The following is a 140628-nucleotide window of genomic DNA, read 5'->3' as shown; positions in this document are numbered from 1 at the left end:
AGATAATCATCTCCCCTTTCTTAGAGGCAAGTGGTCTGGAGGTCCACTCTTAGCAGAGCTGTGGTGTCCTGTCCTGGGATCTAAGAACAGGCTGGAGGGCTAGAGAGATGGCTTAGTGGTTAAGGCACTTGCCTGCAAAGCCAAAGGACCCAGGTTCAATTCCCCAGTACCCACATAAGCCAGATGCATAAGAATAGATTGGAATATGAGGCTCAGAGAGGCAAAAGGCAGGAGCAAGGTGCTAGGAAGAGGATTCAGTCGGGGTGGGAGATGTGGCACACAGGGTCTTCTCCCAGAGCCGGGTCTCTGTTAGTTCTTTTCTCTATTACTAATGAGCTTCCTCCCCTGCCCCACCCCCTCATACAGTGGGAGATTTTGCACTCAGGCCTCCTAGCACCCTGTGGACTCCTGCCCTTCAATTTCCTGCAGGAGGGGGCTGGGCTGCCTCCCTAATTCAAGAAGTCTCAGCTGAGTTGGAAGAGAAGGCATACCCCAGGCCATATACCCTCTGACCACATGCCTTCACCCCCAGGCCTCAGAAGCCTCCCCGGGCCAGTATCTGAACTGAGAAAGGTTTCCAGGACAGGGCGGGATCCAAGTCCTAGAAGCAGAAGCTGAGGTGGCAAGGAAGATGAAGGAGGGAGGGAGCAGGGGAGGCTGGCCCTCCTCCTTCCAGCAAGCCTGGTGTTTGATGCTGTGAGACATCTCCTGTCCCGGAAGCTCAAGGCCAGACAGATAAACACAGATGGAGCGACAGACTAGGCTGCTTTATTTATTGGCCCGGTGACAGGCCCTCTCCTGTCCCAGAGTCACTAATCTACTACTGGGAGGGGGGGCAGACATCCCACCCCCTCGCCACTCTCTCACCTCCTGCCTGAGGCTAAGACTCAGCTAGGCTCTGGGCCTTCCTAGCTTGCACCTTTAGAGCTAGCTTCTCTAAGGGGGTCCATTTAGGGCCTCAGAAGCCCCTCAGTCACTCTCTCCCTCCCTCTCCCGGAAGAGACACCTCGATTTACTCTGTCTTTTCTTTGGTTCTGCCTGGCAGGGTCATCCCATGTGCACGTACCTGGAGACAGGAAGATGGCTGAGGGTGACAGCTCAGGAGGACCTTCTGACTGAGAAGTTGGACAGTTCAACTACCTTATCTTGTGGACGTCCCCAAGGAGACAGGTTGGTTTGGCCTACTTTGGGTCCACCTAGACCCAGAGATGTCGTAGTGCTGAAAGGTCCTACCCATGAGTGCTTCCTTCTAATTATTTATTAAATTATTTATTTATTTATTTATTTATTTATTTGAGAGACAGTGAAAGACACAGAAAAAGAGAAAGGGGTGGGGAGTGGGAATGGGCACACCAGGATCCCCAGCCCCTGCAAATAAACTACAAACACATGCACCACCTTGTACATCTGTCTCATATGGGTCCTGGGGAATCAAACCTGGGTCCTTTGGCTTTGCAAGCAAGCACCTTAACCGCTAAGCCATCTCTCCAGGGCAACCCCCCCCCCGCCATTTTTTTCTAGGTAGGTTCTCGATCTAACGCAGGCTGACCTGGAATTCACTATGTAGTCTCAGGTTGGCTTTGAACTTGTGAAGATGTTCCCACCTCCGTCTTCTGAATGCTGGGATTAAAGACACGTGCGCCGCCACGCCCGCCCAACTGTTCCTTTCTTAGAACCCAGTAAAGAGACCTCTGAGGACCCATTCTAATTCCCTCTTCTCTCCACCTCTGCCTTCTTTCACTTTACAAACCTGCCTCTGGTACTCTCGGATGAAAGACGGATTCTCTGGTGGCTGGGTTGCGGGGGGAGCCTCTGTGGAAACCAAGCCTTCTATCAGCTGGGAAGTGAATTTCAAGAATCCCTTAGGGTCTTCTGGTCCCCAGTCCCCTGCTCTGCACCTATCAACACGGACCCTTCATGTTGTCTCCCCAAATCTTTGCTGAGGGGGAGGAGATTCTATTCAGCCTTACAGAAAGAATGGGTCCCTCAGGCCCCTGGGGTCAGAGATCAGAGGGCACCCAAAGGGCAGGAAGCGGAGGAGGTCAGAGAAGGGGCAGATCTGTACCTGTCAGCGGCTTTGAGGCTGGACACTTGGAGCCTTTAAGAGATTCCCCAGAGATTCGGGGATTTGGCTCCCTGACTCACTGTGGCCAGGCCCACAGAGGACCTGCTCAACTCGCCTTTCTCTTTCCATTAAAGTGACTTTGGGTCACCCATGGGCCAGGGAGAATCGTCACCAACATGACAGGCTTGTCTTACCCTCCCTGCTGTTCCCTCCCTCCTCCTTCCCTCCTCTCACTGGCACTTTGTCCCAATACACACAGCCCACACCTGGGGAGAGAAGATGATCTGGAATCCTGACTCCCAAGTCTCAGGCACAGTGATATTATTTTGGGTGGGTGGGTGGGTGGATGAGGGGATAAGTGGTGATTACAAGCCTCTCCCCTCAATCCATTCCACACTAGGAAGCTCTTCCCCAGTAAACTCAGCTACTGTCGGTCCTGTCCTGGACTCCACTGATGAATCAGGTAAGTCTCCCCCTCAGACCCAGAAATCTCTGTGGTCAAGAACTGGGCCTCCTCTACCTGACTAGCTGCTTCCTGCAATTGTTCCCTCTCCTGCCCCCACATCTTCCTGAGCCCAGGAGCCTGTTTTGGTGGCTGGAGAGACAACAGCAGGGGGCCGGGAGCACATTCATTTCTCCACTGAGGCAAGGCTATTACATCACTCAAAGTTAAACCAGGCATGACCAGCCTTGGCAACCACAGACAGGGTCTTAGTTGTTGAAGAAGAAAAAAAAAGTTAGCCAGGGAGCCAGAAACATAGGCAAAGCTTCCCAGGAGAAGTAGTTTTATTTTTTAGTATTTTAATTTGTTTATTTATTTATTTATGAGAAAGGCAGACAGACGGAGAGAGAATGGGCGTGCCAAAACCTCCAGCCACTGCAAACAAACTCCAGATGCATGTGCCACCTTATGCACCTGACTTACATGGGTCCTGGGGAATTGAACCAAGGTCCTTTGCCTGTGCAGGCAAGCACCTTAACTTCTAAGCCACCCCTCCAGCCCCCCTTTTTTGTTTTGTTTTGTTTGCTTTTTTTGGGGGGGGTTCAAGGTAGCGTCTCACTCTAGCCCAGGTTGACCTGGAATTCACTATGTATTCTCAGGATGGCCTTGAACTCATGGCTATCCTACTATCTCTTCCTCCTGAGCACTGGGATTAAAGACATTCACCACTGCACATGGTTTAGATAACGTTTTTTAAAATATATATACTAAATATATTTTTGTTTTTAATTATTTGTGAGAGAGAGAGAGAGAGAGAGAATAGGCACACCAGGGCTTCCAGCCACTGCAAACAAACTCCAGACATATGTGTCATATTGTGCATCTGGCTTACATGGGTCCTGGAGAATTGAACTTTGGTTGTTAGGCTTTGCAGGCAAGCATCTTAGCCACTAAGACATCTCTCCAATATATATACATCGAACCAGGGTCTTTTGGCTTTTCAGGCAAATGCCTTAACTGCTAAGCCATCTTTTCCAGCCCTTTTTCAGTTTTTTTTTGGTTTTTCGAGGTAGGGTCTCACTCTGGTCCAGGCTGACCTGGAATTAACTCTGTAGTCTCAGGGTGGCCTTGAACTCACGGTGATCCTCCTACCTCTGCCTCCCAAGTGCTGGGATTAAAGGCGTGCGCCACCACGCCCGGCTTCTTTTTCAGTTTTTTGAGACAGGGTCTCATGTAGCCCAGGCTGGCTTTGAACTCCTGATCCTTTAATCTACTGCCCAAGTGCTGGGATTGCATGTATGAGCCACCATGTCTGGCTTTTATTTACTTGTTTAGGGCTGGAAAGATGGCTTAGCAGTTAAGGCACTTGCCTGCGAAACCTCAGGACATGGGTTCAATTCCCTAGTACCCACATAAACCAGTTGCACAAAGTGGGGCATGCTTCTGGAGTTTGTTTGCAGTGGCTAGAGGCCTTGGCATGCACATTTTCTCTGTCTGTCTCTCTTCTATCTCTCTCCCTCTGCTTGCAAATAAATATTAAAAAGTTTTAAAAAGAATATGCTTATGGGATGGAGAGATGGAAGGCGTTTACCTATGAAGCTAAAGGACCCAGGTTCAATTCCCAAGGACCCACGTAAGCACAAGGGGCACACGCATCTGTAGTTCGTTTGCAGTGCCTGGAAGCCCTGTGGCATGCCCACTCTCTCCCGCTCTCTCTCTCTCTCTGCTTGCGAATATAAATAAATAAAATTTTAAAAAGGAATGTTTATAGTGTATATGGTCATGTTCATTTGGGTAGGGATCTTGTGCACAGAGTTATGGAAATGGTTCACAGCCGGTGTGGTTCTAAATCATTTTGCCTTGTTTTTTTTTTTTTTTTTTTTTTTCAGGTAGGGTCTTGCTCTAGCCCAGGCTGAGCTGGAATTCACTTTATTGTTTCAGGTGACCTCGAATCATAGCAATCCTTTTACCTCTGGGCCTCCTGAGTGCTGGGATTAAAGGCATGTAACATCACACTGTTTTTCACTTAAAAAAATATTATTTATTTGCAAACAGACAGGAAGAGGGAGAAAATGGGCATACCAGGACCTCTTGCCACGGCAAATAAATTCCAGATGCATGTGCCACTTGTGCATCTGGTTTGTGGGATAGGGATAGAGCGTAGGTTCTTTTTTTTTTTTTTTATTTGAGAGAGAGAGAGGGAGAGAAATAGGCAGGTAGAGAGAGAGAGAATGGGCACGCCAGGCCTTCCAGCCTCTGCAAATGAACTCCAGATGCATTGCATGTGCCACTTTATGCATCTGTTTTACGTGGGTCCTGGGGAGTTGAACCTGGGTCCTTTGGCTTTGCAGGCAAGCGCCTTAACCACTAAGCCATCTCTCCAGCCCAAGTGCAGATTTTTAGGCTTCGTAGGCAAGTACCTTAACCACTAAGCCATCTCTCTAGCCCCTTTTTATTGCTTTTGTAGGTGTTTTTGTGTTTGTTTGTTTTTTAAGGTAGGGTCTCACTCTATCTAGCCCAGGCTGACCTGGCCTCAAACTCACGTGATCCTCCTACTTCTGCCTCCCAAGTGCTGGGATTAAAGGTGTGCACCACCACTTCTGGCTCTTTCAGCCCCTTTTTAAATTTTTTGTTTTGTTTTGTTTTGTTTTTCAAGGTAGGGTCTCACTTTGGTTCAGGCTGACCTAGAATTCACTATGGGTGGCCTACAAAGCACGGCAATCCTCCTACCTCTGCCTCCTGAGTGCTGGGATTAAAGGAGTGCGCCACCACATGCAGCTTGTTTTTTATTTTTGAGGTAGGGTTTCACTCTAGCTCAGGCTGACCTGGAATTCATTATGTACTCTCAGGGTGACCTCGAACTCACAGCAATCCTCCTCTGCTTCCTGAGTGCTGGGATTAAAGGCGTGTGACACCATGCCCTTTTTAAAATTTTTAATGGACAAATCACAGTTGTACACATGGAGCAGTGCAGGTGACTGCTAAATTAAGCTGAGAAGCACTGTTACTCTTGAGATTTTCCTTCAAAGAGTTCTGGCTGGGTATGGTGGTGGGTGCCTATAATTCCAATACCCGAGAGCACTTGGGAAGAGGAGGCAGAAGGATCAGGAGTTCAAAGTCATTCTTGGCTATATAGTGAGTTCAAGGCCAGCCTGAGTTACATATGACTGTGTCTCAAAAACAAAAACAGAAACAAAAAAACAAAAGCTGCTTTCCCATTTCTTTGGAGGGCCAAGATCCAGGGTGAAGAGGGAGTATCTGTCAGATCTTAAGAAAAAAAAATGTCCTGGTGCTGCCTCCTCCTCACTTGCCTGCTTGGCCTGCCTGAGGGCACTGACTCCATGCCAAGTGTCAGCCTGCTCAGCCCCACCTGGTCCCCACTCAGGGCTGAACAGACTGGGGAGGCAGGACCTCCTCATCCCCAAAGCAGCTACCGGCCTCTAGTCACACCCACCTCCCCCAGCCAGGCAATGGTATTTGGACCAGCTTGTGGTCACACTGAGCCCAGGCCTGTATCCATCTGTGACAGGGAAAGTGGTGTGTGCTCAGCCTAGGTGTGTTTTCACCTATCCCCTCTCCTGCTGATAAGTAGGAATTCATAGTAGGAGACAGACCGTGGCAGCCACACACCTGCCCATACCTCAACCTCCCAACAAGCTGGATGAACATCTCTGTTTTTTTGTTGTGGTGGTTTGGTTTTGCTTTTCTGATATAAGGTCTCACTTTAGCCCAGGCTGACCTGGAATTAACCCTGTAGTCTCAGGGTGGTCTTGAACCCATGGCGATCCTCCTACCCCTGCCTGCCTCCCAGGTGCTGGAATGCGCCACCACGCCCAGCCTTGTTGTTGTTTTGAGGTACAGTCTCACTCTAACTCAGGCTGACCTGGAATTTAGTATGTATCTAGGCTGGCATTGAATATGTCATGGTGATCTTCCTACTTCAGCCTCCTGAGTACCAGGATTAAAGGTGTGAGCTAACATGCCTGGCTGGAGAGATGGTTCAGCAGTTAAAGGCTCTTGTTTGCAAAGCATGACATCCTGGGTTCGGTTCCCCAGTACCTTCCTCAGTAACAAGTTCCCATGTAAAACCAGATGCACAAAATGGCACATATGTCTGGAGTTTGTTTGCAGTGGGAGGAGACCCTGGTGCACCCATTCTCTCTATCTCTCTCTGCTTTTTCTCTGTCTCAAATAAATAAAAACAGAACACATGGTGGATTCTATAATCCCAGCACTGGTGCAAGATGGGAGGTGGAGAAAGGACTTCCCAGAAGCTCAAGGTGAGCCCAGCAAAGAACAGCAGAGAGAACAGAGAGACTTCAGAGTGAGAAACTCTGCCACAAATAAGGCAGACAGGTAAAGAGCAATCCGGCAGCGGTTCTCTGGCCCCCACACATAAGCACATACCCGTACTTCCCCACAAATATACACAAACACACACATACACAAATCAGTCAATTTAAAAAATTTTATTTATTTATTTATTTGCAAGCAGAGAGACCAACACAGAGAAAGTCAGAGATAGCAAGGGCACACCAGGGCCTGTAGTCACCGCAAATGAACTCCAGATGCATGCGCCCCTTTGTGCATCTGGCTTTATGTGGGTACTAGGGAATCAAAATCAGGTAGTTGCCTGGTGTGGTGGCGAACACTTTTAATCCCAGCACTTGGGAGGCAGAGGTAGGAGGATCACCATGAGTTCGAGGCCACCCTCAGAATACAGAGTGAATTCCAGGTCAGCCTGAGCTAGAGTGAAATCCTACCTCGAAAAACAAAACAAACAAACAAACAAACAATGTAGTTTTGCAGGTAAAGACCTTAGATGCTGAGCAATCTCTCCAGCAGAACCAATTTTTTTTTTTTTTTTTGTTTTTGTTTTTTGAGGTAGGGTCTCACTCTAGCCCAGGCTGACCTGGAATTCAGTAGTGGAATCTCAGGGTGGCCTTGAACTCATAGCAATCCTCCTACCTCTGCTTCCCAAGTGGTGGAATTAAAGGTGCGTGCCACCATGCCCAGCCCAATAAATATTTTAAAAAATCAGGATATCCCTGATTCCTGATGCTAAAATCTAGGTGTCACTAGAAGGTTCCATAACCTTGAGTGTGCTGTCCCTGACCCTCTCATGTGAGCAGACTGAGAGGTCCCTTTTTCTGAGTTGTTGGAGCAAAGGATGAAGAGGAGCCCTGAAAGTCAAGACAACAGATGCAAAGGGCCTGTGGGCATCCAGGGCCGGGCTCCTTCAGAGGGCAGTTCTTACAGATGGCATCTGGGCTGCCCAGCCTGCAAGCAGGCAAGTGGCTGGGAAAGTCTGGAAGGCATCTTGGAATTCCATCCTATCCCATTTCCTCTTGTTGGTCCCAGCCAAGCTCTGAGGATTACGATGGCGTGGGCAATAAAAAGTGCCTAATTGGTTGTTGTCCAGCCGAGGCTGCTCCCCGTTTCCCTGGGCGGGGGTGGAAACCGGCTGAGTCAGTTTCACTTTTGCTATTGCCCAGTCCCTGGTGATCGCGGGGTGCTAGCGGAAGCAGAGCAGCAGGGGGGAGCCGGACGCAGCTCCGGAGGGGCCACGCCTGGGACAAAGGGACCCGGAGAGGGCCAAGCTTCCTCGAGGAAAGAGGACAGTCTGGCAGGCTTCTCCTCCAATGTCCACGGCCGCCTTTTGGGGTGGAAGAAGCCCCAAGGGAGCCCCTCCCCTCCGGCCTTCCCCCCGGCTGCGGGGTGCTGAGGTAAGGAAAACCGACCCGCGACCCGGGCCGCCCGCCGGAAGTCCGCCGCAGCGTGTCACGTGGCCGCCCCGGCCTCGGGACTGAACGCGCAGGCGCTGCCGAAGCCTTAGCGCACGCCGGCACCGCCGAGCTGCGCTCCCAGCCCTCGCCGGCTCTGTCTTCACTACACGGCGGGGAAGTGGGAAGCCGGCCAGCGGAATCTGGACGTGGCCGGGGTGGGGTGGGGCGAGATGGCTTCCGGCTCCGAGCGCGGCGTTTCTCAGCGTCCTTGCTTTTGGCAGGGAGAGCCCCACAAAGTAGGATGGGGCCACGCTCTAGTCCAGTCCGGCCTCCCTGGAGCGCTCTGCCCCACAGCCCGCTTGGCCTCCCTCAGCCTTCCTCATGAAGGCTGCCCTTGCTCTCCCCACCTTCAGGGCAACTTCTTCCCCAGTCTTTTCCTAGGAACTTTGAACAGATTTTCTACTCTGGAGACACCCTGCTCCCTGTGCCACCCTCTCCTCTCTATTAAACAGGTCGCCAGAGCACAGTCTCACTGCTCCCATGCCCAAGACCCCAGCTCTCACCTGGCACCTGCCGTCTGCCCCATCTTGAGGCCCCATTCCGGGTGGGTGGCCTTTCTCCCTCATCAGACTGGGAAGTTAAGAACTGTTTCAAGGGTTGGAGACATGGTTTAGTTGTTAAGGCGCTTGCCTGTGAAGCCTAAGGACCCATGTTTGATTCTCCAGATCCCACGTAAGCCAGATGCACAAGGTGGCACAGGCGTCTGGAGTTGGTTTGCAGTGGCTAGAGGTGTGCCCATTCTCTCTCTCTCTCTGTCTCAAATAAAAATAAAGTAAGGGTTGGAGAGATGGCTTAGCGGTTAAGCGCTTGCCTATCAAGCCTAAGGACCCCGGTTTGAGGCTTGATTCCCCAGGACCCACGTTAGCCAGATGCACAAGGGGCGCACGCGTCTGGAGGTCCTTTGCAGTGGCTAGAGGCCCTGGCGTGCCCATTCTCTATCTATTGGCCTCTTTCTCTCTCTGTCTGTTGCTTTCTCAAATAAATAAACTTTAAAAAGTTAAAAAAATAAAAGAAGTTACAAGTGGGCATAATGGCACACACCTGTAATCACAGTGGTCAGGAGGTGAAGGCAGAAGGAGTGTCACAAGTTTGCAAGTCAGCCTGGGCTACATATTGTGTTGCAGGCCAGCCTGGGCTACATAAGAGGTCATGTCTCAAAACAAAACAAAACAAACAAAATTCCACCACCATTGAATCTATCAGAACACGGGACACCTGTGAGCCTCAGGTCTCAGCCACTTTACCCTCTTTCCCACTCCTTGGGCACTGAGGAGAGCAGTGTAGTCACTGGGCTGTCTGCCACCCCAGACTGCACCTGGGGGCTTGGCAGACAAAAAGCCACCTGTCTCGGGAGGCTCAGGTGGATGCTGGGAGGCATAGACGTCAGCAAAGGCCTCGCCACCAAAGACCCTCAGAAGCCCCTCCAATGCTGGCAGCTGGAAACAGACCATCTAGTCACAGAGTCCAAAACCAGCCAGGCAGTGGCACATACCAGAGGAGTAAGACAGAGGTTCCCTTCTCACAGGCCTGTCTTCTCTGCTGGTGCTCTGTGGGATCTGAGAGAGAAAGGTGGCAGAGAGAGGGGGGCTTGCTGGTGGGGGATGGAGTGGGAGGAACTTGGCTTGGCTCCTAGGGGGGCAGCAGAAGATTTATGAGGCTGGATTTTTACAGGCTGGGGAGAGGCCCCAGGCAGGAGCCCTGGAGCCTGCCAGAAGCAACACTTGCATAAAACCTGCAACATGAAAGTCTCTGGCAGCACCCTCGCCGCCCCCCCCCCCCAGCCTGTGGGAGGGGGAAGATTTACAGCTCTTGCACAAGGCCTGCAGGGGCCAAGTGAGCTGCAAGGCCACTTTGGAGCCAGAACAGCTCCCCACCAAGGCCTTCACCTTTCTCCTCTAGGGAAAAAAAAAAACACAACTCACTGATAGAACAGGTTGGAGCGGCCAGGATGGTAGATATCACTCACGGCTGGGACTCCGCCTCCCCTGGAGACTAGGTGGCTCCCAAATTCCCTCCCTGAACTTTCCTCTCTGCCCCCGGGTCAGGCTGGGGTGCCTAGGGCAAGGTGGGGAGGAGTAGAGGGACAACTTTGGGGGCCTGCTGCTCATGAGGAGTATATACTCCCAGCTCATGTTTCTCAAATAGGCCTGGCCTGGACTTCGTGTACATGACCAGTGGTCCAAAGTGTGTGTGTACACATGAGCAAGTGGGTATGGCTAATCCTAGAAGAATCTCTCTCTCTCTCTCCAAATATATATATATATATATATTGGTTTTTCAAGGTAGGGTCTCATTCTAGCCCAGGCTGACCTGGACTTCACTGTGTAGTCTCAGGGTGGCCTTGAACTCATGGTGATCCTCCTGCCTCTGCCTCCCAAGTGCTGGGATTAAAGGCCTGCGCCACCATGCCTGGCTTCCAGTATATTTTAAAACTATTTTATTCATTATTTGAAAGAGAGAGGAAGAGGCAGATAGAGAGAATGGGAGCATCAGGGCCTCTAGCCACTGCAAAGGAACTCCAGATGCATGTGACACCTTGTGCATCTGGCTTCCCTGGGTACTGGGGAATCGAACCTGAGTCCTTAGGCTTCTCAGGCAAGTGCCTTAACCACTAAACCATCTCTTCCAGCCCAGAGTCCCAGTATTTATGGAAAACTTTCAGAGTGTGTATGTGGAGACAGATGACAAAATAAAGACATGGAAACACAAGGTCCCTTGTCCTTGGTGGCTCTCTCATTTCAGCCAATGAGGTGACATGCTGAGAGGGGTGGACCTACTCAAATGGAAAGGGGACAGGCCTCTTTTCCCTTAGCTCTGGCCCAAACTCAGCTACCAGGTAGGTTTCTCTTGGGCTGGCCCCTGCTCCTGCCTCAGAGATACAAAGACTGTTCCACAGCCAAGAGCCTTTGTCTACAGAGGGCAGCTCAGCTGTTTGAAGAGTGTTTTTGCTGCCTCCGCCTCCTGAATTCCATACCCCTGGTCCCACCTGCATGGAGAAGCCCTGGACCTCAACTAGGGGGTAGGGGAGGGGGTGCACTACTAACCACTTAAAAGGACCAGGTGAGCATCCCCGAGCAGGTGAGGTCCCAGAACCTTTGAACGGGAGGGGGCGGGGCCACTGCCGGAAGATGCTGATAATCCCAGACCAGGGCCTGCTGCCTGCCCCAACTATTGGGTTGGCAAGGACACCATAAAAGGCTGCCCCCCACCTTTTCTCCAGCTGGCCCTCTCTTTCCATCTGAGTCTAGTCTCCCAAGAGAGTCCTGCATGGGTGCAGATAAGGAATAATGTCTCAGGTGTCCAGACAGGTAGGCATGGACTTGCTACTACCAGGTTCCACCCTGAGTGGACAGTGACCACTTTCCAGGAAAAGGCCAGGGGAAGAGTGGGGAGAGAGGACAGAGGCTTACCCATAACTCAACCCAGAAAGGCCCAGTGTAGGGCAGAGGATGCTAGAAGCAGCTGCGGGAGCCTTTCTCTTGCTGAGTGGAAGGCTGGGGCTGGGAAGAGAAGCGGAAGTCAAGGATGAAAGGTGGCTTTGCTCCCCTGGCCCTCTCCCCTGCCACCAGCTTCTGACTTCAGGCTCCCAGTGGTGGAGTGGGCTGGGCTGGTCAGGACCTGCCTCCAGCCTGCCTTCCTCCCCAGCAGGTTGGGAAAATTGCTCTCCTGCTACTGCTCTTGATTTTTTGAAGCCAGATCAAAGGTGGGACCCAGCTGGGAGACCTAGTAAAATCTCAACAATGTGGAGCCTTGGAGTTTCAGAGGTGAAACTAGGAGCCAAGGGAGGGCCCATCCCAGACCCAGGCTGCAGGGGTCAGAGGCCAGAGGGTGGAAACCAGAGGCAGGGGTGGAGCTGGCGGGGGGGGGGGGGGGGGGGGGGGGGAGGGGCAAGCCAGTAACTGCAATTTAAAAACCCAAGGCAAAGCTGTGGTCACCTTGGCTGGTACTGCGGTTCTCTCCATGCTAGGACATTCCCACCCTATGAAATAATCCCACTCCCCTGGAAGACCTTCCCAATCCCAGTGCCCAAACCAAATGGAAATTCCTCTCTAGGCTCAGACACATGTCATGGCACTGTTGCCTCACTGACCCCTCTGTTCACAGGCTCCTGTGCACTGCTTTACATAATAGCAAGTCCCTCCCCCCTTTTTCTTCCAAGGTAGGGTCTTGCTTTTAGCCCAGGCTGACCTGGAATTCACTATGTAGTCTCAGGCTGGCCTTGAACTCACAGTGATCCTTTCACCTTGGCCTCTTGCTGGGATTAAAGGTGTGCACCACCATGCTAGGCTTTCATAACAGCACGTTCTTAGATGAAGTGACTGTTGCTTCTCCCTGCTGCAAACAATAGCGCATTTGTGCTTCCTGGGCCTGGGGTTCCCACTATGGAAAACACCTTTCTATATTGTTTTGTTTCCTTTTTTTTGTTTTTTTGTTTTTTTTTTTGAGATAAGATCTCACTCTAGCCCAGGCTGACCTGGAATTCACTAGTAATCTCAGGGCAGCCTTGAACTCATGGTGATCCTCCTACCTCTGCCTCCTAAATGCTGGGATTAAAGGCATGTGCCACCACGCCTGGCTTTCTGTTTCCTTTTTTTTTTTTTTTTTAAAGTATTTATTTAATAGTGAGAATGACAGTGGGCACACCAGGGCCTCTAGACACTGCAAATGAACTCCAGACACATGTGCTACCTTGTGTATCTGGTGTATACAGGTCATAGGGAATCAAACCTGGGTCCTCAGACTTCATACGCAAGTGCCTTAATCATCTAAGTGCTAAGCCATCTCTCCAGCACTATTTTTTCTTTTCTTTCACTAAGCAACACCTGTAGCACCCTACCCCCCCTTTTTTTTTTTGCTTGTTTTTTTTTCGAGGTAGAGTATCACTCTAGCTCAGGCTGACCTGGAACTTATACTGCACTCCCGTCTGGCCTCCTCCACAGCGATATTCCACCTCTGCTTCTTGAGTGCTAGTGATAAAGGCATGCACCACCACTGTATCCACCTAATTTGGGAGGGGAGAGTTTCCTTTTTTTTTTTTTTTTTTTTTATTATTTTTTGAAGGTAGGATCTCACTCTAGCCCAGACTGACCTAGAATTCACTTTATAGTCTCAGGATGGCCTCAAACTCACGGCAATCCTCCTACCTGTGCCTTCCAAGTGCTGTGATTAAAGGCATGTGCCACCATGCTTCCTTTTTTTTTTTTCAGGTTAGGATCTCACTCTTGTCCAGGTCGACCTGGAATTAACTGTGTAGCCTCAGGGTGGCCTCGAACTCTGAGCAATCCTCCTACCTCTGCCTCCTGACTTCCTTTTTTTTTTTTTTTAAATTTTTATTAGCCTTTTCCATGATTATAAAAAAAAATCCCATGGTAATTCCCTCTCCCCCCCCCACTTTCCCCTTTGAAATTCCATTCTCCATCATATTACCTCCCCATTTCAATCATTGTACTTACATATATGCAATATCAACCTATTCAGTACCCTCCTCCCTTCCTTTCTCTTCCCTTTATGTCTCCTTTTTAACTTACTAGCCTCTGCTACTAAGTATTTTCATTCTTACGCAGAAGCCCAATCATCTGTAGCTAGGATCCACATATGAGAGAGAACATGTGGTGCTTGGCTTCCTGGGCCTGGGTTACCTCACTTAGTATAATCCTTTCCAGGTCCATCCATTTTTCTGCAAATTTCATGACTTCATTTTTCTTTACCGCTGAGTAGAACTTCATTGTATAAATGTGCCACACCTTCATTATCCACTCCTCAGTTGAGGGACATCTATCTAGGCTGGTCTGACTTCCTTTTTAAAAAACATTTTACTTAGGCTGAAGAAATGGGTTAGCAGTTAAGGCACTTGTCTGCAAAGCCAAAAGACCCAAGTTCAATTCCCCAGTACCCCTGTAAAGCCAGATGCAGGTGGCGCACGCATCTGGAGTTCGTTTGCAGTGGCTGGAGGGAGGCCCTGGCACAACCATTCTCTTTCTCTCTCTCTGTCTCTAATAAATAAATGAATAAAAATAGATCATTAAAAATATTTTATGCCGGGCATGGTGACACAGGCCTTTAATCCCAGCACTTGGGAGGCAGAGGTAGGAAGATCACCATGAATTCAAGGCCACCCTGAGATTACATAGTGAATTCTAGGTCAGCCTGGGCCGGAGTGAGACCCTACCTCAAAAAAAAAATTAAAAAAAAAAATATATATATATATTTATTTGCAACCAGAGAGAGGTGTAGACTGGCAGAATGAGAGGACATCTTTGCCACTGCAAATGAACTCCAGATAAGATACATGGAATCCACAGGGTGAGTGGCAACTCCCAACTGCCTCAGCCTCTCGCGAGCTGAGATCATACGTGTACCACCACCCAGGGCTTTCCTACTTTTATTTCCCCACGGAGACTTGAAGCTGAAATACAGGCCTATGTCCCATCCCTGCCCTCTCCCTGTTGCTTCCTGTCCTTGGAGCCTCTCAGGTGGGCCAAAATGGGTACTATCCTCCACAGAGGCCTTCTTGCTGCCTCCAGCCGCTTCTTCCCTCTAGGCTGTCATGCCTCTTCCCAAGAATCTCCCAGCCATCTCCAGGGCTGTGGCATAGAAGACAGTAATGTACTAAGGTAGGGGGTTGCTGTGTGGGGCCAAAAGGACCATTTTTCTTTTCTTTTCTGAGCAGTCCTGACAGCCACAAAGCATGTCTGTGATAAGTAAGCATGTCTGAGGAGCCTCGGCTGTCCCAGGCGAAGGTGGGGAGGAGCATTTCCCAAGGATAACTGGGGCCTCCATCCTCATCATTAGGGTAGCCCTCTAGAACTGGGATGGGTAGTGAGCACAAGTGTGTGCATACCTAAGTGTGACTGGACACGGGAAAGGAGGGAAGAGTTTAATTCCACAAAATCTGCTGTCACCAATACACTGTAACCTTAGCCAACTCTAGAATCTTCTGAGAGCCTCGGTTTCCCCCAGCCATAAAATACAGGGCTAATTGTCCCTCCTAGGGAAGTCGGGAGGGTTAATTGGGCAATGGCTCTGAAGCCAGGGAGATCTATAAATACAAGGGATCATTAGAGGGCATTTCACAGCCGTTTTGTGGCCCTGATGGTATTATTAATATGATTATTGTTATTGTTATCATCACCATCACCCACTTCCTGAGTCTCTGCCAGCTGGGTCCTTCTTCCAGGTGAAGGAGTTCTGTCAGTGGCCTCTGTGACCCCCCCACATTCAGGACCCCTAAAGGAGGCTAGCGATAGGGCTGAGCAGTGGCTCCACAGACAAGAGTCAGGGATGCAGAAAGGAGAGAACGGCAGGCCTGCCTGGAGAATCTGTGGCCTGTGCCTGTCCCTGGGAACACCTGCAGTGGGCTGTGGGACTCAGAAAAGCAGGCTGGGTGACCATGTGGATGGAGCTGAGGTCAGGGTCAGGAGATGACTGCATGCTCCTAGGGGCCAAGGCAGAGGGTGCTTCTGGGGTACAAAGACAGGCTGGTTGGTAGAAATCTGCCTACCTGAGGAAGCAAACAGTGCTTCTAATGGAGATTTTTTGTAGGTCCCCAGAACACACTTTAAGCATGGGGATGAAGCAGGGTGCTGGCTGGCCTACTGTAGGTGCCCAGTATGTGCCTATTAAATACCCAGATTGTTAAACCCTTGGCAGAGGTTTCAAGAAAGGTCTTGGGCGCCCTCTGGTGGTCATACACCAAGGCTATGGAGGATCTGCCCTTTCTGCCCTAAAGATCACCTTCTCCTGGGGAGACCCTGCCTGCCTATTCTGGAGCCTCCCCAGATCCTAGCTAGGGAAACTGGGGAGGGAAGATCCATAGAAGGAAGAACCCTGTGGGAGAGATGGATGGAATGTCCTTCCTAGGAGATTCTGTAGCAGTTGGTCTGCAGCCATGGGCCTGGGCAGGAAAGCCAAGGACAGAAGTCAGGGAGACAGGTCAGGAGCAGCACCCCTGGGTAAGAGAAGGAGTGTTCACCAGGTGCAGAGCGGGACTGGCTGGCAGAACATAGAAGGGAGGTGAGCTTAAAGCCGCAGTACATTTTCCAGGTGGCTTGGATCATAGAAATCATGGTAGACTAGGAGGAAACAAAGAACCATGATTTTTCAGGGCTGGCCTATCAGGGTGTCAGGACTGGCTGGAAAAGCCTTCCTCATAAGTGTGTGCGTGTGTGTGTGTGTGTGTGTGAGAAAGAGAGAGAGAGAAAGAGAGGCAGACAGAAAGACACAAAGAGAGGGAAGAGAAAGGGGAGAGGGAAGAGAGAGAAGGGAAAAGGGAATGTAGAAGCCATGGGAGATCATTAAGGAAAAATCAAAGCTTTTTTTTTTCTTTTGTTTTTTTGAGGTAGGGTTTCTCTCTAGTCTAGGTTGACCTGGAATCCACTCTGTATTCTCAGGGTGGCCTTGAACTCACAGCGAGACTCTTAACCTCTGCCTCCCGAGTGCTGGGATTAAAGGCGTGAGCCACCACGCCTGGCAAAATTTAAGCTTTTTTAAAAATAATTTTGACTTTATTGCTTATTAGTTATATCATTCCATACAACTTTAAATATTTTATTTTTATTTATTTGAAAGAAAGATACAGAAATAGGCAGGGAGAGAGAGAGAATGGGCATGCCAGGGCCTCTAGCCATTGTAGACGAACTCCAGATGTGTGTGCCCCTTGTGCATCTGGCATACATGGGTCCCAGAAAATCGAACCTGGATCCTTTAGCTTTGTGGGCAAGCACCTTAACTGCTAAGTCATCCCTCCAGCCCAAATTTAAGCTCTTTAAAAAAATTTTTTTTTTTAGCTGGGCCATGGTGGTGCACACTTTTAATCCCATCACTCAGGAGGCAGAGATAGGGGGATCACTGTGAGTTTGAGGACATCCTGAGACTACAGAGTGAATTCCAGATCAGCCTGGGCTAGAGTGAGACCCTACCTCAAAAAACATACACATAATGTTATATTTATTATAACACACACATAATGTTATATTTATTATATTATATTATATTATATTATATTATATTATACTATATTATATTATTGGAGCCAGGAGTGGTGGTGCATGCCTTTAACCCCAGCACTTGGGAGGCAGAGGAGAGGTAGGAGGATCTCTGAGAGTTTGAGGCCACCCTAAGACAACAAATCGAACCCCTCCCCCCAAAATACACATATATAGTCGGGCGTGGTGGTGAACACCTTTAATTCTATAGTCCCAGCACTGGGGAGGTAGGGGTAGGAGGGTGATAGTGAGTTTGAGGTCACCCTGAAACTACAGTGAATCCAGGTTAGCCTGATCTAGAGGACCCCCCAGATTTATTTATTTGAGAGAGAGAGACAGATAAAGAGAGAATTGGTATGTCAGGGCCTTCAGCCACTGTAAACAAACTTCAGATGCATGCACCACCTTGTATATCTGGCTCATGTGGGTCCTGGGGAACGGAACCTGGGTCCTTTGTCTTTGTAGGCAAATATCTTTTTTTTTTTTTTTTTTTTTGGTTTTTCGAGGTAGGGTCTCACTCTAGTTCAGGCTGACCTGGAATTCACTATATAGTCTCAGGGTGACCTCAAACTCACGGGATCCTCCTACCTCTGCCTCCCAAGTGCTGGGATTAAAGGTATGCACCACCACGCCAGCCTTGTAGGCAAACATCTTAATGGCTAAGCCAACTCTCCAGACCAAAATCTCCAATCTTTAAAAGGCTGAGGTGGCTGTCACTTTTCGAAGGCAAACGGTGCCACTTAAGCTGGGGCCACAGGTAGAAGGGTGGGCTGACACGGAGTCATAGGCTGCCCCTTAGTCAAGGGCTTCCTTAATGCACTTCTCCATTCTCTCTCTCTCTTTTTTTTTTTTTTTGAGGTAGGGTCTCACTCAGGCTGACCTGGAATTCACTATGGAGTCTCAGGGTGGCCTCAAACTCATGGCGATCCTCCTACCTCTGCTTCCCGAGTGCTGGGATAAAAGGCATGCACTACCACGCCCGGCTCATTCTCTTCTTTTTTGTTTTGATGTTTGGAGGTAGGGTCATCTCACTCTAGCCCAGGCTGACCTTGAATTCACTATCTAGTCTCAGGATGGCTTCAAACTCACGGCAATCCTCCTACCTCTGTCTTTGGAGTGCTGTGCTTCTGGTTTTTCAAATGAGCACCGCTGTGCCTTGTGGCTCCTTTCATGGGAGGCTCCAGAAGCCTTCTGCAGCGTCCTGAGGCCAAAGACTGCTTCCCTGTCTCTCTTCAGCACACTCAGGCCCCCGAGAGACAGACAGTCGCTCTCACTCTGGGGAACTCTGGATAGCACAGCAGTCACATGCAGAAGAGAACATGGGGAGCCAGGAAGCGGGGCAAGAAAGCAACAAGAGGCTTGAGAGGCAGACAGGGAAGAAGTGAAGAGGTGGTAGAGGAAACAGGTCCGGAAAGAGAAGGGGTGAGGCCGTTTCCTGAGGAGCAGTAGAACTGTGCGGACAGTGGGGGGTGCAATGAACAAAAGGGGGGGGGTAAGAGAAGGAAGAGGCTGGAGATAGAGGGAGGCAAGAAAGGGGAGAAGATGGCGCCCCTTGGTAACGTGGGAAGACTCAGCTGGACCCACCCTCAGTATCAGGAGACTGCAGCAGGGAGAGGGGAAGAGAAGACATTCCGGAAAGGGAAGGACAGGAGTGGACTGGCACCAAGAGTCCAGATGTTTTTCTGTCCCCTCCCTCTCCTGGGTATCCCAGTGGAGTCATTTTTGGAGGAGTGCTCTTGCACCTGGCTTGCCCAAGTATGTCACCAGAGGATCTTCCTCATACAGACACAGGGTCCTACCCCTACGGACTGACTTCCTGGGATAGGAGCCAGTCTTCAGAACTGGTAAAAGGCTCTTTAAAAAGTGTAGAGTAGCCGGGCGTGGTGGCGCACCCCTTTAATCCTAGCATTTAGGAGGATCGCCGTGAGTTCAAGTCCAGCCTGAGATTCCATAGTGAATTCCAGGTCAGCCTGGGCTAGAGTGAGACCCTACCTAAAAAAAAAAAAAAAACGAAAAAGAAAAGAAAGAAAGTGTAGAGTGACCAGGGAGCAGGGACCTAGGGGCCCGCTGCCTAGCCACTATCCTCACATGGAGAAGGGGGACCATCCTGAAAAAAGAGATGTGTGAGAAGAGAATTTGTGTGGTGGTCAGAGAGGGCATGCAGATGAGGCTCTAAGACCCCAGTGGCAGGGCAGAGGGGATGTGGTCTGGTGGTGGAGTGTGGAACTAGCATGCATGAGGTCTTGGATTTGCTCTCCAGCAGCACTGGGGGTAATAAGTGTCCCCTTCCTTAGTTGTGCCTATAGTAAGCTTAAAAATAAGCCTTAGCCTGGGCTACAGCAAGACCCTACCTCAAAAAACAAAATAATAATTAATAATAAGCCTTTAATCCAGTATGCCCATTCTCGATCTGTCTCTCTTCTATCTCTCTCTGCTTGCAAGTTAATTAATTAATTTAAAAAATGGGTTGGAAAGATGGCCTAGCAGTTAAGGCACTTGCCTGAGAAGCCTTAGGACCCAGATTCGATTCCCTAGCACCCATGTAAGGCAGATGCATAAGGTGTCACATGCATCTGGAGTTTGCAGTGGCTAGAGTGACACCCATTCTCTCTTTCTTAAATAAAATAAAGTAAATAAATAAAAACAGGCACCAAGCTGCTGCATGTATCCGGAGTTCCTTTGTAGCAGCAAGAGGCCCTGGCATGGTCATGTTCTCTATTTCTCCTCTCTGTCTCTCAAATAAATAAATAAAATATTAAAATACAAACAAACAAAACTAGGGGCTGGAGAAATTTCTCAGTGGTTAAGGTGCTTGCCTGCAAAGCCTAATGACCCAGGTCTGAGTCCCCAGTACCCACATAAAGCCAGATGCACAAAGTGGTGCATGCATCTGGAGCTCATTTGCAAGTGGACAGAGGCCCTAGCATGCCCATTCTCTCTCTCTGCTTGCAAATAAAACAAAACAAAACAATAACAACAATAAAAAAAATCAAACAAAACCAAAAATCAAAAAACAAACAATTGGGGCTGGAGAGATGGCGTAGCGGTTAAGCGCTTGCCTGTGAAGCCTAAGGACCCTGGTTCGAGGCTCGGTTCCCCAGGTCCCACGTTAGCCAGATGCACAGGGGGCACACGCGTCTGGAGTTCGTTTGCAGAGGCCGGAAGCCCTGGCGCGCCCATTCTCTCTCTCTCCCTCTATCTGTCTTTCTCTCTGTGTCTGTCGCTCTCAAATAAATAAATAAATATTTTTTTTAAAAAAATTATAAAAAAAAAAAAACAATTGGGCTGGAGAGATGGCTTAGTGGTTAAGGCATCTGCCTGCAAAGCCAAAGGATCTGGTTCGATTCTCCAGGATCCACGTTAGCCAGATGCACTGGAGTTCGTTTACAGTGGCTGAAGGCCCTGGTGTGCCCACTCTCTCTCTCTCTCTCTCTCTCTCCACCTCTTTCTCTGTATCAAATAAATAAAATACATTTTTAAAACAAACAAACAAAATGAGCCAACCAACCAAAAAGACTTCTGGTGAATTCTAAGTTCTCTAACCATCCCCCACCCACTTTTGGTCACCACATCTGTCTTCAAGATGGGGCCTCTGTGTAGAACATAACTACCGTCAGCTTTTGTCCCAGAAGAGGTTTGACAGCCACCCAGCAGGACAGTCAACCAAACTCCCCACCAAAATTCATGCACCCTATTGTAGCTGAGTCACTGAACCCAGGTGGAGTCCTTGGCTTTCTCAATGAAGCAATCAGAACTGGAAACTGGCCTGGGAACAGAATGTATGGGCTATATAGACAAGCCCTATGCAGATGTATTATATGCAAGTATTCATTCTAGAACTCTGCATACATTTCCTGACCATCCTGTGTACTGGTTTCCATCGTTCTTCTGAAGCCCTGTATCTCAGGGGAGTCAGAAGTGACAAACTGCCTGGATGGTAGTGGTCAGTGGTAGAGAGACTTACTCTCTAACAGGGCTAAAAAAAAGAATAAATTGAGTAAAACAATGTGAGAGAAGTTCTATATATGTGCCAAGAATAGTCCAGGGTAGCACAGACAAGACAAAACTTGGCAGGGCAAAAGTGAAGAGCAGACTTGAGTAGGGTCTTGAAGGATGCCTAGGAACTTACTAGGAGGAAGGAAGGAAGGGCTTATAAAGGAAGGAAACTAGTAGAAAGACATCTTAGTGCTTAGAAACTATAGCATCTTTTTTAAAAAATTTAGGGGCTAGAGAGATAGCTTAGCGGTTAAGGCACTTGCCTGTGAAGCCTAAGGACCCTGGTTTGATTTCCCAGCACCCACACAAGCCAGATATAAAGTGGTGCTTGTGTCTGGAGTTCACTTGCAATAGCTGGAGGCCCTGGTGCAGCACTCTCTCTGCTTTTTTTTTTTCCTAATTAAAAAAAAAAAAAATTCAGGGGCTGGAGGAATGGCTTACTGATTAAGGCTCTTGTCTGCAAAGCCAGGTTTGATTGACTGACGTGGAACTCACTCTGTAGACCCAGAGTGACCTTGAACTCAGTGATTCTCCCACTGCAGCCCCCCAAGTGCATGAGCCACCACACCCAGCTGTGAGTGGCAGCTTTCCTTGAGAGAAGAGGCAAGGATTTGTAAAGAAAGAAATGGAGGTGGAGGGAGAAAAGGAATAAAAGACCCACAAGAGTGTGGAGGATGTCAGGTATGGAGGTGCACGTACGCCATCTCAGGTGGGAGGATCTCAAATTCCAGGCCAGCGTGGGCTACACAATGAGATCTTACCTAAATATATTTACCTAGTCATTGCACATGGATGTTTGTGGCATCTGTATGCACGTTTGTGCATATGAGTGCATGTAGAAGCCAAAGATCACCTCAAGCATGTTCCTTAATCACTTTTCACCTTACTTTGCTTTTGCTTATGTACGAGTAATGAGTGTGTGTGTGTGCACATGCACGTGGAAACCAGAGTGACGCCCAGGTGTCTTCTTTAGTTGCTCTGCACCTTGTTCTGTGAGACACCTCTCTGAATTGAAAGCAGCGAGCTGCATGTGTTCTCCTCTCCGTGCCTCCCCAGAAGTAGCATTACAGACGCGCCAGGCATTTTCACGTGGGTACTGAGGACCCAAACCCAGGTCCTCATGCTTAAGTAGTAAGCACTTTACTCACTGGGCCTTTCCACAGACTCTCCAACTCATTTTAAAAAAATACTTAATTTATTTGAGAGAAACAGAGGCAGATATAGGGCCAGGTGTGGTGGCACACGCCTTTAATCCCAGCACCCGGGAGGCAGAGGTAGGAGGATCGCCATGAGTTTGAGGCCACCCTGAGACTCCATGATGAATTCCAGGTCAGCCTGAGCTAGAGTGAGACCCTACCTCGAAAAACTAACTAAAAAGAGAGAGAGAGAGAGAGAGAGAGAGAGAGAGAGAGGCAGATATAGAGACTAGGAGGCGCACTAGGGCCTCCAGCCACTGCACATGAACTCTAGATGCATGCATCACCTTATGCATCTGGCTTAAGTGGGTAGGAATTGAACCCTGGTCCTTAGGCTTCGCAGGCAAGTGCTTTAACTGTTGAGCCAGCTCTCCAATTAATTAATTATTATTATTATGTATTTTTTAAAGACTTGTTTTTGTTTTTATTTATTTGATAGTGACAGACAGAGAGAAAGAGAGGCACAGAGAGAGACAGAGAGAGAGAGAGAGAGAGAGAATGGGCACACCAGGGCCTCCAGCAAACAAACTCCAAACACGTGCACCCCCTTGTGCATCTGGCTAACGTGGGTCCTGGGGAATCGAGTCTCGAACTAGGGTTCTTTGGCTTCACAGGCAAGCGCTTAACTGCTAAGCCATCTCTCCAGCCCATATTATGTATTTTTTTGAGGTAGTGTTTCACTCTAGCCCAGGCTGACCTGGAATTCACTATGTAGTCTCAGGGTGGCATCGAACTCACAATGATCCTCTGACCTCTGCCTCCCAAGTGCTGGGATTAAAGGCATGCACCACCATGCCTGGCTTCTGATTTATTTATTTTTTAAAAATTTTGTTTATTTTTATTTATTTATTTGAAAGTGACAGACAGAGAAAGAGGCAGATGGAGAAAGAGGGAGAGAGAATCAACATACCAGGACCTCCAGCCACTGCAAACGAACTCCACACACGTGTGCCCCCTTGTGCATCTGGCTAACGTGGGTCCTGGGGAAAAGAGCCTCGAACTGGGGTCCTTAGGTTTCACAGGCAAGCGCTTAACCACTAAGCCATCTCTCCAGCCCCTGATTTATTTTATTTTATTTTAAAAAAATTATTTATTTATTTATTTGAGAGCAACAGACACAGAGAGAAAGACAGATAGAGGGAGAGAGAGAGAATGGGCGTGCCAGGGCCTCCAGCCTCTGCAAACGAACTCCAGACGCGTGCGCCCCTTGTGCATCTGGCTAACGTGGGACCTGGGGAACCGAGCCTCGAACCGGGGTCCTTAGGCTTCACAGGCAAGCGCTTAACCGCTAAACCATCTCTCCAGCCCCTGATTTATTTTTTGAGACAGGGTCTTTTACTGAACCTGGAACACACCTATTTGGCTAGACTAGCTACCCAACAAGCCCCAAGTATCCTCCTGTTACCATCTTCCCAGCACTGGGACTACAAGCGCATGCCTCTGTGCTTGCACTTTATGCGGGTGCTAAGGATCTGAACTCAGGTCCTCTTGTTTGCAGAGCAATCACTTTACTGAGACACCAGCCCCTTACCTAAATTACAAACAAAAACAAAGCTGGGTGTGATGGTGCACACCTTTAATCCCAGAATTTGGGAGGCAGAGGTAGGAACATCGCTGTGAGTTCAAGGCCACCCTGAGACTATAGTGTGAATTCCAGGTGAACCTAGACTAAACAAAAACAAAGGCTGGAAAGATGGCTTAGTGGTTAAGCTGCTTGCCTACAGAGCCAAAGGATCCAGGTTCGATTCCCCAGTACCCATGTAAACCAGATGCACAAGGTGGCACATGCATCTGGAGATTGTTTGCAATAGCTAAAGGCCCTGCCATTCCCATTTTCTCTCAAATAAATAAAATAAAATAATTTTAAAAAATGGCTGGCCATGGTGGCCCACAACTTTAATCCCAGCAGAGGAGGATCACCATGAGTTTGAAGGCAAGCCTGAGACTGCACAGTGAATTCCAGGTCAGCCTGGGCTAGAGTGAGACCCTACCTTAAAAAACAAAACAAAACAAAAACAAAAACAAAAAGGACTGGAATATGCCTAAGAAGTCAGATTCTTTTCCTGAGTTCCCACATAAATCAGATGCACAAAGTGGTGCATGCATCTGGAGTTTACAGGGCTCAAAGCCCTAGTGTGTCCATTCTCTCTCCCTCTCTCTCTCTGCCTCTTCTATCAAATAAATCAGTAAATATAGCTCAGAGTGGTGGTGGATGCCTTTAATCCCAACATCTGGGAGGCAGAGGTAGGAAGATCACTGTGAGTTCAAGGCCACCCTGGGCCTACATAGTGAATTCCAGGTCAGCCTGGGCTAGAATGAAACTTTACCTCAAAAAACAAACAACAGTAAGTACAATGATTGAGTTGGGGAGGTAATATAATGGAGAATGGAATTTCTAGGGGAATGTGTGGTGGGGGGAGGGAGGGAATTACCATGGGATTTTTTTTATAATCATGGAAAATGTTAATAAAAATTAAAAAACAAACAAACAACAACAACAACATAAAATATATATTAAAAAATAAAAGAGTTGGAAAGATGGGCTTAACAGTTAAGGTGCTTGCCTGTGAAGCCTGAGGACCCAGGTTTAATTCCACAATACCCACATGTGGCAAACGTCTTTAATCCCAGAACTGGGAAGGCAGAGGTAGGAGGATCACTGTGGGTTTCAAGCCAGCCTGAGACTACACAGTGAGTTCTAGGTCAGTCTGACTAGAGTGAGTCCCTACTTTCAAACAAAACAAAACAAAAAAGTATGAGTCAGGCATGGTGGTGCGTAACTTTAATCCCAGCACTTCAGAAGCCCAACTCTCCAGGTCCCAAGTAAACCAAACACACAAGATGATGCAAGGTCACACATGTGCACAAGGTGGTGCATGGATCTGGAGTTCAATTGCAGTGGCTGGAGATCCTGGTATGCTAATTCTTTCTCTCATTAAAAAAAAAAAAAAAGTAAAAAAAATCTCAGCACCCGGAGGCAGAGGTAGGAGGATCATGGTGAGTTGGAGGTCACCCTGAATTCCAGTGAATTCCAGGTCAGCATGGACTAGAGTGAGACCCTACCTCAAAAAAAAAAAAAAAAAAAAGTAAAAATAGAAACTGGAGAGATGACTTAGCAGTTAAGACGTGTGCCTGCAAAGCCAAAGGATCCTGGTTTGACTCTCTAGGAGCCATCTAAGCCAGATGCACAAGGGGGGCATGCATCTGGAGTTCGTTTGCAGTGGCTGGAAGGCCCTAGCGGCCCATTCTCTCTCTTCCTCTTTTTCAAATAAATAAATAAATAAAATATATTTTAAAAAAGTAAAGATAGCTCCCAGCAAGGGTGTATATGTGGCATCTATATCTATACGATCAGTGTATTGGACATGCAGGTTTTGGACACTTTGCTAATATTTGCATTCAGTTTGAGCATACCAAGTTAGGATGCAAAATGCATTTTTTCACTGTGGTTTTAGATATTAAGGAAGGAAAAGCAAGCATACTACTGCTCTGAGGTGTAGGTGTGAGCATCCTGGCTTCAGTGATGAGGGGCTCAGGAAGGAGTTCAGTGCCCAGGCTGGTGTGAAGTCAGCGTGCATGGATTCCCTCATACGAATGCCAGGCCGCCTGCCCAGGCTGGGCGTCCAGAAGATTGGAAGAGAAAGAAAACCTACCTGGGTGGTTCAGGAGGAAATGTGGTAGAGGTCAAGCGGGGGAGGGGGGTGTCTCAAGACTCCAGGAGCGCGCCATTTTACAGGTTCTAGGCACCACGCCCCGTAAAAATTTGGTTAGGGGAGGCAGTCCCGGGGGTCTGCTTTTGGAAAAATCTCAGATGCCCATACGCCCGTTTGGGGCCGTGTGGATTGGGGATGTGGGGGTGTCTCTGCAATAAACTGGTGAGGATTAAGAGGGCCTTGAACTGATTACAATGAAAATTCCTTTTGGAACTATCAGGTAACCCTAAACTCCCGCTAAGGTGCTGAGCTCCAGGGTTCCCCCGATGACGGAGGGGGGGGGGACTGAGGAACAGGTTAGTGGCTGTCCACTCACCAGGTACGGGACAGCGCGGCAGTGGACTGCAGCAGGACAGCCCGAGGACGGGAATGACCCACCTGGCCCAGACTGTAAGGAAGAAGCGAACTGTATTCCTTTCATAGGTCATTTCTCCGCCTCACCCTAAGGACTTCTGATTGGCTTTAGGACCGATCTATCACTCATCTTCTGGGTTAGAGGTGGGTGGAAGGTCAACCGGGACCAATAAAGGAACACTCCCTCGGCTAAGTCCCACCCCCCCAGCTTCCTGTTGCTGTCCATCAACCTCCTGGTGGGCGGGACCTTGCTTCCCCCCAGTTGGCTAGTGACTATGTCATTCATTCCTGAATAGGCTTCCGGTTGGTGTCTGCTACCGTCCATCAGTAACATATTGCATTCTTATTGGCTAGGCCTACGTCACTCTAGATGTTTCTAAGCTATTGGCTAGTCACGCTGTCGGTCCTCAATGTCTCACACGCTTATTGGTGAGCGCCGCCGTCGCTCGGGCGGTGGCGGGCTCCGGGATTGGCGGGTGCTAGGCGGGCGGTGTCAGGCTCTCGGTGGCGGCGGAGGCGGCGGAGGCCAGGGAGGAAGATGTCGTAATGAGCGGTGGGTCCTTGCCTCTGCCGGCGGGGTCTTCCCGGACCTCAAGGGTCAGGAAGACGGGCAGAGGCCTCGGGGAGAGGAAGCTGGGGCCGGGGGTTCCCCCGTGAGGCTGGGCCTGGCGCCGGGGCCCGGCTACGGGAGGGGCGGGGGAGGGAGGATTCCCGCCCGGAGGAGGAGCACGGCAAGCCAGCCGGGCGGAGGCACCCGGAAGGGGGCGTTTGACTCCCCGCCCCCTCGGAGCCCGCTGGGCCGGGAGGGCGGCGCTTCCGGGGTCTGGCTGGCAAGAGGAGCGGACACCGGGGCGAGCCTGGAGTCCTTCCCCGGGGTCGGACACCTGGGTCGGCTGCCAGGAAGGCGGTGGACACCTCTCGTGCTCGCTTCGTGTCTCCAGGAGTCCACGGGCGATCCGGGACCCTCGGGAGGGCAGGGGGTCCAGGCGTTTGCTTGAGACGGTGCCAAGCAAATGAGTACAGCTGGGCATACGCTCTAACCTGCTCACTGACGTGTAGCCATAGGGAGACGGTGTGTCTGTCTGGACACGAGGGCACTTCCTGGTCAGATGACTGTAAGGCCTTAGGACTGCCGAGTTAAAAAAAAAATCGTCTTTTAGTGTTCGCACGTGCATCCTTGAACCTTCCTCCATCTATCTACAAGTTCTTAGAATTTGCGGGAAGTTTGAGAACTTGTTGACAGCCTGTTGACTGACTTCTGTTGGGGAGACCGCTGAAATCCCAAAGCCCAGGGACTGTCAGTCTTGAAATAAAACAGTTGCTGTCTTTCTCCACTCAACCTCCATTCCCAGTGCTGACTTAATGGTTTTCAGCTTCTTGGTTTCCCTTCCCAGTGGCGTTCTAATTTTAGTTCAAAATTGAGAAACCTGTCCTTGCTGCTTTCCTTAGGTTGATTTCAGTAGTCATGTTTGTCTCATAATTAACATGATCCAAGGTGATCATTCAGCTTTTTTCCTAAAGTTTTTCCTTCTGGGTTTACTTGCTCATTCTTTTTTTTTTTTTTTTTTAACCCCTGGATAAAGCAACAAGCCAGTGATTTCTGTGAACCATGGATTGGGCCAAGGACCCTTTCATTCAAGTTCCATTGCAAAGAGAAGGGCACTGATGTTTCAGGGTATATTGGGATGCACAGTAAAACTGTTTTGAGGCAGTGCCCTAAAAGGCATGGATATTACAGCCAGGGTTAAGTGTTGAGTTGATCCCCCCTTACCCCCCCAGTGCTGGAGATTGAATTTAGGGCCTCACAAATGCTAGGCAAGCACTCTATCACTAAACTATAACTTCAATTCTGAGTTGGGGTTCTGTAAAAGACTCTTAAGGCTAAGAAGTTTAGGATATTGGCCCTAAACAGGCCACCAAGGGATTATGTGGGACCCAGAGCACAGTAGCAGTTTTGATAACTAACACAAAGAAATCCATTGTCTGCAGCAATGAATATAGCTGCAGTGTCTTGTCTTGTTTTATCCTGGAGGACAATGAAGAGAGTAAATTTCTTAGACAACCTATCCTTTGGGCTGATGTTAGTGTTCTTGTGACTTTGTTTTGTTTTGTTTTGTTTTGGAGCAGGAGTGAGACAGGGTCTTGCTGTGAAACCCTGGCTGGTCTGATATTAAGTCTTGACCAGGAAGGCCTTGAACTCATGACCCTCCTGCCTCAGCCTCTTGAGTTCTGGGGTTACAGGCATGTGCCACCATACTTGGCTTCCAGGGGCTTCAGGTAGGCATTAATGCTGGTTAAGAGTGTACTCTCATTGGCTGAAGTGATTAGTCAGTTTTCTAATTTTAATTCTTCCTATTGGTTGTACAGAGACTTAAGGCAGAGTGTAAAGCCATGACTGCAAGTGGAGAAAAAAATTGGCCTGACATGAATATGAGTGCTAGGCTGCTAAAGACACACATCTTTAGCCAGTTGTGGTGGTGCACACCTTAAGTCCCAGCACTGGGGAAGTGGAGGTAGGAGGATTGCTGTGAGTTCCAGGCTAGCCTGGGCTACAGCGAGACCCCCTACCTCTAAAAACCAAAAAAAAAAATTCTTTGTCAAGGAGACCTAGGTTGAGTTTGTTCATAATTAGATTTTCCACTAAGTGCCCAGCAGGGGTACCTGGCTCTGGGAGGAAGAGGTTGGCATTCCTGTGCACAGCACATAGATTGGCTCCTGTTTTTCTCAGAGTTGATTAAAAGTTGGGGCCCCTTACAAAAAGGAGAGAAGCTGGGCGTGGTGTCACATGCCTTTAATGCCAGAACTCAGGAGGCAGAGGTAGGAGGATCACCGTGAGTTTGAGGCCACCCTGAGATTAATTCCAGGTCAGCCTGAGCTAGAGTGAAACCCTCCCTGGAAAAATCAAAAAAAGAAAAAAAGAGAGAAGAGAAGAAACCTAAAGTTTTTTAGCAAATGTTTGGCTTTCTAGTAGGAGGGGGATTAGTTTTTATATTTTGATCTTGAATTTCTGGTATGTAGTAGCATTTTGGAGAAGTTGTATGGTCTCTTGTACCAAGCAATGACAAGTGCTTTACCATAGGTATGTGGCAATCCCTAAGCTTACTTTATGCAAGTATTGCACAACCAGGATCTTAATGATGAGTTTTTTAAGATCTTTCTTTCTTTTTTCTTTTTTTTTACTGCTTTATATCAGATTTAATGAGAATAAAAGAAGGCCTAAGAACGGTGTATTAGTGGTTTATATACTTTTGCCTTAATGTCATTTTTCTTTGAAATGAGAGGAGAGAGAATTGGTGTGCCAGGGCCTTCAGTCCCTGCAGTAGAACTCCAGAAAGTCCAGATGTATGTGCCACCTTGTGCGCATGTGCAACCTTGCATGCTTACATCCCCTTGTGTGTCTGGCTTATGTGGGACCTGGAGAGTTGAACATGGGTCCTTAGCCTTCGTGGAAAAGCACCTTAACTGCTCAGCCCTCTCTCCAGCCCTTTTTAGGCTTATTGAGGCCAACCTGTAGACCATAGTACTGGCTTGGGCTCATCAGTCTTCCCAAACTTGCCCTCTCTCATTTCCGTGATGGAAACAGGGACTGTATCTCGTCCTGAGTCAGTTTTGCTTCAGTAGTTCTCTGTATGCACATAAGTTGGAAACCCTGCTTCCAAACACTAAAAAATTATTTGGGGGCTGGAGAGATGGCTTAACGGTTGGGGTGCTTGCTTGCAAAGCCAAAGGACCCAAGTTCAAATCCCTAGGACCCACATAAGCCAAATGCACAAGGTGGCACCTGTGTCTGGAGTTCTTTGCAGTGGCCGAAGGCCCTAGTGTGCCCATTCTCTCTCTCTCTTTTTTCAAATAAATAAGTAAATAAATAAAAATAAAATATTTTAAAAAATTGTTTTGGATTAAATGGATAGTGGCCACAGACTGAAAAAGGCAGAGAAACACTACTCTGGAGGATTTGTGGAGTATTAGAAAGTTTAGGGATAAGCCAGGTGTGGTGGCACATGCCTTTAATCCCAGCACTTGGGAGGCAGAGGTAGGAGGATTGGTGTGAGTTCAAGGCCACCCTGAGACTACATAGTGAATTCCAGGTTAGCCTGTACTAGAATGAGACTCTACCTTGCAAAACCGAGGGGTGGGGGGGAGACAGTTTAGCCAGGCGTGATAGCCAGAACTCAGGAGGCAGAGATAGGAGGATTGTAGTGAGTTCAAGGCCACCCTGAGACTACATAGTGAATTCCAGGTCATCCTGGTCTAGAGTGAGACCCTACCTTAAAAAAAGAAAGTGTAGGGATATAGTGGTGTGAATACTTCTGAGTTTATAGAGTTCATGGTGTAATCTTAAACCTTGTAGGCTATAAGATTGGAGTAAATCTATTTTGACAAAGTCATATATTTTCTTAAAAGTTTATTGGATTGGGCTAGAGAGATGGTTTAGTGGTTAAGCACTTGCCTGTGAAGCCTTAGGACTTCTGTTCGAGGCTTGATTCCCCAGGAACCATGTAAGCCAGATACACAAGGGGCCACATACATCTGGAGTTCGTTTGCACTGGCTATAGGTCCTGGCATGCCTAATTCTCTCTCTTGTCTATCTGCCTGTTTCTCTCTCTCTCTGACACTCTCAAATAAATAAATAAATAAAAATAATTTTTTAAAGTTTATTGGATGGTATGTCTAGGTCCCTTTGGTCAGTTTAAAAGCTATTTGAACTTCCCAGCATGCTCTAAACCAAGAACTTGAGCTGGGCATGGTGGTGCACACCTGTAATACTAACAATTGAGATGATGAAGTAGGAAAATTGTATATTTGTGGTTAGCCCGGGCTGCACAGTAAGTTTCAGGCTACTCTGGGCTACCTAGAAAGCCTCTGTCTCAAGCGAAACAAAAGGCAAAGAAAACTTTTCCTCTAGGCTGAGAAATAGTAGTCACTAGAGAATAGGTTTTTGCTTTGCATTAAAAAAATTTTTTTAAACTTATCTGAGAGACTGAGAGAGAATGGGTGCACCAGGGCTTCCAGCCACTGCAAACAAACTCCAGACACCTGCACCACCTTCTGCATCTGGCTTATGTGGGTCCTAGAGAGTTGAACCTGGGTCCTTAGGCTTCACAGGCAAGTGCCTTAACTGTCAAGCCATCTCTCCAGCTTTGTATTTGTTTAAATACTGCAGTTTCTCCTATGACTTCCAGACCTACTGAAGGAGAACAAAAGCTCTTTCTTTTTAGTTCTTTCTTCATAGAGATAGGACTTAGGCTTTCATGTTCCTGAAAGATAGTTGGGAGTTTCTCTCTCTCTTTTTTATTTATTTATTTATTTATTTATTTATTTATTTATTTATTTATTTTTGAGGTAGGGTCTTTAGCCCAGGCTGACCTGGAATTCACGATGTAGTCTCAGGGTAGCCTTGATCTCTCGGTGATCCTCCTTCCACTGCCTCCCAAGTGCTGGGATTAAAGGCTTGCACCACCACACCCGGCCTTTCTTTCTCTCTTTTAGATGCTTTCCCCATAGTCAATAGATCTTTTTGGCAAGTAGCTTTCTCTTAGAACCTCGAGGTGGAGGAGGTCTCCCATTTCGATTAGTAATCTTTTGAAGCCTGGTAGAAAGATGAATGAAGAGGGTAAGGCTGGGGACCTTTCTAACTCAATGATGTTGTCAGGATAAGAGGGAACTGGAGACTGTCCTTGAGAAGATTCTCCAAGGTGACACAGATAGACTTATTTCAGTTGATAGATTCTGGAATTGGATATTGTTGTTTCCTACTGCTTCATGGGACACTGGGGAAAGAAAAAAAAAAGGAACCAGCACAGAAGCAGGCTCAGAGTCAGCGCTCACAGTAGCCCTCCCAGCACATGTCTGGGAAGAGCTGTCCCTGTCTCTGTCTCTCCTCAGAGAGGGTTTCATGGCGCTGTGCTCTAGGGAGATGAGCGCTGCTCAGCCATTAGGGTCTCTGCACAACAGAGAGCTCTGAGCGGGGCTCACATGGTATGGCTATTTGCATCAAATGGCTCAGAAGGAGGCAGTAGTCACTGGCTCACACTTTCTAGAACTTCCTGTGGCTGTCACCCCTTTTGTGGGATTTGGTAAAATCACAAGTAGCTTCTGAGATACAGTGGATAGGGATTAAGAGACAGCAAGTAGAGCCATCTGATTGCCCCTAGCAACTGGAAATCTCAGATTAGTCTAGAGAAAAAGAAAGTTAAAACAAAGGATCAAAATGTTTTCCTGGCTTCAAAAAAGTAAATGGTAAACCAGTCCTCTCTTCTCAGGGGAAATGAAGTCACTGCTCATTCCAGAAGCTGATCCTAGCCAGAGGCAAGTGGAGGGTGTGACTCAGACACTTTCCTCAAAGCTGGAGCAGTGTTTATGCATAATGAGTCTTGGGGAGGGGTGAGTCTTTCCTTTTTTGGGGGGGGGGGTTTCTTTTGGTTTTTCAAGGTAAGGTCTCACTCTAGCCCAGGCTGACCTGGAATTAACTATGTAGTCTCATGGTGGCCTGGAACTCATGGCAATCCTCCTCCCTCTGCCTCCCGAGTGCTGGGATTAATGGCGTTCCCCACCACGCCTGACAAGACTTACTTTTTTCTTCTGCCTTCTAAGACGCAATTCTTAGTACCGGTATTCTTTGGCAGAAAAGATCTGCACCCTTTCCTGGGACTGCTTCCAGCATGGTAGAGTTCCTTCCCGTCATCCTCTGCTGCCCCATGTCCAATGGGCTGTGACCACATGTAAGCTAGTAAATGACAGTCATTTTGTTTTAGAGATTAAAAAATGTATTTTTGTTTTTATTTATTTAGAGAGAGAGAAAGGCAGAGGGAGAGAGAATAGGTGCGCCAGGGCTTCTAGCCACTGCAAATGGACTCTAGACACATGTGCTATCTTGTGCATCTGGCTTTATGTGAGTCCTGGGGAATAGAACCTGGGTCCCTTGGCTTTGCAGGCAAGTGCCTTAACCACTAAGCCATCTCTCCAGACCAAATGACAATCATTTTCGATGGAGAGGACTTCAGAATGGAGTCACCTGGTATCCATATTAAGATGTCCTCAGGTTCCTTACTCTCCCTCCCATGCTTGCTTGGAAAAGCACTATGATGCCCGTGTGTGAGGAGACTGGTGGGGTGGATCCTCGCCCAGTGCACCACACGCACACAGGCAGGTTTCTTCCTTTGCTTCTTCCCTCTACCTTCCTCTAGGATTTGTTGGTGAAACATGTACATTAAGCACCAACTATTGCTAGAGGTACATTAGTAAGGAAGAAGCCCTTTAGGAAGCTTACATTCTTTGTGGGAGACAGTTGTTAACAGGTATTTGTTAGAAAGTGAGAAGTGCCAAGACTAAAAGCAGAAGAGTGGGAGGGTAGAAAAAGTGTCTGGGCAGGGGCAGTGTGCATAGGGTGCTCAGGGAAGGTCTCTGAGAAGATGACACCTGAAAGAAACCCTGGCCCAGTGAAGGAGATTGAGCCATGCTCTATCTGGAGTAAGGGGAGGTGGGTGAGCTCAGACAGAGCAGCAAGTAAAAGTATGGCCTCAAACTTATGGTGATTTTCCTACCTCTGCCTCCTGAGTACTGGTATTAAAGGTGTGTGCCACCATGTTTGTCTTAAACTATATTTGTTTTTCTTTTTTAAAATGGGCATACCAGGGCCTCCAGCTACTGCAAACAAACCCCAGAAGAATGTGCTTCTGGTATATCTGGCTCTTGTGGGTACTGGAGAATTGAACCTGGGTCCTTAGGTTTCACTGGCAAGCACCTTAGCCACTAAGCCATCTCTCCAAGCCCTAAACTTTTTTTTTTTTTAAGACCTCCCGATGCATGTGCCACCTTGCACATCTGGCTTATGTGGGTACTGGGGAATTGAACCAGGCTCGTTAGGCTTTGCAGGCAAGTGCCTTAACCACTGAACCATCTCCCCAGCCTTAGACTATGTTTTTAAAAAATATTTATTATTTATTTGCAAGTGGTGGGGGTGAAGAAATGGGTGTGCCCATGTACTCTGAAATGCACATGCAGGATACACTGTTGTAACTGAAGTCCAGATGCATGAGCTACTTTGTACATCTGGCTTTATGTGGGTCTTGGGAATTGAACCCAGGCTGTCAAGCTTTGAAAGTAAGGCCCTTAACCTCTAAGCCATCTCTTCAGCCCCTGGACTATATTTTGAAGGCCAAGCCAGAAGTGTTTTGCAGTGAAATACGAGAAAAACAGAAGTCAGGATAATTCCCAAGATTTTAGGACTGAGCAGCTGGAAGAAAAAGATAGGTGCTGAGCCATGGAGCAGCCGAACCATTTAGAATTTTGGAGGAGAGGCAGAACCAGCAGAGAATTAGAAGTAGCCTACGAGGGAAGAGGCCGTCTTGGCAAGTATGTCTTGGAAGCCCAGCAAAGAGTGTTTGACGAGAGAGTCATATGCTGTGAAAGCAATACACAAGCCGAGGCCTCAGGTCTAAGAATTAGCCATTGGATTTAGTTAGCAACATGGAGGTCTTTGCTAAAAGCAGTTTTGGTGGGATGGGTACAGAGGTACAACCTAATTGGATCAAGTTCAAGAAAGACTTTTGGGGAGTAACAAGTACAGCAAGGTCCTCCTTGGCTTTAGATGAGGTTACCTCCCTGAAAATTTTTAGTAAGTTGAAAATATTGGAAATGGAACAAGCATTTATTACACCTAACCTTCCAAATATTACAGCTCAGCTGAGCAACCTAAAACAAGCTCAGAACACTTAGGTTAGCTGGCAGCTGATAGAAATCATCTAACACAAAGTTCATTTTATAATGAAGTGTATGTCTCATGTCATTTACTGAATATTGTACTGAAAAGGGAAAAGAGTATGCTTTTGTTTTTTGTTTTTGTTTTTTCGAGGTAGGGTTTCACTCTAGCTCAGGCTGTCCTAGAATTCAGTATGTAGTCTCAGGGTGACCTTGAACACATGGTGTTACTCCTACCTCTGCCTCCTAAGTGCTGGGATTAAAGGCGTACGCCACCACGCCTGGCGATAAGTATGCTTTTGTATTTTAATAAAGTGAAAAGGTTGTTGAGCCATACAAGAATTTTGCTTACAGAGGACAGTGGTAATGGATCAGTGATCAGGAAGAAAATTTTAATTTCTTTTCTTTTACTTATTTATTTATTTATTTTTGTTTTTTGAGGTAGGGTCTTGAGTTAGCTCAGGCTGACCTGGAATTCACTATGTAGTCTCAGGGTGGCCTTGAACTCAAGGTGATCCTCCTGCCTCTGCCTCTGGAATACTAGGATTAAAGACATGTGTCACCAAGCTCATCCCACCCCTCTCTTTTAGAATAAGAATGTTTACTCTGTAACACTGTGTATTGGAAATCTGTAACTTGAGTTTTTTTTTTTTAATTTTCCAGGAGATCAAATTAAAATAGTCTTACTAATTTACACTTGGCTTTTTTGTTTTTTTGTTTGTTTATTTTGGAGGGTACTCGGAAATCAAACCCAGGTCCTGAGGCTTTGCAGGCAAGCTTATTAACTGCTTAGCCATCTCTTCAGCCCCAAATTTTAATTTCTTTTTTTTAACATTTTTTTTTGTTGTTGTTGTTTATTTATTTGAGAGTGACAGACAGAGAGAGAAAGAGAGAATGGGCGCACCAGGGCTTCCAGCCACTGCAAAATGAACGCCAGACGCATGCTCCCCCTTGTGCATCTGGCTAATGTGGGTCCTGGGGAATCGAGCCTCGAACCGGGGTCCTTAGGCTTCACAGACAAGCACTTAATCACTAAGCCATCTCTCCAGCCCTCAAAATTTTAATTTCTTAATGAAATTGTATACACATAAGGGTCATGGGCTTGTGACTAAACAGTGGTTTAGTCAGCCTTGAGGGTAGGGAAGACCACTGGCTCAGTGAGTAGAGACAAGATCTCATTCTTTACTCACTCACCTTCTCCTTTTGCCCCATGGCATGAGTGGCCCTCTGCCCAGAGTTGTTCTCACATGATGAAAATCCTCCTTATTGTTACTGGGCTCGTATTTGTCATGTCCAGTGTGACTGCTGGACATTTAGTTACTCGGGCAGTTTGGAGTCTCACAGCCTGTCTTGCTGCCTCCATCTACGCCGATTCTCTTAGCCATTTGTCGGTCTCCCCAAGGTTCAACTTTGTTTTCTAAAACCATCCATTGGCTTGCTTACCAGCTCAGAATTCTTCCAGGCCAGGCAACTGAGATCCTAGGCTTAGAAACTGCTCTGCTGGCTTCAGGCCCAGCCAAGCTGACCAAAATAGCCACCAGAGCTGTTTGTGCAGAGGGAAATTCCTGTAGGGGAAATACCACAGCAGAGGGCCCAGGAAGCTCTAGTATAGCCTGGATGGTAGGAACCTAAGGGGCGGGGGGGGGGGGGGGGGAGCCTAGTCCCCTTAGGGGCTGGGTATAGAACTTGAGCCTGCTCCTTGAGGGGAAAACAGCTTCATGAAGCATATTGTTGTGGTATCTCTTTGGACCCCTTTTCCGTTTCTCAACGAGAAGGTGCAGCTTAGTGGCGAGCACTTGCCTAGCATACACGAGACCCCTGGTTCCATCCCCAGCACCCCCTTTATACCCCCCCCAAAAGATTATGGCATGGGATAACTCCTAGCCTCATGATCACAGCACTAGGGTACAGTACCTCCTCTTGTTACACCATGCTCCCCCTACCCAGTCAGCCAGAGAAAGGCCTCCCATGATGGAGACACACTCCCTGCCCTGTGGTGGGGCCAGTTCCGTGAAGGGTGCTGTGCGGAGTGTGCTGGCTCACAGTAAGATCCCATGCGCCAGCATAAGAGAAGGTCAGGAGCCAGTGAGAGATAAATGACCTCTAGCAAGATTATAAATGGTCAAGTGGGGTGAGCATGCTTAGGCAACCAGAGAGTGTTTTAACTGTGGGGCGGGCAACTTGAACTCTTAGAGATAAAGTAGGAGAGGGGAGGAGGCCCAGTGCCTGGCCTTTCTGAGCTTATCAAAAGAAGGGCCTCTGGAAGCTACCATGGGGTGTAATCAGGGGACTGGCAGGATGGGATTTACATTTTACAGATAGTGTGACAGTGTGTGGGGCTGGATAAGGGGATCAGGTCAGAGGTCCTGGAAGCTGGGCTGAGGGTGGTTAAAGTAAACTCGTGTGAGACCACTCAACAGTTAAAGGTGTTAACCCAAGTTCAGTCCTCCTCAACACCCATTTAAAGCTGGATACAATGTGCCTTGTGCCTACAAGCAATGGGAGGTATAATCCGGAGACTCCAAAGCCGGGGTTTGGGCAGCTACTCTGGCCTGTGCAGCAACAGAACAATAAGAAAGACCCTGTCTCAAAAGCAGGTGAAGAGGGCACAGTGGTGGACGCCTTAATCCCAGCACCTGTGAGGCAGAGGTAGGAGAATTGCTGTAAATTCAAGGGCAGCCTGAGACTACATAGTGAATTCCAAGACAGTTTGGGCTAGTGCGAGACCCTACCTCGGAAAACCAAAAAACAAACAAACACCTTGAAGTTGTCCTTTGACCTCTACATGCATGCCATGACACGTGTGTGCGCACACACACACAAATAATACATTTTAAAGAATGTAGGGCTGGAGAGATGGCTCAGTGGTTAAAGGTACTTGCTTACAAAGCCTGATGGCCTGGGTTCGATTCCCCAGTATCCATGTAAAACCAAATGTACAAAGTGGCACATTCATCTGGAGTTTGTTTGCAGTGGCAGGAGGCCCTGGTGTGCCCATCCTTATTCTCTTTCCCTCAAATAATTTTTTTTTAACAAAAAAGAATTTAAAGTGAGGATAAGGGCCCTGGACACTAGTGAGCAGAAAGAAATTTCTACTGAGGTCATCAAGTCACCAGGACCTAATTATCCACCAGGATGATGATGCTCAGGGTTCCGCCATGGTTTGAAATACCAGGAGAGATGCTGGCTTCACAGAGATCTTCATCCCTACCATCAACATCCAGGCACTGCACCGTAGCTGTCTGTGTTGGGGGCCAGTCTGGTGTCAGCAGTTCACTGAGATAGACATGGTGGGGAGCCAGTCTATACTTCCATACGTTAGGTCCATGATAACTGTCATGGGTGGTGTTACCAAAGGACTTGGCCTCATGTTGAGTTCAGAAAAGCCCCTGAGGACATGTCATACCTATTACCACATGGATGACAATAAATCTTGTGGGGGAGGTGGAGGAAACCATCCTAAAAGGATGCCACCTGAAAGGTGAAGGCATTAGATCACCAAGGAAGAAGGAGCTCTGAGCAAGAGAGGGGCAGCAACAGAGACCAGGGCTCCTAGGACTCTGGGAGGTAGCCTGTGGAGGTCGGGGAAGAGAAGGGATGAGGAAGCCAGGGAATACTCAGGATTGGGAGTGTTTGGCTGACCCAGGGAAGGCTGTACTGAATCAGCACACTGAGTGCAGGGTCAGGCCAGACAGTCCTGGAAGCTATTAGCCAGTAGAAGCTGTCTGTAGCCATGTGAGTGGCCACCCTGCCCCAGAGCCTTGGGTGAGGAGAAAGAACAGGTATTAAAGAGCGGAGGCTAAGAAAGAGGAGCCAAGCAGAGGCGGTAGAAAATCCACAGGAATTGGGAGGGAGAAGTGAGGACCTGTGGCACTTCAGAAACAAGGCAGTGGACGGTGACCTGAGCGGAAGCAGGTGCAAAATATGGAGTGAAATCCGGGAGGGGGCAGCAATGTGTTCCTCCAAGTTTAGCCAAGAAGGGAGGAGGAGAAGGCTGTGCTAGAGGGACCAGAGGTGGGTGACCAGTACCAGAGCCTGGAGACTTCAGATCCTTTTCTGTTCATCTTGGGGGATCTGTTAGTTTCCAGTATGGTGAAGAGAAATTCAGGTATGGAACTGTCAGTCACCTGACACTGCCCCCCTCCCACAAATCTTCTTCAACTCCCTTGGAGCTAAGAGAGATGCAAACGCATTTGTTTGTATAATACATCACTATAAAACTTAAGCCAACTGGCACACGCCTTTAATCCCATCACTCGGGAGGCAGAGGTAGGAGGGATCACCTTGAGTTTGAGGCCATCCTGAGACTGCATAGTGAATTTCAGGTCAGCCGGGGTTAGAGCGAGACCCTACCTTGAAAAAACAAAACTTAAGCCAACTCGAATTAATGAAAGGTACAGATGATAAGATTTTGAAAGACATGTAGCGGTTTTTTTCCCTTAAGAATACGCAGTAATTCCATTTATCAGTGTTGCTAATTATAGGGTTCAGTGACCAAATGTAAATTGCTGTGCTGTTACAAGCAAGTGGTACTACAAAAATAGTGGAAGTTCTGGGGGTATAGCTCAGTGTTAGTGTTTGCCTAGCATGTATGAGACCCTGGGTTCAATCCTCTGTTCAAAACGGAAGACAAGAGCTGGAGAGATGGCTTAGTGGTTGGAGCACTTGCCTGCAAAGCCAAAGGACCCAGGTTCAATTCCCCAATACCCACGTAAAGCCAGATGCTCAAGATGGTGCATGTCTGGTGTTTGTTTGCAGTGGCTGAAGGCCCTGGTGTGCCCATTCTCTCTACCTGTCTCTTTTTCTCCTCTCTCAAATAAATAAATTTTTTTTTTAAAAGAAGACGTGTAAAATGGTGGACGTGGCTGAAGCAATTACAGACCTGAACCTTTGCAATCCTACACTACTCATCTGTGCTTTGAGTAGTGTGAAGGGAAGGTTACACCCACTGTAGATCCCCATTCCACATTTCAAATAAGATTCCAAATTAATGAGGTTCCAGGACACCTCTGATCCCAGCCCCAAAGTGATGAATCAGTGATAGCTTCCCTTCACCACTCTGATTTCCAAACACCTTTGGAAATACTTGTCTTTTCTTTCTAGGACACAATTTTGTGATGGCAGGGAGATGGTTCTTTGTTATGATCACTCAGGTCTGCAGCTCAGGGACCTTAAACCTCTGAGTGACACTAAGAGACATACTTAGTGTTTTGAGACCTAAGGAAATAAGGCAAGAGCCACTGGGGAGGAAATGGAAACCAAACTGAAATGGCCCAATTGTCATGCCTGCAGTCTGCAGCTTGGCCAGTAGATTCTGCTCCTCTTCTTTTTGAAATGGGTTCTCACTCCAGCCCACGCTGGCCTCAAACTTAGGGTGATCCACTTACCCAAGCTTCTCTAGTGCTGGGACTAAAGGCATGCACCACCATGCCAGGCTTCTGCTCTAACTTCTAACTGAACTGACCCAGCTGGATCTCTGAACAGTTTTGAGTCTAGAGGAGTAATGACTGCAGAGGGACAGAGAGAGATGGGGGGGCGGGGAGAGGAGAGAGATGAGAAATGCTGAGCCAGTTTCCATTTCATAGCAGAGGAGAGATGTCTGAGGGAGAGAGAGTCCTTCAACAATTTTTGCTAAATGAACTTGAGCCCTGGGGAGTCTTTTTGAAAATCTGCTGCCTGCCTTCCCAGCCCTGCCAGTAGATAACTCATCTTGTGGTTTTATCAGAGCAACAAAGTTTGAAGTTGTTTTGTTTTTGTGGTGTCAGGTATCTGAGCAAGGGCTCGGCACATTCCAGACAAGTGCTGTACACTGATCTGCACCTCAAGCCCCTACAAGTATAAAAATCTTAAAAGATCATTTGACCCAGCTCATTATCCCATCTCCAACGGAAATATACATCTTGCCTGTGGTTAAACAATTACAGAGAAAGGAAAACATTACCCCCAAAGGCAACTGATTTATTTATTTATTTGTTTTTTTCGAGGTAGAGTCTCACTAGCCCAGATTGACCTGGAATTCACTATGTAGTCTCAGAGTGGTCTTGAACTCACAGCTATCCTCTCACCTCTGCCTCTGAGTGCTGAGATTAAAGGCGTGTCCCACCACACCCGGCATTCTTTATTTTTTAAAAATCTATTTCTTTCTTATTTGTAAGGAAACTAAGAATGAGAATGGGTGTGCCAGGGCCTCCTGCTGCTATACACAAACTCCATATGCATGTGCAACTTTGTGTATCTGACTTTACATGTGTACTAGGGACATCAAACCCAGGCTGACAGGCTTTACAAGCACATGCCTTTAACTGCTGAGCCATCTGTTTGTATCTTTTTTAAAATTTTTAACTGTAATTTTAAAATTCTTATTTTTTGGTTTTTTTCTAAAGAATTTATTTTATTTATCTTATTTATTAGAGACAGAGGGGGAGAGAGAGAGAAGTGAGCGAGTGAGTGAGAATGGGAGTGCCAGGGCCTCCAGCCACTGCAAATGAACTCCAGAGGCATGAACCACCATGTGTATCTGGCTTACGTTGGACCTGGAGAATTGAACCAGGGTCCTCGGGCTTTGCAGGCACACACCTTAACCGCTAAAGCATCTCTCCAGCCCCTTTTTTAGTTTTTTGAGGTAGGGTCTCACTCTAGCCCAGGCTGACCAGGAATTCACTATATTATCTCAGAGCGGCCTCAAACTCATGGTGATTCTCTTACCTCTGCCACCCGAGTGCTGGGATTAAAGGTGTGCGCCACCAGGCCCCGCTTTGATTGCATCTTTTAAAAGTTCCCTTATATTAAACTGAAATCTGCCCCTTTTTACGGGCGGGGGGTGTTTGAGGTAGAGTCTTACTGTAGTTCAGGTTGACCTGGAGTTTACTATGTAGTCTCAGGTTGGCCTTGAATTCATGGCCATCCACCTATCTCTGCCTCTCGAGTGCTGGGATTAAAGGCATGATGCACCTTCAAACCCGACTGCCGCCGCCTTCTTATTATTATTTTAAAATTTATTTTATTTATTTATTTAAAAAAGAGACAGAAAGCAAGAAAGGCAGATAGAGACAGAGAGAGAATGATTGTGCCAGGGTCTCCAGCCACTGCAAATGAACTCCAGATGCATGTACCACCTTGTTCATCTGACTTTATGTGGGTACTGGGGAATTGAACCTGGGTACCTTGGCTTTGCAAGTAAGTGCCTTAACCACTAAACAAACTCTGCAGCCTGAAATTTGTTTTCTTGAATCCATGTAATGTGTCTTGGCTAGACTGTGGCTGTTTTACTATGAACAAGCCTCAGCCAAAAATCATTGGAGCCAGGTGTGGTGGTGCATGCCTTTAAACCCAGCACTTGGGAAGCAGAGATAGGAGGATTGCCTGAGACTACATAGTGAATCCCAGGTCAGCCTGAGCCAGAGTAATACCCTACCTCGAAAAACAAACAAACAAAAAAACCCACTAAGACAGGAGGAAACTGGGCAGTGGTCCATCTGATGACCCCTTTCTCTACTTGCAAATAAATAAAATTTAAAAAATATATATGTATGTATGTATATATATGTATATAATATATGTTTATTTTATATATATATATATATATATGTTTTTTCAAGGTAGGGTCTCACTTTAGCTCAGGCTGACCTGGAATTCTCTATGTAGCCTCAGGGTAGCCTCGAACTCACAGTGATCCTCCTACCTCTGCCTCCCCAGTGCTGAATTAAAGGCATGCACCACCACACCCTGCAATAAATAAAAATATTTTAAAGAAAAAACAAACAAACAAATAAAAAGTACAAGAGGAGACTGAAGAGATGTCTTAGTGGTTAAGACACTTGCCTGTAAGGCAAAGGATCCAGGTTTCATATCCCAGGACACCCAAAAGCCAGATGTACAAGGTGGCACAGGTATCTGGAGTTTGTTGTGGCTGGAGACCCTGGAATGCCAATTCTCTCTATATATATCTCCCTCTCTATCTCTTAAATGAATAAATTAAAATAAAATGTCTTTAAGAGCAATGAGAGGTGCTGGAGAGATGGCTTAGCGGTTAAGCGCTTGCCTGTGAAGCCTAAGAACCCCAGTTCAATGCTCGATTCCCCAAGACCCACATTAGCCAGATGCACAAGGGGACGCACGCATCTGGAGATAGTTTGCAATGGCTGGAAGCCCTGGCGTGCCCATTTTCTCTCTGTCTGCCTCTCTGTCTCTGTCACTCTCAAATAAATAAAAAAGTGAACAACAACAACAAAAAGCAATGAGAGTATGGCCTTCAACTTTAGTTTTTAAAAAGTACAAAGCCGGTGGGCTGGAGAGATGGCTTAGCGGTTAAGCACTTGCCTGTGAAGCCTAAGGACCCCGGTTCGAGGCTCGGTTCCCCAGGTCCCACGTTAGCCAGATGCACAAGGGGGCGCACGCGTCTGGAGTTCGTGTGCAGAGGCTGGAAGCCCTGGCGCGCCCATTCTCTCTCTTCCTCTATCTGTCTTTCTCTCTGTGTCTGTCGCTCTCAAATAAATAAATAAAAATTAAAAAAAAAAATACAAAGCCGGGCATGGTGGTGCATGCCTTTAATTCCAGCACTTGGGAGGCAGAGGTAGGAGGATCGCCAAGAGTTCAAGGCCATCCTGAGACTACATAGTGAATTCCAGGTCAGCCTGAGCCAGAGTGAGACCCTACCTCAAAAAAAAAAAAAAAGACATATGTGCCCTTTTGTGTACTTTTTTTTTTTTTTTAAGATCTAGAGAGCTTTTTTTAGATCAAGAGAAGGAAGGAGTAAGTACAGAGAGCTCCTGCCATGTAGAGGACAGGAGGGGATAGAGAACCCATGTGGGTGTGGGGGGAGGTCTCCCCTCACCTCAGCCCAGCCAGGCTTAGACTGGAAAGGCTTACCAGAGCTGGAAGTTCAGGAGAAATAACAGCCAGCAAAAAGAGAGCAGCCCCTATATACTTTAAATGATGTGCATATTATTTATAATACTCAACACAATGTAAATGCTTTGTTAAATAGTTGTTATACAATATTGTTTAGGGATTAATGACAAGAAAAAAGTCTGCATATGCTCAATGTGGACCAATAATTTTCAAAATTGTTTTTAATGTATATTTTTAATCATTTGTATTTATTTGAGACAGAGGGATGGAGGGAGAGAGAGAATGTATGCACCAGGGCCTCTAGCCACTGCAAACGAACTACAGATGCATGTGCCATGCTGTGCATTTGGCTAACGTGGGACCTGGAGAATTGAACCTGGGTCTTTAGGCTTTGCAGGCAAGTGTCTTAATGCTAAGCCATCTCTCTAGTGCCCCCCCCCCAAAATTTTTTGTTTTGTTTTGTTTTGTTTTTGAGGTAGGGTCTTGCTCTAGTTCTGGCTGACCTAGAATTCAGGGGGTTCTTGAACTCACGATGATCCTCCTACCTTTGCCTCCCGAGTACTGGGATTAAAGGTGTGCGCTACCACGCCCAGCTCAGCCCCAAATATTTTTAATCCATATGAATCTATGCATATGGGGCCTGTTGATATGGAGGACCAAAATGAGAAAATACAGACAAGGAGAAAATGCTTTGCCAAATAAAACTGCCAAGAAATATGGCTTTTAACATTTCAGCAATTCATTCATTAGCTGTACATAGCCTTAGTGGTACCTGTGGGGTCATATCAATTGTTCTGTGTAAAAGTATAACTTCAGGAGCTAGAGAGATGGCTCTCTCTGCAAAGCTTAAGGACCTGGGTTCTATTCCCCAGGACCCACATAAAGCCAGATGCACAAGGTGGCTGGCACATGTGTCTGGACTTCGTTTGCAGTGGCTGGAGGCCCTGGAATGCCCATTCTGTCTCTCAAAATAAATAAATAAAATAAAAGTAATAAAATATTTAAAACAACAACAAAAAGTATAACTTCCTTTAAAAGAATTACCAAAATGGGGACCCTATGAGATCCCCGGGGTTTTTATGCCTGAGTGGTAAAGGCTGGACATACAGCACTCATGTCTTTGGAGTGGGACAAGTATGTCGACCTTGTCGACTCCCAGGCTGGTTTGCCTGTGGCTACAGCTTGGGTGAGCAGGTAGCTTGAGTTCCCAGGGGTGCTCCCTTGTCCACCATGGAGGGCTCATGGCTGCTCCAGTGGTGCTGGAGGGAGTCCTCTAGACCTGACAGCCTGCTACTTGAGATAGACTTGGCCCCATCCTGGAGTCCGAGTTCTCCCAGACTTAGATAGCTGGAGCCACAGTGTGGTAAAGTCAGACTTTGCTGTCCTCACAGCCTTGAATAGATGAGTTTCAGCAAAGGACTAGGTCAACACCCAATGACTGCGGGGCTGCCTGCCACTCTAGAGTAGGGGCATGTGGGAGCCGCTGACATTTCTGGGAGATGCAGCAACAGAGCAAAATAAATAAATAAATAAATAAATAAATAAATAAATAAATAAATAAATAAAAATAAAAACCAGGGTGAGGGGCTAGGGTTCTCTTGGGGTGTCTTGTATTACTTATTCCACTCTTGTCCTCCAACAGATCCACAGACGAGTATGGCTGCCACTGCTGCCGTCAGTCCCAGTGACTACTTGCAGCCTGCTGCTGCCACTACCCAGGCAAGTAGGCAGTGGGCTCTGAGGTGGGGTCACAGTAGCCTGGGTAGATTCACTGACATGGATGTTCCGCCATGCTCAGGACCCTTTCTGCTCTTAGCGCAAACACCCTCGCTCGTGAGATCCAAGAAGGTTCACTTAGCCGTGTGTTTGGACCTGAGCCGTGGCCATTTGCTAGAATGCCCCACACTTGGGTCAGGCAACAAGACCAAGACTAACTCAGAATTCTTCCACCAGACCCTACTGCCATGTGAGGGAAACAGGTCCTTTCATTGCAGCCCTCCTCACTGGAGGAGCTTGTACCTATCTAGTAAGCTCTAGAAAACACCACACTGAATGTTTGTGTCATCCTTCCTCTCCTGCCCCTCTCCTTTTTCCTTTTGTGGTGGGTTCACAAGATTTGGGGGCACATTGTCATCCTGCTAACACAAGTCTAGTGAGAGGAAGAGGTCAGTTCACACTGCTGGTTCATCCTGTCCAGGGGCTGCTTCTGGGGAGTTTCTTTCTACCTTTTGTCCCTCATTTACTTCATGGAAAACCCAGCAGCAGCCACTGAAGGTTGGGGGGGGGGGATGCTGCAGGTGACAGCCTGCCACAGAGGCGGGGAAGAGCTCACAGGGCTGCTGAGAAGAAAGGATCACCCAGGGCAGGGGGGCAGCTGGCCAGTCTTCCTGGCTTACACCTTTCTTCCTTTGCTGGTTTTTACAGGACTCCCAGCCATCTCCTTTGGCCCTGCTTGCTGCAACATGTAGCAAAATTGGCCCCCCAGCTGTTGAAGCTGCAGTGACTCCTCCTGCTCCCCCACAGCCCACGCCAAGGAAACTGGTTCCTATCAAGCCTGCCCCTCTCCCCCTCAGTCCTGGCAAGAATAGCTTTGGCATCTTGTCCTCCAAAGGAAACATACTTCAGATTCAGGGTTCTCAACTGAGCACCTCCTACCCTGGAGGGCAGCTGGTGTTTGCTATCCAGAACCCCACCATGATCAACAAAGGGTCCCGATCGAATGCCAGCATCCAGTACCAGGCGGTCCCTCAGATTCAGGCAAGCAGTTCCCAGACCATCCAGGTGCAGCCCAACCTCACCAACCAAATCCAGATCATCCCTGGCACCAACCAAGCCATCATCACCCCCTCGCCATCCAGCCACAAGCCCGTCCCCATCAAGCCAGCCCCGGTCCAGAAGTCCAGTACGACCACCACCCCTGTGCAGAGTGGGGCCAACGTGGTGAAGTTGACAGGTGGGGGTGGCAACGTGACACTCACCCTGCCCGTCAACAACCTGGCGAGCACTGGTGATGCTGGAGCCCCTGCCCAGCTCCTCACTGAAAGCCCCCCCACCCCACTGTCCAAAACTAACAGGAAAGCCAGGAAGAAGAGCCTTCCTATCTCGCGGCCATCAGTGGCTGTGGCTGAACAGGTGGAGACAGTGCTGATCGAGACCACAGCGGACAACATCATCCAGGCCGGGAACAACCTGCTGATTGTTCAGAGCCCTGGTGGGGGCCAGCCAGCTGTGGTCCAGCAAGTCCAGGTGGTGCCCCCCAAGGCCGAGCAGCAGCAGGTGGTACAGATCCCCCAGCAGGCACTGCGGGTGGTGCAGGCTGCCTCGGCCACCCTCCCTACCGTCCCCCAGAAGCCTTCCCAGAACTTTCAGATCCAGGCAGCTGAGTCGACACCAACCCAGGTACCACATCCCTCTACCCTGCCTCCCTCTCCTCTGCTTACCCGTTGACTTGCTTTTGAAGTTGAGGCAGATCGTCACCAGATTTAATTATTTGATCTTGTGGCAGGATCAGGATCACTTGTGGTGGGCAGGAAGTGGCCACTGCTGCCCAACATAGGTTCTTTTCAGTTCTTGGGCCAAGTTCTCCTTATCTGCAGAGATCAGATGAATCATAGACATATTTTGATCCTTTTTCTTTTCTTGTGTTTTTCTTTTAAGGTAGGGTCTCACTTTAGCCCAGACTGACCTGGAATTCAGTAGGTAGTCTCAGGCTGGCCTCAAATTCATGGCAATCCTCTTACCTCTGCCTCTGGAGTGCTGGGATTAAAGGTGTGCACTACCACACCTGGCATTTTTCTTTTTCCTTAAGGGATATCTTTTGGAGGATACGTAGGGGCTAGATATATACACTTTAATAATAAAGCACTGGGCTGGAGAGGTAGATGGCTCAGCAGTTAAGGTGCTTGCCTGCAAAGCCTAATGACCTGGGTTTGATTCCCCAGTACCCATGTAAAGCCATATACACAAACTGGCACATGTGTCTGCAGTTCTTTTGCAGTGGCTGGAGACCCTAGTTTGCCCATTCTGTTGCTTTTCTTTCTCTCTCTGCTTGCAAGTAAATAAATAAATAAAACATTTATTATTGTAGAATTATAACAATAGCAAGGATGAAAAAACTCAAATCAGGATTATAGAATTTGGCATAAATAAGAAAATTGGGCTGGAGAGATGGCTTAGTGGTTAAGGCATTTGCCTGCAAAGCCAAAGAACCCAGGTTCTATTCCCTAGGACCCACATCAGCCAGATGCACAAGGTGGCACATGCATCTGGAGCTCATTTGCAGCGGCTAGAGGCCTCAGCATGCCCATTCTCTCTCTCTCTCTCTCTCTCTCTCAAATAAGTAAATAAGAATAATATATATATATTTCTTAAAAAAGAAGTCATCCTGAGCTAGAGTGAGACACTGCCTCGAACCCCCCAAAAAATATAAAAATGAAAAGAAAATTAATGAGGAAGAACTATTTCTCTTTGTTAAGGATAAGAAAAATAGGAGCAGCCTAGCATTTTTCTTTTTTTTTTAATTTTTTTAAAATTAAAAAAAATTAATTGCAATTGAGTTGATTTTTTTTCTCAAATTTTATTAACATTTTCCATGATTATAAAAAATATATGGCAATACCCTCTCTCCCCCCACTTTCCCCTTTGAAATTCCGTTCTCCATCATATCCCCTCCCCATCTCAGTCTCTCTTTTATTTTGATGTCATGATTGTTTCCTCCTCTTATGATGGTCTTGTGTAGGTAGTGTCAGGCACTATGAGGTCATGGATATCCAGGCCATTTTATGTCTGGAGGGAGCACGTTGTAAGGAGTCCTACCCTTCCTTTGGCTCTTACAGTCTTTCCGCCACCTCTTCTGCATTAGACCCTGAGCCTTGGAAGGTGTGATCGAGATGTTACTCAGTACTCCAGTCACATCTTTCCAGCACTATGATACCTTCTGAGTCATCCCAAGGTCACTGCCATCTGAAGAGAAGATTCTCTACCCAAAGTGAGAGTAGCGTTAATATAAGGGTATAAATATTAAGAGAAGTGTTTACTGAGCAGTTTGATAAGCACAGTATATACATTTATCCAGACATCAGCAGATGTTACACCCCTAGGGCTCATGACTACCCCTGTTTTAGGTTTTTAGCATCAAGGATGTATTCCCTCCCATGGAGCGGGCCTGCAGTCCAATTGGCGGGCAGTTGGTTTACACCATGACATTATTGTACCCATTGACTCATTTGGCATGGCTGGCCAATTATAAGGCTTGCAGTGTCCACTGTGGAGTATCTTCACTGGTGGTATCTCTTTCTCCCATTGAACTACATGTAGAATGGCTTCTTCCAGCTTTCTTTCAGCTGGTCTACATGGAGGAGATTATCAGCTCAGTTCCAGCAGGATTTCTCAGTGGCCTTGCAGCCCAAGTATGTGGAGTCTTCAGCAATAGGATCTTACCATCTATTCCTGGTGGGAAACCAAGGGCCTCGGTAATGGCCTATAATGTTTTGGGGGCATCAGGGACCTCCCTGGCTTCTTGTTCATTTTTAAAAATTTTATTTATGAGAGAGAGAGAGACTAGGTGTGCCATGGCCTGTGGCCACTGCAAAGGAATTCCTGATGCATGTGCCACTATGTGCATCTGGTTTATATGTGTTAGGTTCGTTGTAGGGAATTGAACCTGAGTCTATAGGCTTTATAGGCAAGTGCCTTAACCACTTAGCCATCTTTCCAGCCCTCTTTTTCTTTTTCAATATTTCATTTGTATTTATTTATTTGAGACATAGGAAAAGAGAGAGAGAGGAGAGGAGAGAGAGAATGGGGCATACCAGGACCTCTAGCTACTGCAAATGAACTCCAGACTCATGTGCTACCTTGTACACCTGGCTAACATGCGTCCTGGGGAATTGAGCCTGGGTCCTTTGCCTGTTTAGGCAAGTGCCTTAACCACTACACAATCTTTTCAGCCCCCTCTTTTTTTTTTTTTTAAATGGGGGTCTCATGTATCACAGACAGATCTTGAATTGGGTATAGCGAAAATAACCTTTTCTGATCCTCCTGCCTCCACCCCCAGTGCGCTGGGAAAATAGGCATGTACACTACCCTGGCCAATTTCCTTGCTTCCTTTTAATATTTTATTTACTGATTTGAGAGAAAACTTGAGAGTGGATGCCTCAGGGCTTCCTGCCACTGCATACGAACTACAGGTGCATGTGCTACTTTGGCATCTGGCTTTATTTATTTATTTGACAGAGAAATAGGGGGAGTAGAAAGAGAGAAAGAATGGGCACGCCAGGGCCTCCAACCACTGCAGACAAACTCCAGACGCATGTGCTACCTTGTACTGGCTAACGTGGGTCCTGGGGAATCAAACCTGGGTCCTTTGGCTTTGCAGGCAAAGGCCTTAACTGCTAAGCCATCCCTCTAGCCTGCATCTGGCTTTTACATAGGTACTTAGGAATTGAACCTGGAACATCAGGCTTTGCATGCAAGTGTTTTTCACCAGGTCTTGCTATATATCTCAGGTTGGCCTAGAGTGTAGTCTATAGCCAAGGCTGACCTCAAGCTCATAGTTCTCCTGCTTCTGCCTTTTTCAAGTACTGAGATTACAGGAGTAAGCCAGTACACTACTAGGCACCAGGCCACTGAGAACATTTGGGCTAAATTAATCTGGAATGTTGAATTCACTAAGAATTTTTTTTTTTTTTGTCTTTTTCCAGGCTATCCTGAAACTTACTCTGTAACCCCAGGCTGGCCTAAAATTCATGGTAATCTTCCAACCTCAGCCTCCTGAGTGCTGGGGTTAAAGATGTGTGCCACCAGCCTGGCTTAATTTATTTATTTATTAAAAATTTAATTAAAATATTTATTTATTTACTTATTTGAGAGACACAGACAGACTGGATGAGCCAGGGCCTCCAGCCCCTGCAAACAAACTCCAGATACTTGCATCACCTTGTGCATCTGGCTTTATGTGGATACTGAGGAATTGAACCTGGGTCCTTAGGCTTTGCACGTAAGCACCTTAACCACTTAGCCATCTCTCCAGTCCAATTTTGCCATTTATTAAGGTGTTTTACTATCCCAAATCTTACTGGCTCTGTGAGGCAAATTTCTTTCTTTCTTTCTTTTTTAGTTGTTTGTTTATTTTTTTGAGGGAGCAAGAAAGGAAAATAAGGAGAGAGATAGAGAGAGAAAGAAAGAGAGAGAGAGAGAGAGAGAGAATGGGCATGACAGGGCCTCTAGCCACTGCAAATGAACTCCAGATGCATGGGCTACCATCTGGCTTACATGGGTCCTGGGGAACCAAACTGAGGTCCTTTGGCTTTGCAGGCAAACACCTGAACTGCTAAGCCATCTCTCCAGCCCCCACCCCCTGCTTTTTTTTGTTTTTCGAGATAGGGTCTTACTCTAGCCCAGGCTAACCTGGAATGCACTATGTAGTCTCAGGGTAGCCTCAAACTCATGGCAATCCTCCTACCTCTGCCTCCTGAGTGCTGGGATTAAAGGTGTGCACCACCATGCCTGGCTGCAGATTTTATATTTTGAGCATCAAGGTGTAACAACATCATGTTGTAAATGGAGAACCAACAACGTGGAGGAGTATAAAAATACCCACAATCTTACATGGTATAAATGACACATGCCAGGATTCAACTCAAATGTTGATGTCTGGCAGTTTTTGTATCTCTTGGCTTAGTAGCATGTAGGTGGAAGCAGCAGTAGGTGGTACCCTTGAGTGTGGTAGACCTCGTGCAGACCTCTGGTAGCAGGATTCCTTCGCCCAGTAGAAGCCCGTGTTATAGACCTTCAGCCAGAAAGGCTTGATGGCTCTCTGGAACTGTTCTAGTCACCCCAGTCTTCTGATTCTCTCTAGCTCTTCACAGCCTCCTGTCCTTCAGACTGAGTTTTCTGCTCTCTCTGTTTGCACCATCCTCCTTCCTGTCCTAACTGTGCTTGTCCCCCACCTCTCTCTTGATACAGGGTTTCACTGTGTAGTCCAAAGTAGCCTTGAATTCACAATCTTCTTGCTTTCAGCCTTCCTAGTGCTGAGATTACAGAGATGCATGATTTCACATGACCTTTTCTTTCTTTTTTTCTTTCTTTCTTTCTTTCTTTCTTTTCTTTTTTTTTTTTTTTTTAAGGTAGGGTAGGGTCTCACTCTAGCTCTAGCTCAAGCTGACCTGGAACTCACTATGTAGTCTCAGGGTGGCTTCAAACTCAAGGTGATCCTTCTACCTCTGCCTCCTGAGTGCTGGGGTTAAAGGCATGCACCACCACGCCTGGCTTCTTTCTTTTTTTCTCTTCTTTCTTTCTCCCTTCCAAGTACTAACCAGTTCAGACCCTGCTGAGTTTCTGAGATCAGATGAGATCAGGCACATTCAGAGTCGGCCATAGGTTAACTGGTTTATTTCTTTCCTGTCTTTTTCTTTTTGTAGTTAGCATATAGAATAATGAGTTTCATTATAACTTTTTTTGGAGTGTATGGTACTGAGAACTGAACCTAGGGCTTTGTGCATGCTAGGCAAGCACTGTGACATTGAACTACATTTTGACGTGTTTTTAATTTTTTTTTAAATTTTTGGTCTTCCGAGGCAGGGTCTCACTCTAGCTCAGGCTGACCTGGAATTCACTATATAGTCTCAGGGTGCCCTCGAACTCACAACAATCCTCCTACCTCTGCCTCCCAAGTGCTGGGATTAAAGGTGTGCACCACCATGCCCAGCTTTTTTTTTTTAATTTTTATTGACAACTTCCATAAATATAGACAATATACCATGATCATAATCCTCATCCAACTCTACTTTTTCCCCCTCTCAAATCCCCATTCTTCTTTCCAACTAATTTCCCTTCTGTGTTGATGCCATCATTTTTTCCCTTCTTACTATGCAGGTCCTGTGTAGGTAGCCTCAGTCATTGTGAGGTCACGAATATTGAGGCTATTTTGTGTCTGGATGACAGCATTATAAGCACTCCTCCCCTTTCTTTGGCTCTTACATTCTTTTTTTAAATTTATTTAAGAGAGGAAGGAAGGAAGGAAGGAAAGAAGGAAGGAAGGAAGGAGGGAAGGAAGGAAGGAAGGAAGGAAGGGGGTAGACACCATTGCAGCAGAAACTGGCACATTTCACCTGTCTGGCCAGCTATAAAACTTGCAGGGTCCACTGCTGTTAAGACTTTTGGTGACTTCTTCATCAGGCTGCATAGCTCTTTCCACCATCCTGACAGGTAGTCAACAGGGAGGGAGGAGGCTTCCATCCCAGCTCCAGCTTGATTTCTCAGTGATCTGCAGCTCAAACATGTACAGTCTTCAGAGTAGTGTCTTACCATCTAGTTCTGGTGGGCAACCAACAGCCCTGGCAATAGCTTATAATGTTTTGGGAGCATAAGAGACATCTCTGGCCAACAACTCACTGGAAGGTATTTCACCCCTGGCACTAAATTTTTTTTAATAATCTTTGGCAACTGGGCATAACAATATCCACCTTCACAGGATGTTCCTGTCCATACTCTATGTGTTTTTTATTTATTTGAGAGAGAGAGAGAATGGGCCACCAGGGCGTCCAGCCACTATAGGCAAATTCTAGATATATGTGCCACCCTGTGCATCTGGCTTTATGTGGGTGCTGGGGAATCCAATTCGGGTCCTTAGGCTTTGAAAGCAAGCACCTGAACTGCTGAGCCATCTCTACAGCCCTGTTTTTTTTGTTTGTTTGTTTTTGTTTTTTTGTTTTTCTTTTGAGACCAGGGTCTCACCATGTAGCCTGGCTTGGCCTGGAATTTGCCATGTAGACCATGGCAAGCTGGCCTGGATTTGAAGTGATCCTCCTGTCTTTGTCTCTGGAGTGCTAGAATGAGACATATTTAACCCATGTCACCATGCCTGGCTTCACTATGACTTTAAATTTTTTTTTCTATTTTCCTAAAATATTTTACTTTTAGTTATTTGAAAGAGAGAGAAACGAACATGACAGGGGGTGCAGAATGGGCATGCCAGGAAGGGCATGAAGTGCCTTCTAGGCACTGCAAACAAACTCTAAAAACATGTGCCACCATGAACATCTGGCTTACAAAGGTTCTAGGGAGGCAAACCTGGGTCCTTAGGCTTTGCAGGAAAGCTCTTTAACCGCTAAGCCATCTCTCAAGCCCTTGTTTTTCTTTTTTTTGAGGTCTTTCTCTAGTCCAGGAATTCACTATGTAGTCTCAGGCTAGCCTCAAACTCACAGTGATTGTCCGCCTTCTGCCTCCCAAGTGCTGGGAAGGCGTGTGCCACCACTTCCTGCCATTATGACTTTATTTTAAATTTACAAACAGAAGACTGGAGAGTGGCTTAGAAGTGAAGGCACTTGCCTGCAAAGCCTAAGGACCCAGGTTCAACTCTCTAGAACCCACGTAAACCAGATGCACATGGTAGTGCATGAGCCTAGAGTTTGATTGCAGTGGCTAGAGGCCCTGGCATGCCCATTCTCTATCTGTGTGTGTAATAAATAAAAGTAAAAAACAAAAACAAAACAAAAAAATAAAATAAAAAATATATATTTAAAATGTTTGTGCTCACTTTGGTAGCACATATACTAAAATTGGAACAATACAGAGATTAGCATGGCCCCTACAAAAGGATGACACCCAAATTCATGAAGTGTTCCATATTTTAAAAAACAATAGCAGGGATGGACAGATGGCTTAGTGGTTAAGGTGTTTGCCTGCAAAGTCAGAGGACCCAGGTTCGATTCTCCAGGACCCACATTAGCCAGATGCACAAGATGGCACATGCATCTGGAGTTCATTTGCAGTGGCTGGAGGCCCTGGTGTGCCCATTCTTTCTCTCTCTCTTCCCCATCTTTCTGTCTGTCAAATAAATAAATAAAACTTAAAAAATATTTTTAAAAAATTACAAGCAGAGAGAAATAGAAGAGATATAGAGAGACTGGGGGCGCCAAGGCCTCCAACACTACAAACAAGACTCCAGGTGCATGGACCTCTTTACATGGGTGCTCTGCAGGCAAGCACTTTAATTGCCTAGCCATCTTTCCAGTCCCATTATGACTTTACTTTTTTGGGGGTTGGGAGGGTTGAGGTAGGGACTTGCTGTAGCCCAGGCTGACTGGAATTCACTGTGCAGTCGCAGACTGGCCTCAAACTCATAGCAGTCCTCCAGCCTGTGCCTCCTGAATGCTGAGATTAGAGGCATGTACCACCATACCAGGCTTAATTTTATTTTAATATTTAATTTGTATTTACTTAGTTATTTGACAGAGAGAAAGAGGCAGAGATAGCAAGAAGGAAAGAGATCAGGCACGCCAGGGCTTCCAGCCATTGCAGACGAACTCCAGCCACAGGCACCAACCTGTATATCTGACTTATGTTGGGTCCTGGGGAATTGAACCTGGGTCCTTTGGCTTTGCAGGCAAGTGCCTTAACCACTAAGCCATTCCTCCAGCCCCAACACTTTTTTTAATATTTCATTTTTATTTAGTTAGTTATTTAACAGAGAGAAAGAGGCAGAAAGAGTGAGAGGGAAAGAGGGCTTAAACTTTTATTTTATTTTATTTTTATTTATGTAAGAGAGAGAGAGAGAGAGGCAGACAGAGAGAGAGAGAGAATGGGTGCACCAGGGCCTCTAGTCACTGCAAATGAACTCCAGATACATGTGCCACCTTGTGCATCAGGCTTACATAGTATAGGGGAATCGAACCTGGATCTTTAGGCTTCACAGGTATGTACTTTAACCACTAAGCCATCTCTCTAGCCCCAATTATAAATTTTTGCACATGCAAAATTCACTTGCAGCTGGGCATGGTGGAGCACGCCTTTAATTCCAGCACTTGGGAGGCAGAGGTAGGAGGATTGCTGTTTGAGGCCACCCTGAGACTACATAGTGAATTCCAGGTCAACCTGGACACTACACCCCCCCCCAAAAAAAAATTCACTTTCCCAATCCCCTCATGCTGATCCTTTTCCTCCCTTTCTGGTCTGCTTTCATGTCATTCACATATGTAAACATAGGTGTGAGTACGTATGCAGGTGTGTGTGTACATGTGTAAAAATCTAGATTCCACATGTGACGTTTGTCTTTTTAAGTCTGGGTTTTGTTTGACATGATCTCTAGTTTCTGGCTGCACTCTCAAACTGTCCAGCTGCCTCTTGTCCCAGCTGCTATCACTGTCTCATTCAGGACCAGCTGTTGCTACTTCTGTCATTGTCACCCGCTCGTCTTGCTGGCCCCCGCCACCCCTGTGAAGCACCTGGCTATTCTGCCACTGTTTAGACCAGTCTGTGGACTGCTTAACTGCCTCTTCAGCCACCAAGCAGCCAGCTGTCTGCTGCTGCTGCTGCAGTCTGACCTCCACTGCCATTCAGCTAGCTCTGCTGGGGCTGCTCCTCTGCTGTCCACGCTGCTATTTTGTGTTACCAGTTCAGCCAACTCTACTAAAAGTAGCAGGAACAGACCACTTGAGAAGCCTTTTCCTGGGCATGGTGTTGCTCCCCTGAGGCAGCATAGAGGCCATTGCCTCCCTGAGAGCTGAGCTGAACTAACAGCCTGCTTGTACAGCTAGAAAGTGGGTGTTGTAGTCAGCTTCTCATTGATAGCAGAAATCACCTGACCAAAAGCAGCTTCTGGGGAAAAAAGGTTTAGTTTGGCTTACGGACTCAAGGGAAGCTCCATGATGGCAGGGGAAAACGATGGCATGAGCAGAGGGTGGGCATCACCTCCTGGTCACCTCCTGGCGGACAACAGCAGCAGGAGAGTGTGCCAAACACCGGCAAAGAGAAACTGAGTATAATACCCATAAACCCACCCCCAACAATACACTGCCTCCAAGCAGCATTAATTCCCAAATCTCCATCAGCTGGGAACCTAGCATTCAGAACACCTAAGTTTATGGGGGACACCTGAATCAAGCCACCACAGTGGGCTTTGCTCTGATCACAAGCAGTCTCTGTGCTAGGGCACCAGGTGAAACATTCCCACGGCTGCACAGTCATTTCTGGTTCAGCAAAAGTCCTGGCTAGGGCTGGACCCTCGCGAGCCGGAGCAAGCAGTTGTGCTTGTCATGTAGTTTCCTCACAGCACCTCTGGAATAGTGGCGCTGCATGAGGGTCGTGTGGCTGGCTGATGGTGCTTTTGCTCAAGGCAACCAGAATATTAACAGTCCAGTAGCTACGAGGAATCAAACTTCCCATCCCCCAGTGGGTTTGCTTATTCATAGGAAAATGACCATCAGTAGGTACACTTGCAGTAAGAACTTCAGGAATTTAGCCAGGCATGGTAGTTCTTATAATCTTAGCATGCAGGAGGCTGAGGCAGGCGGAATTCCATGAACCTGGGCTGTAATGTGAGACTGTATCTCAAAACACCAAATGCCTGGAGTGGTGGTATACATCTTTAATTCCACCTCTAGGGAAACAGAGGTATGAGAATCACTGTGAGTTCAAGGCCAGCCTGGGATAGAGTTGAGACCATACCCAGAAAAATTAGCAGCCGGATATGATGGCGCATACATTTAATCCCAACACTCAAGGCAAAGGTCGAAGAAGTTTGAGGCCACCCTGAGACTACATAGTAAATTCCAGATCAGCCTGAGGTACAACAAACCCTCTGTCAAAACAACAAGAACAAAAAAAAACAATCCATAACAATCACACACACAAAAATTCAATTTAAGAAATTTATCATTAACACTAATAGAGATTTTAGCAGACCTCTTTTTTTTGGTTGTTAGAGGTAGGGTCTCACTCTAGAAAAAAAATGGGGGGGCCAGAAGGCTGGAGAGATGGCTTAGCAGTTAAGGTGCTTGCATGCAAAGCCAAAGAACCCAGGTTCGATTCCCCAAGACCCACGTAAGCCAGACACACAAAGTGGTGCATGCATCTGGAGTTCGTTTGCAGTGGCTGGAAACCCTGGTGTGCCCATTCTCTTTCTTTCTCTGCTTCTTTCTTTCTCTCTCAAATAAATAAATAGAAATAAAGCCAGGCATGGTGGCGCACACCTTTAATCCCAGCACTCTGCTCAGGCCTAAGGGAGGGGTGGGTCCCCTTTTGTTTCGGAGAGATCCTGTATCAAAAACAAGCAAAAGAAAAGAAAAAGAAGGCAGTATTCTTACTGCCCAGCCCCTTGCCCATTGTTGTGTGGTCAGGCAAGAGGTAGGAGGGTCACTGTGAGCTCAAGGCCACCCTGAGACTACATAGTGGATTCCAGGTCAGCCTGGACTAGAGTGAAACCCTACCTCAAAAACCCAAAAATAAATAAGAAGTAAACAAATAAAATATTTTAAAAAACCAGAACCATCAATTGTGAATGAACATCAGTTTGAGTAGGTCAGAGGCAGACAAGACTGATGGGGAAGCGCTGAATTTCTGTCCCGAGCCTTAAGACATGAGGATGTTGGCACCGTCTTTCTTAGCGTGCTCACTTCTTCCCTCTGGTCTCCTTAGGTCTACATCCGCACACCTTCCGGTGAGGTGCAAACAGTCCTAGTCCAGGACAGCCCCCCAGCAACAGCTGCAACCACCTCAAGCACCACCTGTAGCAGCCCTGCACCCCGAGCTCCCCATTTGAGCAGCACCAGCAAAAAGCATTCAGCTGCAATTCTCCGAAAAGAGCGTCCTCTGCCAAAGATCGCACCTGCCGGGAGTATCATCAGCCTGAATGCTGCCCAGCTGGCAGCAGCTGCCCAGGCCATGCAGACCATCAACATCAATGGTGTCCAAGTCCAGGGAGTGCCTGTGACCATCACCAACACTGGCGGTGAGGGAAGGCCCTGTGGCCAAAGTGCTGGCAGCAAGCAGGGCTACATGCCCGCCATGAGGGAATCATAAGCCAGGCCTGGGAGCATTGAGGCAGCTTCCCAGTGTTGGCCTGGTGGCCTAAGAGTATGCCTACGTGGATCTTTCCACTTGGTCCCCACAGTGGAGCCATGAGGTACAGTGAGTCACATGTCCCCACCTGACACCTGCAGACCTGGAGTATGATGGAGAAAGGAGATATTCTCTGGAGAACTTTCCAAGTAATTACAGACAGATGCTTAAGGGAGACCCCTTGTAAAGGAAGTCAAGGAAGGAAGTCTGAGGTTGAGGGTGGGGAGAAAGGACAGAGTCCTTGCAGTGGACGAGCTTGTGCTGCTTGTCGGTTCACTGGTGATGCTGATGCTGTGAAAGAACCCTTGAAAATGAGGACATGGCAGTGCATGCCTTTAGTTCAGGCACACGGGAGGCTGGCATAGGGGGATAACTGTAGTTCAAGACCAGCCTAGAGCTACAGAGTGAGTTCCTGGACAAGTCTGGGCTAGATTCTACCTTGAAAGAAAGGGAGAGGAAGGGAAGAAGGAAGAAGGCAGGGGGAGGGAGAGAGAGAAAGAAAAAAAGATGGGAGTTACCTAGCAAAAATGGTCTTTGCATTGTGTGCCTGGGTGTAGGGTAACTTTGAGAGTAGCAAGAGCTCACCACAACTCCTCTCAATCCCTGATAATAACACCTTATTTATTTGGTTTTCCCTCTTAAGGGGACATCAAGAGGGAGGTGAAGGTATCCTAGAGGACTTAATTTTCCCCAAAGTCTATAAACAAAAAGTCCCTGTAAGCATTGTTGGCAGCTCACAAAGGCCATAGTCATGAGCGGCTCTCGATCACATTGGCTGCCATGATTGTCCCTAACTGTGCAGAAGGGAAAAGAGCTGACCTGAGGTTTCAGGCTTGTCCCCTGACCTGTGTCCTTCTCTTTCCCACAGGGCAGCAGCAGCTGACGGTACAGAATGTTTCAGGAAACAATCTGACCATCAGCGGGCTCAGCCCCACCCAGATCCAGCTGCAGATGGAGCAGGCGCTGGCCGGGGAGGCGCAGCCTGGGGAGAAGCGGCGCCGGATGGCTTGCACGTGTCCCAATTGCAAGGACGGAGAGAAGAGGTAACTCATGGACTGGAACGGAGTTAGCAGCCTGGTGTGTGCCCTGGTCCCCAAACCCCTTCTGGGGGCCCAAGGTCAAAGCAGCCTAGACCAAGAGAGGAGCTGGCAGTTCCATGCCACCTTGCCTCTCACACCCTTCTTCCATCTTGTTTTTCCCATCTTCCCTCTCTTTCTCACATTTTCTTCACCCACCCTCAGGTCTGGGGAGCAGGGCAAGAAGAAGCACGTGTGCCACATCCCGGACTGTGGCAAGACGTTCCGGAAGACGTCCTTGCTGCGGGCCCACGTTCGCCTGCACACAGGCGAGCGGCCCTTTGTCTGCAACTGGTTCTTCTGTGGAAAAAGGTTCACCAGGAGTGACGAGCTGCAGCGGCACGCCCGCACCCACACAGGTCAGCCCTCGCCGGCCCTGTCCTGCTGCCCTCTCCTTAGCACTACTGGCCTGCTCAGGAGCGCCTCAGCAAGACCGCCGCCAGCCCAAACCTCCCAGGGAGTTCAGCTCTTTCAGGAACGCCTCTAACACATACACACTGCTGCCCAGAGTCAGGCCATTGCATCCCACACCTTTGATGGTCTCTGCCGAGTCTGCAGAACTATTTATATAACAAGCACTTGGTGAACAAGGTGGGGCCCACAGTCCCATCAGACAGAGGCAGGAGGATCAAGAGTTCCAAGCCCGTCTGGAGAACGTGAGGTCATGTCACAAACATGAGAAACAACCTGTAGTGTACCAGGCACGGGCTTAACGTATTCAGATAACCTGAATTAATCTAGTATGGACTCTGGGAGGTTCAGTTTCTGGCTCATGGAGAGATGGCCACATAGCCAGTGATGGGCAGTGCTGGGCTCCAGCTTAGCCACTAAGACCCCCATGTGTACATATTACATATCATTTACTGAGACAGGTTCTCATGGTGTAGCTCAGGCTGGACTGGTGCTTGTGATCTACTGCCTCAGCCTCCTAAGTGCTGAGATTACAGGCATGCTCCACTTATTTCCAGCTCTCAAGTCCACATTATTATTATTTTTTTTAATTTTTAAGGAACTTTATTTATTTATTTATTTGAGAGAGAGAGAGGGAGGGATAGATGTACAAAGAAGGAGACAGAATGGGCACATCAGGGCCTTCAGCCACTGTAAACAAACTCCAGACACATGTGCCACCTTGTGCATCTGACTAACATGTGTCCTGGGTCCCTTGTTTTTTTTTAGGCAAGTGCCTTAACCACTAATCTATTTTTCTAGCCCAAGTCCACATTCTCCTTTTTTTTTGGTTTTTCAAGGTGGGGTCAGCCAGGCATGGTAGTATGGTGCTCACCTTTAATCCCAGCACTTGGGAGACAGAAGTAGAGGATCACTGTGAGTTCAAGGTCACCTTAAGACTACATCGTGAATTTGTGGTCAGTCTGGACTAGAGTGAGACCCTACCTCAAAAAAACTATGTGAAACCAGTGTTCAGAGAAGAAATTGCAGGAGCTCAATGATAACGCCACCTTCTCTCATGTGGTTCTCTTAACTCAAGGTAGGGTCTCACGCTAGCCCAGGCAGACCTGGAATTAATTCTGTAGTTTCAGGGTAGCCTTGAACTCACAGCGATCCTCCTACCTCTGCCTCCCAAGTACTGGGATTAAAAGCATGTGCTACTATGTCCGGTTCCAAGTAAACATTCTTAAGCACTCTTCCATGTTTTTCTACTGTTACTTTCCTAATGATTTCCCTAAATTACTTACTAGTTTCACTTATTTATAGCCTAAACAATATTATTATCAGGCTGTCATTCTGTAGCCCAGGCTACCATGAATTCACTATGTAAAGCAGGCTGGCCTTGAATTTATAGCAATCTGTCTATCTTGGCTTCTTGAACACTGGGGATTACAGATGTGAGCCACCATACCCAACCCAACAATATTATTATTACTTATTTGAAGGAGGGATAGAAAGAGGTATAGAGCAAGAGAAAGAGAATGGGTGCACCAAGGCCTCTAGCCACTGCAAACAAACTCCAGACACATGTGCCACCTTGTGCATCTGGCTTACATGAGTACTGGGGAATTGAATCTGGGTCCTTTGGCTTTAGCAAGTACATTAATTGCTAAGCCATCTTTCCAGCCCAACAATATTATTTTTAATATCATAGGGTTTATTTCCTGTACTTTTAAGTTTTGTGGGTTTTTTTAGTTTTTATTTTGCAGTGCTAGAAATTGAACCCAGGACTTCTTACATGCTAAGCAAGCACTCCATATTAAGCCACATCCCAATCCTGCTTTTTTTTTTAACCTTGTTTTTTTTTTTTGGTCAGGGTCTTGTGAACCTCATACCATCCTGGAACTCGTAGCAGTCATCCTGCCTCAGTGTCCAGAGTACTGGGATTACAAATGTGAACCACTGCTCCTGGCTCTTCAAACCTCTTAACTTAAAAAAATAGTTATTTATTTGCATTATGAGTGTGTCAGGGTCTCTGGGCCACCACAGTCAGCCTTACCACTGCAAACAAATGTCAGATGCTTGCATTACTTTTTGTGTCTGGCTTCATGTGAGTGGCTGGGGAATTAAACTCAGGCCAGCTGACTTTGCAAGCAAGTGCTTTTAACTGCTGAGCCATTTCCCCAGCCTCACTGTTTTTTTATTTTTTTGTTTTTTTTCCTGCTGCAGTCTACATAAGGGGACTTCATTAGGGCCCCAAAGCCACAGCTTTACTTGGCCTTCTTGGGGTGGCAGTTGTTGTGTGGTCATACTTGTGCTTATGGCAGCTCATGGCACAGGGGCACAGCTGAGCATTGTGCTCACGGCAGAGCATCCCGTAGCAGTCGGGCTTCTGGGCAAGCAGATGCAGGGAGGGCATGATGGTGCAACCACACAGGCACACCACCAGGTAGGTGCAGGATGACTCTTTCCAGATGTTGTAGTCAGAGAGTGGCCGTTCTCCAGCTGTTTGCCAGTGAGTATCAGCCACTGCTGGTTGGGTGGGTTGTCTTCTCTGTCTGGGATCTTGGCCTTGACATCTTTGAGGGTGATGGTCTTGCCTGTCAGGGTTTTTACAAAGATCTGTATCCTAGTGTCTGCTCAGCTGCCTCATTGAAGAGCTTTTTTTTTTTTAACTTTTTAAAAAATTGTTTATTTTTATTTATTTATTTGAGAGTGGCAGACAGAGAGAAAGGCAGATACTTGAGAGAGAGAGAATGCGAATGGGCACGCCAGGGCCTCCAGCCACTGCAAACAAACTCCAGACATGTGCACCCCCTTGTGCATCTGGCTAACGTGGGTCCTCATGAACTGGGGTCCTTAGGCTTCACAGGCAAGCGCTTAACCGCTAAGCCATCTCTCTAGCCCTGAAGAGCTTTTTTGTTGTTGTTTTGAGGTAGCATCTCACCGTAGCCCAGGCTGACCTAAAATTTACTATGTAGTCTCAAGATGGCCTCAAACTCCTACTTCTGCCTCCCAAGTGCTGGGATGAAAGGTATATGCCACCACGCCCAGGTGAAGAGATTTGTTTTGGGAGACAGAATTTCACTATGTATCTCAGGTGACTTCAAAATCTCAGCAATCCAGCCGGGCGTGGTGGTGCACGCCTTTCATCCCAGCACTCCGGAGGCAGAGGTAGGAGGATTGCCATGAGTTCAAGGCCACCCTATGATGACAGAGTTAATTCCAGGTCAGCCTGGACCAGAATGAGACCCTACCTCAACCCCCCCCACACAAAAAAAAAATCTCAGCAATCCTGTTGCCTCAATCTCTGAGGTGCTGGGTTATAGGCATGTACCCTTAGACCCAGCTTTTTTTTTGTTTTTCAGACAGGGTTTTGCTGTGTTGCCTGGGTTAGTCTTGAGCTCATGGAAACCCTCCTCCCTTAACCTCTAAGATTTCAATATTACATGTATCCTCTGATATGCCTGGCTTACTGCCAATCTGGTTTGATATCATAATGAAGTGTTTTAATGTTCTAGCAAATAAATGCAAAACTATAGAAAAATGCCCTGACAGCCAGGCATGGTGGCACATGCCTTTAATCCCAACACTTGGGAGGCAGGAGGAGGATTGCCAAGAGTTCAAGGCCACCCTGAGACTACATAGTGAGTTGCAGGTCAGCCGGGATAGAGTGAGATCCTACCTCAAAAAAACAAAACAAAACAAAAACCACAAAAAAAAACAAACAAAAACAAAAGAAAGAATGAAGCAGTCAGACATCCAAGGGTCCAGTTACAAGCAACCTGGGCAAGGGACAAGGAACGGGAACAAGGTCGACTGGGAAGGTCAGACGGGGCCGAGAGGTGAGAGCAGCAGATGACAGAGAGCACCTGTGAGCAGTGTACTGCGATTAGGCCAAATCAGTTCGTTCTGAGGCGCTCACATGTGTGCCTCTTTTGGGGGGCTGTGACAGTGTCTGTCCTTAGGTTCCTGAGTAACAGTTATCTCCTCTTCCCAGGTGACAAACGCTTCGAGTGTGCCCAATGTCAGAAGCGCTTCATGAGGAGTGACCACCTCACCAAGCATTATAAAACCCACCTGGTCACGAAGAACTTGTAAGGCCAGCTGAGGCGGGAGGCTCTAGAGATGGAATACTTCATCTGTCTCGTCTGAGCCCATGGTAGACAGGAGACCGCAGCTGCCCTGGGCCCACCCTAACCCCACTCCTGTTCTGTGGCTGTGTCCCCACAGGAAGGGGCTCTGCTCCACTCCCCAGGCTGTCCTCCTTCTGAATAACCCCAGCTTCACCCTAGCCCTTCCTTTCTCACCATGAGCTCCCAGCCTGCCCAGGCCATGGACACTGACCATGCCCAATGAGACGTTCTAAACCAGGACGCGTAGGGACCCTTATTTCCAAAGGAAAAAAACGTGCATTCACTCCGTCGAGGAGCAAAGTGAGCCCCCTCCCAGCCCCCATCACTCCCAACACTGCCGGAATCCCATCGTGCCATGTCCCCCATCCTGCCTCCTTATCCCCCTCAACCTCCTCCTCCCCTGGTCACTAGGGACAGACAAATGCCCACATCCAGCTTCCCACTGGCACCCACCTCTCTGGAAGCTCAGGAGGTCCCTCCACTCCACTGCCCAGCCCTGCCACGGCTCTCCAGACATTCCAACTTCCTATTTGAAAGGTCAGATGCCGGCGGACTCCTCCCCCTCCCCTTTTTCTATGGAGAACGTTGCCTTATACTCTTACTTCAGATGATGAACACTGTGTATGTGTGTGCTTTACAGACATTTTATTTAATTGCTCCTCCTTCCGTTCCGTCACCTCCTCCATGCCTGCTTTCAGTTGAGGGCTTTGGGGGCAATGATGAGCATACGAATTCTTCTTCACTAGTAATGCTTTTTTCTAAGTGACAGCATTTCAACTCATCTGGACTCACGTAAAAACACCTCCCATCCTGCCCCTTTCCCTCTCTTCTCATCTTTCCACCCTACCTGCCCAAGCTCTACTGTGTACAGTGTATATTGTATAATAGACTATTGTGTCTACGACATGTTTTAAAATACATATTGCTTGTTATTTTTGAGGCTTTTAAATTAAACAAAAATGCAACTTTATTTTTAGTTGTAACTGCTTGAAGTATGTTTTATGAATTAAGTGACAGATTTGTTATCCTTTATTAACAGTGTACTTTGTTGGTCAGCGCTGGGACTGACGAAAATTTTTCTTGCTAATAAATTTAGTTGCCTGAGGCAAAGTCTGCTCTTGGCAGCGGGGCTTCCTTTGTCTCTTACTTCGGAGGTCTTGGAGAGGGGGCTCCTGAGGACAGAGCTATGGTTCTTAGACACTTCCCAGCTCTCACTCAGCAAACCCAGGCCACAATCCCAAACAGGAGCGGCCAGAGCGCTCCTGGGGACCTCCAGAGGCCAGCTACCAATGCAAGCTGTTTGTGACGTTTTCTCCCATGAGCCCGTGCTGCTTGCTCTACAGAGGTGTCCTAGCAGACTTCCTGAGCAGCCGGCTAACTCCTGCCCTCCCTCCATAGCCCTGGAGGAAGGTTTTGAGTAAGCTTGCAGAAAAGAACCAAAGGGCCTTGGACCAGCTCTTTCCAGAAGGCTTAGAATCTGGAGAAAATGCACTTCTCAAAAAGGGTTCTAGCTGGGCGTAGTGGCACATACCTTTAATCCCAGCACTTGGGAGGCAGGGGTAGGAGGATTGTCGTGAGTTCATGGCCACTCTGAGACTACATAGTGAATTCCAGGTCAGCCTGGACTACAGCAAGACTACCTCAAAAAAAAAAAAAAAAAAAAAAAATCAGGGTTCTTCCTAAAACAAAGGACCAAGCAAGTTGCTCATGGGGCTTAGCTGGCCACAGATTCTGCTTCTCTTCTGTCATTTTGGCAGAGCAGTGGAGAAGCTGGGGCTGTGGTGTTACACAGGTTTAAGATTGGATTAGGGTTTAGAGAGAGAGCTCAGTAGTTAAGGCACTTGCCTGCAAAGCCTAACAACCTGGGTTCTATTCCCCAGTACCCACATAAAGCTGGATGCACAAAGTGGTACATGTGTTGAGTCCATTTGCAGCAGCTATTGACTCTAGCATGCCCATTCTCTCTGTCAATCTCTCTCTCTCTGCTTGCAAATAAATAAATAAAAATAGCCAGGTGTGGTGGTGCACACCTTTAATCCCAGCATTCGGGAGGCTGAGGTAGGAGGATCACTGTGAGTCTGAGGCCAGCCTGAGACTACATAGGGAATTCCAGGTCAGCCTCAGCTAGAGAGAGACCCTGCCTCAAACAACAAAAATATTGGATCTAGTATGGAAGCCTCGTGGGGGCCTGAAGAGCAGCCAGACTGTCCACTTGAGGCATGTGGAAAACAGGGCGTGCTTTCTACTCACCCCCAGAAGCCAGCCAGGACAGCAGCTCTGCTCCCAAGTGCCCAGACTGGTTCTGCGCCATCCACTCCCTTGTCCACCTGGCTTTGCTGCCAGCCACCTGCACTGCCAGCCAACACCGTTTCCTCAAGCCAGTGAAGCTCCACGTGGCTGAAAAATTAAAAGAACATGGATCTCAGAAGAATCTAGGCTCTCTGCCCATGATCACTTGTCAACAGCAGATCCTTCCTGCCCCTCCTCAAGTTGGACCACACTAGAACAGCAGCTGGATAGACATGGCAGATGCCTCCTCAGCCCAACAGTCCTGCATCTCAGTGCAGTCCCTGGCAGGTAAGGGAAGGTTTTGCTCTACCCTGAGCAGCAGGAGGTGTGGAGGAGAGCCATACTAACAAACTAGCCTGTCTGTCTTTTTTCTCCTTCCTTGAGGTCAGGTCTCACTGTAGCCCAGGCTGACCTGGAATTCACTATATAATTTCAGGATGGCTTTGAACTCAAGATCCTCCTACCTTTGCACCTCGAACGCTGGGAGTAACTAGCCTCTTTCTACACACATTACCCTTGGCCAACTTCAAATCCTATGCTGTAGGCTTCCAGCTCAGCATCTGTCTCCTCAGCCTCCTTTGTAAATAGAGGTGCCAGCCCCCAGCTAGGTAGAGGAAGGCTGGCATTTGGTAATTCCCTTCTCTAGGGGGAGATACAAGATACGGGTAACAACCCTTCTCCTATGGGTCGCCTCCACTTGAAAGGCAGAATGTATTCCAACCAGAGATGGCGAGAGCAACACAATGACTTTATCTGCCTCTATCTGAGAGTTGTAGGAAGCAAGACTGCTGAACCTACCCACCCCCAGCAATAAGCCTCCCAGCTTCTGATGGACCCTTGATTATAATTTTGGTCCAGGTCACATGTGCTTGAGGGGGAAGCATTAACCCATGTTTCCTCCTTAGAATTTTTTGTTTTCCCCTTTGCTAAATGTAGTGATACACACTGTTAATCTCAACACTCAGGTAGGAGGATCACCCTGAGTTTGAGGCCAGCTTCAGACTACATAGTGAACTCCAAATCAGCCTGGGCTAGAGCAAGACCCTACCTCACAAAAGAAAGAAAAGAGAGAAAAAAAGAGATTAGGGCTGAGAGATTGCTCGGCGGTTAAAGACACTTGCTTGCAAAGCCTGCCAGCTCAGGTTCAATTCCCCAGCACCCATGTAAAGCTGGATGCAATGTGGCACCTGCATCTGTGATAAAAGAGCCTGGCTAATCCAAAGCTGGGGGTTGCCAGGCGTGGTGGGGCACGCCTTTAATCACAGCATTTGGGAGGCAAAGGTGGTTTTTTTTTTTAATTTTCTATTTATTTATTTGAGAGCGACAGACACAGAGAGAAAGACAGATAAAGGGAGAGAGAGAGAATGGGCGCGCCAGGGCTTCCAGCCTCTGCAAACGAACTCCAGACACATGCGCCCCCTTGTGCATCTGGCTAACGTGGGACCTGGGGAACCGAGCCTCGAACCGGGGTCCTTAGGCTTCACAGGCAAGCACTTAACCGCTAAGCCATCTCTCCAGCCCGCAAAGGTGGTTTTTTGTTTCTTGAGGTAGGTCTCACTGTAGCCCAGGCTTGGGTAGTAACCCCATCCATCTAGCTGTGCTGCCTGCAGCACATGTCGCCTCTCCTTTTGGCCAGCTCCACTCCATTCACACAGCTTTCCTTGGCAGACATCCCACAGTTCACGCATCTCCAACACCCTGGAGTCTCCACTGCAGCGTAGGGTTCCTCTTTACCTTTCGCAGTGACCTCAGAGCCTCCCTGCCACACATTGCCTGGCCTCGGCTGCTTTCTGGAACTGTGATATAAAACTCCATGACACCCTCGATCTTGCATATTTCATCTGTAAAACTAGTACGGCCTGGATGATGCTACCCAGTGCCTGCCTTGGGAGGACATCCAGCAGCCTCTGTGGGCCTTCCTGGCTGACCCTGGGCAAACACTGCCCTAGGCTGTTAGGTTCCCGCAGAGAATCCAACATCCTCTCCTTTCAAAGAAGTTGGCTTTGTTTTGTTTTCTCAGACTAGAGCCTTTGATGGGTGAGATCTTCCCCCTCAGGGCACTTTTCTTGTCCCAATGTAGCATAGGAAGTTTCTCTTTAATGTGCTGATCTTGTGGACAATTATAGCTGCTTTCTCAATACCAATTTTGTTTGCAACCAAATTTTTAAAACGTCTTATGTGGGGGTTGAAGAGGTGGCTTAGTGGGTAAGGCACTTGCCTGCAAAGCTGAAGGACCCAGGTTCAGTTCCCTAGGACTCACATAAGCCAGAAGATGCACAAGGTGGCACATGCATCTGGAGTTCATTTGCAGTGGCTGGAGGCCCTGGTTTTCCTCTCCACTCCATCTGCTTTTTTTTTCTCTCTCAGAAAAATAAATATTGATAACCAATTTTAAAATATTTTATGTAAACCGGGCATGGTGACGCACGTCTTTAATCACAGCAGAGGTGGGAGGATCTCTGTGAGTTTGAGGCCACCCTGAGGCTCTGTAGTGAATTCCAGGTCAGCCTGGGATAGAGTGAGACCCTACCTCAAAAAAAAAAAAAAAAAGAATGACTGAATGAATGAAAAAAAAAGAAGAGAAACAAAACAAAAAACTTGGTTTCTTCCTAGGCTGAGCTGAGTTGGTAGTTGGTAGAGTGCTTGTCTAATGTGCATGAGGCACTCTGGGTTTGATTCCCAGCACTGAAAAACAAACTCAGTATCTTCCTAACGCCAAGACCTAGAGGAGCTGAGTAATTATGTTAACTAAACACCGGCTCGGGGTGACCTTGGCCTCTCCCTAGTTCTGAAGGGTCAGAGGATGCTATAGCCCCTCTTCCAACACTCACAGCAATGCCCACTCCAGGGTCTCATCAGGCTGTGCATCCTAAAGACAGTCCTCCACAGACTGCTGGTTTCATGTATCGTGCCAGCAAGCTCTGGTGGGGGAGACTGGTTCCAAGTTTATTAAAAAAAAAAAAAAAAAAAAAAAAAACAGTGAAGAGGGAAGTCACAATGAAGGGCTTTTCAGACACGGTTGGTTGGGAAATGAGCTAGGAGGTGTCTGCTCATTTCAGGAGGAACCTCGTCTCAGAATTCTACAGATAGGGCTGGAGAGATGGCTTAGCGATTAAGGTGTTTGCCTGCAAAGCCAAAGGATCCTGGTTTGATTCGCCAGGACCCATGTAAGCCAGATGCACAAGGGGGTGCATGCGTCTGGAGTTCATTTACAGCGGCTGGAGGCCCTGGCACGCCCATTCTCTCTCTATCTCTCTCTTTTTCAAATACATAAAATATATTTTTCAAAAAGAGAAAAAAAAAGGGTTCTACAGATACACAAACACACACCATCATACCAGCAGCATCTTCCTTGACCCCTGGCAAAAGGCAATACTTTACTATGCATACTGTCCTTTGGAGAACGCTCTCTGACCAAGGCCAACCCACTTCCTGTCCTGTCTCTAAACCAGATTTGTGACATCATTACCCAGTGCTATGGAGCCCTCCAGTTTCCACACCACAAAGCAGCTGGGGAAAGAAGAGAAAAAGCAAGAGAGTTGCTTTGAAGAAACCATATCAGTCATTACCCAATTCCCTAATGGCCATTAGAGTTGCTTCTTTAGAGGGCCCATTGAGACAGTTCAGTGACTGCCCCCCAAAAGTAAAAGCAGGTAAGGTCCAGCTAGTCATGGTGGTGCATGCCTTTGATCCCAGCACTCAGGAGGCAGAGGCAGGAGGATCACCATGAGTTCAAGACCACCCTGAGACTACATAGTGAATTCCAGGTCAGCCTGGGCTAGAGTGAGACCCTATCTAGAAAAATGGGAAAAAAACATTAAAAAGGAGACAGAGAAAGGAAGACATGTAAGACTCATACATATGAACTACAGAAGTGTTTGGGGTTTGGGGGAGCCCATCTGGGTGCACAGGAAAGGGGTGAACCACAAAGCCCAGAGACAGAGCTTCCTCTCATCCCACTCAGCGAGCCTGAGGGCCCAGCCCCACTCTGGGGCTCCCTGATAACCAACCTACTCAGGCCTCAGCCCCTGCTGGCAGGAAGCCAGGCTACGCCCTTCTGTGTGTCAACATGTTGCTTTCTCTGAAGCTCTAAACTGAGTCCACTCCAAGTCTGGGAATTCCTGAGCTTTATGGAAAACTGGAGGGTTTTTTTTTTTAAGGTAAGCCCAATGAACTGGCATCATTATCATCATCATCATCATTATTATTATTATTATTATTATTATTATTAGTGAGAACAAGAGACACACAGAGAGAAAATTGGTGCGCCAGGGCCTCCAGCCAGTGTAATCGAACTCCAGACAGGTGCACCACCTTGTGCACATGCGCAACCTTGTGCGCTCGCATCATCTTGTGTGTCTGGCTGACATGAGGTGTGTAGAGTTGAACAAGTTGCTGGGCGTGGTGGCACACGCCTTTAAATCCCACTTGGAAGGCAGAGGTAGGAGGACCTCCATGAGTTCCAGGCCGCCCTGAGACTACATAGTGAATTACAGGTCAGCCTGAGCTACAGTGAGACCTTACCTCGAAAAACAAACAAAACAAAGTGGTTTAAGAAAATAAATACATGGGCTGGAGAGAGCGCTCAGCAGTTAAGGCACTTGTCTGCAAAGCCAAGGACCCAGGGTCAATTCCTCAGCACCCACATAAAGCCCAATGCACAAGGAAACATGTGTAGCTGGAGTTCATTCCTTGGAGTGGCTAGAGGCCCTGGCACACCCATTGTCTCTCTGTATCTGCCTTTCTCAAATAAATAAATGAAAAGAGAACAAAAATGAAAAAACAAGGGGTTGGAGAGAGAGCTTAGCAGTTAAGGTGTATGCCTGGGAAGCCTAAGTACCCAGGTTTAATTCCTTAGTATCCATGTAAGCCAGATGTGCAAGGTGGCACATACCTCTGTAGATTATTTAGAGTGACTGGAGGCCTTGGTGTGCCCATTCTCTATCTATCCAACTCTTTCTCTCTTAAATAAAATACAAAAAGAAAAAAGGAGAGGAAAGAAATGCAAAAGCATAAGAAAACAGGTAATGCATAGCTCTTAAACCCACACACGGACTTTTCTGTTTCCTGCGGAGAAATCAGTGTGAGTCTCTGTATATTGCAATTTTGCAGTATACTTCTTTATTCACTGACGACTTTCTCAAGAAAAGATTAGTAACACTACAAAGTTGGAGGCTGAGATAGCAAAGTGTCTAAGAAAAAGCAGCACCATTAACAGTACATCTCTCCCACGCCGCAAACACAGCTGCCGACAGCTTGATCTCCCCCTGGTTCAGCACTGCAGGCTGCTCTGTGGTAGACACCAAATCCTACCAAGCAGAAAAGCACAACACAAGCCTGCTTATTACCTCCGGGACAGAGGGAAGATGCACACAAAAGGAATCAGCTGTACACCTCCTAGATAATTGCCAAGGAAGGGAGAGGCTGTCAGAACCTAGCCCTTTCTCTTCCACATCTGGTTTGGCTTTGTGTGTAGGATTGTTTTTTGCCTTGATGGAGGTCGAAAGTCAGAGCTCCAAGCACGCTAGGAAGCACTAGACACTGAGCTACATCCCGAGCCCTTCCTTCATGGGAGTTTTTGTCGTTGTAGTTTATTTTTATCTATTTATTTGAGAGCAACAGACAGATAGAGAAAGAGGCAGAGAGAAGAATGGGCACGCCAGGGCCTCCAGCCACTGCAAACGAACTCCAGATGCATATGCCCCCTTGTTCATCTGGCTTACGTGGGTCGTGGGGAATCGAGCCTTGAACCAGGGTCCTTAGACTTCACAGGCAAATGCCTTAACCGCTAAGCCATCTCTCCAGCCCTTTTTTTTTTCACTTTTGTGAGAGATTCCTTTTTTGGGGGGGGGGGGTTAAAGTAGGGTCTCGCTCTAGCCCAGGTTGACCTGGAATTTTCTATGTAGTCTCAGGGTAACCTTGAACTCACAACGATCCTCCTACCTCTGCCTCCTGAGTGCTGGGATTAAAGGTGTCCACCACCACACCCAACCCCAAAGACATCTTTAACAGCTGTTTACAGCATAGATGAATATGAATGAACTGCAATCTACTGAACTCATGTTTTTATTGCTGTGGTTGTTTGGTGGGGGCTGATTCTTATTTTTGAGACAGGGTCTCACTATGTAGCCCATGCTGGCCTTGAATTTATTTAGTTATTTGACACAGAAAGAGGGAAAGAGAGAGAATGGGCGCACCAGGGCCTCCAGCCACTGCAAATGAACTCCAGACACGTGCGCCCCTTGTGCATCTGGCTAACGTGGGTCCTGGAGAATTGAACCAGGGTACTTTGGCTTTGCAGGCAAGCGCCTGAACGGCTAAGCCATCTCTCCAGCCCCTGGCTTTGAATTTATGACCTTGTTTCAGCTTCCCAAGTTCTGGAGTCATACTCAAGCTCACACTTGACTCAAGCTCTTGGCTTTTGAGCAAATCACTCAAAAAACTTTAAAAAAAATATTTATTTGAGAGAGAAAGAGGCAGGCACAGAGAAAGAGTGGGCACACCAGGGCCTCTAACCACTGCAAATGAACTACCTGTGCCACCTTGTGCATGTGGCTTTAAATGAGAAATGGGGAGTCCCACTTAGGTCCTTAGGCTTTGTAGGCAAGTGCCTTAACTGCTGAACCATCTCTCCAGCTCCCTGGTCTTTTTTTTTTTTTTTTTTTAAATCTATATCAACTCCCTGGTCTTTTAGTTCCAGATGAGCCACTTTGTGCATCTGGCTTTTCATGGGTCCTGGGGAATCAAACTCAGGCTCTGCAAGCAAGTTCCTTTACCAGCTGAGCCCAGTCCTAATGTCCTAATCTTGGTGCCTATTAGAATCCTGGTCCAAGGCAGCAGAGTTCAGGAGTGTGAAAAGAGTATGGTTCCACGAAGGGCACTAATTTCTACTAACCCAGGTCAACTTTAGGGCTTCCGGAGGAGGGGAGGGCAGCAATGTTCATACTGGACAGATAATTTCAACAAGAACATCTAGTCAACTCATGCTGATGGAAGAAAACTGATGGTGGCACCAAAAATTCCAACCAGTAGAGAATACATAGACTGATCACTTAAGCCTTTTCTTTTTTTCCACCCCCCCACCTTTTTTTTTTTTTTTTTTTTTGAAGTTGGCTCTCCCTCTAGCCCAGCAATCCTATGTAGTCTCAGAGTGGCCTTGAACTCATGGTGATCCTATCTCTGCCTCCCGGAAGCTGGATTAAAAGTTTGCCTCACCATGCCCGCACTTTTGTTTTGTTTCGTTTTGAGACTGGATCTTATGTAGCCAAGGCTGGCCTTGATCCTCCTGCCTCTATCTGGGATTACAGGCTTGCACCACCACCCAGCAGAGCTTGTTTTATTTCTTTGCAGCAAATTTGTCTTCCAGATTTGGCTTAATCTATAAACACACAATAATGCATGAAAGGTACCCAATACAGACAACTGGGGCAGGCCAAGATGTTCCCTTGCCTGGCACAGTTCTAGGTGCCTGCCTGGCTGGATTTTGTAGCTGCCATTCCCGATGCTGCTGGAAGCAAGCTTCATGTCTACCTGCCTGAAAGTCACTTTGCACAGTCTACCTGTTCCCCGTTGACTTAAGAACTACTCTTTGTTTGTTTGTTTGTTTGTTTTTTCGAGGTAGGGTCTCACTCTGGTCCAGGCTGACCTGGAATTAACTCATCTCAGGGTGGCCTTGAACTCATGGCAATCCTCCTACCTCTGCCTCCCAAGTGCTGGGATGAAAGGCGTGTGCCACCACGCCAGGCTTAAGAACTACTCTTAATACCAAGGAAGGACAATGTGTAAAAAGAAGGGAAAGCGGAGATGCAGGAGGCCTGTTAGAAGCGGGAGACCAGCAGCCCTTTCATGTGCTGGAGCACTGGGCTCGTACAAGCTCCCATACTCTGGGCCAGGAGAGACGCTGCAGAAGGCAGTACGTATGCTTTGACCTCACGCAGTCCACTAGTTAGAAAAACAAGGCAGGGGCTGGAGGCATGGCTTGGTGGTTAAGGTGTTTGTCTGCAAAGCCAAAGGACCCTGGTTTGATTCCCCAGGACCCCCATAAGCCAGCTGCACAAGGGGCCACATGCATCTGGAGTTTATTTGCGGTGGCTGGAGGCCCTGGTGCACCCATTCTCTCTCTCTCTCTTTTTTTTTTTTAATAAGAAAAACAAGGCAGGAGGGAGTTCGGAGCTATGAGGAAAGACCATTCTGGACGGGGACGTCCTGATTCCAAATTTCCACTTTCTTCCCAATCAGCTGCCTCCCTTCTCCCCCTGGAGTCTCTTCCTGACCTCCAGTGCATCTCCCCACAAGTACCAGAGTGTCCCCCGCCACCATATAACACCTATCTATCCTAGGTGGTCCACACATCCTTTCAACATATCCCAACTCACAAACCACAATGTTTTCCCCTTCAAACCATACTGTTCTTTCCTCAGGGTCAAATCCATCACTTTGCCTGGGAATCTGGTCCCCAATTCCATGTTTCCTCCTCCAGTGCACTGACCTCCTCATCCAGGAGGTATTTCCTGCCCTAAAGCAGGACCTTCTGTCACCTATGATAGATCAGCCACTTAATCCCTGTAACCACTCCTCTCAAGTCCCCGGCGGGGGGGGGGGCTGGGGGTGGGGGGGGGTGCCGCCCTCCCTATCCCTTTAACAAACCTCCACGTGCGTGTTAACGGCGGGGACGGGCGTCCCTCGGCTCTCTGCTCCCGCCCCCGGAGGCGCTGCCCATTGGCTGCTGCATTGCCAACTCTTAATTGGCCCGGCTGCCACCAAACCCCAACCAATGACCTCTTCGCGTCGGTCTCCCTCCTCCACGATCCTAGACATCGGATTGAGAGATTGTAGGACTTGTTAACGTGTCTGGGCCACTACCAGCAAATCCTTCCTTCCGGGAGTAGACGCAGCGGGGGAGGTTCTTCCCGCCCCCCCAATCCCCCCCCCGCGAACAAGCGACTCCAGATCACGTGGCCAGCGCACCCCCCCCCCCCAGCACCCCATGACGTGCGGGCTGCAGAGCGTCGCTGTGACGTTCAGGCGACCTGCTGCTGCTGCAAAGCACCTCCGACATCTGTGCCGTGGAGGTGCCGTCATGGACCTGGGACCGATGCGCAAGAGTTACCGCGGGGACCGGGAGGTACCACCGCCGCCTGCGGGTGCGGGAAGGGGGTGTCCCGGAGTCATGTGCCGGTAGAAAGGGTTGGAGAAGCCCCTCGGGGGTTTCGGGGGCCACCCATGGGGACAGGGATTTTAAGGGTCACCCTGATGGGAGAATGAGGTTTTAGAATTTAGAAGTGGGCTGAGGCTTAGGGCCCAAAGCTGGTGAAGGTGGCTTCAGTGATGGCTTGTCTCTGTGAGAAGAGGCGCGGACTCCCAGAGTCCTTCATTTGCGGGCTGTATGACTTTAGTAGGCAGTTTATCCTTTCTCATCTGTAAAGTGGTCGTACTTAACCTCACAAGATGCTATGGATTTAGGTTAATTGTAAAATATTCAGATAAGTGATTAAAAAAAAAAAAACAGGGGCTGGAGAAATGGCTTAGCAGTTAAGCAGTATGCCTGCAAAGCCTAAGGACCCAGGTTTCCAGTCTCCAGACCCACTTTAGCAAGATGCACTTGGTAATGCATGCGTCTGGAATTCCTTTGCAGTGGCTGGAGGCCCAGGCGTGCCCATTCTCACTCTCTATTTCTCTCTCTCCCTCTCTCTGTCTCAAATAGATAAAGAAAATGTTTTGGGTAGTTGGAGGCAGAAGGATCAGGAGTTCAAGGTCATCTTCAGTGACGTATAAAGTTTGAGGCAAGCGTGGGCGGTTTGTCACCTTGCCTCAAAACACACAGAAGCTGGGTTCAGTGCTACATACCTGTAATATCAGCATTTGAGTCAGAGGCAGAAGAATCACAAATTTGAACCAGTCTGGCCAATATAGAGTTCTAGTCTAGCCAGTACTACATACCCTGTTTCAAAATATCAAAAACAAACAAAAATATAGGAGTTGGAAGCTGGGCGTGGTGGCACACGCCTTTAATCCCAGCACTCAGGAGGCAGAGGTAGGAGGATCCCCTGAGTTCGAGGCCACCCTGAGACTATGTAGTTAATTCCAGGTCAGCCTGAGCCAGAGCCAAACCCTACCTTGAAAAAAACAAAAAATAAAATAAATAAGTAAATATATAGGGGTTGGGGCTGGAGAGATGGCTCAGAGGGTAAGGCAGTTAGTTACCTGCAAAAGTTTAACAACCTGGGTTTGATTCCCCAGTACCTACATAAAGCCAGATGCACAAGGTGGCATATACGCATCAGGAGCACTTTTGCAGTGGCTAGAGGCCCTGCCATGCTCATTCTCTCTGCCTCTCTCAAATATATATATATACTGGGATTAAAGATGTGTGCCATCACAGCCAGTGATGGTTTTTTGTTGTTTCAAGATAGGGTCTCGCTCTAGCCCAGGCTGACCTGGAGTTCACTACGTAGTCTCAGGGTGGCCTCAAACTCACAAAAACCATTCTACTTCTGCTGCGATTAAAGGCGGGTGCCACCACACCCGTCTGCTTGTTGGTTTTTACCACATGTGGTGAAGCACTACTCTAATATCAACACTTAGAATCAGGGGTAGGAGGATCGCCAAGAGCTTAATGCCAGACTGAGCGACAGAATGAGTTCCAGGTCAGCCTGGCTAGAGTAAAACCCTCTTCAAAAAACCAAACAGGCTGGGCATAGTGGCACACACCTTTAATCCCAGCGTGCGGGAGGCAAAGGGAAGATCACAGTGAGATATATATATATATATATATATATATATATATATATATATAAAACAAAGAGTGCTAGAGAGATTACTTAGTGGTTAAGGCACTTGCTTGCACGAATCTGGAGCTCATTTATAGCTCTTGGAGGCCCTGGTGTGCTCATTCATTCTTTCTCCGCAATATATATATATATTTTTTTTCAAGGTAGGATTTCACTGTTGCTCAGGATGACCTATAATTCACTATGTAGTGTAGCCTCAGGGTGGCCATGAATTCATAGTGATCCTCCTGCCTCTGCCTCCTGAGTGATTGGGATTAAAGACGTGCACCATCACCACCACCACGGCTGGATTGCAGTTTTTTGTTGTTGTTTGTTTTTGAGGTAGGATCTCACTCTAGCTCAGGCTGACCTGAAATTCACTATGTAGTGTCACGGTGGCCTCACACGCACGACAGTCCCCCTCTCTGCCTTCCAAGTGCTGGGATTAAAGGTATGTGTGCCACCACACTCAGCTAAATGTTTTTTCTAATATATTTTATTATTTATTTGAGAGAGAGAGAGAGAAAAAATGGGCATGCCAGGGCCTTTAGCCACTTCAAACGAACTCCAGACACATGCACTTCCTTGTGCATCTGGCTTATGTGGGTCCTGGGGAATCGAACCGAGGTCCTTTGGCTTTGCAGCAAACACCTTAACTCCTAAGCCACCTTCTCCAGCCCATAAATATTTAAAAGGAAAGAAAGAGAGAGATAGAGGGAGGGAGGAAGGAAGGAAAGAAAAAGCGAGCCATGTGTGGTGGCAGAGGTAGAAGGATTTCTGTGAGTTCAAGGTCAGCCTGAACCAGAGTGAGACCCTACCTTGAAAAATGGGAAAACATAAAATAAAAAGGCCAAATAACCTACCTACCCACTCTCACAAGTGTTGGGATTAAAGGTGTGCACCACCACACTTGGCTATTAGGCCTTTTTAAAACAAAATTTTTTTTTCAGCCAGGTGTGGGTGGCTCATGCCTTTAATCCCAGCACTTGAGAAACAGAGGTAGGATCACCATGAGTTTGAAGCCACTCTGAGACTCCATAGTGAATTCCAAGTCAGCCTGAGCTAGAGTGAGACCCTACCTTGGAAAACCAAAGACAAAAAATTTTTTTCCAATATTTTATTTATTTATTTATTTGAAAAAGGACGTGACAGAGAGAAGGCAGGTGGACGGAGAGTGAATGGGCACTCTGGGTCCTCTGACTACTGCAAATGAACTTCAGACACGCGCCACCTTGTGCATCTGGCTTACATGGATACTGGGGAATTCAACCTGGGTCCTTAGGCTTAACCAGCTAAGCCATTTCTCTAGCCCGATTTGACCATTTTAAAAAAATTATTTACTTGAGAGAGAGAATGGGTGCACCAGGACCTTCAGCTGTTGCAAATAAACTCCAAACCTATGTGCCAGCCTGGGCATCTAGCTTATGTGGGTCCTGGGTAATTGAACCTGGGTCCTTTGGCATTGCAGGCAAATGACTTAACCACTAAGCCATCTTTCCAGCCCAATTTGGCCTTTTTAATGCCAGTTTTCTTGCCTATAAGATGGAATACAGAGCCCATTTCCTAGTTAGTGTTTTTTTTTTTAATATGTTTTATTTATTTGAGAAGGCAAAGAAGTAGAGAGAGAATGGGCACGCCAGGGCCTCCAGCCACTGCAAATGAACTCCAGATGCGTGCCTCCCCACCATCCTTGTGCATCTGGCTTACCTGGAGAGTTGAACCGGGATCCTTTGGCTTTGTAGGCAAGTGCCTTAATCACTAAGCCATCTCTCCAGTCCCAACACTATGTTTTTATTAAATGAGATCAACTTCTCTCCCCAGGCATTTGAGGAGTCTCATTTGACCTCTCTGGACCCCATGAAGCAGTTTGCTTCCTGGTTCGAGGAGGCTGTTCAATGCCCTGACATAGGGGAAGCCAATGCCATGTGTCTGGCTACCTGCACCAGGTAGGCATTCCGATGGGTCCTTTGGGTGGGGGAGCAGAGGGGTATAGATGCAAATGGAAACATAGGAAGCTCTCATTTCACTGCTTGCTGGTGTTATGGTTGTTTGGCCTCAGGTAAGACATTGCCCTCTCTGAGCTTCTGTAAACCTTCCTTTATTGATAAACCAAAGGTCAGGTCACTAAATTCCTTTTAAGTGATAAAATATAGAGCCGCACACATCTTTGCCCTTGATGTACTCTTGTCTCCTTCCTGTCCCCATCTGCCCACACTTCCTGTCTAGATACCTAGCTTAGTGCTTGGCTCTATAATTCACTTGACAATCAATCATACCCTGAAGAAATCTCTTGTATAAGCCTCTTATTCAACTTTCCACACCCTCTCTATAGTAGTCAGCTCCAAACCAGACACAGTTTATAGGAGGAGGGGATTTATTGAAGCTTGCAGATCCAGGGGAAGTTCCATAATGGCAGAAGAAGCTGGCCCCCTTTACCAAACCCATGCTGAGAGAAAAGGCTGCCATCACACTAGCAAACGGCACACACACAGCAGGAAGCCCAGGCAATGCTCCAGCACTCTGCACCCCTGAGGGCTGGACCCCAGGATCTGCCCCCAGTGACACCTCTACTGCCAGGTGGCTGAAAATCCAAGTTACAGACTTTAATAAAACATTGAGTCTATGGCGGGGGGGGGGGATATAAATTCAAACTGCCACGCTGTCTCACTAAAGTTCAACGCTTCAAAGCAGAGCACTTGAACCACGGAGCCATCTCCCCAGCCCTGACCTGGGTATCTCCCAGAGCTCTGGGCAGAGGACCTGAGGTCATAGTCCCTTGTGCGATCTCTGAGAATTAGTTGGCTGCTTTATTGTTGGGCCTTGCGTGTTTTCCAGGGCTGCTGTAACGGAGTACTATAGACTGGGGTGCGGGGTGGGGAGTGTAAGCAACAGTTTACTTTTCACAGTTCTGGAAGCTAGAAGTCAAAAAGTCAAAGTGCTGTTACGGATGGTTTCTGGTGCGAGGACTTTGCAGACAATTACCCTTTTGCTGTGTCCTTATGTGACCTTGAAGAACACATGCTACGACATTTCATTTCTTACAAGGGCACCAATCTCGATTGGATTAGGGCCCCATCCCTCTGACCTCATTTAATCTTAATTACCTCCCTAAAGGCCCTGTCTCCAAGTACAGCCACATAGGGGCTTAAGGCATTGGGGGAGGGACACAGTTCTGTGTATGACAGAACCCACAGGCTGGTGTCACACTAGTACTTCCCGGACAAGCTCCAAGGGCCATGTGGGAATGAGCAGCCTACGTGGGCACAACTGGGGTGGGGGGCGGTTCTCGTTAGCTGGAGGAACTAAGCCGTGTCGTGGGGAAGGGGCAGAAGCAAGGGCATGGGGATGGCTCTGACCCCAGCGCTCTGATGTGTGCCCTTAGAGACGGAAAACCTTCTGCCCGCATGCTGCTGCTGAAGGGCTTTGGCAAGGATGGCTTCCGCTTCTTCACTAACTACGAGAGTCGGAAGGGATCAGAGCTGGTGAGGGTCAGGGTAAATCCTCCCAGGGTCCGGCCCCCACCTTTGCCTGCGTGGTATTCTCAGGCGACCGCCTCAGACCCCCGGCGTTTGCTGTGAATGAATGAAGCACCCCCTCCTGCGTCAGCTATTGCAGCATAGCAGCAGCTGGTCTTAACGTCTCAGCCAGATGTTGTCTCCTCAGGGAAGCCTTCCTCGGCTCTTACACTGTCAGCCCCTGTGCTGTTTGGTGGCAGTGTAACTCGTGACTTTCTGCCTTTTTTTTTGGGGGGTGGGGGTTCAAGGTAGGGACTCGCTGTAGCCCAGGCTGACCTGGAATTGACTCTGTAGTCTCAGGGTGGCCTTGAACTCACTGCGATCCCATCCTGAGTGCTGGGATTAAAGGCATGTTGCCACCACCACACCCAGCCTTTCTGCCATTTTTCCCCCAGCTTGTGACTGTGTATTTATTTATGTGGTTACATAACTAATAGTGTGTCTCCTCTGCTCCATGGTAATTTCGATGGAAATAGAAGATGCATCAGATGCTTTTTTTTTTTTTTTTTTTTTTGAGGTTAAGGTCTCTCTCTAGCCCAGGCTGACCCAGAATTCGTTATGTAGTCTCAGGGTGGCCTTGAATCACAGTGATTCTCTGCCTCCCAAGTGCTGGGATTAAAGGTATGTACCACCACGCCAGGGAGAGAGAGAATATGGACATGCCAGGACTTCCAGCTGCTGCAAGTGAACTCCAGGTGCATGTGCATCTGGCTTTACATGGGTACAGTGGAATTGAACTTGGGTCGTTAGGCTTTGCAGGCAAGCAGCCTTAACTGCTAAGCCATCTCTCCAGCCTAAGAATGCATCTTTCTTTTCTTTTTCTTTCTTTCTTTTTTTTTTTTTTAATAAGAGTGAGAAAGACAGAGAATTGGTGTGCCAGGGCCTCCATCCAACACAGTCAAACCCCAGACACCTGTGCCACCTTGTACATATTATTACTATGTGAGACCTTGCGTGCTTATGTCACCTTGTGCCTCTGACTTACATGGGATCTGGAGAGTCAAACGTGGGTCCTCAGTCTTTGCAGGCAAGCACCTTAACCGCTAAGCCATCTCTCCAACCCATATCTTTTTTTATCTGTATTTGGCCCTCAGCACCTCTCCGGAGGTGCACAGCATTTGAAATTTCATAGGCATTCAATAAATGAGTCCAAGCACCTTTAACAACTGAGCTAACTCCCCAGCCCCAAATAATGAGTCCAAAATGTGTGGTTCTCCCAAGTTCATTTCATCAAAACATGTATTTCTTGCCAGGCCATGAGCTCAAGATTAGCCTGAGCTACAAAATGCGACCCTACCTGAAAAACAAAAACCCATGGATGAATGAAACAGCCAAGCCTTTCATTAGAGTCAGGCTGTCTTGTTTGTTTGGTTGTTTGGTTGGTTGGTTGGTTTTCCAGTCAGGCTGTTTTAAACCCAGCTCTACCGCTTACTGTGTAAACTTTAGCATGCGACTTGACCTCTCTGAGGCTGTCTTACATCTATAACCAGAGGCCTCCCTTTGAGGGTTTAAACGAGATAAGACAGTGACTGCCTCTGCTTGTGGTTGCTCAGTGCATAGCTCCTGCCTTCCCCCCGCATTGCTGGAGGAGGCATCCTCTTCTGAGGGATGTCCACGGGTTCTCTTTTGTTTTCAGGACTCCAACCCCTTTGCCTCCCTTGTCTTCTACTGGGAACCCCTTAACAGACAGGTGAGTATCCCCTGGATAGGCAGAGTGGATAGGGATGGATCTGTGGATGAGCCTAGGGAAGGTCTCCCAGATGAAGGTCTGTGCCCTGCATTGGCCTAGACTCTCTGCCTCTCCCACAGCTCTGCACTGGTCTACTTGGAGCCAGGAGGGGTGGGGCAGCAAATACAGGGACGAATGAGAGAAACGGCCTTCACCACGGGTAGGACTTGCTGGTGGCTTCTCCCGCCGCCCAGTCAGGGTCATCTGTGCACAGGTGCGAGTGGAGGGTCCTGTGACGAGGCTGCCCGAGGAGGAGGCCGAATGCTACTTCCACTCCCGCCCCAAAAGCAGCCAGATTGGAGCCGTGGTCAGTCGCCAGAGTTCTGTGATCCCTGATCGGGAGGTGAGTGGGACTCCTGCAAAGGGCTCTTGGCAGTGGGGGCCCACACTCATCCCCAGATGCTGCAAAGAGAAAAGGATGATCGGCCGTGGGGAGGGGGATGGGAAACGGCCTCCTCTGTCTGGCCCAGAACACATGCTTGTAAGTCCTTAAATGAATCATTAACTGAGCCTGCCTCTCCCTCCACCTCCTTACCTTGAACAGTATCTGAGAAAGAAAAACGAGGAACTGAAGCAGCTCTACCAGGAGCAGGAGGTGCCCAAGCCAAAGTACTGGTGAGTGATGCCCGGTGGTCTTCCAGAGAGGGACACTAGGACCCAGCCTGTGGAATTACAGATCTGTTCCTCTGGGCAGCTCTGACCAGGTGCATCCCAGCAGCTTCCTGCTTCAAGAAAACTTGGGATGAGAGGTGAAAGGAGGACTGGTAAACCTCTACTTCTTCTTCTAGGGGGGGCTACATCCTGTACCCCCACGTGATGGAGTTCTGGCAAGGCCAAACCAACCGCCTACACGACCGCATTGTCTTCCGGCGAGGCCTCCCGACAGGAGACTCCTCTTTGGGGCCCATGACCCACCAAGGGGAAGAAGACTGGGTCTATGAGAGACTTGCGCCTTGATTCGGGAGTCAGAGTCGGAGGATCGTCAGTTAGAACAGTCGGGGAGAAATGCTAAGAGACGGTGAAGGATTGGGAACTGGGCCCGCCTTTCTGTGTGTGTGTGTGTGTGTGTGTGTGTTTATATGTGTGTGTGTATGACTTGGGATTGAACCTAGAGCCTCACACATGCTAGGCAAGTACTCTTCTCCCGACAAGCTAGATTCCCAACCTAGTTTTATTTTGAGACCGAGTCTCGCTAAATGGCCCAGGTTGGCCTCGAGCCCAGGTAGTTCTTGAACTTGAAGATGTTCCTGCCTCAGCCTCCCTGGTAGCTGAGGTTACAGTTCTGTGTCACCAGGCCCAGCTCAGATCCTTCTTTTTAAACTCAACCCATCTCTATTCTCACCCCTGACATCTGGGGCTCTTCAGGGCTCATTCTCTGAGTTCTCTGCCCTCAACTGGCTCTCTGATGGGAAAGAATCCCATTGTGGACCTTGCTTGTGATTTTTTTGGAACAGCCCCACCTAGGGGTAGCCGTTGGTGTGACTCCTTTTCTAGTGTTCAGGCTTCAAGCTGGCCGTGAGAAAGAGCCAGGCCGGTTAGTGTGTGCTGTGACTCAGCCAGAACCAGAGAGCAGACTGCTGTTCGTACTGGCTGGCCTCGAACTTGTTCCTCTAGACACTATGCTTCTTTTGACGTTATGGGTGTGCATTTCTGTCTATTACTGATAGGGCTTCTCCCAAGGCAACCTTCTGTGCAGATCCCTCCTTCAGCTGGGTGCACATGGACCTTGTGTTGCCTGCTGGGTGCCCTTGCCTACCTCACCCTTCTTGCTGTTGTGCCATGGACTGTGACTTTTATATGAGTGGGTAGGTAGACATAGAGAAATGCTGTACCCTACCCCTGTTATGAGAGCTGCGTGTCCCTCAGCTTGGAGCATGTCTCGGCTGTTGCTTTTCAGCTCTCTATCCGTCAGTCGCTGTACAAGTGTGTAATAAAAGCCCATCAGCCATGTGTGATATTAATGTTTAACTTGGCCTTGTCTGGCACCCCCCCTACCAGGGGCCTGGTGGTGGGGAAGGGGACTGGGGAATTTACAGGACTCTCCTCCCTCCTTCTTGCCATGCAGGCTGGGGCCAGCAGGGGGAGCCTACTGGTTAGGGTCAGCCCCTTCTGGGCAGTGGAGACCAGTTCCAGGCGGCCCTCCCCGTCTCCCCCTTCCTCCGCTTGGGTTGCGTCCCAGTGAAACTGTGGTCGATAACCCGTAGCCTCTCCCGGCTCCTGCACGTATTTGCTTTCTCGGTTCCTCCTCCTCCTTGGATCTCCTGAAGCTTACAGCTGCCTTGCTTAGGTTCCCAGGGCAGCCTGATCTCACCCCAGGCAGCCCGGCCTCTGGCTCAGGGGTGTACACACAGTTCCCTGAAAGATTCCTACAGAGATGACTGGGGCTGTGAACAGGGTGGACACGCAGAAGACAGAGGGACCACAGACTCACTAAGAGATCCTCTCAGAGGGGTAACAACAGTATTGGAGTAGATAGCAACAAAATGCCATTTATGGGCTGGGCGTGGCGGCACACGCCTTTAATCCCAGCACCAGGAGGCAAAGGTAGGAGGATTGCCGTCAATTTGAGGCCACCTTGAGACTATATAGTGAATTTCAGATCAGCCTGGCTAGAATAAGACTTTGCATATATATATATATATATATATATATATATATATATATATATATATATATATATATATATATATGTGAGTTCTAAGCCAGTTTACATGAGACCCTGTTTCAAAAACAAAACTGGCCGGGCATGGTGGGTGGTACACATCTTTAATCCCAGCACATGGGAGGCAGAGGTAGGAGAATTGCCTTGAGTTCAAGGTCACCCTGAGACTACATAGTGAATTCCAGGTCAGCCTGAGCTAGAGTGAGACCCTACCTCACAAAAACAAAAAACAAGCAAAACTGGGGGGCTGGAGGGATGGCTTAGCAGTTAAGGTGTTTGCCTGCAAAACCAAAGGACCCAGGTTCAATTCCCCAGGACCCACATTAGCCAGATGCACAAGGGGGCGCACACGTCTGGAATTCATTTGCAGTGGCTGGAGGCCCTGGTGTGCCCATTCTCTTACTCTCTCTCTCTCTTTCTCTGTCATGTCAAATAAATGAATAAAAATAAAATGTTTTTTAAAACTGGGCTAGAGAGAGATGGCTTAGTGGTTAAGGCACTTGCCTGCAAAACCTAAGGACCTAGGTTTGATTCTCCAGGTCACCACGTAAGCCAGATGCACATGCATCTGGAGTTCGTCTGCAGTGGCTAGGGGACCCTGGTGCATCCTTTCTCACTTCCTCTCTCTGTCTCAAATAAATAAATAAAAATAAAATCAGAAAAAAAAAAAAGAAAGAAAACTAACCAAGCGTGGTGGTGCATGTCATTAATCCTAGCACTCAGGAGGCAGAGGCAGAAGGATCACTGTGAGCTTGAGGCCAGCCAGGAACGACAGAGTAGAGTAAGTTCCATGTCACCCTGAGCTACAGCGAGGTCCTGCCTCAAAAAAACAAAGAGGCTGGAGAGATGGCTTAGCGGTTAAGGCGCTTGCCTGTGAAGCCTAAGGACCCAGATTCAAGTTCCTAGTACCCACATAAAGCCAAATGCACAAGGTGGCACATGCATTTGGAGTTCATTTGCAGTGGCTGGAGGCCCTGGTGTTCCCATTCTATCTGCCCCTCTTTCTTAAACAGATAAATTTTTTAAAACTCGCAAAATTGGGCTCAATCTTATGTCTTGTCTCAGGGAAGTCCAGGATGGGCTGATGCAGGAGAACCCTAACATATGGGTTCTAAGAGACACCCGGCTGTTTGACTCTCCCACTGGTTCCAGTGTCTGCACAGCATCCCCAGAAACCCAACGCCTGAGCGTGGCCCTCTTTCCTCCCTCTTCCCCTTCTGCGGAAGATGGCTGAATTTCTGGTCCTCCAGCAGATAAGACTCAAGAACAGGAGGGCGGGGGGGGGGGGGGGGGGGGAGGATCACATGCACAGGTCAACTCTGAGTTGAACCAGGCACTTGACCTGGGGCCAGTGATTTAACCTTTTGGCTTCAGCTAACTCAACTGGAAGATGGGACCAACAGGAGCACCTGTCTCCATGTTGGAGTGATAGAAGAATTGGCAAGGTACCCCGTTATAGACACTCAGTACATAAACTAGAGGGCTGGGCTGTAAGGTTGTGGAAGGTCTGAGCACCTCCATGGGGGGCTATATGAAAGTTTTGGGTAGAGGGGAAAGGTGGGAGAGGACCTAGGGTTTCAGTACCCCTGATCACTTCTTTCATTCCTTCAGTCCCTCCTGTGCCTCCTTCACTTCCCAAGTCCCCCCTGGCCTGGATGAGGCTCCTAACAAAGGTGTCCTTGTGCAGATAGATCTGTTTGTTTTGGCAGTAAGTTTCCCCAGAAATTGCTCCCTAGGGTGGGGTGGGCCCAGTGGCCTGCAAGGAGCTGACCTGAAGCTGCAGGACCACATTGTTGCGTGGCCACCTTGGTCTCTTCCTGTCTCATCATGAATTTCAGAGATTTGGCCAATTTGTTTTCAATTCCCAGTTCACTTGTGGCTCAAATAAGATATGACATTATAGAAGCCTGGCGTGGTGGTGCATGACTTAAAATACCAGGACTCTGGAGGCAGAGGTAGGAGGATTGCTGTGAGTTCAAGGCCACCCTGAGACTGTGTAGAGAATTCCAGGTCAGCCTGGGTTAGGAGGAGACCTTACCTTAAAAAAAAAAAAAAAAAAAAAAAAAAAAAAGATATAACATTATAGGACAGGGGTTCGTAAACTGAAGCTCTGGGGTCTATGGCATTCTACAATAAAGGAAGGAGGAAGGAAACTTCTTTTGTTGAGGGAGCACCTTGCTGTGTAGTTCAGGCTGGCCGAACTCATGGTCCTCCCGCGTCAATCTTCCAAGTGCTGGGATTATAGGCTTATGTCACCATGCCTGACTAGGGAACCCATATTTATTTATTTGAGAGAGAAAGAGAGAGGCACAGATGGGGAGGATGGGCACACCAAGGCCTCCAGACACTGCAGAGGAACTTCAGATGCGTGCACCACCTTGTGCATCTGGCTTGTATGGGTACTGGGGAATCGAACCTGGGTCCTTAGGCTTTGCAGGCAAGTGCCTTAACGACTAAGCCATCTCTCCAGACTGGAAACCAATATTTGAGCATCTGTGATAGGGGGACTACTTCCTGTGGAGCACACCCTGTGACACAAGTGTCACAGCCCCCTTTCTAGAAGCATGCACTGAGGCCTGAGGAGTTTGGGGAGGTCTTGTTCTATGTTGTTATTTTTAAAGGTAAGAGTCTCACCAAGTCCCCCAGGCATACCTGAGACTTGCAGTGCTCCAGCCTCTCACTCAGCAAGTGCTGGGATCAGGGTTTCACTGTCACATCTGGCTTCAGAGGAATCTTTTAAGACGTGTCCCCAAGGTCACCCAGCTTAAGAGGTGGCAACAGGGTTTGAATCCCGATCTCAAATTCAGCTACCGAGATTTTTGGGTCTGTCAGCAAAGCCGTGCCACAGTCTCTTGGAGCCCCTGGCCCCCCCCCCCCCTTTCTGTTATCCAGAAGGACCTGACCACCCAGGTGTGACTGGCTCCTCCCTCTGTTCCCTTACACATCTAGCCTAGCATGGTAGTGAAATAGTGACTCATCACCCACAGTATCACCCTGAAGTCTGAAGGAACAGTATGAGCCCGAAGGTTACTTTACTTCCATGAGCAGAGGTAGAGGCAGAAAAATAGTCATTTCCATAAATCCAAGATCGGGGCATAAACAGGTTCTCTGCTTTTACAGCATTTTGTTTATTAAAAGAAATAACCTTTGTTGTTGTTGTTGTTGTTTTTTCCCAACCAAATTTGAGGTTCCAGGATCCACCTCTGGGGCTGATCTATCTCAAATACTATCAGGGGAAAGAGAAAGAAACTGGCTGCTTTTAGGTCCTAACTGAGCTTCCCGGACTCACTACCCCGAGTTGGGACCCTTGGGCCAGTGAGACCTCCCTTTAAGGGTGTGCAGCTCTGCATGCACGCAAGTGAGTCAAGGCAGGAGTGCAGGGGGATCACTGGTCATTCCTCCTGCAGCACCCCCAGAGTGTGCTTGGATCCTCTGCCCCTCCGGTCCTGGGGGCAAAGTTCCAGGAAGTGTATTACTGGTGTTAAGAGGTGAGCTCAAGTTCAATATCTCTGCCTGGGCACCAAGGAAACCACCTCTGTCACGTGGCTTCTGGAAAATGCCTTTCGTAGGATAGGCCCAGGGAGCAGGCACAGGCAGCGAAAGTAAAGGGAGCAGCAATTCAAACTCACCCTTGACCCTGGGCCCAGGGCGGAGGCGGAGCCCCCTCTGGCTACCTTTGCTCTCTGCCATGCCATATACCTGTGAGTCATGTGTGTCACCGTGCCCAGGAGGGCGACATCTCCTGGGTGGCAGTTTTCATCCTGAACAAAGTGCCTTTGTATGTGGTCATGGTGAGGGGGAAGACCCTGGGCTATCCAGGCCTTGCACAAAGCTGGGGCACATAATTACAAACCTAGGAACCAGGTATTTCCTGCCAGCAGGTGTCGACTGCCCCTGTGGTATAAGCTATGACCAAAGAGGCCAGCGTGGCAAGCTCCTGTCTCAGACCTCTGCCAATGGCAGGGAGCAGTGAGGGGCTAGCGTCCTCCCTGACCCCCTTCACTGTCCCTTGTCCTCCCTGTCATCAAAGAGATTGGGATTCTCCACCAGCATGGCTCGAACTTTTTTCTTCTCCTTGAAGCGGCCTGAATTAGACACCTTGACATGCTTGCCCTTGGTGCTCTTGTCCACAATCTTCTCCAGACGCGTGTTGAAGTCGCTCTTGGGGTCCCCAGGATCTGGTCCAGGTGGCTCTGTGCCACCCTCCGATTGAGCATAGGTGTCCGGGATCTCGTAGAGCACTTTAGGGGTGGATTTCTTTTTCCGGAGGAAGGTCAGCTTCCACCAACCAACTTCTGTCATGGCGTTCCCTCAGCCCAGGGGGACTTTCTGCTGGAGAAGAGGGAGAGAGAAAGGTCAGCAGATGAAGGGAGTGGGCGCTGGGACCAGCCATCACTCGCTCATTCATAATCACTGGTTATTGTAAGAATTGGAGATGGGGCTGGAGAGATGGCTCAGCAGTTAAGGTGCTTGCCTGCAAGGCCTAACATCCATGCTTCAAGTCCCTAGTACGCATGTAAAGCCAGATGTACAGAGCGGCATGTGTGTCTAGAATTCATGTGCACCAGCTGGAGGGCCTCCTGTGCCCATTCTCTCTGTCTCTCTTCTCTCTATCTCTTTGCTTTCAAATAAATAAATGAAATAAAAAATATGTTTTTAGGGCTGGAGATTCTACTTAGTGGTTAAGGCTCTTACTTATAAAGCCTAAGGACCCAGGTTCAACTCCCCAGTACCCACATAAGCCCAGATACACAGGTGGCACATATGTCTGGAGTTTGCAGTGGCTGGAGGCCCTGGTGTGCCCATTCTCTCCCCCTCTCTTTCCTAACTAAATATATATATATATATAATATTTTTTTTTTAATTGAAGAGCTAGAGCTGGGCATTGTGGTATATGCCTTTGATCCCAGCACTTGGAAGGCAAAGATAGGAGGATCACCATGAGTTCAAGGCCACCTTGAGACTACACAGTGAATTTCAGCCAGCCTGGGCTAGAGTGAGACCCTACCTGGAAAAACAAAAACAAAAAAAAAAAAAAAAAACAAGAAAAAAATTGATCCAGGAGTGGTGGCTCATGCCTACCATCCTAGCACTCGGAAGGCTGAGGCAGGAGGGTCTCAGAGTCGGAGGTTAGTTTAGACTACACAGTGAGACCTTGTCTCAAAAAAAAAAAACAAGCCGGGTGTGGTGGCGCACGCCTTTAATCCCAGCACTCAGGGAAGCAGAGGTAGGAGGCTCACCATGAGTTAGAGGTCACCCTAGAGACTACATAGTGAATTCCAGGACAGCCTGAAATAGAGCACGATCCTACCTCAAAAAATGAAAGAAGAAAAAATCTAAACAAGAAAATAATGAAGAAAGAATTGAAGGTAGGGCTACAGAATTGAATTGTTCCAAAGCAAACATTAACAGGGAAATCGCTGGACCAGATAGAGGGATGGGTAGACAACGCCACCCCATTGCACTACAGAGCTAGAGGGAGCTATTTTTTTTGTTTTGTTTTGCTTTTGAGGTATGGTCTCTAGCCCAAGCTAACCTACAACTTTGTAGCTCCAGGTTGGCTTTGAATACACAGCAATCCTCCTACCTCTGCCTCCCAAGTGCACCACCACACCTGGCTGTCGGGAGCTTAGAGGTCATCTCTTCTCCGCCCTCAGGCTGCAGGCTAGGGGGCCTTTTGCCTGGTCACCCAGTGTCCAGGGCTTTGACACCATGGCCACATTCTTCTCACTACTGGCAGTGTGGCCGACTGTTGTCAGGTCACACAAAAGCTTGACGCTTATTACAAGATTCAGTAGAATTTGTGATATTCCCAGCCTTTTAGAATTCCCAACAGTGACCAACATGAGCCTTTCCTAAGAAAAGGGCTGCAAGCTGGGAATGGGAAGTCCATTCCCAATGGGCTCTGTTTAACTTCCTGTCCTCCAGCTCAGTGTCCTTATTCATCCCGTACAGACATAATATTTAGCTTTATTGCTAATGCCCACCCGTGGAGGTAGACATGCTGTGCAAAGGAAAATTTAGGAGACTGGTGGTAATTATTAGGGATGGTTCTTTCCCCCAGCCCCTTCCAGGTTGCCACAAGGATAAGTGTTTGAATGAGAGCTAAGAATTTGCAAGGCTGTTGTTGGATGGAGCCCAGAGATCTATATGAGGTCTGGTCGCTGCAGGCATAGCTTCCATTAGAGTCCCCAATGGAAAGCTGGGTGTAGTGGTGCACGCCTTTAATCCCAACACCTGGGGGAGGCAGAGGTAGCAGGATCACCATGAGTTTGAGGCCACCATGAGACTACATAGTGAATTTCAGGTCAGCCTGGGCTAGAGTGAGACCCTACCTCAAAAAAAAAGGGGGGGAGCCAGTTGGATAGGGTACAAGGCTGCGATGCAGGCTTCTCTGCTCACTAGCTGAGCTGTGTGCCCTAACAACTCCCTCACAGACTCATCTTTCACGAATTTCCACAAAGGTGCTTATGAGTTAAAGGAACTTCTGGGAATGAAGTTGCCTGGACTTCGCTGATGTCTGGGGACCTGGAAGATAGGAGGAAACAGCACGCTAGGGGAATTAAGAGTCATGAGAACACAGACGTGGGGACACACACCTTTAATCCCAGCACTCGGGCGGCTGAGGTAGGAGGATGCCCTGAATTCAAGGCTAGCCCGGGCTACAGAGTGAGTTTCAGGTCAGCCTGGGCTTGTGTGAGACCCTGCCTCAAACAAACAGAAAAGACTGACGAGAGAGTGAATGATAAAAGCAAAGACATATCCAGGCCTAGAGAGGCTGGTGGTCTGGTTCTCTAGGCAATAGGCTGTGACAGTTCTGGGGAGAAGGGTACAGAAGCCAGCAGACACCAGAAAGCTAGATGCCAGGCAGCTCAGATCCAGACAAATATATTTTGTCCTGCCGGGCATGGTGGCGCACACCTTTAATCCTAGCACATGGGAGGCAGAGGTAGGAGGGTCACTGTGAGTTTGACATCAATCAGCCTGAGACTATATAGTGAATTCCATGTCAGCCTGAGCTAGAATGAGACTCTGTCTTGGGGGTGGGGGGAGCTTATAGAGGACTGGAAAGATGGCTCAGTGGTTAATGTGCTTGTCTGCAAAGCCTAACGACCGGGGTTCCATTTCCCAGTACCTGTGTAAAGCCAGACGCACAAAGTGGCCCATGTATCTGGGCTGTGTTTGCAGTGGCTAGAGGCCCTGGTGCGCGTGCGCTCTCTCTCTCTCTCTCTCTCTCTCTCTCTCTCTCTCTCTCTCTCTCTCTCCTTGCAAATAAATAAAAATAATTTTTTTAATTTTTTGGTTTTTCGAGGTAGGGTCTCACTGTAGCCCAGGCTGACCTGAAATTCACTATGGAGTCTCAGGGTGGCCTCGAACTCATGGCAATCCTCCTACCTCTGCCTCCCGAGTGCTGGGATTAAAGGCGTGCGCCACCACGCCCAGCAAAATAATTTTTTTTAAAGCTGATGGATGGGACTATGATTAGGGCTAGTTCTGTGGTAGAACCTTACTTTAGCATGCTAAAAGCCCTGGGTTTAATCCCTAGCACCAAAATTTAGATGGTCTCCATTGCATTTTGTAAAACTATCAGGAAGAAAAAAAAAATTACAAACTGATTCTTCATGAATTTCTTTATGTGGAAGGAGCAGCGTGAATATCTTTTACTCTCCTCTGGTTTTCTGATTTCCAGACTGCCCATGGAAAATATGAATGTTTTTAGGGAGGGGGGAAGATCAAATTCAGTAACAACTGGGCTGCAGAGATGGCTTAGCAGTTAAGGAGCTTGGCTGCAAATCCTGAGGACCAAAGTTTGATTCCCAGTTCTCACATGAGCCAGATGCACAGGGTGGCGCATGCGTCTGGAGTTCCTTTGCAGTGGCTGGAGGCTCTAGTGCACCCATTCTCTACCTGCCTCTTTCTCTCTCTCTCTCTGTCTCCAATAAATAAATAAATAAGGCCTCCCAGCACTCTGGAGGCAGAGGTAGGAGGAGTTCAAGGCCACCTTGAGACTACACAGTGAATTCCAGGTCAGTCTACCTACCTGGGGGTGGGGAGAGGATAAATAAATAAATGAGATTAAATAAATAAATTAGTTGGGCATGGTAGCACATGCCTTTAATCCCAGAACTTGGGGAGGTAGAGGTAGAGGGGAGTTTGATGCCAGCCTGAGACTACATGGTGAATTCCAGTCCTGCCTCTCTCCACTGGCACCCCTTTTCTGGCACCCCTGTCTAGAAGACTCCCTCCCACTTGTTTGTCCAGAAAACAGACCCTCATTGCTCCCTCCCCCTACCCCTTCAGCTACACTCAAGTAGCAGGAGAATCAAGGGGAGAACTTATACAGTGTGGGGGAGAAGTGAAGGGCCAGAGTTCTGCCAGGCACCTGGAGGAGAGGTAAGAGCACCAGGGGACAGCCTGAGAGGTTTGTCTTGGCAGCATGCCCTGCCTGGGCTTAGCACAGCCTTGCACAGAACTTGGTGTTCCAGAATGGGTTTCTGGAAGGAGTTGCAGGAGGTCAGAGAAGGGGAGACAGGGCGCCTGCTCAGCCTCTGCCTTGTCTGTTCCCCAGTGCCCATCGGCAGCTGCCTGAGAAGAACTAGGGAGTGGAGAGACCACTCGTCCAGCCTCTACGTCTGCTGCCACCCAACTTCCTAGCCCTGTACGAGACAGAGGCTTTTGCTTGTGCCAGTGAAAATATATCAAATCTTAATAGGTACTGTGTTTCAAAGTATATACTCAAACCCCCCAGAGCCTAACTCCAGAAGAAGGAGCCCCAGAACACAAGGAACTTGTCAGAAGACCACAGAAATGGGAATCACTTGGCACCTTGCCTCAGTGCCCTTGTGAACCTTGGGTTTTCTAGGATGCTCTCTGCCAGGCCCATTTTCCTGTCCCCTTTGCCCAGGAGATACCTGAGCACCAGTAAGCAGGTGTTTGCACTTTCAGGCAGGCTTAACATGTGGAAATCTTAATTTGCAAAACAGATAAATTAGTGGACTAGTCTTTGTTTTACACATTATCCCAGCTACAGTAATCTTTAAATCATCCACATAAAAGATGGTGTAGGGGGGCTGGAGAGATGGCTTAGTGGTTAAGCGCTTGCCTGTGAAGCCTAAGGACCCTGGCTTGAGGCTCGATTTCCCAGGACTCCCGTTAGCCAGATGCACAAGGGGGCGCATGCATCTGGAGTTCGCTTGCAGTGGCTGGAGGCCCTGGTGCACCCATTCTCTCTCTCTCTCTCTCTCTCTGCCTCTGCCTCTTTCACTCTCTCTGTCACCCTCAAATAAATAAATAAAAATAATAAAAAATAAACAAAAAAAGATGGTGTAGGGGATGGGATATGGCTCAGAGGTTAAAGGCACTTGCTGGCAAAGCCTGCCGGCCCAGGTTCAATTCCCCAGCAACCATGTAAAGTTTGGAGTTTGTGAGGCCAACAGGCCCTGGAGTGCCCATACTCCATCTCTCTCCTTTCTTCTCTTTCTCCCTTTTTCCCTCCCTGTCTCCCTCTCTCCCCCTCTCTCTCTTGCATATGTGTGAGTGCAAATAAATAAATATTAAAATAATAAGTTGAGGGCTGGGGAAATAGCTTAGTATTTAAGGTGCTTACCTGCAAAGCCAAACACCCAGGTTCTATTCCCCAGTACCCACCATAAGGCAAATGCACAAGAGAACCTAAAGCACCCATTCTCTCTCTATCTGCCACTTTCTCACTCATTCTCCCTCCCTCTCTCTCTCTCTCTGTCTCTCTATCTATCTATCTGTCTTTTTTGGTTTTTCAAGGTAGGGTCTCACTCTAGCCCAGGCTGACCTGGAATTCACTATGGAGTCTCAGCATGGCTTCAAACTCACAGCGATCCTCCTACCTCTGCCTCCCGAGTGTTGGGATTAAAGGCGTGCACCGCCACACCCGGCTCTCATTCTCTCTTAAATAAATAAAATATGACAAATTAAAAATAAATAAATTTTATCTGGGCATGGTGGCATACACCTTTAATCCCAGTACTTGGGAGTCCAAGGTTGGAAGATCACTGTGAATTCCAAGTCAGCCTAGGCTAGAGTGAATCCCTACCTTGAACCCCCCTCCTTGTAAAAAAAAAAAAAAAAAAAAAAAAAGCTGATATGTGAGCTGGATGCAGTGACGTACACCAGCAATCCCAGCACGCTGGAGGCTTAGGCAGGAGGATCACCATGAGTTAGAAGTCAGCCCATTTTGTGTAGCAAGTTCTAGTTCAGTCTGGTCTACAGAGTGAGATCCTATCTAAAAAGAAACAAACAAAAACACATGATATACAAGTTTCCCACATCTCTAAGAGCATGTTATCTCCAGCACATGCCCATGAACCAGCAAGGTGGGGGACAAGGGGACTTGGGATTTTACACAGACACACATTTGGTGGCTTGTGGTGACCTTCACTCTTCTTTTTTGAAGTAGGGTCTCACTCTAGCCCAGGCTGACCTGGAATTCACTTTGTAGTCTCAGGGTGGCCTCGAACTCACGGCGATCCTCCTACCTCTGCCTCCCAAGTGCTGGGATTCAAGGTGGGCGCACCATCGCGTCCGACTGACCTTCACTCTTCTTGTGCAGGATCCTGAGGTGGCCAATGGTGAGGGCCGGGCCCCTGCCCTGGGGCACTACAATCCACGGGATAATGGCAATCAGGCCCTCAAGGTGCCAGCTCCACCGCTACTGTTTGTTGTAGCTTCAGGACCCACAAAAAGGCCATTCCTGGCACCCCCTCCCCCAGCCTTGGATGTCCAGCACTATGGTAAGCGCATGAGTGCCCAGGACAGGCCTCACCACCCCAGCTGGGCTCCATGGGCTGCTGTGAAGGGCTTTGCTCAGTGTGGGCCAGGCCCCTTGGGAGCTGAGACAAGTTAACCATTGACGGGTGGGGGTGCAGCTGGAAGAGCACGTCAGTTTCTTTATTGTGAGATGAAACCTGGAACCCCCCTCCCTCTGCAGAGCAACGAATGGCCTCTGTCCACCCTGAAGGAGATGGGGGTACGCTTGGTAGAAATGGGGGAGATGCCCCTACCAGACATCCAGACCCATGGTCTAGGCTGAGGTCTCCGTGGTGGTGGGCTTGAGCTCAGTAGGAGTTCACAGTGAAACTCTCTCAGCAGGAGCTCTCTTGGAGACCTGGATGGACTCCAAATGTCCAGTGGGATGCGACTGGATAGATGCACAGCCTGGGTCTGCCCCCCAGGAGGAGAGAACCCCACTGGGCTCGTCAGTCATGGAGGCAGCACTTGAAGTCCTGGCTGGGCACTGTGTCTTGGTTCCACCACCCTGAAGCCCATTCCCCCCCCCCCCATACCTGCAGTCCAGACTGCTTCAGGCTGGAGGTGAGACCTTCCTTAGAGAAGGAGCTGAGCGTAGGAGCTGCCCGGGAGGGTGAGACCCGAGGAGCAGAGGGTGCCTCCAGGGTGCTCCGCGGGGAGAGGTGGGTGGCAGAGGCTGCAGGTCAGGTGTGAGAGAAACAGGTGCAGGAGCCGGTACCTGCTCCGCTGTAGCTCCAGGAGTCAAGGTGAACCTGAAACCCGGCCCCTCCCCGCTAAGTAAACAGAAGCAGAGGCCGGCTCAGACCGATGAATATTCATCACCCCGGAAATCCAATCCCAGGGCCCCTGAATCCACTCAGAAGCCAGGGTCCTCCTGGGATCGCCGCGCTGGAGGAACGGATCCCAAGGGACCTCAGGGACTGGGGCCAACAGGAGTCTGGCCACCCCCGCCCCCCTCTCCGGTGTCTGGTTGCTCTCGAAAGCTACCACCAAAGTGGCCCCCCACCCATTTCATCTTCCGGGGCGTCTCGGACCTCTTTCCAGCACGGGCTACACCCTGGTGCTGCCCAGGGCACAACGGGGAAAGGGTTAAGGGCCGCTGCTCTGTGGCGAGCTGGACATCCCAGCTCCCTTTGAACTCCCTAAGTCGAAACCAGTCCCCGGTTGAACTAGTTGGCAGACCGGTTCCCAGGCTGTCGGCTGCTCTCCCCCACCCAAAACTCCTCTGCTTGTCCTGAGTGGGGGGGTCTGGCTTCTCTAAGCTCTCCCTAAGGGGAAAAGGGGCGCTAGCCCCTCTTTGGGCCAGGGTCTCCCGACCTCCTTCAAACATCCTCACCTCCCTCTTCCCAGTTTATAGGTGGGTTTCAGGGTGTGGGTATGGGGGTGAGCTTGAAATCACGTGGGTATAATCCCAGCATTCAGGAAGCGGAGGCAGGAGCATGGTAAATTTGAGTCCAGCCTTCTCTTAAAATACTGAAATCACATGTAAGAATCCCTGTGGGCAGAGAAGCTCTGTTGTTTCTGGGTAGGATTATACTTTTCTCAGACTCTCAAAGAAATGAGCTGCAGTCTCTCTCTCACCCCAAACCACCACTTTGGGCAGCCACCCCCGCCCTGAAACTACCCCCACTCTCATGAAGAGCCTTGGTGGGGATTGTAAAGTTGGTAAGAACCAGGGGCCAGTTCTCAGGGGAGAGAGAGAGAGAGAGCTGAAGCCATTAGAAGGCAGGACTGAGAACTAGGTGTGGTGGCCTACATACCTGTAATCCTAGCACTTGGGAGATGAAGGCAAGAGGATCAGAGGTTCAAAGCCAACTTCACTTACATACTGAGTTCAAGGCCAGCCTAGACAATGTGACACACTGTCTAAAAAAAAACAAACTAAGAAGCCGGGCATGGTGGCGCACGCCTTAATTCTAGTACTCAGGAGGCAGAGGTAGGTAGATTGTCATGAGTTCAAGGCCACCCTGAGACTCCATAGTGAATTCCAGGTCAGCCTGGGCTAGAGTGAGACCCTACCTCGAAAACAAACAAACAAGGCAGGAAGGTGGTGTAGGCACCCAGGCAGGGGAAGGGCAGAGTGTGTGTGCACAAGGAACACCTTCCTCACTGGTCTGCATCATCTCCCACAAACCCACTGGGCCCCTTGTCATCGTTGGGCACTGCTCTGAGGCATTTTCTCAACCCTCATGCGGTGTCTGTACAGAGAGGAAACCAACGCCTGCAGATCCAGCCTCCCTGCACGCAGCACACCTTCCTTCCTTCCTGTACTGGGAGGATGCGTGCCCAGCACACAGTAAGGCACTGGGAGAGGAAAGGCATAAAGACCCTCCTTTGTCTGTCTGGCTCCCTTCCAATGCACATTTCGACTCTTTAACTAGCCAACTCTCAAATCTGCCCATCTCTAACCCTGCTTCTACTGGGTCTAACTTTTTATGGACTTGGGATGCTATTCCCCTCCATCATGAAGAGCACTTCCTGATCCTAAATACTCCTTGGGCAGACAGGCCTTTAAAGATTTCCCACGGCTCATAGTGGAACTCCTTTGCCCTGGCCATCCTAGGATGGAATCTCTAGAGCTTCCAGCCTTCTCTCCTGACTACCCGCCCCTCTCAACACCACGCCCGGCCTATTGCTTATTTATATGCATATATAGATGTAATTAGTTAATATATATATATATCTCATGTTAAATAAAAATATATATGCAAGAGCCAGGCATGGTGGCACACGCCTTTAATCCCAGCACTCGGGAGGCTGAGGTAGGAGGATCACCATGAGTTTGAGGCCACCCTGAGACTACATAGTGAATTCCAGGTCAGCCTGGACTAGAGTGAGACCTTGCCTCGAAAAACCAAAAAAAAAAAAAAAAAAAAAAGTAATAGTATACAATGAAGCCAGGTGTGGTGGCACACACCTTTAAATTAATCCCAGCACTTGGGAGACAGAGGTAGGAGAAATGCTGTGAGTCCAGCCTAAAGCTACAGAGCTCCAGGTCAGCCTGGGGTCTCAAAAAAAAAAAAAAAAAGTTGGGCTGGAGAGATGGCTTAGTGGTTAAGTGCTTGCCTGTGAAGCCTAAGAACCCCAGTTCAAGGCTCGATTCCCCAGGACCCACGTTAGCCAGATGCACAAGGGGGCGCATGCATCTGGAGTTCGTTTGCAGTGGCTGGAGGCCTTGGCGTGCCCATTCTCTCTCTCTCTCTCTCTCTCTCTCTGCCTTTTTCTCTCTCTGTTGCTCTCAAAAAAAAATATTATATATATATATATAAAATGATCTAGTCATGTGTTGCTTACCTTAAAGAATTTTAGCTCCTTAAGCAAGAATTATGTATAATGGAAATAGCTGGTACATAGTAGGAACTTAAATCTAGTTTAAAACCATCAGTGAGGGCTGGAAAGATGGCTTAGCAGTTAAGACGCTTGCCTGGAAAGCCTAAGGACCTAGTTTGGCTCCCCAGAACCCACATAAGTCAGATGCACATAGTGGCACATGTGTCTGGAGTTTGCAGTGGCTGAAGGTCCTGGTGCACCCGTTCTCTTTCTCTCTAACAAATAAATAAATAAAAATAAAATATATATTTTTTAAACTCAGTAAAGCTGTGTGTGGTGGTGCACGCCTTTAATCCCAGCACTCGGGAGGCAGAGGTAGGAGGATTGCTGTTAGGTGGAGGCACCCTGAGACTCCATAGTGAATTCCAGGTCAGCCTGGGCTAGAGTGACCCTCTAACTGGGTGCGGGGGAAGGATCAGTGAGAAATGGAAGCCCTTGCTCTGCCTTGCTCTCTGTGGAGCAGGCATGTGAGAGAGACTCCATTTATTTGACTTCTGTGGTTCCAGTATACAGGTGGTTTGCTCTTAGGTAATCTCCCTGGGGGTGATGAGAGTTGTAAGGTCTCCTTGCAGGGTCTCCTGCCTCTATTGCAAAGCTCACTCAGGTATCTTAGGGAGGTGTCCCCATCTTCCCAGGCCTATCACTCTCTTTCAGAAGACAGAAACTAAAAGCTCATCCCAGCTCAGGTGTTGAGAAGAGGCCAGGAGGATGATGGGATGCATTCTGGCCTGGGGACAGCCACCCAGAGTAAGGGCCCCATTTCCCGTCTGTACAGGAAGGGGCTTGTCCGGGAGGCCCTGGCTTTGTGGAGTTTGAAGCCGGGGGTGGGGGGGGGAGGCGCTCCCAGAACCCTGTTCGGATTCTCAGCGCCACAGTGGAGAAGAGCAGCACGAGAATGCCCTGCAGGCCCGCCTGTGCCTACCCACCGGGACAGGGCAGGCCCAAGAGACCCGGCCCATTCTCCTGGGAATCCAGGCCCAACCTCTAGAAGGAACAGAGTAGTGAGCATGGACTTTGAGCCACGAATATTACTCCTGCCCTCGCTAACTGTCCATTTTATTGCTGTATAAAAATTGGTACTTTCAGCTGGGTGTGGTGGTGAAGGCCTTTAATCCCAGCACTCGGGAAGCAGAGGTCAGAGGATCACGATGATTACTAGGCCACTCTGAGGCACCTGAGTAAATTCCACGTCAGCCTGGGCTACAGTCAGACCCTACCTTGGAAAACCAAAAATAAATAAATAAATAAATAATGATTGATAAATAAATAAATTGATATTTTTAAAGCATACACCTAAAACTAGTTCAAGTGAGAGGCACACCATATACAAGCCTTGTTGGTTAGAGTGAGTTAAAATATTTTATTTTATTAATTTGCTTTTATTTATTTATTTATTTTGGCTTTTCAAGGTAGGGTCTTGCTCTAGCTCAGGCTGACCTGGAATTCACTATGTAGTCTCAGGGCAGCCCCAAACTCACGGCGATCCTCCTACCTCTACCTCCCAAGTGCTGGGATTAAAGCCATGTGCCACTACACCCAGCTTTTATTTATTTATTTTTATTTATTTATGAGAGAGAAGAGGTAGGGGTGGGGGAGAGGGAGAGAATGGCACGCCAGGGTCTCCAGCTGCTGAAAATGAACTCTAGATGCATGCACCACTTTATGTGGGTACTGGGGAATTGAACCTAGGTCCTTAAGCTTCACAGGCAAGCGCCTTAACCACTAAGCAATCTTTCAGACTGTGGGCACATTAATCTATATCCCCAAAGGTAAATTCTCTTCTATTCTGGCATCTGAACCTCTAGGACCACACATTTACTAGGCAAGCACTTTATCACTGACCTATATGCTTAATTTATTTATTTATTTATTTTTATTTTTGCTTTACTTTTGGAAACAGAGTCTTAGTAAGTTTCCCATACTAGCCTTGAATTCTTTCATTGCCGCAGGCAGGCCTTGAACTTGCAATCCTTCTGCCTCAGCCTCCTGAGTAGCTGCAGACACAGGCCTGGCTCCTACTGGTAACCTGCTCGTGTGTTACTCTGAACTTGCCTCGCCTCCTGCAGCTATTATGACAAGGGTTCTCCAAACTTGCCGGCAAATAGCAACATAACCTGAGTCCCCATAGCTCTGGAAGTCACAAGTTGAAAATCGCCCAACTATCATCTTAACTTTTTTTTTTTTTTTCTGTTTTGTTTTTTCAAGAAGGGTCTCACTCTAGCCCAGGCTAACCTGGAATTCTCAGGGTGGCCTCAAACTCAGTGATCGTCCTACCTCTGCCTCCTGAGTGCTGGGATTAAAAAGGCGTGTGCCACCATGCCTGGCTCACCTGAAGTTAAAAAATATTTTTTTTCAGTTATTTCTTTGCAAGGAGAGAGAGAAAGAGAAGAGAGATGAACAGCCAAGTGTGATGGTGCACACCTTTAATTCCAGCACGTAGGAGGCAGAGGTAGGACGATCACTGTGAGATCACTGCAGTGGCAAGAGGCTCTGGTACACTCATACCCACTTTCTCCCTCTTTCTTAAATAAATAAACTTGCCAAGCAGGGCGTGGTGGCGCACACCTTTAATCCCAGCACTCAGGAGGCAGAGGTAGGAGGATCGCCATGAGTTCAAGGCCGCCCTGAGACTACCTAGTGAATTCCAGGTTAGCCTGGGCTAGAGTGAAGCCCTACCTTGGGGGGAAAAATATTGCAGATTCCTGGATCTTTTGCATAATTTATAGCCTCCCAGGCATTAGGGTCCACTGGTGTGAACCCTCACCCACAGCGATTCAGGTCCCTTTGCTGTGGGTCTGAGGGATCTGCCTTTGCCAAGTTTCTCCATGCTAATTCCTTTCCGCTCTCCAAACAGCCGTGCTCTGGTGGTAAGCTTCCAAACAGCCAGGCTCTTACCCCCACGCTGTATCTGCGGTTTCCCTTTCTCCCGAACGACACCATCACTTCCCCTCCTCCCCTTTCTCTTCCCTTCCACCACAGACCTTAGCCACCTGCAAGCCAGCGCAGGTGAGCTCCTCACAGGAGCCTGTGTGGCGGTGTTTTGTGCCTGTCCCACATCTTTAGACGTGAGCGGACTTCCATACTCCTTTCTGTTCCCCTAGGGCCCACAGCGTTCTTTGTACGTGGCTCATGGACGGCTATTCATGCATTTGCAGTGTGTGAGCAGAGTGCCAAGCCCTGGGGTGCTTTATTGGAATGTAGAGGGTGACAGGTCCTTCACACAGCAACTGTCCTTTCCCCTAGGTCTGGAAGCGCGTCTTTGTGTTAAGATCCCTGGTGCCTTGGCAGTAGTCCTCAGCAAACACGAACTGTGTAGGAAAGGAGGCTGATAGGTTTAGTAACTTGGTTTTCCTTCTCTTGGCAGGTTAGATTTGCTCCCCAGTCATAAGCAGAATGCTGAAATAAAGAAACACCAAAACCTGGCGTGGTGGTACACGCCTTTAATCTCAGCACTCAGGAGGCAGAGGTAGGAGGATCTCCATGAGTTCGAGGCCAACCTGGGATTACAGAGTGAGTTCCAGGTCAGCCTGAGATACAGTGAGAGAGATCCTACCTCAAAAAATCAGGCTGGGTGTGGTGGCACATGCCTTTAATCCCAACACTCAGGAGGCAGAGGTAGGAGGATTGCCGTGAGTTTGAGGCCAGCCTGAGACTACAGAGTGATTTCCAGGTCAGCCTGAGCTAGAGTGAGACCCTACCTCGAAAAAGGAAAAAAAAAAAAAAAATCAGAAAGAGGGCTGGAGAGATGGCTTAGTGGTTAAGGTGCATGTCTGCATAAGCCAAAGGACCCAGGTTCAACACATCTGGAGTTCGTTTGCAGTAGCTGGAGGCCCTGGTGCGCCCATTTTCTCTCTCTCTCTCTCTCTCTCTACCTGCCTATTTCTGTATCTCTCTCTCTTTCAAATAAATATATTAAAAAAAAATTTTAAATCAAGAAGAAGACAGGTGTGGTGGCTCATGACTTTAATCCCAGCACTTGGGAGGCAGAGGTAACAGAATTCAAACAAACAAACAAAAATCAGAAAGAAACACTGTAATATTCTTAAGAGAGGATACATGAGGCCACCCAGGTCTCAAGGTGAAGGATGGGAAGACATAGTCAGTCAAGATTAAAGGCGCCATCAGGACTCCAAAGACAACTCAAGTGACTGATCTTGTGTGGCCTTCATGAACCTGTGCTTGACTTGGAAAGCCAACCAGCCCTAATTTTTTCAATTTCCTCTCTGCCTTACTCACAAGAGGTTCAAGGGGCAAGGGATCTGTCTACATCTTGACCTGGAAAACAGAAGCTGGGGACACCTTGTAGCCTTTTCCCCAGGACCAAGAAATCGTGGTCCCCCTGCATCAACACCATTATCATCCTTTGATGCCTTCATTTACACAAGACATCTTTTGTCATCCCTTCTTGTACAAGCAAGCCTCCACTAAGTACCTGACATGCTGTGGCAGCTGTCACACTAGGTGTTGGGTTACAAAGAACAAGCCTGGGCTGGAGAGATGGCTCAGTGGTTAAAGGTGCTTGTTTGCAAAGCCTCACAGCCCAGGGTTCAGTTCCCCAATACCCAAGCACAAAGTGGCACATGCCTCTGGAGGGTTTTTCTGTGTTTTTTTTTTTTTCGAGGTAGGGTCTCACTCTGGCCCAGGCTGACCTGGAAGTCACTATGTAGACTCAGACTGGCCTCAAACTCACAGCAATCTTCCTACCTCTGCTGGGATTAAAGGCATGTACTAACAAGCCCAGCCATGCCTCTGGAGTTTGTTTGTAGTGGTAGGAGATCTTGGGGAAACTATACTCACTCTCTTTCTCAAATATATATATATATATATATATATATATATATATATATATATATATATATATATATACACATATATATATATATACATATATATGTATGTATGTATATGTATTAAAATTCGAGGAACAAGTCTATAAATCTGTCCACAAGGTGATCATAGATTAGCTGGGGGACAGACTGAAGAAAAAAACACAGAGATATATCCCAAATGACCAAATGTCCAGAGAGGGTTGCTATGTCCAGGGTATCCAGCCCAGCAGGCCTCTCTCTCTCTCTCTCTCTCTCTCTCTCTCTCACACACACACACACACACACACACACACACAGTCTGTGTAACTGTGAACAAACACTTCAACCATAAAGTCATAACAATAGGATGAATAAAAAGAAAGAGATCATTTGTATGCCAAAGGCAAGGCCTCTTTTATAGCTGTTGCAGAGGTATAAGCCATGGGCTCTGGCCCAGAATGGGGTGTGGTAAGAAAGAACCTTTGAAAGGGGCAGAGACGCTGGAGTGGGAACACTCAGTGCCTGGCGCGGCAGCTGGGGAGAAAGTGGGAATCAGGCCTAAGACCAGGGAGGAAAAGACTGTGGGGGGAGGGTGGGTGCTGTTGTGTCGGGGTCAGTGGGGCGGGCAGGGGTGTAGAACTCCAGGAGTGTCACACAGAGCGCAGGCACACACACACTGGGGAGCCTGACAGGCCTGGGTTTGAATCCCAACCAACCTACCAAATGACTACTTAGCCGCGGCTTCATTGCCTTTTCAAACCGGGCTAATAATGGAACCCACGCCGTCAGTTGTTAGAAGGATCAAATTAGATAAGGCTTGTAAAACATCCAGATCTCCGCTGGCACGTGGTAATCACTTAATAAGCAAGCTACCGGCAACAAGGGAGGGCTGGGCAGCCTGCGTGCATGGCACCTGCACCCTGGGGCTCTGTGCCCCTGCGTTGCAAAGCTGCCTGGGCAGTGGCTATGTATGTCCTCTCCCACCTCCCTTCTTCATGCGCCACCTCTCCGGCCGGTGTCCCACCTGCTAAGCCACCAGACTTGAGAGAGTCACTGGTCACAAGCCTCCTGTAGCCTCTCCTTGCTGGGCTCCCAACTACCAAAGTACCCCCAAGTAGTCACAGAGAAAGCCCTGGATAAGTGCCCCACCCCATCATGTGTCTATCCAGAAGCCTCAAGTTCCTTCTGACCCTGGAAAAGGGCAGCATTCAGCCAAAGGCCCAGATGCCTGTATTCTCTGGGGCAGCACCCCCCCCCCACCCCCCGGGATCCACAGTTGGGCAGAACTGTTCGCAAACATCCTTGTGATCTCCATGAGTCACCCTGGGCGCTGTGGTGAGGGGTGAAGTATTGCTGGTCTCTGCCTGCACCGACTCACCAGGGCTGGGTCTTACACGCCCGCCTTGCCCTGCTGGGCCCTGCCTGTTAGTTCAAGGAGGAGAGATATACACTTGGAGGGTGGGGCAGTGCCAGATTTCTTGGGATGTCCCAGGGAACCCACAGCACATAGCTGGGGCCCAGTGAAGTGCTTGTTTAATCATAGGGGAGTCCGTGCAATTCCTGTTGCCTGAGTCAGGACTTGGAGATGGGAGCCAAATTCCCACGAGAGTCCTGAAGAGGCCCTTAGTTCTCTTAGTTCTGCCCTGTGGATCATTTCCAGGGATGTCTGTCAACTCATTGTACTATAATAATGATTATATATAATGTTTTGCATATGGATAGTTTACAAAAGCATGAGAACACATATCTGAAGTATGTTGTAAGCTGTAAAGAGTTGTGTACATTTAGTATATTTATTTATGTATGCTTCTAAACAGAGCTACCCTGAGGCGGGATAGGTGTTATCTCCATATTGAGGAAACGGAGAGGTGTGGAGACTGTCCAAAGTCTCACAGGGTAGTAATCTAGGTCTTTCCACTGCTGTATCACACCAACCAGATCAGTCCAAACACCTACTGAGCCCTGGGTGCTGTGTTACCATGGAGTGGAGGGAAGTATTTTAAAAATATGTGATTTAATTATTTATTTATTTGAGAGAGTAAGAGGTTGATACAGAGAGAGAATGGACGGATGAGGGCCTCCAGCCACTGCAAACAAAACTCCAGGCGCATGCACCACCTTGTGCGTTTACGTGGGTCCTGGGGAACTGAACCTGGGTCCTTAGGTTTTAAAGTCAAGCACTTTAACTGTGAAGCCATCCCTCCAGCCCTGGAGGGAAGTATATAGAAATAGCATACCCAGCTCTGCGAGGCCCCTTGAGATCTGTCTTCATCTCATTCTCTTCACTCTAACCTACCTTTTCTTTCTTTCTTTCTTTCTTTCTTTCTTTCTTTCTTTCTTTCTTTCTTTCTTTCTTTCTTTCTTTCTTTTTTTGATTTTTCAAGGCAGGGTTTCACTCTAGCTCAAGCTGACCTGGAATTTACTCTGTAGTCTCAGGTGGCCTCGAACTCATGCCTATCCTCCTATCTCTGTCTCCCTAGTGCTGGGATTAAAGGCATGTACCACCACGCCTGGCTCTCTAACCCACCTTTTTAAAAAAAGGTTGTTTTTTTTTTTTTAAAAATTTTATTTATTTATTTGAGAGTGACAGACACAGAGAGAAAGACAGATAGAGCGAGAGAGAGGGAATGGGCGCGCCAGGGCTTCCAGCCTCTGCAAACGAGCTCCAGACGCATGCGCCCCCTTGTGCATCTGGCTAACGTGGGACCTGGGGAACTGAGCCTCGAACCGGGGTCCTTAGGCTTCACAGGCAAGCGCTTAACCGCTAAGCCATCTCTCCAGCCCAAAAAAAGGTTGTTTTTTTTAAAAAAAAAATTTATTTATTCGAGAGAGAGAGAGAAAGAGGCAGGTAGAAAGAATGAATGGGCGTGCCAGGCCTCCCGTCACTGCAAACGGACTGCCCCCTTGTGTATCTGGCTTACGTGGGTCCTGGGGAATCAAACTGGGGTCCTTAGGCTTCACAGGCAAATGCCTTAACCGCCCTATAAAAAGGTTTTTTAATTTTTATTTATTTATTAAAAACACAGAGAGAGATTGAGGGAAAGAATGGGCACGCCAGGGCCTTTACCCATTGCAAACTCCAGATGCATGTGCCATCTTGAGCATCTGGCTTACATGGGACCTGGAGAATCAAACCTGGGTCCTTGGGCTTTGCAGGCAACTGTTTTAACTGCTAAATCATCTCTCCAGCCCCAACCCAGTTTAATTTTTTTTTTTGTTGTTGTTGTTTCTTTGAGGTAGGGTCTCACTCTGGCCCAGGCTGACCTGGAATTAACTATGTAGTCCCAGGATGGCCTTGAACTCATGGCAATCCTCCTACCTCTGTCTCCCGAGTGCTGGGATTAAAGCCATGCACCACCACGTCCGGCTTCCACTTTAAATTTTTATTTTATTTTTTCATTTTCTATTTTTTTTCCTTGGCTTTTCGAGGTAGGGTCTTGCTTTACCCCAGGCTGACCTGGAATTCACTATGTAGTCTCAGGGTGGCCTCAAACTCACAGTAATCCTGTCTCCCGAGTGTTTGGGTTAAAGGCGGATGCCACCACACCTGGCTAACTCTGCTCACTTTTTGTATTTTATTTTATTTAGTTATTTATTTGAGAGTGACAGAGAGAAAGAGGCAGAGAGAGAGAGAGAGAGAATGGGCGCGCCAGGGCCTCCAGCCACTGCAAACATACTCCAGACACATGCGCCCTTTTGTGTATCTGGCTAACATGGGTCCTAGGGAATTGAACCTGAATCCTTTGGCTTTGCAGGCAAATGCCTTAACCACTAAGCCATCCCTCCAGCCCTCTGCTTACTTTCGGCTAATCTCAAGCCCTCCCTTAGCTGAAGCCACCACTGGACCACAGCTTGTGACTCTCTAAGCTATCTCTCCAGCCCCAGTGACTCTTCTAGGAATCCACAGTTATATATCCAAGTGCCTTCTGCACATCTGATGGTCTCCCAACATTGTCAGCTCCACAAGTTCAAAGCTGAGGTCCTTTCCTCCACAACACCTGCACAGTTTCTGCATCCACATCTCAGGTACATGTGTAATGTGCAGATTTCAGGGCATGAGCACACATGCCTAAAGTCCATGCTGCCTTTCCTCCAGAGACCCACCTGCCATGATGGCACTCACACCTAACACCTCCACGTTAACCTTCTTCACCCACTGTGCCAATGTACTGCCATGCCCTGTCCAGTTTTCCTCCTAAACGTCTCTTGAATCCTGTCCCTCCACTCCCCCCATACCTTCTGCCCCAAGTCAGGCCCTAACTTCTACACAACAACTTCCTACTGGAAATATTCAGCCTCATCTCCCCCTAATCTATCCTTAGAGCCCATGTGTGTGTGTCCCTCCTTGCTTCAAACCCTTAAAACTCTTCCAAGTTCCTTAATGAAGTGTCTTTTAATGTGAGCCCTCCACTTTCCATAGCCTCCTCTCAGGTCTTTACTGAAGAGGCTAATATGAAATCAGAAACAGGCTAGAGATGAATGAAGCACCCTTTTAAAACCCTCCATACTTTTTTTCTTTGATTTTGGAGGTAGGATCTAACTCTAGCCCAGACTGACCTAGAACTCACTCTGTAGTTCCAGGCTGGCCTCAAACTCATAGTGATCCTCCTACCTCTCTCTTTTGAATGCTGGGATTCTCATCCAGGCTGCCCTTGAACTCACTCTGTACCTCAGGCTGGCCTCGAATTCTCCATGATCTTGCTGGGATTAAAGACATGCCTCTATGCAGCCAGGCTACTGTTATAATTTTTCTTTCTCTCTCTTTCTTTCTTTTTCTTCTTCTTCTTCTTTTTTTTTTTTTTTTTGAGGTAGGATCTTGCTCTAGCCAAGAATGGGCTGAAATTCACTAGCCTCGAACTCATGGCAATCCTTCCTGTGCCTCTGGAGTGCTAGGATTAATGGCATGCACCACCATGCCCGGCTCCTTTCTAATTTATTTATTTATTATTATTATTTTGAGGTAAGATCTCACTCTAGTTCAGGCTGACCTGGAATTCACTATGTAATCTCAGGGTGGCCTCGAACTCATGGTGATTCTCCTACCTTTGCCTCCCAAGTGCTGGGATTAAAAGCATGCTCCAGGCTGGAGGGATGGCTTAGCAGTTAAGGTGTTTGTGGGCAAAGCCAAAGGACTCAGGTTCGATTTCACGTTAGCCAGATGCACAAGGGGTCGCATGGGTCTGGAGTTTGCAGTGGCTGGAGGCCCTGGCATGCCCATTCTCTCTCTCTTTCAAATAAATTTAAAAATAAAGTATTAAAAGCGTGCGCCACCATGCTTGGCTGCTCACTCGTTAGTTCCCTCTCTCTCTTTTCTTTCTTCCTTCCTTCCTTCCTTCCTTCCTTCCTTCCTTCCTTCCTTTCTTTCTTTCTTTCTTTCTTTCTTTCTTTCTTTCTTTCTTTCTTTCTATTTTCAAGGTAGGATCTTGCTGTAGCCCAGGCTGACCTGGAATTCACTATGTAGTCTCAGGGTGGCCTCGAACTCACAGTGTCCTTTATCATTTTTATTTATTTATTTTTATTTTTATTTTTGGTTTTTCGAGGTAGGCTCTCACTCTAGCCCAGGCTGACCTGGAATTCACTATGTAATCTCAGGGTGGTCTCGAATTTACGGCGATCCACATACCTCTGCCTCCCAAGTGCTGGGATTAAAGGCCTGTGCCACCACGCCCGGCTTCCTTGATCATTTTTAAACAAGGAAGTCTGCATCCCACTTTTCCCTGGACCACACATATATTGCCAATCTCGTGTGCCTATCATCCCTTGCACCCCTCTTGCAGTTTGTGACCTGTAAAGTTTTATGATGTCTCCTCCACACTCCTCCCTCTCCCTTCCCTGCAAGAAGCAGATGTTCAGCCCACGCCTACTAGAGAAACTAAATGGGAAAGCAGCGTTTGAGAAGTTCCGCAAGAGACCTACGCTCTTCTGTTGATCGTAATGTGCTGCAAGATGTGAAGAAGGAATTTTCAACCATTTAGGTCTACGCCATCTACGTCGGGCGCTGGAACCCTGCCGGCGGATCCGGTCTGCCACTTGCTGGGGGCACAGCGACCCGCTTGTGAAGGAACCTTCCGGGACCGGCTCTTGGGCGCCGCCTGCCGCCATCGCGCGGTCACTGCAGCCCTTTCCCAGAGCGCCGGTCCCTCCCCCCGCCTGAGCCCGCCTCGCGTCTCCCATTGGCTGTCCGTGGTTCTCCCGCCTCTCTGGGACTTAGCGGGTCGGAGTCGCTTGATAGGCGGGGCTTAAATCCGGGAGGCGGGGCGTGCTTCCTGATTGGCTATGCGAAAAAAGCGGTGACGTGGCCTATGGAGGCCCGTTTGGGTCGGAACCCAGGCTCGGCCACACCCACATTGAATCGGTGTGGAGTGCGGCCGTGTGCGGCCGGAAGCGGAAGTGGAGAAAAGATGCAGGTGTGGGGACTGGGGCTGGGGTACCTGGGGACTGGCTTGGGACCCCTCCCCTGCCTCCCCGGCTTCGCTCCGGGCCGCAGCCCGTCGCCCTGGCCCTGCTGGGTGGCAGCCGGGATCGTGAGATGAGCGGGCGCGCGCCGGAGCGTCGACCCCCCGCGCTCACGCCCCCTTCCCCGCGGTGTTTTCCCGCCAGGACCATCAGCACGTGCCCATCGACATCCAGACCAGCAAGCTGCTCGGTAGGAGGGGGCGCCCCTGCGCAGCCGACCGTGTGCGGTGGTCTGTTCTGTGCCTCCTGTAGCCGAAGGGCCTTAGCGCTGGGCCAGTCCTGCTTCGTTAAGAGCGGCTGGAAGGAGCCCTGTGGAAAGTTTGTTTTTGATTCACCTGCGCCTTCTACTTTCACATTTGTAACGTGATGTTAAATCATATTCGTGGACACAGGATAAATGGCTAGTTGGGATCACTGTGCGTTCGAGGCCACCCTGAGACTATGTAGTGAATTCCAGGTCAGCCTGAGCTAGAGTGAGACCCTACCTCGAAAAACCAAAAACAAAAAAAAAGGTTAGTTAAGGGTTGGAGAGGTGTCTCGGCAGTTAAGGCGCTTGCCTGCAAAGCCTAAGGACAGTGGTTCAGTTCCCCAGGACCCACGTAAAGCCAGATGCATAAGGTGGCACATAAGTGGAGTTCCTTTGCAGTGGCTGGAGGCCCTGGTGTGCCTGTTCTTTGTCTGCCTCTTTCTCAAAGAAATACAATATTTAAAAAATATTTTATATATTTATTTGAAAGAGAGAAAGAGAATGGGCCTTCCAGGGTCTCTAGCCACTGCAAATTCCAGATGTATGTTCCACCTTGTGCATAATATGTCTTACATGAGTATCGGGGAATCAAACCTGGGTCCTTAGGCATGGAAGGCAAATGCCTTATCTGCTAATATGGCACTTGCCTGCAAAACCTAATGACCCAAGTTCGGCTCCTCCAAACCCACATAAGCCAGAGCACGAGATGACATCAGTGCACAAGGTCACACATGTGCACAAGTTGACACGTGTCTGGAGTTCAGTTGCAGTGGCCGGAGGCCCTGGTGTGCCAACTTTCTCTCTCTCAATCTCCCTCTCATAAACAAACAAAAGATGATTAGTTACTAAATGTCAGATTAGAATTGGAACTTGTCTGGCTCAGTGTTAATGCTTTTTTAGTTATTTGAAGAAAAAGATTCTCCCCTTTCAGAGTTTTCTTCTCCCTTTGATTTTAGGGGGAAGAGTACTCAAAGTCTTAGAAATGCAAACCTTTTAAGCCAGGTGTGATGGTTCATATATGTAATCCCAGCACTTTTGGGAGCCAGAGCAGCATTGCCTAGAGTTCTTAACAAGCCTGAGCTACATAGTACCAGGCTGGCCAGGAAGAAAATGGCAGACTCTTCCCCCCACCCCCTTTTGCTGTCTGTGCAGATGCATATGGCGCATGTACACATACGCAGAGGCCAGAAAAGGACTTCAGGTGTCCTCTTACTGCTGTTTCAGAGTTGCCCGTGAAGCTGCAGCTCACGGTTTTTCAGCTAAATTGGCTGATCACTGAGCCCCAGTGACTGCTGTGTCCACCTCCCTCTGGAGTTACAGGCGTGTGCTGTCATGGCTGGCTTTTTATGTGTGTGCTGGGGATTGAGCCCAGAGCCTTATCTTCCATAGCAAGTGCTCTACCCAATTAGCATCTCCACAGCCCTGAAATACAGACTTTTTTTTTTTTTTTTTTTTGGCCAAGCTATTTCTGGTTTATACAACCCCCATTCAGAGCCAGGGAACAGCCTGTTCATTGTGTTACTTCTAGGGATGTGCACATTTTCTGGCATTTATTATTTAGTTAATTTATTTATTTGAGAGAGAGGCAGAGAGAGAGAATTGGCATGCCAGGGCCCTCAGCTGCTACAAACTCCAGATGCATGTGCCACCATGTGCATCTAGCTTATGTGGGTCCTAGGGAATCGAACCTGGGTCCTTTGACTTTGCAAGCAAGCGCCTTAACTGCAAAGCCATCTCTCCAGCCCTCATTATTTTATATTTTATTGGGTTTTTTTTTGTTGTTGTTGTTTTGTTTTTCAGGGTAGGGTCTCACTCCAGCCCAGGCTGACCTGGAATTCATTATGTAGCCTCAGGGTGGCCTCAAACTCATGATGATCCTCCTACCTCTGCCTCCCAAATTGGTTTCTTTTCTTTTTTGGTTTTTCAAGGTAAGGTCTCACTCTAGCCCAGGCTGACCTGGAATTCACTGTGGAGTCTCAGGGTGGCCTCAAACTCACAGCGATCCTCCTACCTCTACCTCCTGAGTGCTGGGATTAAAGGCATGTGCCACCATGCCCGTTATTTGGGTTTTTTTGACATAGGGTCTCACTCTAGCCCAGGCTTACCTAGAATTCACTGTGTAGTCTCAGGCTGGTCTTGAACTTACAGCAGTCCTGCTACCTTTGCCTCCTGAGTGCTGGGATTAAAGGAGTGTGCCACCATACCTGGCCTTTTTTTTTTTTTTAAGGTTGGTCTCACTCTAGCCCAGGCTGACCTGGAATTCATTATGTAGTCTCAGGGTGGCCTTGAATTCATGGTGATCCTCTTACCACTGCTTCCCAAGTACTGGGACTAAAGGCATGCATCACCATACCCAGTTTAATTTAATTTATTTTATTTATTTGAAAGAGGAGAAAAAGAGAGAAAGGGGTCACGCCAGGGCCTCTAGCTGCTGCAAATGAACTCCAGATCCATGCGCCACTTGGTACATCTGGCTTTACATGGGTACTGGGGAATTGAACCTGGCTTGTTGGGCTTTGCAGGCATGTGCTTTAACTGCTGTTGCATCTCTCCAGCCCCACTTTATTATTATTATTATTAAATTGATTTTTTTTTTGGGGGTAGGATTTCACTCTAGACCAGACTGACCTGGAATTCACTATGTAGTCTCAGGGTGGCCTCGAACTCATGATGATCTTCCTACCCCTGCCTCCTGAGTGGTGGGATCAAAGGCATGTGCCACCACACCTGGCTTAACTTTATTATTTTTAATTAATTTTTTATTAGAGAGGCAGAGGGAAAGGTATGGGTGCACCAGAGCGTCTTGCCACTGCAAACAAACTCTAAACACATGCACCCCTTTGTGCATCTGACTTGATGTGGTTACTAGGGAATTGATCCCATGCCTTGAGGCTTTGCAAGCAAAGCACCTCCAACCACTGAGCCATCTCCCCAACCCTCTTCTGGTACTTTAAATGTTCACTGAATTCATTAGAGTCCAATAATCTTTTTTTTTTTTTTTTTCAGTCATAGAGCGTTTTATTTTAAACTTGCTGTTCAAACTTTCAAAAACAACACGTGTGGCAAAGAAACAACAGTTAAGACACAACATCTGTCGCAATTCTACCTCTGAACTGCCTTTTCTATACAATGTGATACGCTACAATTTCAATTTCGTACATTCATGGCATATTCTTAAAGGCAGCAATGTCAATTTTCTACTTTGAAATATTTTTGTTAACATTATGAAACTGCTTAAAATGACCACTTTTTTTCCTTTTAGTATTCTGCTGTTGTCCACATTAGTGACATAATTCAAACATTAAACTGCTGAGAGGTATACTGTACTCAACTCTCAACTCTATGTTAAATTCAATTTTAACCTAAAGCAAGCATTTCCCTAAGTCAGTATACTCAGCTACTTCTCTCAAAAATACTTCCACTTCTGAAATAAGGGGTTCTTTTGTAAGATACAATAATTTTATCTTTTTATTCTACCAGAACTCATGCTGTACTTTTTTTTTTTCCTCAAAATATATTTGATATACTCTGTGCAAAATGTCAAGTTCTGTATAGGTATTTACCTTATTTTGAAAAAGTTTATAAAATATAGTTCCTAAAAACATAGAGTCCAATAATCTTGTTAGTTCCTAAAAACATAGAGTCCAATAATCTTGTCCTTAAGATGGTGTTTGATGATCTCAGCCTTTGCTTTTAGTTTTGTGAAATCTATGTGCTTTTGTATCTGATAATTTTAGAGGACAACAGCAGAGGGAGGATTTTTTTTTTTTTTTTTTTTTTTTTTATGAGAGAGAGAATGGGCACGCCAGGGCCACTAGCCTTTGCAAACAAACTTCAGATTCATGCATTACACTGTACATGTGACTTAGGTGAGTTCTGGGGGATCAAACTTGGGTCCTTAGGGTTTTGCAGGCAAGTGCCTTAACTACTGAGCCATCTCTTCAGCCCAGAGGGAGATTTTCTCTTTCTTTTTCTTTTCTTTCTTTCTTTTTTTTTTTTTTTTTTAGTTTTTCGAAGTAGGGTCTCACTCTGGTCCAGGCTGACCTGAAATTAACTCTGTCATCTCAGGGTGGCCTTGAACTCATGGCAATCCTCCTACCTCTGCCTCACGAGTGCTTTTTTTGTTTTTTTGAGTTAGGGTCTTAGTGTAGCTCAGGCTGACCTAGAATTCATTGACTATATAGTCTCAGGGTGGCCTCGAACTCATGTGATCCTCCTACCTCTGCCTCCCGAGTGCTGTGATTAAAGGCATGCGCCACCACGCCTGGCTCAAGAGGAAGAATTTCTGATACCATATCGGTACCAGCTGTATTCGACTGATGGGCATATTTGTCAGCAAGGGCCATTGCTGTAAATTTGTCACTCTAATGGGCCATTCAGTCCTTTGGCAGCCATTGACGGGGCTTCTTTACTTCCCCTGGAGCTTGTCCCTGCTTGTCAGCCCCTGTGTGCCCGTGTTGGCCCTCAGGTCATGGAAAGAGCCAGTGAAACAGTGGTTCCTGGAGGGTTTGCTTTATACCTACCAACTACCATGTTATATACTTGACGTTATAAAAATGAAAATCACTAAGGTTTATTTGCCATGCACCAGGCACAGTGTTTAGCATTCTACTCATCTCATTTTTCATGTTGGGAAACTGTTGTTCAGAGAGGTAGAAAGAGACTTGAGTTGGGCTGGCGCACACCTTTAATTCCAGCACTTGGGAGGCACAAGTAGAAGGATCGCCATGAGTTCAAGGCCAGCCTGAGACTACATAGTGAATTCCAGGTCAGCCTGCACTAGAGTGAAACCCTACCTCAAAAAACAAAGCAAAACAGAAGACCCAAAAAAGGACTTGATCAGCTGGGTGTGGTGGTGCACGCCTTTAGGAACACCATGATGCCAGCCTGGGGCTACAGAGGGCGTTCTAGGTCAGCCTGGGCTAGAGTGAGACACTGCCTTGTAAAAGAGAGAGAAAAAGAAAGGTGATAATTAGGCCCCAAGTCCCCCTAACCTTAAACCCTAGCTAAATTCTCTGCTGGGGAAATGAGCTGTCAGAACCGAACCCATCTCTCCGAGGTCACTTGCACTGGGAGGTCATATGCACAGGGGGGCACTTCACTGTAAAGAACAGACTAGTGACCAGAGTTACCCCGTCCTTGGGGCGCTGTTGGTATTTAGGGGCTTTGCCTTTGTTAGTTCATCCGGTACTTGGCATAACCACCTTGTGTTTTCCATTGTCGTGGTTAATCCCAGCCCTGAGGAAAGGGAAGTTGAGCCGCATCCTCTGTCAACAAGTAAGATATAATTACCCACAAAAGCAAAATATTATGGAGAATTTAGAATGGTCAAAAGTGGCACTTTCATGTCAGGACCAATTTAAAGTTGTTCTTTATCCCTGTGTTGAGGCAGTTGCCTCTGTAAAACTCATACTGGGGATAAAGTCAGGGCGCCAGAGTCTGTTTAGCCCCAGCATCTCTCTGGGCCTGTCTTTCTTTTCGTCATCCCATGAGCGCTCCCATCCCCCCCAAATACCTTAACTAATACAAAGGCAACTTTTAGCCAATACCTAGTATGTTACACTTGGATTAGCAGTGGGTCTGGAGGTGTGGACAAGCACCTTGCCTGGGCGATTCTCTTGCAGACTGGCTGGTAGACAGAAGGCACTGCAGCCTAAAATGGCAGAGTCTGGTGCTATCGATCCGGGAGAAGATCAATGCTGCCATCCAGGACATGCCAGAGAATGAAGAGATTGCCCAGCTGCTCTCTGGATCTTGTGAGTGCTTTGGGGTCATATCACTGTAGTCCCCTTTCCTCAGGAAGTTCGTGTGCACCAAGACACTCACTCCCTTGTTTAGCCATCAGGGCTGACCCCAGAGCGAGTTTTGCTGGGGGTAAAGATGTTGGCATCTCCCACCATGGAACAGCGGTGGGGAGAGCCACATGTTCCAGGTACTGGATGTGGCTAATGCGTGAGGCAGCTCCCTGCAATGGCCAGGAGAGAGGAAGGGCGTTTTGAGTCTCAAAGTCCCCACTCTTTCTTGCTTTCTAGACATTCACTACTTCCATTGCTTAAGAATCGTGGACCTTCTCAAAGGCACTGAGGCCTCCACAAAAAATATTTTTGGTCGGTACTCTTCACAGCGGATGAAGGCAAGTGTGTCTGGGGACTGGTAATGTGTAGTTAGGGACATCCAGTCCACAGCCTCTTTTTGGTCTCTCTGAGGACTCCATAGAGATTCCTGCATAGAATATTTCTTGAACTGTCCTCTCCCTGTCCTTATAGTTTATGCCAGAGTGTATCCTTCCCCTGGCACCACAGTCTTAAATCAAGTGGGTGGTCCAGCCAGCATTGGGAACTGGACGAGCCTGGTGTGGTGGGAAACCTGGGACAGCCTCCCTCTTCCGGGGATGGACCGCAGAGTGCGTCTCTAGCGGACTTCCTTTTTCCTACCAGGATTGGCAGGAGATCGTAACCCTGTATGAGAAGGACAACACCTATTTAGGTAAAGTGGCCCTGGCATCCATGGGGAAGCCTATTCCTGGAGGTTTTCCCCATTCCCCTCTGAGGCAGGGTCTCACTCTAGCCCAGGCTGACCTGGAACTCACTGTAGTCCCAGGCTGGCCTCAGAACTCATGGCAGTCCTCCTGCCTTTGTCTCCCTAGTGCTAGGATTAAAGGCATGCACCACCACACCTGTCTCCCACTCCTGGAGTCCCAAGACACCTACTGTATAGGAGGTGTGGTCTGTGTGGGAAGATGCTAGAATGCAGTTCAGATGTTGCCTGATCTTAGATGTGGAAAATAGTTCTGCAGAGTGCTGGGGAGGAGGAGGAGGGACAGGTGTAAGGCATCGTGTGCCAGACTGAGCAGGTGCTTGACTGCTCTGCCTCCCTTGGCAAGGTGCCCTCTTCTGCCCTAGCCTGTCTGTGCTCTAGCTCTACAGTGGGCAGAGGATATATAGGTCATCCTGGGGCCTGTGTTGGGAGCCTGAGAGCAGACAACTCAAGGGCTGACTGTTGTTTGGGTTATGTATCTGAGCAGTATGATCATCATAGGCAACATCTCCTGAGCTTGAGGAGTCGTGCTTGGCTTTTTTTTTTTTTTCAAAGTAGGGTTTCACTCTAGCCCAGGCTGACCTGAAATTCACTATGTAGTTTCAGGGTGGCCTCAAAATCATGGTGATCCTCCTACCTCTGTCTCCCACATGCTGGGATTAAAGGCGTGAATCACCATGCCTGGCTCCTAATTTTTTTTTTTTAAATGAGAGAGAGAGAGAGAATTGGCATGCCAGGTCCTGCAGCCACTGCAATGGAACTTCAGATGCGTGCGCCACCTTGTGTGCATGTGTGACCTTGTGCATTTGGCTTATGTGGGACCTGAAGAGTTGAACATGGGTCCTTAGGCTTCTCAGGCAAGCACCTTAATTGCTAAGCCATCTCCCCAGCCCCATGCTGTGTCTTCTATGGTTCTGTGTGGTCCACACACATCCCTGTCTTACTGCTGAGAGTTGGAGTAGAGATGCTAAGTACCTTACCTCAGATTCCATAGATGGGGAGAGGAGAGGCTGGGAAGCCTGCCCACACTTCACCACCACACTAGGGGACATTGTGGACATCCTGGGGGATTTGCCTTAGGTTATGGGTATCTGGGGTAAATTTCCTGGGCCCTCCTCAGTGGAACTCTCTAGTCTCCTGGTCCGGAATGTCAGTTACGAGATCCCTTCCCTGAAGAAGCAGATCGCCAAGTGTCAGCAGCTGCAGCAAGAATATAGTCGTAAGGAGGAGGAGGGCCAGGCCGCGTCAGCCGAGATGCTGGAGCAGTTCTATCATTCATGCAAGCAGTATGGCATCACGGTGAGCCAGTGGGCGCCTGGGCCTGGCCATCCCATCTTCCTGGGTCCAACTCCTCTGCTTCTGGCGGACTTCCTTCTCAGTTCCCTTCCCTCCCTCCCTCCCTCTCCTTCCTTCCTAGCTGAACTCCCTCGTGCATCAGTGTCTTGCCTACCTGCAGTCTTGGGGTGCTTTCTATGATTGGTTGGATTCCACTTTACCTATCCCCTCCCCTCTCCACTCCAGGGAGACAACGTCCGAAGAGAACTGCTGGCCCTGGTGAAGGACCTGCCGAGTCAGCTGGCTGAGATCGGGGCGGGGGCACAGTCACTGGGGGAAGCCATCGACCTGTACCAGGCCTGCGTGGAGTTCGTGTGTGGCAGGTAAGGAGGACCTCAGTTTTTCCTAAGCAGGGGTAGTTTTCCAGTCTGTTCTCTACACGTATTATCCTCATGTGACATGTGAACTGAGTTTACACACTTGGGCCGGTAGGAACTATGTCCACGTGGCCATGTGGTGCAAGCCAGAGCCGGTGTGGGTTTCCCAGGTGGTCAGCGGGAGGCTCAGTTCAGTGCTCTGTTGAAGCTCCACAGAGCAGGTGTTGCCCATGCTGCGGTACGTGCAGAAGCGGGGGAACTCGACAGTGTGTGAGTGGAGGACAGGGACAGAACCCTCCGTGGTGGAGCGGCCGCAACTTGAGGAGCCACCTGAGCAGGTGGATGAAGACGAGGTATGACAGGCGTCCCCGGAGCTGAATGGGAGCTGCTTGCACCACCTACACAAAACCCACGCCCAAGCCTTGCAAGCCCAGTGTGCCGGCGCACGCCTTTAATCCCAGCACTCGGGAGGCAGGCGTAGGATCACCAGGAGTTCGAGGCCACCCTAAGATTACATAGTGAATTCCAGGTCAGCCTGGGCTAGATCGAGTCTCTCCCTTGAAAAACGAGCACACAAGCAAAGCAAACCCTGACCTAATTGCAAAAAGACCCAGAGGGAGGAAAGGGGAATTTTTGGAAACAAGACAAATAGGAGGACCCAAAATATTTTTTTCTTGTCTTGAGACCAGAGTACAGACTAGGTAGTGAAGGGCTCAGACGGCTCATTCACATTGCACAGGGAGCCCTTCAGTGAATCGGCTCTGAGAAGATGGCCTTGCTTGTGTGGGCTTAGCGACCTTTGTATTTAATGTGTGCTCCCCACAGATGCAGCTGAGGCCTGTGGGAAGATAAGTCCTTGTCCATTTGAGCTAACACTGTTTTTGCCTTCTAGATTGACTGGGGTGACTTTGGGGTGGAAGCAGTTTCTGACTCCGGCATCTCTGCTGAAACCACTGGAATCGACTGGGGCATCTCCCTGGAACCAGAGTCAAAGGTCAGGACGCCCTCCCTCTAGTCTGCCTCTCTGAGGACTTCCCCTGCTCCTGCTCCAGCCGTATAACGTGTCTGTGGCTGTGAAGGCATCACTCCAAGTTCATGGCTCCCAAAGGAGGCAGAGCTGCAAAAGTGATGTGTCAGGCTTTAGACTTCTTTTCTGTTGGGGTTTGGAGCAAAGTGTGTGAGTACAGGCAAGCAGTGACCTTACAGAGAGGACACGGGTGGCATCGTCACAGACCACACTGCCGTCTTCGTCCCTTACACAAGGACCGTAGTCCATACTCCGGGGCGTGCAGTCATTGCTAGGTTCTTTGCTTCCCACCCAGGACTCTGGGAGTGATGGGATCGACTGGGGAGACGACGCTGCTGCTCTTCAGATCACAGTGCTGGAGGCAGGAACCCAGGGTAAGTGCTCCATCCCTTGCTGTCCTACAAAAAAAGTCCTAGTGCAGGAAGGAGGTACTCATCCTGTGCTACACGACAAGTGAATTCCAGACCAGCCTGGACTACACAGAAAAAAGAAAAGCAAAAAGAGCTCTTGTTGAGGATATGAAGAGAGGGAGACAGAGAGGAGAAGCTGGTTAAATTAAATATTGAAGCTCAGCCTTTTAGAGACTGATGGTGCGCCAGCTACTTGAGCCACTAGAGGGCAGTGCAGGATGACACTTTACCTCCTGCTGCCACCAGCACTTCTGTTGGGAGCTGGCAGGCCAGACCTGAGTGGGAGTGAGGTGTTCTGGAAAGGGTAACCTTCCTCCTTTGGGTTGGACCAGGAGGTAACTTCTGTGCATTGAGTCAGTCAGTCTGTCCATAGCAATCCCCAGGGAATCTGAAACTTCAGGGTCCTTCCCTCCTGAGTCCTCAGGCCCTTCCTCACATCTCTATCTCTCTCTGGCAGCTCCAGAAGGTGTTGCTAGGGGCCCGGATGCACTGACCCTTCTTGAATACCCTGAGACCCGGAATCAGTTCATTGATGAGCTCATGGAGGTACTGTCTTCTGGAAGGTGTGGGCAGTGATATAAGAGACATCGCTTCTGACCCCTGGCGTGACCCTTCTTGTTGCTGTTAAGGGACACTGACTGCTTTCCATGTCCTACAGTAGGAGCCTCACAAATGAGATTGCCTCCTCGATTCATGCAATGTATTATCATGCATGTCCAGTATGAAGCACTAGAGATTGTACAGTGAACAAGACAGAGGCTTTGAGCTCATCGGCTTTTATTCTAGCAGGAAAGGCAGACAAGAAACAAGGTGTGTAGATAGTGTGTTTGACAGTACTAAACACCACACGTGGACCAAAAGCTAGCAGGAGGTGGGGTGCTATCGGGAAGGTTTGTGGCTTTATGGGGGGGTAGGGTCAGGCAGGTTTCACTGAGAGGACAGTAAGTCCCGGCTGTAGTCGATGTGATGTGCAGTGATTCAAATGTCCAGCGAAAGCGCTTCCCAGGCAGAAGGAACAACTGCAGAGGCCTGAAGGGGCCAGGAGCCCATCGCGCACATTTGACGGATGGTAAAGAGTCAGTATGGCTAAGCAGAGAGCGCTGGGGTAGGGAGCTCAGAAATTAAAGTCTGAACTTTGACTGAATGTAGGAGCTGTTGGAGGTTTTGAACAGTTGAGCCAGGTGATCTCATGGGTGTTTAAATAGCCTTGTAGTTAAGGATCAGTAACCCATTCTTGGGTTTCCTAGACCTTCCCTGTGGGATTGTAAAAATGGGCCCCTGTCTTTGTTAATTTCTGGGATTTATTACCTGTTGAGCGGCCTGTGGTTGAGGAGAGCATCCTGAAAACTAAGTTCTAGCCTTGTTTAGTTCCTTCGTCTTTCCACCTGAAAAGACTCCTTTTAGCCACAAGGGGAGAGAAAGACAAAAGATACCATTTTTATACAGAGTAGGATTAATTCACTCTTCTTTTTCTCCAAAGTAGCATCTCATTCTAGCTCAGTCTGACCAAGAATTCACTATGTAGTCTCAGTGTGGCCTTGAACTCATGGCGATCCTCCTACCTCTGCCTCCCGAATGCTGGGGTTAAAGGCATGCGCCACCACGCCCCGCTAGCCTTTTCTTAATATAGGACTTCTCAAACATGAATTCCCACTCCCTAAATCTCATTCCTCCCATGAATAAATACTTGTCCTTTGAACCCTAGTTATGTGATTACAGGCTCTGGAGATGCAGAGCTTCGTAGGTGTGAGACACGAATGGGGACCTCAGCAGTAATGGAGGTTGCCACTTGTTCTCACAGTGCAGTTGTGGAGTCTGTAGCCATGAAAGTGTTCAGAGGGTGTAGCCCACCTCACCCAGGCCCTGGAGTAATGGGAGGCTCAGCTTCTGAGTTCTTTTTCTGGTTTTAACCAGCTCCCCTTCCCTCCTCAGCTTGAGATCTTCTTGTCCCAGAGAGCAGTGGAGATGAGTGAAGAGGCTGACATCCTGTCTGTGAGCCAGTTCCAGCTGGCTCCTGCCATCCTTCAGGGCCAGACCAAAGAGAAGATGGTTAGCTTGGTGTCCACACTGCAGGATCTGATTGGTCGGCTCACCAGTCTTCGAATGCAACACTTATTTATGATTCTGGCCTCACCAAGGTTTGGCTTCCCTAACGCTGGGCTCTGCCGTCTTGAGCACAGCTGTCCCCTTGTATTCCTGCTAGTCTTCCCTGACCCTTTAGATCTCATCTCTGCCTCCTATGATAGGGCTTTTCTTCGGGACAAGATGGGTGGTTCAGTGTGTGCAAGTGGAATCTGTTTCCCACGTTGGATGAGAATCTGGGGTGGTTTATAGGACTTATGGACATGAGGATGAGGCCAGTTGGGGAATTGGTTTCCCAAGCCTCACTCAACCCAGTGGTTGAATGGAGGACAGCCTCACCATTCACCTGGGCGCCATGCACAGGTATGTGGACCGTGTGACCGAGTTCCTCCAGCAAAAGCTGAAACATTCACAGCTGCTGGCTTTGAAGAAAGAGCTGATGGTGCAGAAGCAGCAGGAGGCGCTGCAGGAGCAGGCAGCTCTGGAGCCGAAGCTGGACCTGCTGCTGGAGAAGTCCAGGGAGCTGCAGAAGCTGGTAGGCCAGGCTGGGGAGCCTGCAGCAAGCCGAGCCCCTGCGCAGGGCTGTCTGCTGCCTGCTCATGTGGTGTCTCTGTCTCTCAGATTGAAGCTGACATCTCCAAAAGGTACAACGGGCGTCCTGTGAACCTTATTGGAACCTCTCTGTGACACTCTTCCTCTGTGGTCTCTCCTGCCCAACTTCCCAGCCTCCAGGTAGAGGTGGGATAGCCAAGGCTGTGGTTACTGGGCCTTCCCAGCAAGAAACCAGACTGGCTGGCGGACAAAGAGCCGTGGGACGGAAGCCCTCACTCTGCTTTCTGAAATGTGGCCTGTCAGCCTGCAGCCACAGCTTCTTCTAGTTGTCAGGTTGGGCTTAATAAAAGAGGAAAGAAAAGACTCCTGCCTCTGCCTGACAGTCACTTCCACCGCTTACCCGGGCCTGCACTTGAGGCTGGGCACCTGTTTTCATGCGTTCTGAGCCAGATGGCCACCAGCCATCAGCCGTCACTGTGGCACTCAGACTAGGGTTTTCCTCCTTGTTTTTGGTGGTGAAGAGTTCTCCACTAGTTACCTACAAAGAGTTCAGCAAGGGACTCTGAGATGGTGAGGGTAGCAGGGTCCCCCCCCCCTTTTTTTTTTTGCTAGAACCAGGCCCAGGGTGCCCCACTCCAGCCAGCAGCCCAGGGGAAGCAGTCAGGTCGCAGCCTTGTCGGAGCCAGCAAAGCTGTACTTTCCTCTTAATCACAGCTTACTTTCTAGGCAGAGGGGAAATGTGGTTTGGGGAGGAAGGGTCTGATAAACAAGGTGGAGACAGGAGTTGTCACCTTCGCTAGCTGCCTGTCCACTTCCTGCCCATAACTGCCTGCTCTAGGATTGGGTGGAACCCTCCCTAGGATAGCACCCCTCTTCCAAGCCACCCACCCATCCCAGTTTCCCAGGAAGAGTAGGGGCTGGGGGTGGCCAGCAATTCGATTTTAATTTCATAGCAGAGCAGTTGATTCATGGCTCTTTGTGGCTGGCGTTGACTCCCGTAATGACTTTCCATCAAAATGAAAAGTGGAGTGACACCACTCATTATTCCTGCTGCTTGTTATCTCAGTTCTGGGGAGGGCCACCCCCTCCCTGCTGCCTTTCAGCCGTCCTGGACAGTGAGTGATGGCCCCTATTAATCACCGACCCCGCGGACTCCAGCGGACATACGCTATCCAAAGGAGAGAGAGATAAGGCTGCATGAACTGCTCAGAGCCACTCCTATCGATTAATGTCAGCCCACTGCTTCCCCCCAATCTTTGCCTGGTCACCTCCTTTTGGGGGAATCAGGCTGAAATAAGTCTAGGAATTGAGAAATGAAAGGTACTGGTGTCAGCAAAGTGTCCCGAGAGTAGAAGGGCGCACAGGAGCAAGTGGACTGCGCGCAGCTGCTCTGGAGGCCCGAGGCTGGGGAGCCGGCTGCTCCCGTGGGTTTCTTCCTGGGCGCCTCCCACCCCACCTGGTCAGCCACCCGCCCCATAGGCCTTCTGGCTGGCCTTGTGCAGTAGCCATCAGCCCACTGAGGCATGTTACCCTTGCCCAGTCACCAGCTGTCACACACACTCCCTCCTTACATGGCCTGACTGTAGGAAGAAGTCCTGGGGAAAAGGTTCGGGTCTCAAAATCTGTTGCTCCTGCTAGACGGATGAGCACCCCACCCGACCTCTGGGCAGCGGGGTCATAGTACTTGCTGATGTCCAGTTCCACAGGATAGGCAGTAGTTTGTTTATTTAGTTATTTTTGTTGTTGTTTTTTCATGGTAGGGTTTTACTCTAGCCCAGGCTGACCTGGAATTCACTGTGTAGTCTCAGGGTGGCCTTGAACTCACGGCCAGGCGAGCCTCCTATCTCAGCCTTCCAAGTGCTGGGACTAAAGGTGTGCGCCACCACCGCCAGCTGGCAGTAGTTCAGATGGAAGGACTTTTCAGCAGATGAGAAAGCAGTGTGAGCACTGGGGCTGGGGGTCTGTTCTCGGGATTGAGCCTTCCCTGACCCTAGCCTAAGGCACATGGTTTCCTCGAAGCTTTTGTTCAACTTGACAACATTGTGTTCCTCAAAACCTTTGGCTTCCTTTGTCTTTGGTCCCACCTTTGGGTCCTGCCTTCTTGGCCAGACACTGTAGGAGCCCTCTGACTGCCTACGAGCACAGGTCGGCGGCTAAATTCTCTTAGCTTCTTTTGGGGGCACTTAGGTTCCTGCTAGTTTCCCTGTCGCCATGGTATTGTCCTTGGGGTTTATGACCTGAGCTGTGCAGAGCTTTGCAAGCGACCTCTGCACAGGATCGCCGGACAGCATGAGCCCCAGCTCTGCATGGCGGGGCGTTGAAGACGATTCTCCCTTCTGGCCTGACTTGCCACTTTGGAAGGGAGAAGTGAGAGTTCCTTGCAAATTTGAAAACCAAATTCCCAGCAGTTTTCCAGGGTTGAGAAAGAAGTTTGGGGAAAGAGGGAGGCCAGGGCTAGGGTTACCCACCTGAGGGATTCTTGGTTTGATGTCAGTTTATTGGCAAGAGCACAACGTAGGGTCTGGAGAGATGGTTTAGTGGTTAAGACACATGTCTGCAAAGCGTAAGGACCCCGGTTCAATTCTCCAGGTCCCACATTAGCCAGATGCACCAGGGGGCACATGTGTCTGGAGTTCGTTTGCTGGAGGCCCTGATGCGCCCATTCTCACACTCTCTCTTTCTCTCTGTCTCTAATAAATAAAAAATAAAATCTTTAAAAAAATAAAAATTAAGCCGGGCGTGGTGGTGCACACCTTTAATCCCAGCACTCAGGAGGCAGAGGTAGGAGAATCACCATGAGTTCAAGGCCACACTGAGACTGCATAGTGAATTCCAGGTCAGCCTGGGCTACAGTGAGACCCTATGTCAAAAAAAAAAAAAACCAAATAAAGAAAAAAATTTAAAAAAAAAAGCGCAATGTAGTTTGATGGTGACCCCTCTCCCGACAAGCCTCTCTAGTTAACTTAGACTCCCCTGCCTCGGGTAAGGAAGCTGGCTGTCGTCTTTCTAGAGTCATTTACACTGAGTCGTTTACACTGCAGTGTGTGGCTGGCCGTGGACAGGGGCCTGGTGGATTCCGTGGGCTCCTGCACAATGGCAGTGAGCTCCCCTTGCTAGTAGTGCAGGCCAGGAAGTGATCTGTGTCAGACCAGACAGCTGTGTGAAGAATCCACTCCCCTGCTCCATAGCAGTGGCCTGAAGCCAAGGACAAAGAAAGCACGCACAGGCCTCCTGGAGCCCAGCAAGCTGCCTGGGGCTGTGGACCTGCCGGCTTGTGCACTTCCCAGTTAATTCTCCAGATGTTGCTACTTTCTTCCCTAGAAGCCCAGGCCCGAGTCTCTTTGTCTTTCTTACACTCCTGTCCTGCTGTTAGTGTGTACTTCCTCTTTAGGGGAAAAAAAAAAAAAATGGAGAGATGGCTTAGCAGTTAAGGCACTTGCCTGTGAAGACAAAGGATCCCAGTTCAACTCTCCAGGACCCACGTAAGCCAGATACACAAGGAGACACATGTGTCTGGAGTTTGCTGGCAGTGGCTGGAGGATCTGGCATGCCCATTCTCTCTCTCTCTCTCTCTCTGCCTCTTTCTCCCAAATAAATAAATAAAATATATTTAAAAATTATTTATTGGAGATAGAGAGAATGGGCATGCCAAAGCTTCTAGCTACTGCAAATGAACTACAGATGCATGTACCACCTTGTGCACCTGGCTTTACTTGGGTACTGGGGAATTGAGCCAGAGTCCTTTGACTTTGTAGACAAGCGCCTTAGCCATTAAGCTCTCTCTCCAGCCCTGTTATTTATTTATTTATTTTTGGGTTTTTGAGGTAGGGTCTAGCTATAGCCCAGGCTGACCTGGAGTTCCCTATGTAGTCTCAGGATAGCCTCAAGCTCACAGCGATCTTCCTGCCTCTGCCTCCCTAGTGCTGCAATTGAAGGCATGCATCACCACACCTGGCTTAATTGTCAGTTTTCTAGTCTCTCCCAACTCTCATAGGACACATACAATCTAATACAAGTAATAGGGAGCTGGGTGTGGTGGTGCATGCCTTTAATCCCAGCACTCAAGCTGAGGTAGGAGGGTTATTGTGAATTCAAGGCCATCCTGGACTACAGAATGAGTTCCAGGTCAGCTGGACTAGAATGACACCCTACCTCAAATAAAACGAAAATAATGAAATCGGGGAGGGCTGGAGAGATGGCTTAAGATGGAGAGATAGGTTAAGGTACTTGCCTGCAAAGCCTAAGGACCCATGTTTGACTCTCTAGATTCCATGTAAGTCAGTCACACAAAAGTGAGGCAAGTGCAAGGTCACACATACCCACGACGTGGTGCAAGCACCTGGGATGCAATTGCAGTTACTGAGGCCCTGGTGTGCCAGTTCTCTCTCTCTCTCAAATAAAAAAGTAATAGATAGGGGAGATGGCTCAGTGGATAAAGTGCCTGCCATGCAATTTGAATCTTTAGCACTAAAATAGCTGGATATAATCCTAGGACCTAGGGTGAGAAGGGAGATGGAGACAGCAGTGAACAACTGCTTTTAGAAGGCAAGAACCAAAACTGCACCCTGACTTCCACAGCTAGGGCCTGGAGTACATCTGGACTCACACATGAACACACACACACACACACACACACACACACACACACACACACGGTGGTATACACCTTTAATCCCAGCACTTGGGAGGCAGAGGTAGGATGATTCTAGGTCAGCATGTGCTAGAGTGAGACCCTACCTCGAAAATACCTCTACACGAGAAAGAAAAGAAGGTAGTGGGAAGACATAGGGGTATAGCTCAGTGGTAGAGATCTTGCCGAGTGTGCAGGAGGCCCTAGGTTCTATCAGCACTGAAAACAATGGTGACAACAATAGTGATAGGCTGAGCGTGGTGGCGCACGCCTTTAATCCCAGCACTCGGGAGGCAGAGGTAGGTGGATTGCCTTGAGTTCGAGGCCACACTCACACTATAGTGTGAGTTCCAGGTCAGCCTGGGCTAGAGTGAGACCCTTCCTCGAAAATACAAGGGGGGAAAAAAAAAGTAATAGGAAGACAAACAGGAAATTCAGTGTGACTCCAAGCTCTGGGCTGCCTGGGTCAAATCCTGGCTCTGTACTCTCTCCCTGTCTCATCTCCCTGGCCTCATCTGCTTGTCTTATAAAACAAGGACAAAGGGCTGGAGAGATGTCTCAACAGTTAAAGCGTTTGCCTGCAAAGCCAAAGGACCCTGGTTCAATTCCCCAGGATCCACATAAACCAGATGCACAAGGGGGCGCATGTGTCTGGAGTTCGTTTGCAGTGGCTGGAGGCCCTGGGGCGCCCATTCTCTCTCTCTCAAATAAATAAATAAATTATATATATTTTTTAAAAAAGGACAGGGGCTGGAGAGATGGCTTAGCGGTTAAGCGCTTGCCTGTGAAGCCTAAGGACCCCAGTTCGAGGCTCGGTTCCCCAGGTCCCACGTTAGCCAGATGCACAAGGGGGCGCACGCATCTGGAGTTCGTTTTGCAGAGGCTGGGAGCCCTGGCGCGCCCATTCACTCTCCCTCTATCTGTCTTTCTCTCTGTGTCTGTCACTCTCAAATAAATAAATAAATAATTAAAAAAAAAAAAAGGACAAAGATACTCATTTCCCTCTCAGATTAGGGGGCTGTCCTGAGCACAGGCCTGGCTGAGTAAGACCCGAATGTCAGCTGTTGACAAGCAGGCAGGCGTGGGTGAGGCAGGATGGAAATACCTGGACTAAGGCTTACAGGTGTGCCGCATCTTGGCCCGTGTATTCTTGATATCCCAATGTGTCCTTGATAATCCATCCTGCCCCACACTAAATGTATTATCCTCCCCATCCGCCTTCCATCTCTCCTACTTCCTGTGTCTTCTGGCTGTTATTACTGGCTTTTATTGGTTTGTGCTCAGATTTGCTCTTCCTATGTCGCTACACTCTTTTGGGCCTCATTTCCATTTGCAAACTTGTAGAGAATCCTCCAGACTCCCCACATTCTTAGGGTAGCTAACTGGACCTCTAGTCTGCTTTTCAGCCTGGCTCCCCACCTAAGACGCCCACTTCAGTGTGTCCCCCCAAATCCCAAGGCTTTTCTTGGATCCCTCCAAGCCTTTCCGATCCAGCTCAGATGAGGCCCTTCCCCTGCGTTTCAGTTGCTTGGGCAGAGTCAGCTGAATGCGTGAGCCCTGAGCTCATGTCCGTGTGTTGTGTTGCAGTATTAGGCCTTGCATCCTAGGCAAGCGCTCTGCCACTGAGCTGTCAGTTACGTACATTATAAGGCCTGCCCAGTGAGTCTGAACCAAACAGCTTATTGACAGTGGGGGTTGATTCTAGCATGAGCCTTGGAGTCTCAGACTTCCCTGAACTTTAGGTACCTCAATGTTCTCTCAGGTGAATTTGACCTCTGAAATATGGTCATGTGATTTGAAAGTGGGAACAAAGGGAAATTCCAGGAAGCACTAGGCATTTGGGATGAAAATTGGAATTTAGTTGACTTACTTTCTGTTGCTTTTATTTGTTTTGTTTTGAGGCAAATTCTCCCTATGTAGCCTACCTATACTTGAACTCCTGCCTTCCTAAGGGCTCAGATTACAGGCATATGCCACCATGCCAGTTTACAATCTGAAATGGGAATTTTGGGGCTCCTTACCAACACAATGCACCAATAAATGTAGGGTTCCCAGGATTCTTGTCTTATGAATTTAAAGATTAGAAATCCATAGACAAGGGCTGAAGAGATGGCTTAGCAGTTAAGACACTTGCCTGTGAAGCCAAAGGACCCAGGTTCAATTCCCTAAAACCCATGTAAGCCAGATGCACAAGGTGGTGCAAGGCTGGAGGCCCTGACATATCCATTCTCTCTCTTTTTTCTTTTTTTGTTTGGTTTTCATGGTAGGGTCTCACTCTAGCCCAGGCTGACCTGGAATTCACTGTGTAGTCTCAGGGTGGCTTTGAACTCACTGTGATCCTCCTACTTCTGCCTCCCAAGTGCTGGGATTAAAGGTGTGCACCAAAACACCCAGCCTACCATTCATAAATAAACATTAAAAAATAATCCATAGACCAGAGGGTAAGGTTTAGAGAGGTTTTGTTAGATTAAGAGAAGGAAAGAAAGGGCTGGAGAGATGGCCTAGCAGTTAAGGTGCATGCTTGTGAAGCCTAAGGACCCAAGTTCAATTTCCCAGAACCCAGATGCACAAGGTGGCACCTGCATCAAGTTTGTTTACAGTGGCTAGAAGTCCTGGCATTCCCATTCTCTCCCTTCCTCTCTGCCTCTCTCTCATAAATAATAAATGTGTTTTGGGGGGGGGATTGAGAAAATCTCTAACACCTGCAGTGGATGAAGGCCCCGGTGCACCCATTCTCTGTCTCTATCTGCCTCTCATTCAAATAAATAAAATATTAAAAAAAAAAAAAAAGAGAGAAGAGGAGGAAGTATAGAGAGCTCCTGCTAGGAGGTGGGGTAGAACCCATGTGGGGTGGTAGCAGGGAGAACCTGGAAGTTCAAGAGAGCTGAACAACCTGCCACCAGGTAAGCTGCTTATCACCTTACTGTGGTGGGCCTTACCTGCAGCTAGGTGAGCCAGAGTGAGGGCTGGCTCAAGAAGAGGCCAGCCATGAAGCCAAATTTTGGGGTTAACCAATCATAATGCCAATATCTGGTTTAAATTCTAGGAAAGAGGACCTTCCTCCCAGGAGGGCTCGGGTTGCTTATGGAAAAACAGATCCAGGGAACTCTTTTAGTCATGAGATGAGGAGAGGAAAGATCCTTCTCTTAATTCTTAGTAAAACGGAGATTTCAAGGTCAGACTGAAGGATAGTCCTGCCTTTTTTTTTTTTTTTTTTTTTTTCCTTCGAGGTAGGGTCTCAGTCTAGCTCAGGCTGACCTGGAATTCACTCTGTAGTCCCAGGGTGGCCTCGAACTCACAGTGACCCACCTACCTCCTGAGTGCTGGGATTAAAGGTGTGTGCCACACCTGGATTCTTCTTCTTCTTCTTCTTCTTCTTTTTTTTTTAATGTGAGAGTGAAAGAATTGGTGTGCCAGGGCCTCCAGGCCCTGCAATTGAACTCCAGGCACGTGTGCCCCCTTGTGTGCATGTGTGACCTTGGACATTTGTGTCACTGTGCATTTGCCTTATGTGGGACTTGGAGAGTCAAACATAAGTCCTTAGGCTTTGCAGGCAAGTGCCTTAAGCACTGAGCCATCTCTCCAGCTCTGCTCTTTACTTTTGGGACCCAGTCATCCTAAACTACCTGACAAAGCTACCTGACTATCAAATCGGTCCATTTTAAGTGAGGCAGGAGAGTTATGAACTCAAGAACAGCCTATATCAAAATGACTGGGTGCGGGGGCCTTGCAGGGCGTGGTGGTGCACACCTTTAATCCCAGCACTGGGAAGGTAGGATTGCTGATAGTTCAAGGTCACCCTGAAAGTACATAGTGAATTCCAGGTCAGCCTGAGCTACAGTAAGACCCTATCTTGAAAAAAAAAAAAAAAGAAAGAAAGAAAAGAAATGGACTTGGGGGTGGGGGGGGAAGACCTAGGTATGGTGGCTCACACCTAAAATACTAGCATTTAGGAGGCCGAGGCAGGATGAACAGAAGTTCAAGACCAGATTGTGGGCTCAGAGATAAGAGTTCTTGCCCAACATGGGCAAAGCCCTGGGTTCTATCCCCAGCACCTAAAACAAAAATAAAGAAAAAGAATAAGATGGACTAGTCACTGATTGGCCAGCTAGATTACATACTGACACTGTGCCAAAAAATAAATAACAGGGACTGGAAGGATGGCTTAGCAGTTAAGGCATTTGCCTGCAAAACCAAAGGACCCAGGTTCAGTTTTCCAGGACCCACGTTAGCCAGATGCACACTCCAGATGCATCTAGAGTTCATTTGCAGTGGCTGGAGGCCCTGGCGTGCCCATTCTCTCCCTCCCTCCCTTCCCCCCTTTCTCTCTGTCAAATAAAAATAAGTAAATAAATAAATAAGCTGGGCGTGGTGGCATATGCCTTTAATCCCAGCACTTGGGAGGCAGAGGTAGGAGGATCTCTCTGAGTTCAAGGCCACCCTGAGACTACATAGTTAATTCCAGGTCAGCCTGGACCAGAGTGAGACCCTACCTCGAAAAACCAAAAAATAAATAAATAAATTTAAAATAAACAAGTAAACAAATAAGTAAATAAAATAGAGCCGGGCATGGTGGCACATGCACACAAGGTGGCATCTGCATCTGGAGTTCAATTGCAGTGGTTAGAGGACCTGGTGTGCCAATTCTCTCTGTCATAAATAAAATAAAATAAAATAAAAAAATAAATGAAATAAAATGGAGCTGGGTGTGGTGGCACATGCCTTTAATCCCAGCACTGAGAAGGCAGAGGTAGGAGGAGCACTATGAATTCCAGGCCAGCCTGGGACTACAGAGTTCCCGGTCAGCCTGGGTTAGAGAGTGAGATCCTACCTAGGAAAAATAAGCAAATAGGGCTGGAGAGATGGCTTAGCGGTTAAGCGCTTGCCTGTGAAGCCTAAGGACCCCGGTTCGAGGCTCGGTTCCCCAGGTCCCACGTTAGCCAGATGCACAAGGGGGCGCACGCGTCTGGAGTTCGTTTGCAGAGGCTGGAAGCCCTGGCGCGCCCATTCTCTCTCTCTCCCTCTATCTGTCTTTCTCTCTGTGTCTGTCGCTCTCAAATAAATAAATAAATAAATAATTAAAAAAAAATAAGCAAATAATTAAATAGATAGGGGGCAGGAGTGATGGTCTGATGGCCACGGCTCAATTCCCTAGCACCCACATTAACGCTGGATGCACACAGTGACGCATGCAATGCATCTGGAGTTCATTTGCAGTGGCAAGAAGTCCTGGCACACCCACTCTCTCTCTCCCTCTATCTGTGCTTGCAAATGAATAATAAAAATGAATACAATAATAAACTGATGATTACACTAAACTCCCTTCACTAGTCACCCCGCTCCTGAGGATTTTCTGGGCTTGTCTCTCCTCTTGCCCTATTGGAGGAGAGCAAAGGCTCCAAGCCCCTTGGCCATGTCACTGGGTCATGTACTCAGTTTTGCTACCAAAGGTGAGGCCTCAGACGCACACGGGGGATCTGAACAAGCACTGTGCTCCTCAGGAGCTCCTCAGGAGCTGTGGTCAGCTTGCCGTCCAGCCTGGCCGGGCCTAGGCCAGCAGGGAGACGCTGAGGCTGCTGCAGGGCTGTGGTGCCCAGGGGCACCAGCTGACTGGGATCCTGTCTGTGTCCTCCAGATGCCCTTCTTCTCTGGTGACAAGGATGAGCAAGACTCTGAATAAACTGACTCTGAGTAAACTCTGCCACTCTCCTCTCCTTCCCCAGGCTTCAAAGAAAACCAGTTTGAATATTTAAACTTCTCCTGTGTGTCTAATAAAAAGTTCTGCACTATTTAATGCCCTAGCTATCCATTACTGTCGGGAGCTGCCCTCTCCTCCCAGGGTCCCCCTCCCTCCCTCTCGCCCAAACCATGGCGCGCGGCGGAGCCATTTGTCAAACCGCTCCAGCCGCCGGCTGCGCTTGGCTGTGTCTGAAAGGACAAGCCGCCCCACAGGGGAAGGTGGGAATGAATAAAGGGGCTATGCAAATTGCTGCTTAATCTGCAGAGAAACACCCAGGCTTTGGGGAGACGCTCATTACTTCTTTTAACTGTGATTAACGGGCAAATTAAACCCAAGCCCTTAACTCTCTCCTGGCAGAGGACTTGAACGCAGAGCCCTGGCTGGGCTGGTACCTGTGGTAGCGGCGCCTCTTCTGGAGTCCTGTCTGTAGCCCTGGGACCAGAGCTGAACACTGGCTCTGGCCCTGGATCCTAGGGTTCAGAGCAGGAGTGAGCAAGCCACATGAGAGCCAGCAGACCCGGCCAGCTCACCTTAACTGGTCAGAAGAAAAATTTTTTTGAGTATGTTCCAGCCGCTCAACAATTAGAGGGCTGGGAATGTAGCTCAATTGGTAGAGTGCTTGTCTAGCGTGTACAAAGCCCTGGGTTCCATCCCCACCACCACACAGACTTGGTGTTCTGGCACCATGCCTATAGTCCTGGCACTCAGGAGGTGGAGTTAGGAGGATCTAAAGTTCAAAACTTCAGGGTTGCTAGGCGTGTTGGTACACACCTTTAATCCCAGCACTCGGGAGGCAGAGGTAGGAGGATCGCCGTGAGTTCAAGGCCACCCTGAAACTACATAGTGAATTCCATCTCAGCCTGGGCTAGAGTACGTCCCTGCCTTGAAAAACAAAACAAAACAAAAAGTTCAGCGTCAATCTGGGCTATAGAGTGAGTTGGAGGAGGCTAGCCTGGGACGCATAAGATCCTGTGTATATATGGGGAAAAGAGAGGCTGGTTTCCTTTATTTTGATTTACTTTATTTTATTTATTTGGTGTTTTTTTTGTGTGTGTGTGTTTTGTTTTTTTTCAAGGTAGGGTCTCACTCTAGCTCAGGCTGACCTGGAATTCACTATGGAGTCTCAGGGTGGCCTCAAACTCATGGCGATGCTCCTACCTCTGCCTCCCAAGTGCTGGGATTAAAGGCGTGCACCACCATGCCAGTTTATTTTTATTTACTTATTCACTTGAGAGAGAAAGAAGAAAAGAGAATGGGCACACCAGAGCCTCCAGGCACCCCAAACCAACTCCAGATGCACACGCCACCTTGCGCATCTGGCTTATGTGGGTCCTGCGGAATCAAACCTGAGTCCTTAGGCTTTGCAGGTAAATACCTGAACCACTAAGCCATCTCTCTCTCTAGTCCCCCACTTTTTTTTTTTTTCAATGTAGGGTCTCATTCTAGTCCAGACCGACCTGGAACTCACTCTACAGCCCCAGTCTGGCCTTGAACTCACAGTGATCCTCCGGGCTCAACCTCCTGAGTACTGGGGTTAAAAGCATGAGCCATGGGCTGGAGAGATATCTCAGCAGTTAAGGCACTTGCCTTTACAGCCTAATAACATGAGTTCAATTCCCCAGTGCCCAAGTAAAGCCAGATGCACAAAGTGGTACATACATCTGGAGTATTATTTGAAGTGGCTAGAGACCCTGGAGTGCCCATTGTCTCTGTCTCTTTTCTATCTCTCTCTCTCTCTACTTACAAATAAATAATACATTTTTAAAAAAAGAAAAAAAAAACTTTGCCAGATGTGGTGGTACATACCTTTAATCTCAGCATCTAGGAGATGGCGGAAAGGAGGCCAGAAGCAGGGTGGCTCATGCTTTTAATTGTGTGTGTGTGTGTGTGTGTGTGTGTGTGTGTGTTTTCAAGGTAGAGTCTTGTTGTACCCCAGGTTGACCTGGAACTCTCTATGTAGTCTGGGGGTGACCTCAAACTCAAGGTGATCCTCCTACTTCTGCCTCCCAAGTACTGGGAATAAAGGTGTGCTCTACCACACCTAGCAAAAAAAAAAAAAAAATTATTTTAAAAAGTGGGAAAAGAGGGCTGAAGGGATTGCTTAGAGATTGAGGCATTTGCCTGCAAAGCCAAAGGACCCAGGTTCAATTCCCCAGGACCCACGAAAGCCAGATGCACAAGATGGTACATGTATCTTGAGTTCATTTGCAGCGGCTGGAAGTCCTGGCATGTACATCCTCTATCTGTCGCTCTCTTTCTTTCTCGAATAAATAAATAAAAATGGAAGTAAAAGTATTTGGGCTAGGTGTGGTGGCACACACCTTTAATCCCAGCACTCAGGAGGCAGAGGTAGATGGATCACTGTGAGTTCAAGGCCACCCTGAGACTACATAGTTAATTCCAGGTCAGCCAGAGTGAGACCCTACCTTGGAAAGCCAAATATATGTGTGTGTGTGTGTGTGTGTGTGTGTGTGTGTGTGTGTGTGTATGTATGTATATGTATATATGTATATGTTTGGACAGGAGAGATGGCCTAGCAGTTAAGGCATTGGTCTGCAAAGCCCAAGGACTCGGGTTCGATTCCCCAGTGCCCATATAAAGCCAGGTACACAAAGTGACACATGCATCTGGGGTTCACTTGCAGTGGTTGGAGGTAATAATGTTTTTAAAGTGGGAAAGGGCTGGAGAGATTGCTCAGTGGTTAAGGTGCTTGCCTGCAAAGTCTAATGACCCAAGTTCAATTCCCCACTACCCACATAAAGCCAGATACACAAAGTGGCACATGTGTCTGGAGTTTGTTTGCAGTGACTAGAGGCCCTGGCGCGCCCATTCTCTTTCTCAATCTCTCTCTGCCTCTTTCTCTTTCTCTCATAAATAAATAAATAAAATCAAAAGAGGGAATTGAGAAAAATCCCTAATACCTGACGTTCCAGAACATGCTAGGAGTAGGGTTAACGTGGCTTTCGTCAACCGTAACTGAGTTCCTGGCCAGCTCAACCCCAAACCTGGCTCAGGAGAAGTGTGTGTAAGCAGCCTCCAGATGCCTAACTCCAAAACTGACCTATTAGCCAGGGAGGTGAAGAGGCCAAGATGGGCAGCAGGCGGGAGAACGGAAGTGTGTTTCAGCAGACAGGCACTGGGAGCGGCTTTGTTACTAGATATACAGGTTATAGGCATGCATGGTCAAGTGCAGAAGCTACCAGGGACCAAATAACCCGAAGCATCTCTCTTTGTTCCTGACACTATCCGTAGGTTTTTGTTTTGGTGGTACAAAGTACATAATGTCAAGTTTATCACTTTAACTCTTCAGGGGTGCACATGTCAATGGCATTGCCATGACTGTGCGACCATCGCTGCTATCCATTCTACTTCTGCAGAATATCCAACCATCCTGTCTCACCTACGGTCACCTCTCTCACACGCAAGCACCGGAGGGCTGGGGACATAGCTCACTGCTACGTAGAACACTTGCCTAGAAACACCGAGGCTCTCGCCCCCACTCACGGCAGCTCTGAGGCAGAGCTCTGTAGATAGGAGTGCCCTATTTGAAATCCAGAAAAATCGGAAGATGAGAGCCATTCCCCGGGCGGGGGGCGTGGGGGGGGTTTGAAACACAGCCTGCCACTCAGGAAGGCAGGTTTGGGTGGAAATCCTGTAGAGACTTCCTGTTAAACACAGGTTTCCCCTAAGCCTGAGTGATTAGGAGGTGAAAGATGACATACAATGGTGACAGACTGTCTGTCAACCTGATGGTGCTGAGGAGAGACAGGACCCCGTATTTTATTTTGTCGTTGAGTCGATCAGTAGGTCTGTCATAGAAACCAGGCCTGACAGCTCCCTCAGCCACTGGGCTCTCTTTTCTTTAACTCCCGAAGCCCAGCTCCACCATCTATTAAAACATCCTGAGCTGTCAGGGATATTAAAAGGCTCTGTCACTCCTTCTTAAAACAGTCATAAATACAATCTGGACACTAGCATTTGGGCAGGAGCTTTGGTGGTGAACGGGAAAAGGCAACAGCAGGTCCGCCTGCCTTCCTTGATGGCCTGGGCTTTGCACTGGTCAAAGAGTGAGCCACATGGCCTTACCTCCCCAGATACAAGAAGCAGGGCTTCGCCAACGTCTGCTGGGGCCTGGCACTTTAAAGCATCCAGTCCTGAGCATGCAGCTTTGCTAGTGCAGCCACACTGCCAGCTTATCTCGGGTACCTCTGTCACCTACACACCTGCTCTGCCCAAGGAATCTACTTCCCAGGCTTCTCCAGATGGCAGGAATCAGGGGACGAACTGAAGGAATGAGGGTCCGTATGTTTTCCCCCCAAGTTGCAATTTGCCTCTTTTCCCTCTTCCCCCTTCCCTGACCCATGCAGTCTCACCCACCTTGCTGGAGAGTCTGACGGAGGCCAGGGGCTCACCGGAGGCTTCCGGAAGTGCAGGCTGGCGCTTGTCGTCCTGCCGGTGGGAGACCGAAGTCCACTGTGAAACCCCGAGTGCCCACAGACTCGGCCATCATCGATCCATCAGCCTGGGCACCACTGTCTACCAGAGAGAGTCTTCTTCCACCTCTGATAAGAGCATAGATCCTCCGGCTCCTTGTCAGAGGCCAGCCAAGCCTGTCCTTCCAATGACTTCTAGCTGGGACAGAGGAGGTTTCGCCAGCTTGCAGCGGGGATGCTGCAGCACGGAGCCACAAGGCAGCCATGACCCTCAGCAAATTTGAATTTGAACAAGACTCCTTCTCTATCCGTTGAGCTGGGTATTTACCTTGGTGTCTTTTTTTTTTTTTTTTTTTTTTTTGGTTTTTTGAGGTAGGGTCTCACTCTAGCTCAGGCTGACCTGGAATTCACTATGTAGTCTCAGGCTGACCTTGAACTCACGGCGATCCTCCTACCTCTGCCTCACGAGTGCTGGGATTAAAGGCGTGCACCACCACGCCCGGCTTAACACTTTAAAAAAAAAAAAAGTTTATTTATTTATTAGAGAGAGCGAATGGGCACGCCAGGGCCTCTAGCCACTGCAAATGAACTCCAGACACATGCGCCACCTTGTGCATCTGGCTTATGTGGGATCTGCAGAATCAAACCTGGGTCCTTAGGCTTCACAGGCAAGTGCCTTGACGGCTAAGCTATCTGCCCAGCCCTTAATACCTAGTTTGCTGAAACATTTGATGGCCTCTGTCCATGACCCTCTGTATTGACCTCAGGAAAGCACTCAGAACCCTGGCATCTTCGAATGTCTTAACTTCCTCTGCCCACCCTACCATTCCAGGGCCAAAAGTACTTTCCACTCCAGGGCTTGTAATTGTCTTTGGGTATATATTTTAAAATTTTTTTTAAATATTTTTATTTATTTATTTATTTACTTATTTGAGAGAGAAAATGGGCATGCCAGGGCCTCTCTCTTGTCATTGTGAATGAATCACAGTCACATGTACCTCTTTGTGTATTATGTGGGTCCTGAGGAATTGAACCCCAGGCTGGCAGACTTTACAAGCAAGCGCCTTAACTCACTGAGCAAGCACCCCAGCCCCTATTTATTTGTTTATTTATTTATCTTTAAGTTTTGGTACAGAAATTTATGTGAGTTGAGACTATTCCACCCTCCTGTCCCCACCGTACCTTTCTGTGCCCTCCCACCTCCTGTTAGACCCTTTTGTCTCCCTAGACTGCTGTCACATCTACTCCCACGTCATACACCCGTATGTGATTTCATGTGTCTATGTAAAATTTGAGAACCACACATGAGACATATATTTGTCTTCCTGAAACTGGTTTAATTCATTTAATATGATTATCTCCCAATGCAACCTTTGGATAATTTTTAAACTATTTTTTTTTCCAGTATTTATCTTCTCAGTAGCTGTTTTCTCGAATATTTCATGCCAAGAAGTGTCAGACGTTTATCTGTTTTGTAAAAATATTTTTTAAAATATGTATTTAATTAATTTATTTGATACAGAGAAAGAGGCGGGGGGGGGGGGGGTGGCGCTGGAGGAATGGCTTAGCGGCTAAGGCGTTTTAGAGAGAGGGAGAGAATGGACGTGCCAGAGCCTCCAGCCACTGCAAACAAACTCCAGATGCGTGAGCCCCCTTGTGCATCTGGCTTACATGGGTCCTGAAGAATCAAACTGGGATCCTTGGGCTTGGCAGGCACGGTAACTGCTAAGCCATCCCTCCAGCCTTTTGTTTGTTTGTTGTTTTTTTCTATCATAGTAAATGCCTAGTTTGTCCCATTGTGCAGCCCCAGAGCTCAGGCATGGGTATTAGAGGGAGACAACCAAAGATGTCCTACAGGGGAACAGGTGAGAAGGGATGTCACTGACGCACTTCCACCGAGACTGTCTCTGTCTGCGGGGGATCCTGCAGGGAGAAAGGAAGGTTGGGTCAGATGTCTTGGAGAGTCAATGATTTGGGACACTTGGTGTGACCAGGAGCTGGGCAAGGCCTAGCAGCTGTTCACCAGCTGCTTTCCATGTGGCCATCTTGCGATTTAATCCCAGATGGTGGGACCTCATCCTCAGAGGTCACAGGCCCAGCTGCAGAGTAGTGGGCAAACCCTGGTAGCCGCTAGGCAGTGTCTGACCCGGGGAGATCCCACTCTAGATGACGGGACACGGAGGGGAGGCTTCCCCTCGCCTTTCTCCCTCTCTGGCTCCCACTCCTCCCTCTCATCTCCCTGGCCTCACCTGCCTTTCATTCCCCATCTCCCCACTTCGGTTCTCTACCTCCCAGGGCCCACCTCTCATCTCCATACCAATAAAAGGGGAGGTGGGCTGGGCTGGGCCCCTGTATTTTTAGCCCGTCTATAATAGCCCCTTTCTCTGGAAACACAGGAGCTGCCTGTGGAACTAATCTCCCCCTGCCTGTCAGCTCACAAAGGGCCCCTCCC

At 48.3% G+C, this 140628-nt stretch overlaps 4 protein-coding genes and 1 non-coding gene across 11 annotated transcripts; 4 read left to right on the top strand and 1 right to left on the bottom strand.

Moving 5' to 3' along the window:
* The first annotated feature begins 26997 nt into the window (after nucleotides 1-26997).
* Sp2 (Sp2 transcription factor) lies at nucleotides 26998-65636 on the top strand. The gene is made up of 7 exons (XM_004655511.2): nucleotides 26998-27089; nucleotides 45729-45805; nucleotides 46511-47485; nucleotides 58502-58814; nucleotides 59793-59967; nucleotides 60166-60359; nucleotides 64391-65636. The coding sequence occupies exons 1-7, from the start codon at nucleotides 27083-27085 to the stop codon at nucleotides 64489-64491; spliced, it is 1842 nt and encodes a 613-aa protein (XP_004655568.1). The 5' UTR covers nucleotides 26998-27082; the 3' UTR covers nucleotides 64492-65636.
* On the top strand, nucleotides 54616-54719 carry LOC123463743. Its single transcript, XR_006639130.1, has one exon. It is a non-coding gene; the product is annotated as a U6 spliceosomal RNA (small nuclear RNA).
* A 10144-nt stretch (nucleotides 65637-75780) lies between the features above and the next one.
* On the top strand, nucleotides 75781-84783 carry Pnpo (pyridoxamine 5'-phosphate oxidase). Its single transcript, XM_004655512.3, has 7 exons — nucleotides 75781-75939; nucleotides 79406-79530; nucleotides 80967-81066; nucleotides 82736-82789; nucleotides 83043-83171; nucleotides 83373-83443; nucleotides 83617-84783. Exons 1-7 carry the CDS (start codon nucleotides 75802-75804, stop codon nucleotides 83783-83785), a joined length of 786 nt encoding a protein of 261 aa, XP_004655569.1. The 5' UTR covers nucleotides 75781-75801; the 3' UTR covers nucleotides 83786-84783.
* Nucleotides 84784-88498: 3715 nt separating this feature from the next.
* Prr15l (proline rich 15 like) lies at nucleotides 88499-97118 on the bottom strand. 5 transcript variants are annotated; one of them, XM_045159275.1, is made up of 2 exons: nucleotides 96809-97118; nucleotides 88499-89819 (listed from the first exon to the last, which is right to left on the bottom strand). In XM_045159275.1, the coding sequence occupies exon 2, from the start codon at nucleotides 89790-89792 to the stop codon at nucleotides 89490-89492; it is 303 nt and encodes a 100-aa protein (XP_045015210.1). In that variant the 5' UTR covers nucleotides 89793-89819; nucleotides 96809-97118; the 3' UTR covers nucleotides 88499-89489. The 5 variants fall into 5 exon arrangements, with proteins under 5 accessions (XP_045015210.1, XP_045015209.1, XP_045015213.1 ...); XM_045159274.1 differs by having other exon boundaries at nucleotides 88499-89822; nucleotides 96809-97113; XM_045159278.1 differs by lacking the exon at nucleotides 96809-97118 and adding an exon at nucleotides 96002-96305 and having other exon boundaries at nucleotides 88499-89822.
* A 13575-nt stretch (nucleotides 97119-110693) lies between these two features.
* Nucleotides 110694-123736, top strand: Cdk5rap3 (CDK5 regulatory subunit associated protein 3). Of its 3 annotated transcripts, XM_004655514.3 has the most exons (14): nucleotides 110694-110817; nucleotides 111011-111056; nucleotides 116738-116869; nucleotides 117146-117246; nucleotides 117551-117599; nucleotides 118771-118949; nucleotides 119172-119308; nucleotides 119511-119655; nucleotides 120195-120296; nucleotides 120625-120703; nucleotides 121197-121285; nucleotides 122672-122877; nucleotides 123185-123356; nucleotides 123443-123736. In XM_004655514.3, the coding sequence occupies exons 1-14, from the start codon at nucleotides 110713-110715 to the stop codon at nucleotides 123506-123508; spliced, it is 1608 nt and encodes a 535-aa protein (XP_004655571.2). In that variant the 5' UTR covers nucleotides 110694-110712; the 3' UTR covers nucleotides 123509-123736. The 3 variants fall into 3 exon arrangements, with proteins under 3 accessions (XP_004655571.2, XP_045015411.1, XP_045015412.1); XM_045159476.1 differs by lacking the exon at nucleotides 111011-111056 and having other exon boundaries at nucleotides 110717-110817; XM_045159477.1 differs by lacking the exons at nucleotides 110694-110817; nucleotides 111011-111056 and adding an exon at nucleotides 111085-111184.
* Nucleotides 123737-140628: the final 16892 nt, after the last annotated feature.

Source organism: Jaculus jaculus, chromosome 9 (assembly GCF_020740685.1).
Source record: "Jaculus jaculus isolate mJacJac1 chromosome 9, mJacJac1.mat.Y.cur, whole genome shotgun sequence".
Taxonomy (NCBI): domain Eukaryota; kingdom Metazoa; phylum Chordata; class Mammalia; order Rodentia; family Dipodidae; genus Jaculus; species Jaculus jaculus.
Note: the sequence above shows the minus strand (reverse complement) of the source record. Positions and strands in the feature narration are given on the sequence as shown.

What these genes read in the sequence shown, in the direction of transcription:
- Cdk5rap3 (XM_004655514.3), top strand. Translation starts at nt 110,713, where the DNA reads ATGGAGGCCCGTTTGGGTCGGAACCCAGGCTCGGCCACACCCACATTG. An exon ending in GTGGAGTTCGTGTGTGGCAG is followed by an intron (nt 119,309 to 119,510) that starts GTAAGGAGGACC and finishes GCTCTGTTGAAG; the next exon opens with CTCCACAGAGCAGGTGTTGC. An exon ending in TCATTGATGAGCTCATGGAG is followed by an intron (nt 121,286 to 122,671) that starts GTACTGTCTTCT and finishes TTCCCTCCTCAG; the next exon opens with CTTGAGATCTTCTTGTCCCA.
- Prr15l (XM_045159275.1), bottom strand. Translation starts at nt 89,792, where the DNA reads ATGACAGAAGTTGGTTGGTGGAAGCTGACCTTCCTCCGGAAAAAGAAA.
- Pnpo (XM_004655512.3), top strand. Translation starts at nt 75,802, where the DNA reads ATGACGTGCGGGCTGCAGAGCGTCGCTGTGACGTTCAGGCGACCTGCT. An exon ending in TGTCTGGCTACCTGCACCAG is followed by an intron (nt 79,531 to 80,966) that starts GTAGGCATTCCG and finishes GTGTGCCCTTAG; the next exon opens with AGACGGAAAACCTTCTGCCC. An exon ending in GTGCCCAAGCCAAAGTACTG is followed by an intron (nt 83,444 to 83,616) that starts GTGAGTGATGCC and finishes TTCTTCTTCTAG; the next exon opens with GGGGGGCTACATCCTGTACC.
- Sp2 (XM_004655511.2), top strand. An exon ending in CTGCTGCTGCCACTACCCAG is followed by an intron (nt 45,806 to 46,510) that starts GCAAGTAGGCAG and finishes TGGTTTTTACAG; the next exon opens with GACTCCCAGCCATCTCCTTT. An exon ending in GACCATCACCAACACTGGCG is followed by an intron (nt 58,815 to 59,792) that starts GTGAGGGAAGGC and finishes TCTTTCCCACAG; the next exon opens with GGCAGCAGCAGCTGACGGTA.